Here is a 125,790-nt window from a genome sequence, read left to right as displayed (position 1 = left end):
TATGACTACACTTTTTTTTTTGTCATAATGTATCATATGTATTTGAAAGTAACAATTAGGACACCCTGGTGGCGCAGGAGAAGCACACGCAGCCCATCACCTCAGTCCTCGGCTCAGCTGACCTAGGTTCCATTCTAGCCTGCAGTCCTTTGCTGCATGTCCTCCTCCTTTCTCTCAGCCTACTTTCAATAAAAAGGGACACAAAAAATCCTAAAAATATATAATAAAAAATAGATGTTAAACATACATTTAAAGATAACAAGCAGTCCACAGTTTCATAAAGTAAAATATAGAGGTATTTCTGTAAACAGCTTAACATTTTTACTATGTTTTGCTGAAAGATTCTGGTAACCACATCTGCCAAAGTTTTTCTATAAAAACAACAGATTTTTTTTTACAGTGTAGTTTAAACCAGCATTGAAGCCCTTTTTAAATAGGACAGGTAACTGCTGGGTAGTATTAACCAAGGGGCACCAGATTATACAAGATTTATTATTTAATCAAGCTGCAAACATATAAATTCATCAGATGTATTTTCTTCACCTTTAGGTCAGGAACAAATGTGAAAATCTGCAAGAGGATAACAAAACCGTGATTTTCAAAGTCTTAAACACCTAAAAATTCTCCGTTAGAATTGAATCAGATCAAATCCAGGTCAGAGGGAGTCGTTGGGCACCCATTCATATCTTGAAGGCAACACTGTTAATCCACTGTTAACTATTAACTGAAACCTCCTGTGTCTGTTTGATGGCCAGTACTCCAAAGTGCGGTGCCCAGTGACCCTTCTTAAACTTCCTCCATTCAGAACAATCAACACTTCTGGCAAAACTATCCGTGACTGAAATGTCAGCACCGTCTAGCTAGTTGCACCAAACACCAGTACGCAAGAGACATCACACCATGAGGAGGAGCTCTCTAAACAAGTCTGGGACAAAGTTCTTGAAGAGTACAAGTCAGGGTGGGGTTATAAATTAAAATCCCAATCTTTGATGTTCTCCCAGAGAACCAACACATCCATTATGTTTGAATGGAAAGCATATGGTATGTCCATGTACCCATTGTGGGACATGGAGGAATTTCGTATCTTATCACATGGCATGGTTTACGTTTGCAAAAAGGCACGTGGGTAACTCCCAAAATCTATGGAGGAAGGAGCTCTGGTCAGATGAGGGTAAAATATAACTTTTCGGCCATTGAGGAAAACACTATGTCTGGCATAAACCCAACACATCCTGTCACCCTAAGAACACCACCGCAACAGAGAAACCATGGTGGTGGCAGCATCATGCTGAGGGGATGTTTTTCAGCAGCAGGGACTGGGAAAATGGCCAGAGTTGAGGGAAAGATGGATGGTGGCAGTGTTGTAGTACTCGAGTCCGAGACTCAAACTCGAGTCCGAGTCATTAGCTAAATTTAGAGACTCGTGACTTGACTTGGACTTGAGCACTGATGACTCGAACTTGGACTCGGACTCCTACATTCAGATCATTCTGACTCGGAAATTGAGAAAAAGACTCGACTTTTTTTTATATCATTAGGCTGTAATTTTAATATGTCATTAGAATATTATTTGGTGTATGATTTTAATATCTAAATTATTAGTGCAATGTGGTGGAGTGTGGATTTTTTTTTTAGTTTAAAAACATGTAGGCTATGCTTACTTTAGTGCGGAACTTGGACTCGACTTGATCAATAAGGACTCGACTTGGATCAATAGTGACTCGACTCGGACTTGACTCGGATGAGTAGTGGACTTGACTCGGACTCGACTCAGATTTTTTTTTAATGACTTGGACTTGACACAGACTTGAACACTGGAGACTCGAACCTGGACTCGGACTCGAGGCATAGTGACTTGACTACAACACTGGACGGTGGTAAATACAGGAATATTCCTGAACAGAACCTGTCAGTCAGTCTGCTGTGATATGAGACTGGGACGCAGATTCACCTTCCAGCAGGACAACGACCTGAAGCATACTGCTAAAATAACACTCGAGTGATTTAAGGGGAAATATTTAAGTGTGCTGGAATGGTCAAGTAAAAGTTTAGACCTCACTCCAGCTGAGAATCTGTGGTTAGACTTCAAGATCGTTGTTCACATGTGAACCGTCCACATGAAGGAAGACGGAGAAATTTAGCTATGAGGAAAAATATCGGCGGCAAGAGGTGGGGAGCTCATAAAGACTGGTCCAAAGCTGCTTGCAGCTGGAAATGCTGCAAAAGGAGACTCTAGACAGTACTGGTAAGAAGTGACACAAGCTGAAGGTTACTTTCGCCCTGTCCTATTTGTTGTTTGCTTCACAATAATAAAAAAAAAAACATCCTGTCCAAAGTTGTAGGCATGTTCCGTAAATGAAACGATGCAAACTCTCAAACAATTTTAATCCCAGGTTGTGAAGCAACAAAACATGAAAAATATCAAGGGGGATTGAATACTTTTGCAGGCCACTGTATGTGGTTGAGTAACATAAGGGCAGAGTCAAGAACTTTTCCTCTGCTACTTATGTTTGTTTTTTAGCACTACTCCTGGTTGAATTTTAGGGCTATCATAGCGTAAAAAAGTCATAATCAATGGTCCCTTTATGACTTTAAACCCGATCGTTCAGTTAAGGTTAATTGGTTAATTTATAAGTAACCACACAATCAAGAAGGAAAGCTTTAAGGTTTGAGCACTGTACTTGCAGACTGCCACAATTATGTTTTACAATTTCTCAAATCAAGGGATCACTGTTGATTTTGCCCACTTCTGCAGCAATTAGTCCGTGTGCCTGCTTTCCCACACCATTTTCACCCGGGAAACGTGAGACACTTATCAACATTTTGAGCGTTTAAAACAGCATAAGGGTGAACGTGAGTGCGGATCAAAATGCACTTTGATGCAGCGCGGTGTCCATGCATGAGCACTTTTTGATCCTTTGTTTGTCTGCTGGCTGAGCACACTTTAGCGTAAAATGGAAATGTAGAAATCCAGCCACCCACATATTAAAGACTGCACAACAGTGAGTGTTATTAATATTTACAAAACTACACAAAGCTCAAAGCAGCCAAAGAGGTGGAAAAAAAAGAGCGGTTTTTATTCATCTTTGTCCTTTGTGATGCTGTAGTACAATAAACACACACGCACGCACTCTCACACAAACACACCTACACAAACAGAACACACACACACACACACAGGCTTTTGTTGTGGGGCCCATAAATAGCGGAGACAAATGAACAAAAATCACCGCTGATTGGCGACAGGTAAGACTGAAGAGGCTGCGGCTGTGTGTCAGTGGGCCATCTGGGAATAAAGTGACATGCTGTGTGTGTGTGTGTGTGTGTGTGTGTGTGTGTGTGTGTGTGTGTGTGGGAGAGAGAGAGAGAGAGAGAGACAGCGAGAAGGTTGCAACAATGAATCCGTGCTCTTTAGAAATGGAGATCAATTTCCACATGGTTGCCTTTAAAGGCTTTGGCAGGAGAATAATATGTAAGTGTGCGCGTGTGTTTTCTGCGCGTGTGTTTGCCAATGTTTGTGGCTCTGAATGTGTACATATGCACAAATCATTTCATTGTGTGCGGGCTTCTATGTGCTTAGTTTGGGCGCAGAGAATGAACAGGTGGATGTGTGCCTGTGAGCCTTCATGTGTGTGTATGTGGTTGGTGGTGTTGGGGGTGGGATGGGGGGGGGGGGTCTTTGAAGGAGGTCCAGGCTCCATCTCTCAGCAAATCAGCAGGCCTGAAAATCCAATCTGCCTGGAGAGACAGCAAGCTGTACATCATCTGTCATGGATGGACACTATCAGCGCTTTATCAGGGACCGCCCCTTCCAAACACACACACACAGTATCTTTCAAGGACCACATGCATGAACGAACGTACACAGCCCACTGTGACAGAGACTGATAGGCGCTATTAACCATGGTGTGTGTGTGTAGAGGGGGGGATACTCCAGCTTCAGTCTGAGCTGGACCCCGAGATGCCTCACGCTACCTCAGACCCTGACAGCTGTGATTATCCCGCTTTGCCGAGGACACCTTCCCATTCCCGCCAGTCCGCCGCCATGTTGCCGTAAACAGCAGCTGTCACCTGCAAAGTTTGCACACGGTTAACAGTTTGAATAATAGCATCAGCCTGAGATAACAGTGGAGCGTCGGTCCTGGCGTGAAGTCAAAGGTGTGACGTCGTCGTAGCAGAGCGGCGATTGGTAGTGGCCCTCCAGTTGCGCCGCGTTTAGAGCTGCTCTCTTCTTTTCCGCTCCTCCTTCAAAAGCAAGGATTGTGAAAGTGTATCCATACTGAGCTGTATTTTGTTTGGGAGGGGAGGCGTTATTTGGATGCAAACACACAGATCAGGCATGACCTTTTAAACATTGGCGGGTATAGTAAATGACACCTGTAATCGCTTCATCATAGTCGCTAGTAGAGGGTGGGATTTATTGGTGAACATTTGGTCATTAAAGTTGGAGGGTTAGAAGCAGGAGAAAGGGAAAGAGTTGAATGGGTTTGACAAGAATAAAACTGTGATGGCTGGACGACTGGGTCAGAGCATCTCCAAAACTGCAGCTCTGTAGGTATTAAAAGGAAGGAGCAGTGGTGAGCCTACAGTCAAGACCAGTCAGGATGTCCATGCTGATCCATATCCACCATTGAAAAGTGCAAAAAAATTGGAACATAATCATTGGAATTGACCCACAGATTCATTTCCGGTTCTGCTGGGAAACATTGAGTTTTGGTAAGAAATGGGGATGTTACTAAGACGCTGACCACCAATGAGGGTATTGTTGAAGACCATGTTTACCGTTTAATGGAAATCCTATTCCCTGATGGCTGAGACCTCCTTAATTAAAACAGTGCAAGACAGTATGAGCCTGAGGTGCTGACCGGACCTCCCCAGTCCGAAGATCTCGGTCCGATCAAGCATCTGTAGATGGATGAACGAACCTGATCGATGAAGGCCCCAGCTCACAACGTACAGGATGTAAAGGATTTGCTGATGATATGTTGGTGTCAGATGCTACTGCACACATTCAGGGATTTAACAGAGTCAATACTTCCATGGCTCAGGGCTCTTTTGGCAGCAAAAAGGAGGACAAACATGTGCAGGGGGTCATAATGCTGATCAGTGTGAATTCTGCACACACAAATCTAACTCTGCAGTTGTGTTTTTATTTCTTACTTTTTTCATTGTTTTGGAACAATTGCAGTAAATGCACCTTCTGTGGTTTGTCAGGCCCTGGAGATGCACTGTAGTGACGTACTAGTCAGCTTGAACACTGGGCCCTGCTGCTTATTCCTGCTTCATTATGCTATAGCGTCTAAGGACAAAAGAAATCAGGATCTGTACGACCTGTCAAATCATGAAAACCTCCACTTTACGACCAGGACACAGATTTCCTGGTTAGTGCATTAAGTAGACGGCTAAAATGGACATTTATATTAGGTTGACCGGATGTCCCGATTTATGCGGGACTGTGCCGCATTTTTCGCTCCAGTCCCGCATATGACTGGGTCAAATTCAGAAAAGAAATATTCCACAGGTGCTTTTCTGAAACATAACGAAAGCAGAGCTGCAGACATCCTCACCGAGCCAGCTCGGCTCGCTGAGGATTTCCCCACGTTGTGACCAACCTGCCCTCGATGCTCGTTAAATAAAACCGCACGAGAAAAGGATTTTAATGTATGCAAAATACAGTCATGTTCTATAAATTAGAATATGCGTTTCTTGCTTGTTTGTCAAATTAAAAGTACCTTTTGAAAAAAAAGCCACAACCTATATGACGGTATAAAACATACTCTTCATTAAGAACCCATTCCTGCACGAAAAATGTTGCTTTTTATTGGTCTGATGAAACATTCGAATCCTAAATGCTGTGTTTTTATTAGCTTGAGGTGAAAAATAAAAATAATCACAATTAACAGAAATAAAGGCTTTAAAACCTAATCCATCTAATGTCCTTATCTTAATGAAATGAGTTTCTGAAATAAATTTTCAATAATATTCTAACTTATTGAATAGGACTGTATAACGGAAACTACGTCAAAGAAAAGACAATGCGGCTTCAACAAAGACTGGGCAACGCTTTCTAACAGGGCGATGCCAGAGAAAGACGATTCTCAGAGAGCGTTTTTGTGAAGTTTGCCAAAGTTTAGTAGAAGCAAGTCACACAAAAACGTACATCTGAAAAAGCTTCCTGCTGACCAGTGGACTCATTTTCACTCAAACCCAAAAATGTCTGCCAGACAGACAAAGAAACATCAGCCAAGATTAGCTTCAACAATATTTATCTTTACCAGCTTTAAAAGTTTGGCTCTTTTTAAAGTTTATCAGGAAAACATGATTAAATTTTCGCATAAAGGTTTTTGCTGATAAACTTAGAACTTTATTAAACATTTTTAGTTTAACCGTTCTATTCTATTACTTTAAAAGAAGCTAAATATTTTTAATAAACTTGTGCTAGCTCATTGTTGTACACTACCAGGCCAAGCAAAGATCAATTGATGTTATGTCCAGTCTGTGTTCAATTAAAATGTTTGATGTCACGGTGACATCAAACATTTTATGGTGACATTGTCACCATAGTGTCAGTATTGTGTCCCACATCGTCCCTCACGAGCATCCTTGTTGTCCCACATTCGGGTTTTGAGATCTGGTCACCCTAATTCATATGTACTAATTCAGATTTTGTACAAAACCCTTAATGCAGTTCACAAAGGAAATAGAATTCAAAAGCTAATACAGACTGACTGGGAAGGTTATTGCTTCCATTATTGCTACATCCTCTTGTTAGACCAGAGATGTTGTGACAGTGTAAGATACGGGAAGAAGTGGCGGCAATGAGAGAATAAAGACTCGACTCATCACCATTTCATACTTGGAAAGTTTTGATCAATTTGTACTCGTTTGGATACAAGGAGGAGCTCCCTGCCATATTATTGTGGTTCCTACCCACCTTTAGGACATTTAGTACCCATTTTGTATTTAGGGTGAAGGGAAGTTCTAAAAAGTATTGACGCACTCAGGGTAAACTCGTTACAAATGCACAACACACTGCGTCGTTGACCCCTATGCGTGCGATTATTATTTCACAAACAGTTAAAGGCGCTGCAGACACTGTGGACGTCCACCGTCCAACACTTTGACACTGTCAGTTCCAAAAAATGCCACTGCAGAGCTAATAAACGGGAAGCCGAACAGTCTGCCGCCGTGCCTGGTTTCCCGAAAGCGAAGAGAAACAGCTAAATTATACGGGAGCGTCGGTAACGAGCTGTTACTGTGCTGTGTAGCTATTAGCCGAGTTTTGATCACAGCTTCAGTCCATTCAAGAAGAAAGAAGGACCATGGGCTGTGTGTAATTCCCCAGCACCTGTATACTATTAGCATGCAGGGCAAGCTAATGGTTTAGTTTCTTCTGCAGATATTCCTGGAAGTGTAGCAGTTTGGTAAAGTTACCGGCATATTTGTCTTGTCTGCAGAGGGGACTGCCAGAGAGTGTTGTGTTTGAGCCCAGAAGCACACAAAAGCATGACTGTGTGGAGAGTGATGTGGCAGCGAAGGACAAAAAGAGGTTGCTGAAAACTCCCCAGTCTCTTGTTTTACGTGGTTTGCAGGTGTGTGTGTGTGTGTGTGTGTGAGTGTGAGAGAGAGAGTCCTAGGTGATTTTGCCTGTATAAGCTGGAGAAGGAGAGGTGGAGGCAGATTGGGGGAGAAAAAGATTGAGCACATAGCAATCAGTCCTCCATCTATCTGTCTGGATAATTAATATAAATCTGCTCATTTATCATCAGCCAATCAATCTAGATTTACAATCCCGCACACAAGCACTCTTTGCACTTTTTGATAGCCTGATTGTCTGGTTAGATGGCTCTGCAGAAATCTGTAATGAATGAGAATGAAGCGGTGAAGGAGGGTATAGAGGAAAAATATTCTGATTAGAGACAAATGAGCGAGAGATTGATGGAGCTATATAAGGCTGCACATGCTTCATTTATCACCAATTCTGGGTTGTTAGGATGGGTAAAAACGCAAGGATAGGACCACCCTGGCACAGCAGTGCAACACATTTTCTATCAAAACGGCTAATTCGGTACTGCTGGACCAAAACAGCCTGGACTTAAATTAAAGTACATACACTCAAAGAATAAATAAATAAAAACCAGGTCTATGGGACATCCAAGTTGTAACAACAACTCATTTTCTTCCAAACTCAGAATAAATAAAATTCAGCTAACTACTACTACAGTAATTACTTTCAAAATAAAATATTTAAGTTTATTTAAATGTGTAAAATCTGTCCTGCAGCTTGACATTTTTTTTTAGAGCAACGAAGGCAAAAGTGGCTCCTTGAATTGCTAGTCAAAGTCCAGACCAAAGCGACTGCTTTGTGAGACTACATCAGTTATTGTTGGGTTATTGTTGCAATTTTCAGCATAAATTGCTGAAAATTGGGCGAGGGGCGACGGTAGCACAGAGGTTAGAGTTTGCCCTGAAATTGGCGGGTTGCCAGTTTGATCCCCCGCTCTTACTGTCTCTGTCGTTACGTCCTTGGACAAGACACTTCACCCGCACTGCCTGCTGGCGGTGGCCAGGGGGCGCCGGTGTATGGCAGCCTTGCCTCTGTCTGCCCCAGGGCAGCTGTAGCTACTAACATAGCTCACCACCGTCAGGGTGTGAATGTGTGAATGACTGACTGTAGTGTGAAGCGCTTTGGAGGTCGTCAGACTAGTTAAAGCGCTACACAAGTACAAGCCATTTACCATAAATCCTGTAGCAGTGCATGAAACAGAGCTGTGACACTCATGCTACAGATATTTGACGGATCTAAAAAGAAAATGCCTGCCAGGTTTAGCTGTAGATAACATTTTGTTTGCTAGGCTGGTATGAGATGGTGTGAAGCCTGCGTTGTTTTTAACTGATGAACTTTACATATTTTTATGTTCTGTAAAGATTCTTTGACAGTTATGTGACTGGTGTATTTTTATTTTTTTTGCATATATTTTTGCAGCCTTTTCATAAATAATACAGGATCTCAGCAGTATTCTAGGTCCTGTTACTGCAAACATTTTGCAAGACAGACTTTATGAAGCACTTATTTTTAAAAACCGTGCCTTCTTTATTTGTAGTTTTTCTGCAAAGGGAGACATTGGGAAATCTATGATAATTCTGAACAGATGGATTCTGAATAGGTTTTGAGGTTAAGGTGCTGATTTTTTTTTTTTTTTACACATTCTAAGTGTTGGATTGGAAGGACTCATCTGGTGATGGAAACTTGAACTACGTCCAGGTGCAATTCTGCAACAGTAAGTTGCATCTTAAATTCATTGATGATATAGCAGCAATAAACAACAGTAATTGCAAAAAAAAAAAAAAAAAAAAAAAAAAATTTGGTGTAATTAAAATAAAAAAAAGATCACGGAGATAAACATACACGAGACTTAAAAAAAATTGTGTTTAGCCAATAATATGCCCACGCTCCCCTATATTTACTTAAATCGATTTTTTTAATTTATAATTGTAAGTATATTGAGGCTGTAAGGGATCAAAGACTTGTCTCTAGAAGGAGCGTTTCCTTCATTTAATGCCTCATTTCTTTCCAACAAACTTAGAACAACGTTGTGTTTCACACTTTATTCATAGAAAAGCACTGAGATTTCAACACAAATCAATATAAAATGGTAGTAGCGTTACATAAATAGTAATAAAATCTTGCTTTATAGACAGTAGCTCAAGAAGCTGCACAAAGAAAAAGTACAAATAAAAAAGTGATGATAAGCTATGATACTTCTGTGGCAACAAATACTGGAAATACCTTTTTCAAAATCAGTAGCACAAAGAGGCAACAAACACTTTCAATTATCCCTTAAGTTAAGAATGGATCTGAAACAAAACCAAAACAGGGAAACGGTAGGCCAACTACATCTCTACTATCAAACAGTAATCTCCTACAAACCAAAGAAAGACAGGGGAAACCCTCAGGAATTACTTCTGGGTTACGCAGTAGGTGAAGTGGTGTCACCCGAGGACTTTTTTTTTTTGAAAATCTTTTAACGTTAAGATGTTGAAACCTTGCATTTTTACTTTTTTTTTTTTTTTTGCATAAGCTGACTGTGTGGACACAAGTCTGCTGCAGCACACTTACGTCGCTGTGCTGTAGGACGATGGAGGAAGCAGCTGCCCCTAAACACACCGCAATGCATCGCTTCAAATCCTAGACTGATAGAAGACGCGCCCCCGACTGGGAACAAAAAAAAAAATCAGTGGTAAGAATATGGAAACTTTTAACTCTGAGGAGGGTGATCTAAAAATGCTATTATGAATGAACAGGCCATCAGGTACTGCTGCTGCTGACACAAACGTTTTGCGTCATTCTGTCTCACTGCAGCGTAACCACGCAAAGAAGACACCAAAGGCTTGGGGTCCTGATATCAAAGGACAGAAATAAAGAAAGACACAAAAAAATAAAAAAGGAAACTTTGTACATTGAATGGTCAGAAAGGCATTTTCTACCATTGGTTCATTTTCTCCTCCTCCTCCAGAAGTTGCAGCAGATGCAGGCCGGCGACGGCGCATTGACCCGATACAAGCACGCTTCCGCTCCCCATTCCCCCCCCCCCTTCCGTCCATCCTCCCCTCTGATAGTGGTTCGGCCCACCAGGTCTCGTCCTCCTCGCTTCTCCGTTTTCTGTCCAGGACGAGTCCCTCAAAGTGGTTCTGCATAGTCAGGTTTAGTACAAATCAGTTCACAAACGGATGCCGCCTCCCTTTTTTCCTTAACTCTGGAAAAAACTTGCTTTCTATTTGGAAAACTGATTTTCTTTTGTCATTGCAAACTGAAGAAAAACGACACGTCATATTATAGCAAAAAAAAAAAAAAAAAAAAAAAAACTAAAATAATGTACACAGGAGCACCTGAGAAATGCCTTGAAATCTTTGCTCTTAAGAAAAACGAAAAAAAAACAAAAAAACAACGGCATCAAATTCCCCCGTTCAAAACAATTCAAGTACACCCCGCCGAAGGAAAAAAAAAAAAAAATAGAGAAACAAACACTTATTATAAATAATTATAACTTTACAATTTTCTCAATTGACACTTTATTATTTACAATATCTTAAATGCTTAATGCTACTATTTTGTTTCGTTTCTTTAAGCGATGTCCCTGAGAACTGAGTTTAGCCTTTTTTCCTCTCCTCTCCTTTTTTTCCTCAGTTTTCCTCTTTTTCCATCCGTCCACCTGCAGCCCTCCGGATCTGAAAAAAGGCGCAGCTGGGACCGACTACCTGGGTGGAAGGTGAAAGTAGCTCTCATGGAATGTCGAAGCAGACGGGAAAACGCCCCTCCATCCAGAACCCTTCTACTTTTTTAGCCTCTTCTTTCCTTTTTTTAAATACAGTCTGGTTCTGATTCTGCTTGTCTACCATTTCAAACTCAGTGATTAAAGAAAACAAAAAAAAAATGTTCTAAAACAATCAATAAATAAATGCTGAAGCAGGCAGGAGCGTACTGAAGAGGTATCTGTGTGAAGTGCTTGTACATTTAGTCTGATCAGTTAAAGACTCAAGCTCTTGCTGGACTGCCGCTGAAAATGACATTTTGCCACAGAACCTGGACGTCCCTCGTCAGGAGAGGAGAACCTTGTGTGCCAAGCCGTGTGGCCTCGAATACTTACACCGAACTTATCGGGTTGAGACTGAATATCGTCTCTTTTGTGGGTTCGTAGGGTTCGCTGTGCGTCTTTGAGACCTTGAGGAAGCGGCCACTTTTCTTCACAGTAAAGAAGGTTGAGAGCCAGTAGCATTCACAGGACACCTCACAGCTTTTTCCATCACAAGAACAACAAACTGGAGTTTATGGACGTTACGTAGCTTTAGTCTAAATCCTCCCAAAAACTAATGTTTCATTTCAGTCGAACATCTGTTATTATAGACGTTTGGGGCTAATTTGCAGAAGTAAAATTTGCAAAAACAAAAAGCTGTTAATAAAAACATTTTAGCATATAAGATGCTAACTTTGCTATGTAACAAATCTCTAATAATTTAGCTCAACATCAATTAACTTAGGCTTCTTGGGGTTACTTTTTAACAAAATAAGTTTTAACCACTGAAGTATCACAAAAAGGTGCTTTAGCTAATGTAAGCTTACGATTTAACTAAAAGAGATAGAACGATCTTTTACTTTAAGATGTTTTCTGGTAAACTTTCTTCTTAGTCAACAAAACCTAAAAAAAAAAAAATCTTCCTTTGAAAATATTAAAAACTATAAAAAGATGTAAAACCAGCAAATTATTTACTCTGGCTGGATAAAATCTAGAGCGGAACGGACCTAGAGAGTTTTGCTCAACAACGCCGCTAGCATTAACTGGAGACATTCAGATGTACACAATCGATTTAAGGGGGTATTAAGTTTCAATGCCTTTAAACACATGATTCAAAAACGTAATTTTTTTTTTAACTAGTATGTGAATCATTTTGGTGGTTACTTTTGGGCGACTACCTGGATTTGGCTATTAGTGTCAAACAGAGACTTTCCAGCTAATTCTAAGCCCTGGAGCCTCTTACCTTCCAGGCTGATGGACTTTCCAAGTCCTAGGTGACGTAAATGTCCTCATTAGTACCCACCCACTATGTTCTGCTGAGACTCCCCCTGGAATCCACCACGCAGCTCAGATTTGTGACAGCGCTGTGCATGCTGACAACGGCAATACAACTACCCCTCCAGGGGTGGCGCTAAACGCAACATAAAAAGGCAATTCGGTCACGAATAGAAAAACGGCAACATTTTTTAAGAAATAGAGAGTTTGGAGATTCTGCTACTTTCTCCATTTGGAGAATTTATCTCAGGAACCAAAGATCACAATCTGCATTGATTTTTGTTTTCTCATCACAAAGCACAATAACTCAAAGTATTACCCCCCATAAAGCTTAGCTACGGCTTAAGGGTGCCATGTGGTTTCGTTGTTATTCCACCGCCCAAACAATGGCTTCTGTCGGTTTGCTGGTAAAATCTCAGGCGGCTACGTTTAAACAATGCAAGTGGACAAAACTCTCGGTTTTAGTGAATGTTCTTGTGATGGAAAAAGGGATCTGGGTGACAAACTCATTTGCAACCAAGAACAAGGTCCAAACAGTTTTGTAACAAAACACAGGAACGCCAACTTAGTGCCACCAAGTGACAAAACTAAAAATACCAGAATTATATTGTGTGCTAGCTAAACGGTGATCTTAGCGGTGAGGTTTTACGCTTTTCAAACCTTTGGCCACAAACAGCCGAGTAGCAGCGAAGTGGCATCTCTGGACACGAGGAACACATTAAGCCAGTCAGATATGGCATATGTCCACCTACGGGGTGACATGAAGGACACGCTGTATACAGGAACATACTGTTGTACACGTGAAGGCTAAAGTGTTAGCGAAAGCAGCCAGGACGTCATCCTCAAACCATGCACTCTGTAAAGCGTAATCTTTCCCGTGCAGCTGATCAAAATGTTGAGTTTTTCATCAGAGAGACCAACTCAGGTAGTTCTGCAGTCCGTCCTCGCTCCTCTAGGAAGCCCTGAATGAGACAAGAGGCTCTTTCTAACAGAAGTTAAAGCTGACAGTCGAGGTATGACAGCAACACTGTTCTACTGCTACGTTCTTTATGAAGTTCTCTTTACCTTCTTCACCTCAACTAAGACTCCAAACCCAATCCATCATGGTCATAAGCCACCAGCAAGCAAACATTTCTTTTGCTCTTATGATCACATTCTTTTGATTTTCTAATTATTCCAAATATTAACTGGATGGGTTTGATTCCTTTTTTTTTTTTACTTCTGTGACACTTTAGGTCCTCTCCTTTGCAATAACAGGTATGTAGAGCAAGTATAGCGAACACTTTTTGGTTCACATTCAAGAAAGAAAAAAAAAAAAAACAGAACAAAACCATATGACTTGGTCAAGAAATGGCTCAACATAAAGAAGTAAAAAATCCCAAAAAACACTTAAATAAACCAAGAAGTTTTGACTACTTCCCAAGAACAGGGTCTCTGAGGCAGGGTTAAGGTCAGCCAAAGCGCTCCCGGACCAACATCATCAGTTTCTTTTTGCCCTTGTAGATCTGTTTCAGGTTGTCTATGAACTGGGCGAACTGGATGTGGCCGTCCTGCGCCGAGAGGAAAGTCTCCCGCGCTTTGCTGAGGAACTCTATGAACTCCCCGTAGTGGCGCGGGCTGATGTGCGTAAGTCGAGAGTGTGTGGTGTTGATGTACGCCGAGATGGTGGCGTCCAGGAGCTGCCGCAGCGGCGCCTTGTCCGCCGACATCAGCTTCCCGGAGTTCCTCCGTCCGGGAATGCCGGCCAGACCCGGCGCCGTCATGGTGCACCGCCGCAAGATGTCGGACAGCACCGTGGCGCAGTGCACGCTCTTCACCACCAGGGGGATGATGGCGGCCAGTTCGTTCTTCCCCAGGGAGTGGCTAAGTGCGCAGGCCCAGAGCACGTCGTTAATAGCGGGGTGCGTGTCCTGGTTGTAGGCCAGGTTGAGGTGAGTCATGGCCAAAGACGCCAGCTTGAACGAGCGAAGCGGATATCCTCGATGCTCCATGTACCGCGCGATGGTAAAGAGCTGCGAGTACGTCATGCCCGTAGACGCGGCGTCGATCACGATCTGGTAGGCCGTCTCGAAGGCGATGTGGTCCTTTTCGCAGAGCGTCAGAGCCGACAGGGCGCAGTTCTGAGGGTCCTTCATGGCGCACTGCAGGGCCAGCGTCCTGGCGCAGCTGGCCAGCTCCTCCCGCTGCGGGTAGTCCAGGCTGAGGCGCAGGATGGTGTTATGGGACATGACGGTGGCTGCCACGATGCTGGTGGCCTCCGTCGGAGTGAACAGAGTGTACCAGCTCTGCAAGATGCTCACTAGCGCCCGCAGACCTGATGGGAGAGACAGATGGCATGGGACACTCAGTGCGTTGCTAGTTTTTCAGAGGCCGCAAAGAAACGTCCAGAGGGGAAGAAAGAAAACAGACATGATGACTTAATCATCGCTGCGTGAACCGTTGGTTATGTAGCATCCCTGTGACTAATCGTTTTCTTTGTATCGCTACCAGCAATAGAAACAAACAACTTGCATCCAATTTTTAACATTTGCATATTAAAATTTGATCAATTTAAACTAGACCATTCTAGAAGAGACCAGCTTTAACTACGCCAACAGCAAGATTGTACTAAATACGGGGGTTTCTGCATGTTTTTCTTCATTAAATTTCAAAATCTTCCAGACTCAAATTTCAAGATTATTTTCAAGCAGTTTTTACAGCATTCTGAACATTTTATTAAAAAAATATTACTATTCAACCAGTGGTTGGGTCTTCTTATTTATAGGTTCCACAAATACTGAAACACAATGCTGACACTGGCTTTGCATTTTTGCATTGAGGTACAGGGCCACTGATAACATAGTGCGACATTATATAAAAATTCTGGACCTCTCGTATAAGGCATGGAGCATCCTAGGTTAAATGGATAGTTTGTGTACTTTGCTACTTTTATTTGGTTTGTATAGTTACAAAAACTACCTGCTTAGGTAATTGGTTTGGCATTTTACACCCAGTTCAAGAACCAGATTCAACTTAACCTGAATTTAAAGTAACCAATAGAGCCAACAGGGAGGTAGATGAACATTTCTTTGATTTTTGAATAAGTGTGGATTCACTGAGTAAGTCAGACCAACACACTGATGGGTAAAAACTATTAAAATCAAGGCATCATTTTTGTATGTTCGATTGTTTTGATGTTGTTTAATAAAATTTTGATTAATGAAAATATAATAATTCAATTATTTTTTACAAAGTTTGAACTGAACCTTGAACTAGCTCCTGTGCCGGGTAAACAAGCAGACCCTTCAACTTTAATGGTTTCTGTCTCAGGAAGTCGACTCCTCCCCAATGAGAGTCAGAAACTGACCTGACATTATATCAGCTGCTGTCAAAACAATGGCATGACAGTTTAAAATAAATATTTAGTCCTGTTTCTTTACATCATTTTCATTTGTCCCTAATCTTTTCTGGCATTTTCCTTAATGTTTCCTCATAGACGTTGTTTTGTTTTTTTTCAACCAAAGTAAGAGCTCTCTCCTGCACCATCATCAAAATATTAAATACCTTGTGGAAAACTGATGTTTATCCCTGCATGTGGTGAACCAAGCATATGTTTGATTTTTGTTTTTTTCCCAAAGTCAGCCTTAAAGCTGAAAGTCCAACCGGACCGCGGGGACTGTAATTACTTGCTGTGTTTCACTGGGTTGCCAAAAAAAAAAAAAAAAAAAAGTGCAACATACCGACTTCAGTGGCGCAGGTTACCAGCCAGCGCACCATCTCTCTCCTTCTCCAATTCAAAGTGGACAACGTCATTCTCATCACCTGCGAAAACACACAAACAGAACAGCAGCTTTATCCTCCTCCTGTTGGGCATCATGTATTAAAACACTAAACGTCAGAGTGCGGAGGCGAGGCACGCTACAGCCGGATGCTAATCTGTAGGGTTTCTGCGTTTACTGTAGAACCCAAGATCCTTCATTATGTGGGTTCTTCTCGTCAACAACGTTAACTCTGTGTGGGACGGTAATTTGTAGCGAGCTTTGAACATCTGTCAAAGCGTGTTAAAAGGAAACTGTAGCTGGGGTAAAGTTCCTGTGGTAAGAGTGTGACAATTACAGCCTCGCCCTCACACACACACACACACACACACACACACACACACACACACACACTCTCAGTACCTGCAGCCCTAACTCCAACGCCACATTGAGCAGGGTTATATCCGGCGGGCTGTCGGCGGGCGTGGCTATCTTAAATGCATCCTGGGCCAGTTTGAAGATGAGGGAAGATGAGTGGATGTTTTTCTGAATGACCTCCAGCACCGTCCGCAGTCTCAACATGTCCCCTTAGAGGCAAGACACAAAAAAAAGAAGACGAGACAGCGGAGAGATATTAATGAGTGGTTTGTTTTAGGAAGACCTTTTTCTGTTGGCAAAGTGGAAAAAAACCAAGATTCAAATTTCACATATTTCAGTAACCAAAGAGCAAGGGACAGTTCGCACTTCCTTTGGTGAAAGATAACATATCCGCCCGAGGAAGAACTTGATATTGCCAGTGCGTCCACAATTACAAGGCAGGATGGGGGACGAAGGAACAGACGTTTGTTATATGCTGTGATACTGGTAAGGAGCATCTCACCATACGCACCCTGTAGAGTATGGTTAAAATGTTAACCAAGTGTGTTTTTTATGGAGTGATACAAACACTGTAATGATGCAAATATGATCTGGACTTCACCCCAGAAATGTTTGATACGAGGTTTTAATAACTTCTTCATTTTTGCACTTTTTCTTTGAAATCATGCAGCTTTCCAGACACTGGAAAAACGAACTTTTTTAGATCCCTTCAGGCCCGTCATCATATAAATTGTCCTTTAAGAGCTTATCACACGGAAATAGGCCTAAAAGAGGCTCCAGTAAAACAAAACCGAACCGTAAACATTACAGCTAAATGTACAAGAAAACTTGTATAGAAATAATCATGCTGGAAACTGAAGGAGCTTTTGCTGGAAAATTCAAGCTGCTGGAGAAATTGAGGCTCTCGAAAAACCAAACATTTTGTTTATTTAATTCTTACCGCAAACAACAACTTCATGCAGAATTTATAATAACAGTAGAAGTAAATTCCTATTTTATTGGGGAAGAACTCATTTAATAGCTTCTCTCATTTATCAAAGATGAGTCATAAAATAAAATACCTGCTTGGAACATTAATCACTGCAGCCAGAAAAGCCATTACAAGAAAACAGATCAAGATGCCCCAACTATAGAAGACTGACATGAAATTAATTCCTTTTATAATAATAAAAAAACACAGTCTCTCTGAGACTACAAGGTAGTTTATCTAAGGAAACTTTATGTTGTGACAAAGCGTCTTACTGTTCCCCTTCAAGCGCACAGATTTTCCTCTCTGCATCACTTAATTTTCCTGTTTTTATTTAAAGCGACTGAAACTGCCTTCCTAGTACAAAGACAAAGCGATACCTTTAGCAGCGGTGAGCATTGTTGACGCCAGCTCACACTGCTGCGACTCCAGGTGGCCAAGAGTGAACCAGCGTGGGTATCTGCTGGGGACGATGGAGATCCCGTGATGCGGGTGCCCCACGTCCCCGGAGCCTGCCGACGACTCCAGAACAGGCAGCCTGCAGGACGAGCAAAGAGGGAGACATGATTTGGACGTATAGAAGACACGTACTGCAGCGCTTATGTCAATATTAAACAGGATTTTCACTAAGCACATCCTCTTCTCCACCTGGCGCTGGCCCACTGCTGGTCAGCTGGCTGAAAGAAGCGTTGCTGCTAACTTAACAGCAAAACAACTTAGGCCGTTTCTACATGTTACCAGTGCCAGCACCAAATAAAAATTATAACATTTAACATTCAAAAGCATAAATAAATGTTATAAACCAACAAAACTGCAACAATCATTTTCTATTAGTTTAGCTGCAGTATGGTAAATAAGTATTTGTTCCTAATTTTAATAAGGCCAATTGTATCATGTTATCTATTTTTGTGTACTTAAGGCTTTTCTCCAGTGAGAATCTCCATGCTTACACAGGACTTCAGCCGTATATCATGTAGCACTGAAACAATATCTGACCTCATGGCACGGAGAGCGACTTTATAAGCCAGGTCTGCGTCGTGTGGCAGCAGAGCCGAGAAGAGATATTTGGCAAAGGTGTGCATGGGCACGCTTTCTCTGTGGATGATTTCTCCCAGGCCGCTGAACGGACCAGCTGAAACCAAGAGGGAGACAAATTATTGGGTCATATTTATTTTGACTTGCACAATCTGCCCCATAAACATATGTGAAGACGGGCTGTGTTAGACGTACCCTCTAGCAGCTGTATGGCCTGCTTCCGAAGCGTCTGCACCAGGAGGTCGTCCAGCTCCAGCTCTTGGAGTTTGGAAACGATCTGCTCTTCGTTACGACACACCTGGATCATGGGGAGACAACAACAGAAAATAAAATAAATGCTGTCTTCAAATATCCTGACAGAGGTTGGACATATTACAGTCAGACAATATTTACAGGAATATTATCTATCTGTGAAATTTGAATGTCTTTAAGGAAGCGTTGACCGTGCATTCATAAGTACACTACCTAAAATATTAAGGGGACTCTTTGAAAACTCATTAGATCTCAATTGGGAAATAAATCCTGCTGGATATTCATACTGACATGGAGTGAGTCGTGTTGTCACATGAGCTCAGAGTGAACCTGCTCTAACTATTGGAAACGCACCTCTTGAGGTTGGCCTGAGGGGCCGATGCCCTCAAGTACATCCCGTGCTCCCTGCCTGACAGCATGGAGCTCCACTGACATTTGCCAGAGAAGGCCAGAATTTAAGGTTCTGGCGGCCTGTTTTTTCCACTGGTTAGGTCAGAGACACACACTATCAGTAATAACACTGACCCTCATCAAATGCAAAACTACTCAAAAGCAGGGAAAAATGAGGAAGGTCTGTGGCCTCCTCCATCAGAACCCTGCCTGGTCCTGGGTCGTCTCATTTCTGCCCCTTTAGTGAACCTGTTGTTCATTTAATTAATACCAGAACAGACTAATGAACGGACCAGAGGTTTAAATAACTTGATATTAAACTCCGGCTAAAAAAAATTTCCCTTTAATTTCTCTTTGAGCAGTGCATTAATATAAAATTAACGTTTCTCCAAAAAAACATAATAACTGGAGGAGCTGCAGAGATCCACAGCTCAGGTGGAAGAATCTAACAAAAATGTAACCTTTCTGGAAATAGTCAAAAGAAGAAAGCCAATGTTTCACACAAACCAGGTACGGGAAGGAGCAAACATATGGAAGGTGAGACCAAGACCAAAACTGGAGGTGTTAGAGACATGAAAAGCACTTTAGACTGGAGGCAGAGATTCACCTGCACAGCCAGAACTACAATAGAGCAGTTCAGATGAAATCACATGTATGTGTTAAAATGGCCCAGTCAAAGTAAAGGTTTAAACTGAATCTAGATTAGGGAGCAAAACTTAATAAACTGTCGGTCCCAGTCAGAATGGAGTAAGCAATATTCCAGTCTCAGCGGTGCAAAGCTGGGTAGAATCAGACTATAAAAGACTTGCATTGCAGCTGTAATTGCAATGAAAGGTTGTTCTACAAAGTACTGACTCAGGGGGACAGAAACCAAATGCACATCCCACTTTTTAGATGCATGTTTAAAAAGGATATTGAAAACCATGCATCATTTTTTCTACCACTTCACAAAACTTTGTGTTTTATCTTACAAAATCCTAATGAAATACACAGAGGTTTGCTGTTATAATGTGAATTGTGAAAGTTCGAAGGGGATAGGAAAACTTTTGTGAGGCCAAGTAGAGTTAAGACATATTTTAAAAACCCAGCAGGGCACTTTAATACTCCTCCCTACACTTTGTAACAGCAGGGAATTAATTCCAGCTATTCCAGACAGCTACAGCAAGTTCCTTTTCACACATGTGATTGGTTTTAAATGCAATTCTTGCCTAAAACATTAATATTGTCGCTAATTCCAATGACATTAAGAAAGGTCCGCAGCAGCCGCGCTAAGCCCTCAAAAGCAGATTACCATTTACACAAAGAAATGCTCCCCGGATTTATTCCAGAGCGCCGAGAACTTAAGTGCTGCGACTTTCTGCTTGTTTATCAAGAAAAGAAAAATGCCATGACCTTTTCCAAGCTTTTTTTTTGCCTGACATTTACTTCCAACTGATGTTAAATTATAGTGATTTTCTATCTGGGAAACACTCTCTTCAACAGGAACCTTTTTTTCTAAATATGCAGTGAATATATTTTTAATAAAGCACCGATATGAACCGAGGAACGAAACATCCAAACTTCAGCATGTTGTCTTAAAGGCACAGTGCAAAGGTAATTATATACCCCTTGAACTTTTTCAGATTTTTCATGACTACAAATTCCTGTGTAGTTTATTTGGATTTTATGCGATAGATCAACACAGTAAAATTATCAAAATGTTCTGGCCAACACAGAATATACGTGTGGTCAAAAACTAACACAGGAACCTCCTTACCCACCATGGTAGACCATGAAGGTGGCAGCATCATGGTGCCGGGACACGTTTAAAAGGCCGAATCGTTTCTGTTTTACAAAGACGAATGGGCTCAAATTTCTGTCGGATTGTTCTACAAAGTATTAATTTGTTGAGGCTGGATATAAAAGGAACAACTGTTTTCAGCACTTAATTTACAACACATTGAAGTTTGTTGTGGTAATACGACAAAATGTGGTAAAACACAAAAAGGCATGACTGCTTTTGGGAGGCGCTGTGCCTTTAATGCTAACATATACATAAACAATCACCTTATCCTGGGCATACAGGCCCTCTGGCATTATCCTCTGCTGGCCCATTCCCATCAGGGCCACTTCTAAGGCCAGAGTCAGGTAGGACTCCCCTCCGTCTGGACAGCCCCACACCGGTACATGGTGGTAGACTGGAGGCCTGGGGTCACCTTCTTGGAGAAAACGGGGAGAAAAGACTATTAAGTCCAAATATTTACATTAATAGCAATGGAAAAAAAATACATCTTAATGCTAAAATCACATGCTGTTTTTCTTCTACTCAAGCTGGTATTCTGTTCATTGAAAAAAAATGGTTTAATGTTGAATTCAGTCATAAAAATCATCCAAAAGAAGTGAAAAAGGTGAAATAAAGAGTTGCTCTTAGAACTTTCAGTTCAGGTAGACCAGAAAAAATGACTTTTCCACAATGGAAGTGAAATCTAAATACACCAATAACTGAGCTGCAGAGGTATATATATATATATATATATATATATATATATATATATATATATATATATATATATATATATATATATATATATATATATGCATGCGTGTGTGTGTAAATAAAGGGTGAATAAAACATGTCTATAACCTAATTTGGGCTGGCTTTGTGAAAGGAGTGCTTACCCAGCACCACTGCTATACAAAGTATAAGTGAGAACAGATGCCCTGGGAGCCTCAGCTGTTGATTTGTTCTCTCCCGCTCCCCCTGCCCCATCATTCAGCTTAAATCCCCTCTGAGCAACAGATCCCCCCCTAAATCCTGTTTATTCCAGGGATATATGGGTAGGGAGGCTGTGCATTATTCCCCTCCAACTCAGGAGGGGAATAATGCTAACAGATCTGACAGACTTTACCCCTCTGGTATAGTCAATTTGTTTCTTCCTAACCAGCAACTCCACAGCTGATTTGGTAAGACTGAGGGGGAGACGTATTTTGATTGGATGACATAAAGGCTAAGTCAACCCACCATCTAAACAGATGTTTCAAGCTGTTCTCCATGGGTTATGAAAATATAACCATCAAGCAAAAAATGTGAACCGCTTACTCCATATGCCAACACTGCAATCACCACCATGAGCAACACAGACACAGATGGCTGTGCCAGTGGTCAATCGGCACGGTTTGATTTGTCAATAGTCTCTATAGCTCAGTGACCTCAACCTCTATTCTGAAAAAAAAAACTTGCTGGGCAGGACGAGAAATTCAAATGTGAAGGGATTCTGCGCATACCAACACACGAAATACAGTATCGTGTCCAGTCTAACCCAGCCAGTCACCACTGCTTCATGCCCCCTCCGTTTCCACAGCACTTACCAGGATAAAAATAGATTACCCAGATAAAAATATATATTCCAGAAAACCCCCTTCATAGAAAGGCTGCTTTGAATCTGGCCTGAAGCTTTGGGTGGAGCTTTGTGAGGGCGCTGCTACACATTTTAGATTCAAAGAACAACCACAGCAATATGTTTTGGTTAGTTCTAACTCACATTGTTGAAAACTTTACTTTGAGCTATGATGGGTTTTACAGTCAATGGGAACAGAGGGAGTAAAGCTTTCAAAAAGTAATATTTCTGGGTTGTAAACCTTTGATGTTAGAATGTTTTTACAATGTTAATGTCCGCAGCACATAAAAAAGGGGGGCAGAAAAACAGGTTTTTAATTCATTTTAATTATTTTTTACTCCATCTTTAACATGCCCTTCAAACGTATTCCCAATCAGTACTGAAGAAAAGCAATACTTTGTGTCAAAGGTTTCAAGGTACTAATATTTTAAAGGCATAATGGTTCAGGGCAGCATAACGGCAATATAAATAGAAATAGCTGAGGTATGCTAGGATTTACACCTTCTGCACTGCAAAAACAGAACTAGAAATACGTTAAATCTTCTTAAAAAGAGTGTATTTGTCCTTGATTTGAGCAGGTAAATAAGATGATTTGCCAATAGAATAAGATTTTTGGACTTAAAACAGGAACAATTCATCTCCATCATCTTATTTCAAGTGCAGGATGTCTAATTATCTTATTTCAGGGGACAAAATACTCATTCCATTGGCAGATGATCTTATTTACCTGCTCAAATCAAGCATAAATACGCTAACTTTAAGAATATTTGACTTATTTTTAGATCCATTTTTGCAGTGTGCACGTTAATTCCTAAACTTTGCAGACTCAAGATGGGATTTATACTTTTGCTGAAGCGAATGTTAGTAGGAATCATTTAGCTGTGCTTGTGTACTTAAAACACGGTACTTGGGTTATTTTAAACCCAGGATAGGGAAGGAATAATGCTGGAAAACAAAACTGTCACATTTATGTGACAAGCAGGAACGGGTAAATAGCATAGGTCTACCTAGTCCAGTAGAGGAAGTAAAAAGATTTTGTTGAATAAATTGACTAATGTGATGAAGTTGGAGGTTTGTAGTTCTTTGAAAGCTTATAACTACTCAGCATGTTTCTGGAACTATTTGAAGGCACACCAAACTATCTTTTTGTTTTTTAATACCTCCAGTGTCCATGGTGTTGTCATCGTCCATGCGGCAAGTTTCTGTGAGCGTGATAAAAAGACAACCAATCGGGTCTAAGGGATGACCCACCCAGCCTTCCAGGTTGGTGGTGGAGGTGACGTTTCTCTGGAGAAGCTCTAGAAGCAGAAAATAAAGCAGCCAATATTAAAAGAACCGCAATAAGGAACTCCCTCTGGAAAAAAAACCCACAGTGCTCCCTGTAGCTTCCCATGTTCTAACCTTTCTTTTGATGTTTGTAGATGTCCATCTGTCTCTGCTGCTGGAGGCGGAGCGTGTTGATGATGGCGACAGCCAATCGCAGGGCTTCTCTGGTGTAGCCGTGGGAGCGCAGGGCGTCGACGCGAGCGCACGCCGTCGGGACGTGGTCTGTGTGTCGGATGGGGGAGAAATGAGGTGAGACAGCTTCGCAGAGTCAGGCAGCGCTTACACAGCCGCGGTGCAGCCTCAGCAGAAAGCCAGTGGGTGCCTGATAGGTGGCTTAAGTTGCAGAATCTGACAGATCTGAGCTGGAAAGCTGCTTACAGCAGATACTGGCGTTAATATCAGCAGAACTGCGGTGTGTGTGTGAGAGTGTTGGTGTGCAAGTGGACTGGGTCAGGTTCAGAAAAGGTAACGGATGTGTCGTCGCTCGAGGAAAACGCTTTTATTCAGCTCCCTGGACCAAGAAGCACGACTAAAAATCCTCAGCATAAACAGGAAATAAACACACGGCTCATGAATCCAACATCAGGAAACATCATTTTGTAAGGAAGTCGCACCTAGCCAGAGCGGCAGCCCCTGTGGGTTGAAGAGCAAGCTCTCGCCCTCTCTCTGATAGGATGGAGACATGTAGTAGTCGCTGCTGATGATCCTCTGCAGGTGGCTGTCCTGCCAGTGGAGGTCGCAGGCCTCCACGGCTCGACTGAACACCGTTCGCCTCGGTCTGGACAGAGAGTCTGGCGTAACACCAGTAACGTCATGGACGTCATCACCAATGGGTTAACTGGAGAAGCAGCCCTAAAGTGGAACTTTCAATAGGTGCGTGCGTGCGTGCAGACCTTGAGCGAGGTTACTCTGCGGCAGGGCGTTGGTGATGTTGGGAAGCTCGCTGCCGTAGTTTCCGTCCTCCAGCGGGCAAACATCCATGTCTCCCCACTTCTTCAGCTGCTTCAGCCAGCCGCTCTTTTCCTCGCTTTTACAGTGTGGATTCAGCACTACGCACACCCACAGCGCACCTGGGGATTCGGGGGAGGTGGGAGATTAAGTAATTTACTGTATAACAGCGTCACAAACTTCAATGTGTTTTATTGGAACTTCACGTGATAAATAAAGCAGAGAGTCACTGTGAAATGGAAGGAAATCAATTCAGTTTTCAGTTGTACAAATAAACAGTGAAATCTTTCTGTTTTACCATAAAAACCGCTTATAAAAACTCCAGCTTAACCAAAATGATTACAGCACAGCAGCGAGCCTGTCAAGCCATTGCTGTCCACCTGAACCAGGGGTCAGCTACCTGAGAGTCTTTGGACTAGTCACAGTGGCTCTTAGAAACAAAAATAAGAAACATTTCTAATTATACTGTCAGTAAGAGAGGATGGCTGTTATTCTGTTCTTTTGTATGTTCTTCATACAATATCTCTAACAGAGGGGAACACCATTGGTTCCCCAATGTTCTTCATACAAGTTGTATTTTTCAGCTTCAAACTATGTGCTTTCTACTAGCACATTAGATGGACTACCATACTTATCTTCTTCATTTTCCTGATTTCTAAAACGGGCTCACTTGGCTGGCCTCATTCTTCAGATTTTTCCCCCCAATTTGTAAAAGTTGTATTTATTTTGTTTGTAAAAAGTAGTGGAAACAACAGGCCACCAGAACCTTATATTCTGGTGTTCTCTGGCAGACTAATTTTATCTTCAGTAGCAGAAGCAAAAGTGGCTCTTTATACTGAAAACGCTGCAGGAGAAGCAGATAGCCGTAGCTCAGGTGACAGAATCCGTTGACAGGACTACCATCAATCAGGCTCTTCACAAATCTTGTCTTTATGGAAGATGGCAAAAAAAAAAGAGCCATTGCTGAAATAAGCCTTAAAAAGTCCCATTTAAAAAAAAACAAACCTCACAGGCCATTTAGTGGGGACAGAAAACATGTTAGAAAGGTGTCCAAAATGTAGCAAAACGACACCACAGACCACCTTGAACACACCATGGTGGTGGCAGCATCATGCTGTGGGAGTGGGTTCTTTCAGCAGGAACAGGGAGGCTGGTCACAGATGACAGGAAGTTACAGGGAGCTATATTAATGCTAAGCTATAGGTGAGTTTAGGTAGAAAAGCATATAGAGGCTGCAGAAGAAGACGACTTTCATGGTTTTTCTTTTTCTAAGCATGGATCCTTCCGCCTTTTACAGGGATGCACCAGTTTGACTCGGTCTATCACATGAATCCCAATAACATATTGACGTTTGAGGCAAAAACTGAAAAGATTCAAGATAGACAGATACTTTTACAGCGTTCCACAATAACAGACTTACCTTTCCTGATATCAGACAGATTTTTATAGCCACATTTTTAATGAAAGAGGATTTATTTTTGAAACATCAACAAAATGAAAATATGTACTTTTTGACTCAGCTTAAAATTAACAATTTTTCATGTATGAAAATAACTACTTTATAGTTTCTTAAATGATTTAGAATGTTTTTTAGACACTCAGTAAGTCCAAACTCCAAAAGAGTTTGCATAAGGAGATTACTTAAGACATCATGATCAAAAAGGTTATCGGTATTTGTTAAACACACAACCCCCCCTCAGGTCTGCCACTTGTCAGACGCCTGCATCGCTCAGAAAAAGGATCTGACCCTCTGGCTGTTATTCCTGGGTGTGTCATGATCTCACTCGCTCGCTCGGGAAGTGTTCTTATTGACCTCCTAAATGCTGAGATTGATTGCAGAGAAGTTGAGCAGCAGTATTGATCTGTGAGCCTTTATCATTCGCCGCATGCCGAGAGCTGGAGGAGAAGCCGGGGAGGAGGGGGGGGGTGAACGGCGTCCCACTGAATGAAACCTGCATGTTACGCCAGCCAGGTGAGCGCTTATTTGTACCAGACTCTGAATCGCCGAATGGTTCTGCAGACGGGGGGCCGTGTGGCCTGCAGTGGCCACTGAAACCGCCTTTAAACCTAAATAACGTAAAAAAACGGCTTTACGGTGCCTTGTACGCTTCAATCGTTCCTCTTTGAGTTCTTACCCAGCTCATCCCAGAGCTGCCGGCACTTGTCGGTCATCCCTGTGCCTTGCTGTCTCCATAGTGACAGTCGAGGGTCCGCCATAAATTGCTCCGTTATCAGTGTTAGCATTCGGGCGCCATTGGAGTCCCGCATTCGGAGCATCTCCCGTACCTGAAAAGATCAGCAGCTTTATGAGACACTCTTGTAATATGCTCTACGCTCCATCTAATGAGTCAAAGTAGCTGCATATGAGCAGATGTAGACCCGAAACCTAAACAGGAAGGATGACACGTTCATTCTTGCCAAACAACACATTCACATATTCAAAATGCTGTTTTATTAATATTAATTTGATCAGTATAAAACTGACACATATTGACAGATTGTGGAAATCCAACCAAAACACCCTTCTGTGTATCATCAACAAATGTTAGTTCATAGATCAGCTGATTATTGCGTAATCGTCCCCAGGCGTCAGCCTGCAGAGGAAACCCGACCGCTGACTGAAGAAATCTTTAGTTCCTTGAAAGAAGTGAAAACACTGAGCACAATTTTTCAAAGCATGTTTACTAATCAAAACTAAAACTAGTTAAGGGAGTAAAAAAAAAAAAAGTTTGTTCAAAGTAGGAGCACTGTTAAAAGATGGATGAAGATTGCAAGGGGTTGTAATTTTAAATGATAATGAATGGGAGACATAACTAAGACTGAGTTAAATTCCTCTGAATACTAAAGAAAAGAAGTGCCTCAGCAGTAAAATGGAAAGCCGGTGTTATAGAAACGTGTTGGGTGTAGACATAGGGGAGTATAAGATTATCACGGTAAAGCTGCTGCCATGTATGACGGCGTGCTGAAAATGTATGCTAGGCTGGTGTTTCAGTAAATTTGGAGGATGGAGCAGGGAGGCAGCTTGGCTCAAAGCCAGGAGAGAGGGGACTGCTTTACATGATACTGAGGACATTTTCAGCTATTTTATTTTCAAGTAATAATTTAAGAACTAAAACCATCTGACACGAAACGAGGGTTCGCCTTTTTAAAAATGTTCAGGCATTCTGTTGTGCGGCTCTTTGCCACTTGATTTTTCTTCAGGCTGTTAGGGCTACACTGATTGGCCATCTCTGTGTTAGAGGTTTTTAAAAATGTTGGTATACTTTGATGACTTGTTACCCGCACCTCACAATTATGTGAGGTTGCTTCCAGCTGATGTGGTACATTCAGGCAGAATATACCACATCAGCTGGGGTCACCTTAAGAAGACTCCAGCTGGATGACATTCACACTCAACATTATCCGCAGGGCCCTCGTTGCTAAGTTTACTTTCAGGTTTCCGAGCACAAATAATCACTCTGGCAGGGAACATCATACTGCAAGTGTCATTCTGATTCACAGGTATGAACTAAAAGGTGTGGACCTTTGCGAACATGGAGTTGAGCTGCTTCCCGGAGCCGTAGTATCCTCCCTGGGACAGGAACTGTTTGACCTGCTCCCTGACTTGGTCCTCGTCCAGATGCCAGCAGTTGTCGTCGTCGATGCTGGCGCCTGCGGTCGGGTCCGGAGCGCCTGAGGAGATGAACGCAGACAGTGAATGACAGGCAGAGAAATCCACACGTGCAGGAATACCACGCTGTTTTAAAGCTGGTGTAGGTAAATTCATTTTCATTTAGATAAACTGTTTACAGAACAGAAAGGAATTCACGTCATTGTTTCACACAATGAAAAACAAAGGTTAGCAGCAATCGGGATGTTTGCTACCTTCTGTAGATGTGGTGTCTTCCAGTGACACAGGTCATTAATTTTAACTCTTTTGATTTAAAAATATATATATATTTTTTTTTTTTTGAGTGGGCTGGATTTGTTTTTTACAGTCCTGACCCTTTAACTAGATGGGAGTGGAGTGTGTTGGGTGAGTTTCTGTTCTAGCCTGCAGGTGTAAATGTCCGTCAGAGAGGCCGGCTGTGATCCAACAACGTGTTCTGCTGACGCCGCCACTCGCTGGCAGGTTCTTCCTGTTCTCCGGAGAGCAGCTGGAGAACCGCACCGTGCAGCAATTCGCCAGGAGGCTTCGCTGTCACTGACCTGTAGAAGCTGGTGAGCAGCTGGTGAGGGAGACGGACGCGCTTTAACTTCCTGGGGTGTGTGTGTTGCAGGTGAGGTCAGCAGAGATCTGGACACCTAGGATCTTGTAGTTCTCAACTCTCTCAACCTCTTGGCTGTGTATCAAAAATGGCCGTGGGGGTGCTTGGATTTCCTGAAGGCTATAATTACTGCTTTGTCTTTGGGATGTCGAGGTCTGAGGTTATTATTCTGCCTTCATAGTGTGAAGTTCTGGTCCTCCTCTCCGTTGGCCGACTCATTCCGATCAGAAACCAGACCGTATGGTCTACCCCCCTGTAATACAAACTGGATTGATCTTAATACCGACATTTCTTTCAAGATGCAATCTCGCGTGACGATGAAAAGCCTTAAATCTTACCCTCAAACCCTTTATTTTCACTCGCTGCCGTAAAACCTTTTAAATTCAACTTACAGCTCACCTACAGCCCAGATCAGAAACGCTGGTTGAGTTAAGCTAATCCTGCACAGAGGGAACCTGGAGCCAAACCATTTTTTTTTTTCTCCTTCTGGTCGGCTGCGTGTGTCTCTGTGTGTCAGAGTAAGACTGCGGAGAAATGTAGATGTGCTCCGGTGGGGGGAGAAGCTGCTTTGATCCTGCAGGAAGCGAGCCGAGGAGAGAGCCCAGAGATGCGTTTCCAGACCGGCCGGGAGAGCGCAGCAGCAAACGAGCAACATTCCTCCATCAAAGGCGCTCTTGCTCCTGGACTGACTGAACTCCAGCCCCCATGATCCCCCTTGTCAAACACGGACAGGAAGCACAGCGTGGGGCTTCCTGCATGCGAGTGTTGGAAAATGTCAACATTTTATGGAGGAGGATGAAATGCAGAGAGATAAAGACTTTTGTTTGGTAAAAAGGATGCGTCTGGTTTGTTGTTGTACCCGTGATGCGGAGCCGCTGTGGTTTTCCTCTCTTGCTTAAGCTCAATCCTCTTCCTGGCCCTTTCATCTCTCATCTCCCCTCATCTGCTTTCTCCCGTTTCCCTGAAAGCCATTTCCTTGGTCTCTTCCCCCGCAGCATCCCCTTCCTCTTCCCACATCTTTTGCCTGCGTCGTCTCCAGTGTCCATTTCATCAATCAAGTCCCCTTTTCTCTGATTTATCCAACCTGCCTCTGTCAGTGGGGGGGTGGAAAAGATAAAACTGAGAAATGAAATGAGCCATTTGAAGCCTGGGCTTGCTGCGCCGCCAGAGTAATCAGGTGCCTGGACATGTGGCCGCCCGTGGGCTAGCAAGCAGCATTTTTTAAGTCTGACGGCTTTCATGTCTGGCCTGTAGCTGTGAAGATACCTCTGCAGAGCCACGGTTTGGACTGAAGGCACTTTTCAAGGATTTGGAAGAAAAAAAAAGAAAAAGTGCTGTACTTCTGCACCAACTGCAGCGGATGGATTGGGTCCAAACGCAGGACGGCGACGCTGACCTAAGAGGCGACTTCAGTTAGAGTTGGAAATGAAGCAGCTGGAGTCTCACCGTGGACCTGGTTGATCTCAGAGTTGGAGGAGAGGATCTCATCGGCCAGTTTCTGCGCTGTGGGCAGAACCTCGGTGTGGTGGGCCGTGATCAGATACTGGACCAGCTTCTGCAGCTGATCTCTGTTCATCTGGAACAGCGTTTCGGAAATGGGCAGCCGCAGCTTCACCTGCAGAAACGCAGAAAAGCCAGACGGCATTACACATTCAGCAGTTTGTAAAAATACTCCTAACAGAAAACCATTTTGCTCCTTTTTGATCAGAGATAAAGCGCACAAAAAATATTTATACCGCTTCAACTTTTGTCCTTAATTTGTCACATTAAAACCACTCACTTGAATTTACTTGTTGACATTTGATGTGACCAACCAACACAAAGCAGTGCATAACTGTAGAGTGGAATAAAAATAATTTTTTTTAACAATATAAAATTGTTGTGTACATTTGCCTTGGGTGTTGGGGCTGATACTTTATAAAACCAGCTTTGCACTGGATTCAATTCAGCATTTCCTGAGTAGAGTCAAACACAGATATTCGCCACACTGTTCAGACTTTTTACTGTAAAAAATATCCTAAGCTCCAGTTTAAAGTTTTGTGTTAGTCTATCACCTAAACCAATTCAGGTCTGAGGTTGTTGTGTGACCAAGTTTACAAAGTAAACTCAAGGGGTCTGAATACTTTCTTACATCGCAGTATAATGGTGCTTGAACTTCTTACCTGTTCAGGCTTACGGATCCTGTAGAGGGAGAGCGCGACCACATGCGCGCAGTAGAAGATGTCTCTGTTCCCGCAGCCACAGGTGACCGAGGTGATCTTGCAGCGATCGAAGCTGATCGCCACCTTGTGGGTCACCTCTGGTTCCGAGGCCGTGGCCGGCTCAGTCACAGTGCCGCTGAGGTGAAAGCCTGGAGACACGGGGAGGAGGAAAATCACGCCATGAGACATTAATGAAAACCTATACTCTCTCTACATAAAGCACTTTGCAACACATATTTGTTTCTAACTCATTTTAAAACAACCTATTTTTTCCTACTTTCCATCATATAGAGTATTGAAAGTCCAAACGAAGGTAAGAAGAAATAATACAGGGTAATCAGAGAGCTAGAAACAAACAACATGAACCATCGCAACAAAATCTTCTTAGTGACACATTCCCAACACACACACACACACACAGACCAGGCTGATCATTCACTCTGGTCCTCTGCTGGGCTGTTACACAGCTGCTTGCATCATGATATTATGTGCTAAATCAGGGATTATTGGTTATACTTAGCCGGCTGTTTGGCCAATTTCATCAACAGCTACTGAATACTTTGCTTTAGAGTCGTCGGTCAGTCTAACTGCTGGGTTCCAGTAATCATTTTGAAAATTTTAACTGTAAAAGATTTATGTTATATAAATGTAAAATACATTATTAAGTACCATTTTACTAAGGAGATGATACGCCAGCCTGCTGTAGAATTAGGTTGTAACCATATTTATGTTTAACAAAGCTGATAACCGAGGATCTGCATATTGCTAAAGCAGCCAAACTTAGGAGTACCTGCAGCCTCTGACGTTGGGCTCCACCAACTTATGATCAATATCCTCCTACTAGATGAATAGAATTGTGTCTTCCTGTAAATTTGAAGACAAAGTTGTACCTTGAACGACTACGCCATGAAAAGCAGGTTTTCCTGGGGTTCCCTGGCTTCCTACAGCAGTCCAAGCATGTTAACTTATACGTTTCTAGTCCACTAGTTGACCCTGAGATGGACTGGGGACATGTCCAGAGCATAAAGTACATTTCCTCCGCTCAACGCCGGGGTGTGCTTAGGGATCACAGGAAAAAGGAAAAAAAAAAGCGACTGACTCACTATCTGTTGACAAAGATCGGAATTCGTTGGCATTTGATGAAAATTTTTTTACGGGAAAAAAAAAAAAAAAAAAAACTTGTACCACCTACTAAGCTGACCTTTTGTAGCTCTAGCTCTAAAAGGGATTATTGTGACAAGAAAGGACGAACCGAACAAAGAATTCAGTACGGAGTGGGACAAAAACAAGCAGAAAAGAAAAAAAAGTGTGGATGAGGAAACAGAGTATGAAGGGGGATAAGAAGGGATGACCAATGGAAGAGAAGAAAGAAAGAAATCAAGAAGGGAGAAAAGTTATCTACAACTGTGATAGGTGAGCGTATCTGTTCCCTAAATGCATTACCTAATCTAACCCACACATACCAAGCCCCCTACTGCTTCCCCAGCTAGAGACACACACATCTATGAAGCCCACCCAAAAAGCCAACATAGGTGCATCTTAGGCAGAGCAGAGGTGCAGATCTAAAACCCGATTTAGCAGCAAACACCAACACTGACTTACTCTCACATGCCCTCTTAAACTGGATGGCAAGTCCATCTGGCAAGTCCATCCCAGCTCCACAGTTTCTGTCAACGTGCATGTCGTAGCGGGAGATTTTCCCATGATGCAAGTGAACAGGTGCAGGGGAACAACCCTCTGCAGCACGCAGGAAGCAGGACGAAATTCAGCAGCGTGGAGTAATGCCACAAGCAAGAGCAAAGAAACAAGTAGATCTGCAAATATGCGCCTTTGGAGTCCCTGGACTGCGTTTTCCGACCTGCTTGGTCTCTATTTTAGTCCGTCATGATGAGTAAAGACCATCTGAACAGAAAAACGTGTCATCATGCCAGCTGAAAATGCCGCCAACAAAACCACATGCCAGTGACTGGTGGCGGTGCTGACACACCAACACGATGACCTGATGGGGACATCTGGGTGGCTTTTAAAAATGAGGCCCTACGTCTCATTTGGCTTACCTTGAACACGAGGTTCCTAAACGTATTTCATGCCCAGGTTACATACTGTCCCCGACTGCACTTTCCAGACTCAGCCAATATTAGATATGTCAGAACCAGAAATGAAAATGTTTGAGGGGAGTGACTGGTAACTGTTTTACTATTTTAAAACCAATTATACAATGCAATTACAAAGCTGACATTTTACACACTCTGTAGCATCTTATATCAGGGAGAATCTAGAGCCTTTCTTTAACTGTAGCTTTTATTAGGCTGTCAACATTTCCAAATCCAGCACGTTCCACAACAGGCCGAGGTTGACAGCTTAAAAACAGAGCAACTTTGTTAAAATAGGAGAACCTTCCCGGTATCCAGCAGGGCCAGCTTTAAGTTAAGTTACTGAATTGACCTCCTTTAACAAGTCGTTTCCTTTCCTTGCACTGAAAAAGTCAGGTACATGACCTAAAATGTAAAAGTTAAAGGAGCAAAGTAAAGACTCTCTGTTGACTGGTCCTTTAACATCTCTCTGTAGTAAACAGTTTCTTTTTGAGAAGCTTCTTAAGATAAAATAAGATAAGATAAGATAGTCTTTATTGATCTCACATTGGAGAAATTCACGCGGTCACATCAGCTCAATAGTCAGTCAATAGTTACAGCTTTTGTGTTTCCTGACTTTCACAGATACTGAAAATGGTTAATCTTGAGTCTTCTTCCCACAGTAACAACTTCCACACCGAAGTCTTATAAGTTCCACCTGGTATCGCTATACCACACTATAAACCTGGTATAGTGTGTTTAGGCTACAAAACAGCACATTTCAACATGTACAAAACTAAGACAACCAAAAAAAATAAAAAATTGACTTATCAATACCAAATAAAGAAACGCACAAGATAAACCTGGTATTGTAGATGTTTTCAGACTACAGAACAATGATGAGGTATGACTAAAATGAAACAAACAGGATGTGAACTGAAAATAATACTAGACTAAACTCCCCGAGGCGAATGGTGTTCTCACCTACGTCGTCACACGCTTGTTGGAACAATCATTCACTGCTGACCATGACAATCTGTCCTTTGCACCAAATAAGACATCTGAGCATGACAGGACGGGGGGAGCAGAACCCTGTTCAGGAACAGCCTTCAGAGGGAGTAAGAGAGGCCGATGCATCTGTCGGCGATGGACACAAGCGGTCCTCCAAAGTGTTACAACCTCCCACTGAGTCCTCCAGCTTCAACACTCTTTGCAGCACATTCATGTGATAAATGTCAGACATTGCTTTCCATTTCTCTCCTACTTTTTGGATATGTATCCTTTTAGAGCCAGTTTGTGCTAACCACTGGCTGGGTGTAAGGGGTCCCCGAACTTGATCTTGCTCAAATCGACACAGCAGAGACCCAGAGAGCGCGTTCTTAAAAGCGTGCGAGCATTTGATAGCTACTACCTTTTCCTCAAAGCAGTCTGAATAACATCCTGTCAGCCATCAGTCACTGCTGCGCCGGTCTCGAAAGACCAGCGGGAAATTTCTCAAGTTTTTTGCTGCCAGGTGATGGTTAGCGTCAAACCTTTCCCACAGCTGACGGCGCTTGCCCTCCTGTGCCTTCGGACCCCTCGGCCCCCCTTTTCCTTTTCCGCCCGCGTCTGTTAGGTTAAAGCCCATTGTTGCTCGGGCCGACGGGATGAATGCGACGGTGACACCGCTGCTCTTTTCACTTTCAATCAAGTCTAAAATGGCTCACTCACAGTTCCCAGTCCGTCCGTCTGGCACCCCCTCCCCTCGCTGGCTCTGCTGCTTTTTTCCACAGAAAGAGAACGCTCATCCCTGCAGGCTTCAATTACCCCGGTTAGTTAGCACTTTCTGAGAGTCGCACCTCAGCAGGGACGGCACGACCAACCCTGGCACATTACCACACTCTTAAACCGGGATCGCTTTGCCTTTTTTTAACGCCGATTTACTCGTTTGTCAAAAACGGAGGGTCTTTGTTTGCATTTCGGTCTTTGAAGTTATCGGGGCGCTCCGGTTCAGAGGCGAGGCTTCTTCTCTCAACTTTCCTTTCGCTCTGGTCATCAGGTTTGCATGTTTTAATGACATGCCACCTAGCCGGGCTTTCGTTTGCAGCAAAACTACGAGAGGAAAAACAATCCTCTCATCAGACGTCAGGCGCCGGATCGAAACGCATTCCCTGCCATCTTTTTGGCCTTCGCCACGAGCTGAAAGACGTTTAAAGCAAGAGGGATGTGATTAGCCTAATTATTTCAAATGATAACAATAAGGAAATATTAACAGACAGTACTCCAATCACTGTTGCTGTGATTATGACCCATAAGAGAAGGGCTGTATCTCTTAACCTTGTTATTCCTTTCATCAAACACCGCTTGTTTTTTTTTCCTGCTCCTGTGTGTGTGTGTGTGTGTGTGTGTGTGCGTCAAGGCTGAGGTAGACAGCGCGTCTTCAGCAGATGGGGAAAGCAATGACACTTGATAATAAAAGACGTGGCATCAGACGGTCTGAAAGAACACACAGACGCACATGCTCGGGCACAAAACACACGATAAACAAAACAACCTTTTCAGAGCCTGTCTGCTTTTGTTCTTAATGCCACAGCGAACATAAAGAAGGGACCGTGCCGACTGTAGTCAGTGATATTCACAGTAGATATCACTAATCTCTCTCTCTCTCTCCGTTTCACGCACACACACACACACACCGAGCACACGTTGGTTGGGCAAAACAGATGAATTTCTAACAAAGATGAATTAGGGGTGTGATGTGCGTAAACTGGGAGGGTTGCCAAGTACAACGATCTGGCCTAATCCTTAGGGGAGAGAAAGAAGGGGGAAAAAAAAAAAAAGAAAACAGGGCCCTTTGGTGTGTTTGTGTGTTTAATCTTTTCTGAATACAGGTAGACAGGCCACCCCTGCAAAAGCCACACACACTCAATCTGCCACTGGCGCTGATATTGTCAATACCGACAGCAGGGTGTGCATGCGTGTGGCGTTTGTGGCTGGTAAAGGCTCTTTATTTAGAGAGGAGCCTGAATTCAAACCCCAGATAAAATGCAATGTTTTGATGCGTTCTACTGAAAGAGGAAACACAAATAACCGCTGCGGTTTCCTCGTATCGTATGTCAAATATCTACATTTTTCTTTTTTTATTGAGTCAGGACGATTGCTGCGTGGGAGACACTAACGGCGAGCGTCAAGTTACAAGGCAGGCCGCCATTGTGCATCCTTCCTATTGTAATTAAATGTATATACATGCATACACACTCCAGTCGCCTACCTCTCCGCTTGTACGCCATCTGTCACTCGGCGACAACCCCGCCCACACAAAAGCCCGTCGGCCAATCGGAAGGCGGATAGCTCCCCACGCTCATACGCCATTAACCCCTGATCAGCTGGGGAGAAGGCTGGGAAGAGAGCCAAAGCTCACGTGCACACTCGCACAAAGATCTATGGCTTTTCTTATTCAACCAAAGCTTAAACGCAAGCAGACAGGCAAACCCCGCCTACCCCCTCCCTCTGGACCTTAATGCTATGTAAGAGAGTGGCTTTGACTCCATTCATCTCGTTTCTACCCAGCTCTGTGCCCACACTGCACACACTTTGCCCAAAGCCTCTCCTTTTGTTTAGTTGCCCACACGAGAATCATTTTGTTCCCTGCTTAATGAGGCTTTATACGGTACATATAAAAGTTTAAAACCCAACACTAAAATGGTACACTTTGGCATTCCAAGTCTTTCTCCTATCGCATGCTTCTAATGGATCAGATCCAAAATTCTGCCAATTAAGCATTAAGGCGTTGAGCTGTGCCGTCCACATGAACCAAAAGATGCCACTAAGACTTGATTATCATCTGCATACAAAGATCCTCCCCAGTCTTTTCCTGTGGCATTGTGCTGCACATTTATTGACCTGCACAGGCCAAGCCCTACTACAGCAAACCTTTATTTCATATCGCTAAATGTACTTCATTTCAATGTTAATCTGCTGTAAGAGGAGACTACTTCGCAAAAACAAGCCTAAAATATGGGTGAAAAGTAGCAGAGATGCACAATAGATAGATCGGTGTAATATAATTGCAAAGGACTGCTTGGACAAAACGTGTGGTTGGATATATTGTTTCACAAGTGCCATGCATTCACGCTCTACAGGCCTGTAATATATTTGGCCAGACAGATGGACATTGACTATCTGGATCTGATGTATATTTTTAGTAATTTAAATGCCAAGGCTAAGGGAGAGTTGTGTGGACATTGCGGTAATGGAAAGAAAAGTCAGGCCAGTTTTCATTGAGGTCAAATCTACAGATTTCAGATTTTGCCAGAAGGTACCGCAGGTTTTGTAATAGATGTAGCAACTTTGAGCCAGGAGAAAATGAAGGAATTACAAGATTATCTCATTAAAGCCAATCTTTAGCCTTTAACTTATTTTTTATAAACTTAATACAGTGCATGAACCCATGAGCTGTATGTTGATGCCTTTATAGGCCAAAGATGGTGAATGTTTTGATTAAACTACTGAATAGTGAGTGGGAATCCCTATTAGTGAGGGTGTTTTTATCACAGTTGGTTCATTTGTAAAAAAAAAAAAACCCAAAAAAAACATTTTAACAAACCTTTTGGCGTTATGCAAGTCAGCAACAAAACTGAATAAACACATTCAGTCTGATACAAAGGAAGACTTATATGCCAACAATCTTCCACTGTCACCCACAAACCTACTGCCACTTCACGCCAACGGCCCCCTGTGGTCCGAACGTTATTTTATACCACTCCGTCATCCAGCCATAGCACACTGCCTCTTGTACGTTCATGAAGAATTTGTATTTCAGCAGAAAATACAACCAGCCAGAAAGAAAAAAAAAAAGATCTTAGTGTCGCTTTCTTTTCCACCCTAATCTCACTTCCTCGTTTCCAAAAGCAGCAGAGACTTCATCCTCCTCCAGCAACCAACACATCCCTTGCAGCCTGTGGCCCTTCCCATCTCCCATCTGTTCTGACAGCTCCAAGGTTAACACAGCACCCCCCCTTTGCACACACAGACACCCACTTGGCCCTGTATTCAATCAGCCATCAATCTCTGCACACTAGACACTGCATATGCACGCACATACACACAAAGTGCACTGACTCTTCTAATCTCTGCCTATCCATCCATCCATCCAGCGGTGTTTGCTGATGCGATAACAGCTGATTGATTCATTTGTTATTTCCCAGCAGCTCTGTCCCAAACACAAGCACACTAAAAAAAAAAAAAATAAAAAAAAATAAAAAAAAAAAAAAAAAAAAAAAAGGACAGGAAAAGATATCCTTGCTAACCACCGGGACTCATTTGTCATGATTACACTGAATTGATTCCCTGATTTGCTCCATTCTGTGCTAACGGTAAGGGGAGAAGGACGAGACAGCGACATAGCAAGCCCGAGAAACGGTTTGAGAGAGAAAGGTTTAATCAAGTCCTTTTCAGCTGATGCGTCACTAGAAAAATAATGAAAAGGGGGAAAACTGATGGAGCTGGTGCAGGTGAGAAGAAAAAAAAAATAAAATCAGCTGACGCATCTTTCCTGAATCCCCGACCTGATTGAGCAAAAAGGAAAGGGAAAAAAAAACTTAAGAACTGAGCAAATTACTTTTTCCAAGAAATTCAGAGAGAAAATGAAGCTGTTTAGGGCAAACACATTACTCTGAAAGGATGTCTAACTTCAGAAAAATTAACAAAGTAAGATACACCAGGAACTAACAAAATCATCAGAACGAGGAAGGACACAATTCTTGAAAACATACAAAAACAAAGAGGTTAAAGGGGCTACAAGTAATACTGACACCTTGTGGCTCAAACCAGTACCAAAGCTTGCCAATCACAGTCTAAGTTTTTAAACTGTGTTGCCGTTGTGAATATTTACTTCAACAGCATACGCATACAATATTGTATTTTGTTCCATTTCTGGTCCGTTTCTCTTACTGGCTTCCATGTTTGCGGTCTGCAACTCATTTGCCAAAATAAAATACCAAAATGGTGCACTCTGTTTTAATTGGAACCCTGGGAACTCTCATATGATTGGCTGAGGAACCAGGAAGTAGAAACGGCTACACGCTGAACCGAAGTAGTTCCGGACCGTACCTCTAGGTTTGAAAGGTGAAAAACCTGACAAAGACATCGTTGATGGAGAGGACCGATTGTTTATAGGAAATGCTACTTCCATCCCGGGTGACAAATGAGGATGATTTAGATTGATTTTACAGTAAATATCTTACTTATAGCTCCTTTAACGTGCCAAGTCTGGATAAAAAGATGACATCCTTCACTAATTGGGCTTAAAATTAAAGCTGTAGTTGGTAATCCTGTTTAGAAACACTTTGTTATACTGGATAAAATCATCCTTCCATCTTGAGAGTAGTCAAAACACATTCAGAAAAATAAAAAAATATAAAATAAAAATCGATCTTTGTGGGAGCTGCAAACCTGTACAAACTCTGACCAATCCATGCAGTTTGGTCTGAAGCGCAAAGTTTTGGTCCCGCTCTCACTGTCCTCTGTCCCTCAGGCTCCGAGGTTATCACCCTGTCTATTGGTTGTTCCACATGCCAGTTATTCTGACGCACTCAAGTAACACCAGTGTGCGTGCACGTTCCTCGTTAGTTTCCGCTTGCTGGCTGTGCATGTACACTTCTAGTGTTTATATAGCCGGTTAGCTTAGAGGTTAGCCTCAGTGTTAGCCGTTCTTGTACCTTCGTCACTGTATACTTTGAACATTGCTGAGAGTCTCAAGAAGCAAACTGCGTACAAGTTTATGCGAAGAAGAGGGAGGCCTCAGTAGAAAGAAATAAGGCCAGAGATTTCTTTCACGGCATCCCACTGAGGAGCGGAAGACCAGGTAAGGCTGTCTTGCGCAGTTACTAAAAAATGGACGTGGAAAAATTTCCAGGAAAATCGCGGACTCCATCTTTGAAAGATGGTAAATGGCTTGTACTTGTATGGCGCTTTAACTAGTCTTGACGACCTCCAAAGCGCTTCACACTACAGTCAGTCATTCACCCGTTCACACCCTTACGGTGGTGAGCTATGTTAGTAGCCACAGCTGCCCTGGGGCAAGCTGACAGAGGTGAGGCTGCCATACAACGGCGCCACCGGGCCCTCTGACCACCGCCAGCAGGCAACGCGGGTGAAGTGTCTTGCCCAAGGACACAACGACACAGACAGTCAGAGCAGATGGTACTTTAACTATTAAACCTAAAAGGAAGCACTGTTAAACTTTTGCGTACATATTGCTTTAATTCAAAACTCCCCTGGCCGATACGTCTTTGTGCATGTTAGCAACACAAGAATGAAGGTTACATTTTGAGCAGAGAAAGCCTACGTTTCAGGTTTGCAGAGCAAAACAAAAAACAACAAAAACAAAAAAAAGAGAAGCAGAAGCTTTAAAGTGCCAACAGAGGTATTCATACAGAAGTACAAAAAAAGCACCAAATTGTGGAGGATACAAAGCTGAAGTAGAGCTGGGGTGAATCAGGCTTGAAGGCCCTTGGTATGTGTGTGCTATGCACAGAAGCTGTCCTTCTCTGGAGAGTGTGTGAGCGGTGTTCACCCACAGCTAAATTGGACATAAGAAGGCCGTGTTTTTTTGTTCCAGTCGGTTCTTTGCTGCGTTTTCAGTGTTGAGGCGTTATTGTTCTGCGGCCTTGTCTGGCCACGTTTACAAAGGGCCGAGCAGAAGCAATTTACCACGCTGCAAATATTCAGAGAGACTCGTGTCACTCCTTTCTATATGATAAACGTTCCATTCATTAAAAACCTGGTCTTTCAGTTTTGACTTTTCTTCTTTGTTCAGTGTACGCAAAGCATATGAAGCGCAAAGGCTGACCCCCCCCCCCCCATTAATTTAATGCCCTCTTTGTTAATCACCGCACACTCATAGGCAACAATAACACCAATATAACCCTTTCAGTATGAATGAAAACATCTAAATTTCCAACAGCCAATCTGCTATAACAACAGGACTAGTCCTTCAAAATTCCTTTGACTATATATATATTAAGTACAACTTGGTTACTGCATTACATATTGGTTCCAAAGCTAATACTTAAAGTTCTTCAAGTACTGCGTGTAAATTGGTGGAAAACTAAATTACATTTACACAAAAAACACTTCAAAAAGTCAACATCTTTTTTTTTCCTCAATGTGGAAAAAAGTGTATTCATGATATACAGAAAACACAAATTGGCTGTGATAAAAAGCTTCAGTTTACCAGACAAAGTGCTTGAAACTTTTAATCCCATTATCACTGTATAGTAGGGTGACCAGGCATTCCTGATTTCCCGTTCTCTTCAAAAGCTGTCCACTGGAAGTGTCCCATTTTCCACATATTATGATTGCGAAAAGAACAGAGGAGTCGGAGAAAAGTTGAGTTTCTAACCTGACTCTGGCCAGATGGATTTCGTTCCGTAGAGCTCCACACATCCATCTGGGATTGCTCCAATGGAAATGTATTTCAGAAGGACGGGCCTTATCAAAAATCCTTGCATATGACTCACATCGAAACTAACCCGTGATGCTGACGTTAGGGAAGATCAAGCTCTTGCCAAACACAATCAGACGAAGGGCCAAACCATCATTTCCACTAACAAAAGCCTTCAAAGCTGTTCTCCGGTGTTCTTTTAAAGAATGAATATTTGGTAGATTAGACAACACTGATGAAATAGCAACATCGATGTTAACGCTTGCTTCCTTGCTGTCTGAATCCAAACAGTCGTTTCTTTGATACGTCACAAGCTAAAAAAAAAAATCACGCCTGGTGATCCTGATTGGCTCGTCCATCCTAATGCACTCATTAGGCTTCCATGAAGAGAATAGCATGTAATGCTGAATATATGATTAGGAAAATATATTGTCAAAATACTGTAAAGAGGAAACTTTTTTTGTATTTAGTTGCACTTTGAATTCAGGTCAACTCCCAGACAAAATGCTCGACATAAAAGCAAGTTTTTTTTAAATAATTTTTATATTTTATTTTTGTGAAACAAAAAGGAGAAAAAAAATGATTAATCGGATTTAGTATAATACATTCTGAGATTTTATTTTTAGCTTATGCGGATGTACTGTGCGCATATTTTATGCTTGGCGGACTCCTCGCTCTCTGCGGACGTTTTACCCTTCATAGCCGACCGTACTGTCGCCTACATTTCTTGGGGCAAACTCCTACAATTCCCACATTTTCTGGCAGTGGGACGAAGCGGCGGAACGGATGGTAAAATGTGTGATTAGCTAGCTGAGAAGCTAGAGCCGTTTCTTTTCCAGCAGGCTTCCACCTGTCAGTGAGAACAGAGAGGGACTAAGATACTATGTGTCCTTGCGACCATCTGCTTGAAACAAATTAGTTTATCAAGCTCTGTGTCACATATAAAACAGTTTGATGTAAAGACTTCTTGTCGGCAAGAAGTTTATAGTGTGACACCTAAAAACTGAGTTCAGTCTGCATGTACCTGTATGTGCGGAGTCCGCGCAGAGTCAGCCTTGAGTATGCGCTGACCTCCGTGGAGTGACGTACACCCGAGTATGTGGGGGTGTTTACATGAATGCACTTCTAGTTTCAACATTAACAGTCAGGCAGTCTTGTAGACAGCCAAGGGGTCTGATCAGGTAGTGACACAGTGTACCGTAATGCTTTGAATATCTATTGAGCAGAGCGGCTTTGTTGCTAACCAAGGTCGTACTTACACATTTTAATAGATTTTTGAGCGCATTTTACAACATAAAATCGGTTAGCAAGCAGCAGAAATTTTTGAGAAAATTTAAGGATTTTAAGTGCACCTTGTAGTCTGAAAAATATGGTAATCTAACGCTATTAGCTTGACACACACTGCGGTACCTGGTTAATGGGCTGCACCTCTCCAAGCTGCAGCACGCAACACTCTAGTTTTTAGCACACATCTTATAAAAAACATAGCAAACCATAAACTAGGCTGCAACCTTTTACTTCACTTAAACTAACAGTTTGTAGAATTAGCTATTCTCAATGAAAATAAAGGGATTTGGACTTTATTGAATGCTTGAATGAATGCTTATCCTTTTCAATCATTGTCCGAAGCACAAGCACCATAATTGCATCTACTAACTTTAAAAGTCAGTTTATTACAAACATCCATGCCATAAGCCCAAATAAATGGCATGATTTAGATGCACATATCAACAAGATAAAGTAGCATAACAGATGGATTGTTACGCTGAACCATCTGTAGTAACCATTTAGAAAAGGGCAGGTGGTTTCAGAAATTCCCAGCAAGGGAATGAAGCATCACTCCATCACTGACAGCAACCAACTTTAAACATTTAGATCAACAAAGCGGGACGAGTTGATTGTCACACTTAAAAACGGCCACGGCTCTGGGGATGTGCTGTGATGAACAAACTTGTGTTTCACGTATACATGAACCCATTGAAGCACGGCAATGTGCACACTGTGGAGGTCTGGATTTCTCAAGTCTTGGCTGTTTTTAAAAAGCAACCAACAAGAGCTGTTAGAAGGTCACCGGGTTTACCGTCTAATTACCAACAACAAATGATCAACAACAAATGGTAGTGTTAGAATCTGCAACAAACTGGAAGCCGATTTTTAGCTGAAGTAAAAAAAAAAAAAACACGTTTGAAGAGTGTTTGCATGCATCCGAGTCGGCTATGCATGGAATCCTAAACTGGTTATGCACACATTTGGATATCCTTTTTGTGCAAAAGTACCCAGCCCGTTGTCCTCATCTCTCCCTTTGTTGCTCTTTTGTCTCTTCCTTCTCTGTCTCTCCTCGCACTTTGCCCTCTTCCTAAACCAGCCGTGGCCTTAGCAATGGTTCTTGTTTAATATGGCGGCATGCTAAGCAAAGGAGCAACCATCTGCCATATGCATACAGCCGTGGCCTAAGGAACAACAAGGGCTGGCATCACAATACCTCTTTGGTGTGTGTGTGTGTGTGTGTGTGTGTGTGTGTGTGTGTGTGTGTTTGTTCTTCAAGCTCGGTCTGCAGGGCAAGATAAGTATGCATTTAAGAGGCTTATATTTCATTTCAGGAACTGAAGGAGACAAAATGGCTCCATTCTGAGTTGGCGAACACAACACAAGAAACGGCGAGGTAGCAACACAAGCGGAATAGGAAAAAAAAGCCTTGCTGTGATGCCATTTGTACACACACACACACACACACACACACACACACACAAAGGAAGGAGGCACAGAGCCGAGCATTTGTAGCTCTCGCACAAACAATTGAACACAAAGCCGAACATTTGAAATACAAATCCAGCTTTATTAATCAGTGCTTTCTAGTTTTGTTTTGTACAGTGCATCTGAAAGCCCATGTGTGATAAAAGCTGGCAGAAACTTTAAAGAAGTGAATAATGACCCAAACTTGTCAATGTGACACAATTTAGTCGAGCTTCCGAGACAAACTGTGCCAAGCATGCATACGAAATTAGCTAAAACACACACAATACCAATGATTAAACAACTGCTTGATGTTTTACTGTGACTAAATACGGCGTAATCCACGATGGCGCATGTATCTCATACCCACAACTGATGTGCCTGTTTGGGTTTTTTTTTTTTTAGGCCAAGTGTGCAGAAACACTCACTGCTCCTTTTGCAAGCAGTAAACTCAATTAATTCTAGCAGTTCAAATGCACAAGACGTTAAGATCGCAGCAAGCACAGTGAAATAAAAGCAACTGCTGTGGGTTTATAGGTTAATCTGGTTGCCTGTTCACCATAGTAACAGCGAGTCACACAAACAGAAGACATTTGAGAAAGAGACTCATTAACATCCCTGAAATTTGATTATAAATGCACGGAGAAATTGGCTGGTGACAGGAATAGGTGCATTTTCAGCTTGATGAGCCCTTATCAACACTCTTTAGTGTGGAAGCTGTTAATGAATGAAGAACACGTAAGCTTAGCCAAATATTATATCAGTAAGGTACTTAAAAATAAAGTCAGTGGAAGTACATACAAATCCTGGTTACTTGTAAATAGCTCTAAAACTTGTCTGAGGATTATTGCAAGAGAGCAAGACTTTAAACAGATAAAAGGAAAGTACAGCAAATCGCTTTGTTTTATACATTTTTAAACTTGTCTGTCATGGATCATGTTGGATCTAAAACATCTGACATCTGATACTTAAAAGTACTGGTACAAATTGTCTAGGAATATAAAAGTAGGCCGCTGTTGTAGCATAGCCGACCATGCGACCCACTGATATAAGATGCTAAACTCCATAATCATTTTGTCTTTGCTTGAAAATAGCAACAGCGCTCGCACAGAGCGGGATCATGCTGCCAGTATAAATTATCCAGAAGAAGGCTAGGGGAAAATATTCAGAATTGTATTCTTTGGTCATCTTACAGCAAAGTCCTTAAAGAGAATTTTGAATCAGCTAAAACCGATACCGGTAGCTCAAAGCTTTACAAAAACGGGACAGAAAATCTGAACCGGTGCGTTCTTCATTTAATCAATTCATCTGATTTGCTTTTGCCACATTTTCTTGAAGGGGATGATTTAGTGTCATGCAACAGTTGAAAATAATTCTGTTTTTGCACGTTTCTTTTGATTGTCCGCTTTTCTGACATAAATGCCCCCCCGCCCCCGCGCCCATTGGCCCCTACCCCAACAACGCTGATCACTGCTCCTCTTGCACGATCATGCATGAAACATGAATAATGAAATATAATTAAAACAGCTTGCAAAGCTACTATACAAGCTGGCGACTCACACATGCCCCTTCTCCCCGAATCTCTCACACGTACACAATAGCTGGGCAAGGGTGAAACTCTCATTTATCCATTAGCTGAAAAGCAATCACACACATGTGCACTGCAAAAACACACACACACACATACACACACACGGTTCGGGAGCTTCTGGTTGACTTCATAAAGCTCTCATCAAGCCAAGCTACCATATGGGGATGGGGCCCAAAACAGAGGGGGACTGGATTGATTGTGTGTGTGTGTGTGTGTGTGTGTGTGTTTTTTTTTTGCATTTGGGGATGTGGGATGCTCTGTGTAAATGTAACAAAAGGAAGCATGCATCACCAAATAAGCTTTGTCTTGCATGCATTATGACGCTACTGCTGTCCCATTAAGGGGGACCCCCAGCAACACGCCCCGAAGGTGCGTTGAGCTAAAACAGCTGAAGCGAGACACAGAATGGAGACGCACACCAACTACTGCGCCGCTTAACACCAAGGCCAGCATGAAACCCCTGAATATCCCACAATTCCCAGCTCCCACAAGCCTCTGTTCTCACACTTGGAGTACGGAGGCCAGCTTGCTGAGGCATTCGATCACATACATCGAATTTTAATGTGGATGTGACCTGTTTTTTTTTTTGTTTTTTTGGCTTCCTTACCCTTCTGCCTGCTTTGCACTGCGGAGCACACCCGTTCTCCCAAAGCACCACCTATCTGCCACCCCCTCTAAGATCCAGGCTGCAGGCCTCGAGGCTGGGGCCTCGCCTGCCATTGTTAGCCCACAATGGGTGAGAGGCGGCTGGCAGGCGGGCAGCAGCCAGGAGGCCTTGTTGGGAAGGCCAAGGGAGATCTGGGGAGGAGGAGGGGGGGATAGACAGTACAAACCGCACTGTCAAGGCAGATATTTATTAGAAATCTAATATTTAAACAAATGTAAGCTCAATGTTTTATAAACAGAATTGGTCATATGTGAAAAGCTATATAACTGAGAGGAGACGGACAGAAATATAGACAAAAAAAAAAAAAAAAAAAAAAAACATGAAAGAACACAGGAACTCAATTCACCATCCAAGGCTCAGATCAAGCTAAAAAAAAAAAAAGTAGGCGTTAATTCTCCAGTTCAGGCTGATTTTACATATTTCAAATAGAAAACTTCTGTCACTTGAGCTAGGCTAAATTATGGAAGTTTACAGTAAGGTCATGCTCAGATGTACACAAGCACCATTAAAACGCCTTCCAGTATCCTTTCATTCATTTTGATTCCACATTAAAAACAGGCCCGATTTGCATATTTACTCTCCTGCTGTTTCAGATCGCATGGTTGATCATAGTCCCATAAAACCAATAAACCAAGAGTGCAAACAAATAAATCTCCACTGGGCTGACTACTGCTACTTTAAAGGAAAGGGGGGGGGGGTGCTATTTTAGAACATGAGAGGTTTTGGTGGTAGGAGTTTATAAAACTGTTTCTGGACAAATTCTGTGTCAAAAAGTGTGATTTTAAGCTGCTTCCATTTACTGCTGCTAGGTTTTACACAACCACTGGAATGTCTGCTGAGAGCTTTTCACAGAAAACAGAGCGGTGTCAGAAGGCAATGCAAAAGATGCTGCAAGATTGTTTTCTTTTAATCTGAATTTTTATAAATGGGCAGCCATTTCCCCTCTGCGGAAAATTACATGCAGACTTTTCTTGCCACAGAGGGAATTTTGATGGGGTGGCAGGTTTGTTGGGCCTCCAGGCAACTGCTTTTAGGTTTTACTGTTGACTTTGTTCTCCTTTGACGATTAGCAGTATAAAATGTTTAAATGTATGAATTCACATTCCAGCTGGATGTTGTAAAATCCACTGAAACCAGAGTTTGGGTTTTGCTTTTAATGTCATTACGTTTCTGCTTCTTTTGCTAACCTTTCCCCCCCCCCCATTTTGACAACTGACATGAAATGGAGCTATGAGTCTCAAAACTATAAATAGATGTAAAGTAATTATGAAAGACAGCCTTTAGTGTAAAATATCAGGGTTCTCGCCCGTGCGCTTCAGCGTACCGGGCAAACACGCTGAAAGTTATCAAAGTTACGCTGAAATTAGACCGTTACGCTCATTTGAGCACAATGCTGCTACGTGCTAAGCTAACAGCATGACGCGGATGTTTGAGAGCCATATAGAAAGGTCAGCAAAGCTCTTGAACGCGCGTCGGTGAAGCTAGCTTGATGACAGCTAGCTTTAGCTTATGTTGTCCTCTTGGACAACATAAGCTAAAGCTAGCTGTCATTAGCATGACGCACAGCCCAGTGATGGGGTTCTGTCTGAGACCCCGTTTTGAGCTGTCCACTGCGTGAATATCTCTCATGAGCTACAATGGGATTCGGCCATTTCTATTGCCTCAATGACTTGTCAAAAACCTTTGCTTCAAAATAAGAAGTCACGCAAGAATGGCCTCCATCGGCAAAAGCTCAGCAGTAGTGTCCAAGGCGAATGGTGACCGACCTGCAGTCTGAGAGGCTACCATCAGTTAGGCAGACTCGGGGCCGATCGCAGGTTGAGTGAAGACGTGACACACGAGCGAGCCTTCACAGGCCTCGCGTCACCGTGTTGCCAAACCACACGCCGTGTTTGAATAGAAAACAAGCGCAGAAATGCACGAGCAATCACCCAATAATACCAGCTGTCTCCGTCTCTCTCACACACACACACACGAGCATGCAGCTGTAGATGGACGAACGCAGGCACACAATGGTGCCGATCCGATAATGTCAGCAGTCATATACATAACCCCACACGGCCGTGCGTGTGCGTGCTCAAGCTCGCACAAAGACAAGTCTTGGGAGCAATCAACTGATAATGTCAACCGTCTCACACACACTGAATACACATCTACACAACACACACACACACAAGCAGCAAGAAAAGGCCTGGTAAACAATGCTCCACAATGCTCTATGGCAGAGGCTTGAGTTTACAAAAGAAAAAAAAAGGTTTCCAATCACTAGACATGTATTCACTCTCTCACTCAGACACACATAGGGGGTGAGAGCAAGGGAGAGAGACCTTTATGACATGCACTGGGGGGGGGGGGGGACACACACAAAGCCCCGCAACCGTTCTGCCACTGACGCAATTCACTTATTCAATTGCTTCTTTTCCCCTCACTCGTTCCTCTTTTTCATCAGCGCAACGCCAAATGAATTATTTTCCCGGGGCCGTGTTTCTCTGTCCTCCACCAGCCTCGATATGAGGATAGCAGTCGTTTTTCATCGAGTTGCTTATGCTGGACAGCTGGGACGGATGGGCGGTACGCACCGGCCGGGCTTAGTGTATTGTGTTACGCGCACACACAAACTCGCTCACAAATCAACAGCCGTGACAATAGCCTGGATTCTCACAGTGCAGCGACGGCTTAAGGTTGAACCAACAGTGATGCAAGCCTTTCATTGACCTCCGTGTGGACAACGAGGGTTTAGTACCAGCCCCTCTGGAAAACCTCAGGGTGAAGAAATCGGCACCAATTTCTTGCCTAATGTGGGTTAATTTGATCACCCTACCAACCATTTATTCGTGGGTTTGCAATCTGAACAGAAGAAAAGCGTTCAATTTGTACAACTGATAATCAGTAGATGCACTGCATGGTAAAATAACCTTTGCCCTTGGTCGATTCAATGAAGCATTTTTCACCAATTATGAAGATAAATAGCCATGAAAATGATCAAAATATCACAAATATTCTGTTTTGGTTTATTTATTTGTAAAAACTTTGTATTACAAGCCATTCGCAGTTATTCTGGTTCTTAGACCAGTTTGGGGGAATTGATTATGAAGTATAAACAGTTTGATGTAGCAATAGACATATTTTGGACTAACATCGTCTGTTATCAAAACAGGTATAACAAAACCCATCAGCTTGTATAAAGAGACGTATGAATCAAGCATCGTTCACCAGACAAACCATACTGGTAATATTTTTGTACCCACTTTGCAAGCAAATGATTTGTCAGTAATTTCCTATGATTTATTGATGCCTACTGTGTGAAAATGTGATCATATGCCTCGAACGAACAATTTCTATTGGCAGGAGGTCAAACAGAGTATCTCTGGTTTGATGAGTGCTTATAAACTGATTGTATTATGTGAGTTCAGTACTTCTATGATTATTTGTCCTTTTAATTCATCCAAAATACTTAACTAGCAAAGAGAAAAACGTTGACGCAATGGTGAAGTACATTGATAAAGTGTAGCACTCAGCGTTCTGCACATTATCAATATGGGTCTGCTCCTATCAAATGGTCTGGGGAAAGGAGGGACATTCAGCAGAACTTTCCGAGCCGATTGGGCAAAAATAAACAACGCCTAGTGCCTGCCTACCAAAGGTTGGCCATGAGAAACCAAAACAAGGTAAGCTAGTCAAGGAGCTTCTTGCTGTTCTTCTTTCAAAGATGAAATTGTGGATTCTTACCAAACAGAAGTGATAGCAGCAGCTACGCGTGCGTCCTCCTGTGCTGCCGTGTTTGTGTTGGGTCAGCTGTGGGCTCGTCAGCTATTGCTTTCGTTGCATTGGTCCCGCCTCAAATCTCAATCTGCAACATGATGGGCCCATACCGCTTTAGGTTCGGACAAAAGCGGTTGAAGCCGGAGCGGTACAAGATGGATTTGCGTGTGATTGTGAATGCACAGATACCATGAGAATTTAGCTTGCAGGCAAGGTCAATGGTTAAGTAACCAATAGGAAATGGAAATGGCAAGGACTGAAATGCCAACAACAGAGTACAAAACAGGCTTCAGCAAAGGAATCAGTATATAAACCATCGGCATAAAGTTTGGACCAGCATCAGCTAGTCTAAGTAATCATGCGGGGCCAATTGTTTCCATTGCTTTTACTGTCTTGTTCTTTTTAAACAAAGAATAGAAGATTGGTGATGTACAAAAGTGGGATTGAGAAAAATTAATTAGCAAGATTTTTAGAACTTCTGGTAATTTCCACCCCTGGCTTACTATAGGTGCATTTGTGTATTTCATGATTTCACATGTGTAGCTTTGCACTGAAACAAACTTAAAAAAAAATAAAAAAAACTTTCACTAAGCAGTGTGCTCAACTCATAAGCTAACAGAGCAGAAAACAGGACCACCATTTTTGGCTCCATGAGACCAAAAAAATCTAGCAGAAATTGGCTCAGCTCTAATCCTGCCCCCTCTGATCTGACCCTGAACCAGCATTCAGCCTGTCGACAGGAGGAGGCACCAGCATCCCTCAGCTATTCTCAACTTGCTGGTATGTTCCCTCTGGCACTGGAAGCTGCTATTGTGAAACCCCTTAAAGAAAAGCAACCTGGACTTGCATTCTTTTACGCCTCGGCGATTTCTTTCAGGAAGAAAACCGCTGAAAGACAAGCACAACTTGGCATGATTTTACCTGAGCTTTGCTGAAGGTGAATGTACAAATGGCTTTATGTTTCCTCGGGCGTCCGGTGCAAGACTTTTATGACCATAAAAAAATGATGCGTTTGACTTTTGGCACTTTTACGCAATTTTCCTTTAGTGCTGCCGAATCATATGACCCTTAAGGGGGCGCATATTCCGTTCTGTGTAGTTTACAATGTGCTCTTCATGCTGCCGCTGGGATTCTGAGACGCATACATTTCTGCAGCCTGTGATATGAGAAAGCACAGATAAGGGATCAGATGTTTTTAATACCAGTTGGGACAGAGCCATATAGCAATTCCAAAAAAAAAAAAAAAAGCTTTTTCTCAACATGATATGTCTTCCAAAAATCATCAAACTCCAAACTAAGGCGGCTTGATGTCAGTTCGTGATCCAGTTAAGAGTTTCTATAGGGATCTTTGGGCCCTTTGTGAGCTGAATACATGCTTGATCATAAAGCTTTATGTAATTGCACATGATTTCTACCTTGACTTCCATGCATATGTTAGAGTTTTGCCTGCAACGCACTTGGATGAAAAGAGCTTAATGAGCATGTATTCAGGCCTCCTATTTAAAAGGTTTCCTGCAGAGCAGAGCTGGAAAACCTTCATCCACGACTTTACAACTGAGAAAAAAAAAAGCCTCAAGATCTGATCAACCCAACGGAGGAGGTTGGGTTGATCATAACAGTGGGGAAACTGAACATTTTTCTCTTGTGTTCAAAGATTCAACTTATCGAATCCACAGATGAAGACCTCAGTCTTACATTTGAGAAAAAATAATTTCCAAATAATAATGTATCTTGGTACCTTGCAGACTTGTAAAAGTTAAAAGCAATTAGAAAATTACTCCTTTATTCATTTCAGGAATAGGAGTAACCTCAAGCGGCCTGTGAATAAGGAGATGCAACAAAACAGGAATTTGCCAAAATGAGTTGACATTTTAGAGTTCTTTAGCTTCTTAAATTAGCCATTAGCACGTTTAGCATTGCTAGCGTTACAAGACAACAGTCTCCATCAGTAATCCCTAAAGAATGTACACCCTGACCTGACCTAAACATGAGATTTCTAAACAGGCTGCCGAAATTTCCAAACCCAGCATGATCAGACAAAGAAGACAGAAGCTCAAAGAGATTAAAAAAATAACTTAATTTTAATATATTTAGCCTTCCTGTTATCAGCCTAAAGTCTTGCTCTTTTGCACCCGATACGAACCACAGATATGCCTTGACATGTCGTAAAAAATTACTTCCCAACATCGCTGTGCTTCCGCTGACATTTTTTAAACACCTCAGACACTGAAATGTGATAACTTTTAGTCTTATTCCCACTGTAACGCCTTCACACCAAAGAGTGCTGTTGTCAACACGACATATTAGTACTTATGCATAGTGTGCTCACAGACTAGAGAAAGAGCAAATATTTAGATTTACAACCAGCCGGTCAGTAATTAGGGGCCAGCCCAGTCGAAATTTAACTAATTTCTGAGGGCATCTTAATAAAGAGATAAAAATAAAATGAGATAAATCCCATATATGGCAGAAAAAAAAAATTGAAACCAAAAGGAAAACCTCAGGAAGTCTCTATAAAAAGGACGACCGTAGTCTGGTCCTTGCTACTTAGAGTTTCAAACTCATCCATCCACTGACTTTCCAAGCAATCCCTTGATGAGCGTAGTGAAGACAGTTTAAAAGCTGGACAGTAGATTAGTAAGCATACATAGAAACGCTTAATGCCAAGCCAATTAGAGCCAACCAGGAATTGTTGCCAAAACTCTGAAAATGCAGTTTTAGAGAGGGAGAACATCAAGATAAACTGTAAATGAACCCTCTGCAAACAAAGACTCCTGCTGTCCTGATATCTGCTACCAGATAAAGCCCTCAAACATCTGGGGAAAACGCTTAGAAATGAGCCAGGGTGCCTTAAGTAGCGTGGTAATCTCTGAACATCTTGTTTTCAGAAAACACGTGGCGCTTTTCAGCTTTGTGGTTGACCAGCATCTCCCCCAGACAGATGGTTTTGCTTCTTTAGCCCACAATTTAAGAGCGGCATCATTTCTTCCAGCCTTACTGTATAAATATCACATTATCTCTGTGTGACTTTCTTTTTCCTCATTGGCTCTCTCTCATTTGGTCACCTGTCTATCCTCTTCTATGTATCACTGCCCTACACACACACACACACACACACACACACACACACACACAGAGTCTGATTAATAAGTGTGTCTGTGCCTTGTTTCCGGAAAGCGTTACAACAGGGAAGGCCATCTGAAAGGCACTTCAAACTCAAATTATGTAGATTTTAAAACAGCTTTGGACACACGGGGCAGCAGGAGGTGGGAGGGTGGACGTGGGGCTTTGGGGTTGGATTCTGCTCATGAATATTGATGACTAGACACTTCAAACATATCCTCTTCAAGGGTCACCACATGGGGAGAACCAGCCAATCAACTTCTTTTGAGATTCTTCTTCTTGCTAATGCAGCTCAAGTCTGTGCAGTTGGGAGTTTTCTTAGCAACGGTGTAAAAAAAAAAAAAAAAAAAGAGCTGGCAAGGCATTTATTTAGAGTTAAATGAGTTTTATATTAAGTTCATTGCTTCTCATAATGAGTCAGTTCATCACAGCAAAAGGCTGAAGAATCTTTACTCACTTTAAATGAGCACGGCTTTCAAATCAATTTCCAACCCAATGTTTATTTGTTTTTAGATCGCATTATTACGAGTTTTGAACATTTATTTGGACCCTTCCTGCTGTCAAGACTCACGTTTAGAGCAATGACAATGAACACGGCTACCTTTGACTCTTTTTCCTTCTTCCTGGTAAACTGGTTTGATCCTTACAGGCGCAAACAATTTACATTTGTGCCTCACTTACCCGGGACACGCATCTGGACGGTCCTAAAGATGGACATACGCTGGCGGCTGAAACAACTGATAATTAACGTTCTCAGTTGCTTGTTGTGTGGCTACAGAGCAGTGAAGGCGGACGACGGCAGTCTGAAATAAACCACAGCAGTGCTAATGCACCTCTTTGCCGCATCCACAGAGGAAAACCACAGACATGTCCAAAGTCCAACGCCACAGACTGCTAAGGAGGTAATTGCACGCAGCAGGGTTTCATTTCTAATTCTCTTTCTCAGCCCACTTGTGTTTCTGGTTTTCTTGCAACATCAAGGTCACTGTCAGGCAAAAGGAATGACATACAAACACACTCACAATAAAAAAAAAAGGGGAGGGGGGGTTGACTGAAAGACGCTTCACAACAATGTGTGTTGCACACTGAACACAGAGCACTGCACAAAACAAAAGCCTGAACGACAGCCAGTTGGCTTGGCACCACTTGGCACTGGACAAGCCTGCTTGTCCTTGGCTTGGAAATTAAACACACACACACTTTCCTTTTTTGTCTTCTTCTTCTTCTTCTTCTTCTTCTCAGGTATCAAGGAAACTTTAGCCTTAGATAAAGTTAGCACTTAAAAATGAGTTGTGATCATTAGATACAAGTGAAAACTGGCAGATTTGGGCCGCAACACGCAGACCCAAAAGGATCCACTTTCGTCCAAAGAGCGGGATAAGAAACTGGGACGAAGGGCGTCGGTGACTGCTGGGTACCGTACACAAGCTAGTTGGCCAAAGCTTTCCATCTCAGGAAGCTGGTGAATAAAAGCCAGGAAAGTGTTTATCTACTGAAGAAAAACACAAGCCATAAACCCCTTTTAGTGAAATGCATCATGTTATATTCCCAGAAAAATGCAGCAATAATCGCATAAACAGAAATGTTGTTTGGAGGTTGCTAAATATAGTTTAAAACAGAGCAGATTCCACACTACACTGTCCATGTTCTTCCATCCTGGAAATACTTGGACAAGTTTGTCTTCCTTTTAAGATGATATAAATGTTTAATAGCCTTTTGTTCAGCCAGCTGACCAGCAATGTGCAGCAACAGGTGTTCGAGGGACAGTGCTGACCCTGAAAAGAAGGCTGATAACTACACAAATCTTTTAGTGAAATGAATTAAGATTGACTATAGTTTGCCCAGGATGAAAAAAAAAAAAAAAGTTTTCAAAACATCTTGCTATACTATTCGCCCTTTTACTGAAACTCAGCAGAACTGAGCTTCTGAAGCTGTCCTTCTGCAGTTTGTTCAGGGAAGTCAAAAAGCAATATTCTTGTCAAGTTATCCGCCACCAGCTCCTTGTTCGTGGTTAGGCTATCTATTTAACAACATCTGGCTTGAGTACGTTGATTTTAGTGTTTGGCTAAAACCGATTGTCAATCATTGGAAGTAAAACATATGCCACCTGGAGATTTAAATGAATGCAATCACAAGCAGCAACATCTGGACACCATCTGCTACTGAAAAGAATAGTGCGATGGAAGGATTTCTGTATGCTGTGTTGTTATCAGACGCAGAATTTGTCTAAAAAATGGAATATAAAAAAAAAAAAAAACAACTACCCATGACTGAGGTCCAGAGAAAACTGAACAATGTCTGCAGCCAGTTTGATGCGTGTTCGCATTAAATGAGGAAGTTATCTGACCGGTAAATAAAACGATGTCAACTTATGGTACATAAATTGGTTAAAATGTCATTTGTTTTAAAGATTAGTGCAGGGCTTACATTTAAAACATAAAGGTCCTTAAAAACAAAAATGTGAAACCCTTACTAACTTTACACTTTCAAACAGATGCAGAGGATTCCTGCTTCTGTATTTTATTTGAAAGGATTTCAAACCATAGATATGGAGACAGTATCTCTTAAAAGTCTTGTTATACCTGCCAACAGGCCTAAATGGCACAATGCTATGTGAAAAAAAGGAGTTACCAGTGTCTGCCCTACTTTTCATAAACCTTAAATAAAGTTATTATCTATATGATCTACATGGGAGTAGCTATTGCGCAGAAGAGAGCTGCTTAACAATTGTCCTGTTGACTCAGACATCTTTGGCGTCAATATCCCATAATCAGCTGTATGCTTGCTCCATTCTAACGCTGCTATTCTTTCCAGATTTTGCTCATCCGTCCTAAGCTTCCCTCCTGTTTTATGAGGGCAGCCTAAGACAATCATCAAGATCTGAATCATAGGGAATTGGGCAACTGCCCATACACTACACTACCTTCCCTTGTGAAACACCATCCTGGGCTTAAAGCTAGAAGTGGCCTCATGAATCCCCGCGCCCCACCTCTCATTCTTATTTGTTGAGACATTACTGCCGACGGGAGAATAAAACATGACTAATGGCCAGGTTTAAGTTGGCACATCCAGTTACGACGTGTCAATTCAAAAGGCGCGCAGCGGGGCTTAGCGGCGCGGCCATACAGCTGACGGCACCTTTGGAGGGATCTGATAGGACAGGAGCTGGCGTCAGGAAACAAGGGAGCGAATGGCAGCGCCCGGGGTTTACTCGTCCTCTGCTGGCCGAGGACTAGCAAGAAATTTAAAAAGTGAGGGAAGAGACGAAAAAAAAAAGAGCCTACGGCGTGGAAAAGAGGGAATGGGGTGCTAAAAGGAGCAGGAGAGGCAACGAGAGAGAGAGAGGGAGAGAGGGAGGGCTTCCTTACTCAGCAGGAGATGTCTGCCAAAGTTGGAGTCAGGCAGGGGGCAAGTGCATGTTCCCTGTGTGTGTGTGTGTGTGTGTGTGTGTGTGTGTGTGTGTGTGTGTGTGTGTGTGTGTGTGTGTGTGTGTGTTTGGGAAGATAGTGGCCACGTGCCAAATACAATGACCCGCAAAGCTGGCAGGGCACAGGGCGCTTGTGAGAATGTGTGTGTGTGTTCAGGAATGTGCGCTTGCATTGCCGGGACTCATGCTTCCAGCTTCTCTACAGTGACACGGAGAAGAAGCTATTGAGTCCGTCCCAACGGTGACAGGGAAGGGCTGTGGGAGCGCTGTGGGGTTAAGGTGGGAGGGGGAGTGCTGCAGCAAGAGGGAAGAAACCCGAGAGCAAAGTGGAAGATGGAAAGAGGTGCCGCCTGGAGTTCTTTTTTACGTACAGGTTTAACTGTGCAGCACGCATCCACGCATGAAGCTGCTGGAGCGTTGCTGGAAAAACAGCTAAACACTAACGTTGCTCATAGCCGCTGTTCTTTTGACGTCTTCTTTCAACTGTCACCTGCTTAACCGGGAAATGATATGGTACTTCAATTGTGCATGGCAGCTTCTGATTGGTTAAAGACCTTACTCCTTGACGAGTCTGATTACAGACTGGCCGTTGGTCGGTATGAGATCCAAAAAGCAACAATTATTTACACATTAAAATGCTTAACAGATACATTTGGAGAGGCAAAAAACATAGAAGAAATACATTCTAAATTATACAATAGCAGCTCACAAGGAAATCTTGTCTTTGTGCAAAATGTAAAATGTTTAATTTGGGATTTATGAATGACCAGACAGCTCAGGAAGCTTAAAGAGAAATCAAAAATGCTAAATTGGTATAAGCAGTGCACCAAAATGCAGATGAGAAATCAGCCACAGACCACTGATTGGTGCATCTCCATAATCAACGCACGGAAAAACATTATTTCCCAGACACATATTTGTGCAGCAGGACCTGATCTGAAAACTATGGCTAAAAACCATGACATAAAAAAAGTGTTTGGTTAAAAGTGCTCCAATGCCCGGTTTTGCCAACAGCCCTGCTGGAAGCCATCAGACGCTAGAAAATACTAGATGACTGGCCGCCGACCAAAAAGAAGAAAGAAGAGAGCTCTAGAGTTTGAAGAGGCACTGGTCCCATCTGGCAAGGACACAAACTCGCACAATCGCAAAGTCACAATCACGTGCACACGCAGAGCCATTGTCTGCAGGAGGGAAAGGGGGTTAAAGGGTCCCCCTTCCTCCCTGCTGACTCCTGGATGGTTGGACGACTAATCCTGTTATCTCTGTCCCAATAAGAAATGAATTAATAAATACAGCTTGGAGAGTCCTCGGCGACAGCGCTGCATGAGGGCCTGTGAGCTCTAATGTTTCTGCCTGCCTCGCTTCAATTAGTCGAAAACTCACATGTAGTAAAAATCAAGGAATAGGAGCAGTCTTGAAATTTTGGGACAAAAAGTTGGGCTCGTTAAAAAGCTTCCTACATAAAAGTCTAACAATCACCCCCAATTGTAAAGAAGCAAAGGGTCCATTGTAAGTTTGATCAGAGCCAATTTTTTTGCCAGGGGCACTCAAGCCTGATCTACACAGGCTTTTAACGGGTATTACAGGAAGCTTTCAGACAGGAAAAGGCCAAAGACGGCTTTCAGAGTTCTTGTGTGTTCTTTGGTGTACAGGACTATACCGTGCTGGTTCTAGCAACACATCTGCTTTGAGCAACTCTCAAGAATACCATCATTTGTTGTTGTTTTTTTTAAGTCATTGTGACCAAGAGGAACTATGATGTGAGTGAAGAACCTTCTTAAGAGTAACAAGGTTCTTGAGTGGAATTGTTGGGGAGTAGCCATTGTTTGTAGAAAAAAAAACTGTGTGCCATTGGAGGAAAAAAAAGACTCTTGAACCTATACAGATGATTCTGTTGAAACCAGATGTTTATATACAATGTCTAGAAAGACAACCTCCCCCCCCCCTTCATTTCCGTGTTCTGTTTTAAGTCAGCAGGGATTACCAAAATTATTTGGATTTTCTGAATGCCATAACGTCAGACGTTCTTTAGAGTTCCAACTCTTGAATTCAGAAATCTACATAAAATAAAAGTCTTGAATTAATTTGGGAAAGCTAGGAAAGATGCTGGGAAAGATGAGGATGATGGGTTTTAGTTGCTCAGAGGCACACCTGTGGATGCCATATCAGGCAACACTTCAAAACAAACAGTTCCTTTGTGACACAATGACAAAAAAAAAAAAAAAAAGAGAAAAAAATCTGGAGAAATCAAGAAAATCAGGGGGAAAATTGTGGATCTCCACGCCTAGTCCAGGACTGTTAATTTGCTCCTGAAAGCGCCTTTACATAGAGATAACATGAAAATCACTCACTCCATTTGCCTTGTTCTGTTTGAACGTACCATAATAATTTTTTGCAGTTTGGACCCGTCAAGTTTTTGTTGATGGGTTGAATCACACAGAGATGGATGAGCACAAGACAGACTGAATGATGGCAATGTAGAAGATGATCAGTAGCTTCTGAGGAAGGTTGTACTTCTGGAGTTGCAGCAGGAGGTACATAGCCTGACATGGTCATACTCAATTCTAGTCAGAATGTGAGTCTGATACTGCTCCATAGAGCTGTGATTATGGGGCGATGTTTCGAACGAACCAGGAAAAAAAAATTCCTCTGCACTCAATTGGATAGACCTACAACCAATAAGAGCAATGGAGTGTGTGACGTATGTTAAGCGACGCATAGTTGTTGTCAACGAAACTCAACGGTTAGCCTAGCATAGGAAGATGAGTGTTAACGATTTTTGTCGATGTTGAAAAAAGAATGTAAGGATCCAAGGAGTCCTTCAACACACGAACCTGTCGATATCTTCTAGAACAGACCTAATAGCAGAATCTACACACCTCAACTCTCCAGCGGCAGCCATCGTTGTTGTTGTCACTACCCGATCCGTACCGGTAGCACGATCCGTACCATCACGAATTCAACCCAAGCGCGCTTTGGTGACGTGGTTGATTACGTTACTGTTGATCATCTGTCCATCATCGTATAAAGCCCGCCCTGACAATTTGATTGGCCCGCCAGATATTGGGAGAGCATACTCGCGCTACTATTGAGCAATGCCAGACCGAACTTCCCGACCTAAAACGTTGTGGGCGGGACTAAGTTCGGAATGGCACCCAGGCTAGGAGGTACAGTCTTTGCTGAGCCTTCTTACACATGCTGTCAATCTGTGAGGATCATCTCAGGTCCTGAGAGAGGGGGGTTCCTAGGAACCGGAAGTGATCCACCATAGACAATTGGGTAAAAACCCAAAGCATACCACCATATCAGTCATAGAGTGGCCAATTTTTTGCAGCAATTGTGACAAAGAAGTTCAAACCTGCATTCAAACCTGAATCAGTCAAGCCATTTCAGACTACGATCTGAGACCAGTGAAAGAATACTCAAAACTATTGACGCAAGCCATACTGTTTCAAAGGCAATTCCATCAAATATGAAGAAAGTCTCAAAACTATTGTTAGGAAATATAAATAATTCTGTCATAATTTAATTTGGATTTTCAAGGAAATGTAAATATCTGGTTTCAACATTGTATTGAGATCCTAATATGTAACTCTACTAAATGTAATACATAAATATTTGCCTTTATGGTCCCACAGAGGGGAAATTCGTCTCTGCATTTAACCCCTCCCTTAGGGAGCAGTGTGCTGCCACATTGGGTGGCGCACAGGGAGCAATCTGTAGTCAAATGTCTTGCTCAGGGAGCCAGGATGACAGACTGATTTTCGAACCGGCGACTTTTGCGGCCTTTCCAAGACGAAAACAACCGAATACTTAACCACTAGGCCACCGCTTCCAATAAGAAGTGCGGCTGAGATTTCTTACGTCGCATTATCGTTAAAAAGAGAACAATAAGAAGGGCACTATTTGCATCTCTTATACTGGAACTCGGAGTGGTTCATAAACCCAGACAGGAATAACAAAGACAGGAGCAGAGCAGGGAGCACAAAACAAGTTCTACATTTTCAGGCTTCAGGGTGAGGTATACACCAGACGTGCATGTAGCACAAGTGTAGGCATAAACACTATCTATTTATGCGTCAAACTAAACAACGTTACAGTATACCACCTTATTCACAGGTTAACTCTCAGTTTAAGACAAAGAAGAGGTCATTTAAAATTTAGGACCCAAGGCAGAGGATTCAGACAAAGGAAAGAACTTCCCCTTTAGTTTGCAGACAACCTTGACACAATACATCAGGGACCAGAAACAGATCCAACTACAAAGACAGAAAGGGGCCAAAAGGAAGTAAGCATATACGTGTATATGAGACTATAGTTCCTACTCTGGATATCGCTGACATGCGGATTCTTCTTGGGAACAGAATTATTTGTGCATCTACTTAAATCAGTCTGATCATTTTGATTCAATTATACAAGCATTCTCATCTTCAACTCTTAGATGAACTTCATACAGTACAAGCTCTTCTTACTTTGGGCTTTACAGACTTTGTTTATGTCTGCTACAGTAGGTGTTTAGTAGCTAAATGATTCCGTTACACACCAGTAAGAGTATGCGGGTTGAGTCGTCAGCATAAATGATTATACAAAATTAGGACTGAAAGGATTTTAACAACAAAACAAAAGGCAAAATATTTTAATTGCTTGATCAAGCTGGCGGACAAAACATTGCTAGGTGACTAAAACTCATTTGTTCCAAATCACTTATATCTACAGCTGGTGTTTTTTAAACGATAATACAGAAAGAACAATGTGAGGGACCAAGTCGCGTAACCAGTACTTAAGTAACTAATTTTACCGTAAAAGAGCCAACTTTCATAATTAGTGAGAGAGAGTGGGTTTTTTAATTAGTTTCAGTTAAAACAAACTGAATTTATTATTAATCATCAGGACATGTACTTCTGCTTTAGTCTTTGTGGCACTTTTTCCCTTTACAGAACTGATAACCAACATTATCAATAGCAGATTTAGCCTCAACATTTACTGAGGCCACCAGTCTTTCAAGTTAAGAGCTTGCAGCTTTGGTTTCTTGCACAAGAGGATATCAAGCCTTTGTTCTTAAGGCTGGATTGCTGGAAGGGTCGCAGCTCTGGATTTCAAAAGAACACACCTCATTTAAGGGATTCATTTCTGTATCTTGTTGCCATGGGAAATGTAGCTCCCCTTAATGATAAAGCAGCAGCTTTTCACCAAGTGTCAGCAGCATTAAAGCCGCTCCTAGCAGGCCTTCAGTGGCCTTTCTTAGCTTTTGGAAAATGACTCCAGCCTGGCTTCGCAGGTTTTTCATGTCAAAAGCATTATTCACCCTTCAGCTCGCCATTGCCTCGCTGTCTATTGAACCAGCTGAATCACCCGGCAGACTGTGCAAAAAAAAATAGAAAACTAGTGCCTGGTTTCACCACGGAGATTCAATACGAGGATGCAGACCTCCCTAAAAAGCACCAATGGCAAACCTTGTGGAAAACCTGCAGAGTGCTTTGCTTTCATTTTTATCTATTGCTTCACGCTAGTGTTTTGGGCTAAAGTAAAATATTAGCTTTCAGGGAGATTCTTGTTTGACAATTGCAACGACCAAAACTGAATAAATCGCTGATCAGAATTTGTTTTTAGTTGAAGGTAAAGTGAAAGGGATTGAATAGGGACATGACGCAGGAGCTGAACAGTTACTTTCTTCAGGCTACTGGTATGAAACTTTGTAAAGGTGTGCCAACCTATAGGTTGGCACACCTTTACAAAGCTTTTTTTTTTTTTTTTAATACATAATTTCCCACAAATTTCCTCATCCCATGCGTTCTATTTTTGGAAACCTTTATGTTTTTCTCTATTTTAAAACTAAGAATAAAATTATGTTGTTTTCTATCGTTCCTCCACCTTATGTTGCTGTACACTGCCAGTCAACTGGCTGAAAAGAAGGCCGATACATGAAAAATGCACAATCCTGTTGGCAAACTGCAGTGAAACCCTGATATTTTTAAAAGTTAAGATCCACGGAGCACCACTCACTGCTATTATAATATAACACTGTTTTAAAACTATAGTTGGTAAGCAACGAGCAGCAGTCGACCTTTTGCTAATAGACCCTTATGTTAAAGCAATTGTTTTGCCATGACATCTACAAAATTATAGCAGTTGGAGGAACTGCTAATTTTTGCCTTTTAAAAGCAATTATATTATGTTACTCGTTTTTGTTTTATTTGTGAAACCCTCCCATTCCTACCTAAGGTTATACTCGGAGAATCCCATGCCTGGCCACTTGTAAAGACAACAAAACCTCAGCAGTTTTATTTGCTGTCCACAATTTTGTGTGCTGGAACCGGCAGATGACTCCAAAATAGAGGAAGAGGAGGACTAAACTTGAAAACTATGAAAGTGCTGTTTGGTGTTAAAAGCAGATGCGATAAGACACCATTTAATTGCTTCTTTTATAAGTGCAGCTTTAATCCCATTGTTACAGTGGTGCTGTTTCATCCTACTGATAAGATAATACTTTGAACATTGATTTATGCACACACAGTATATAGTGTGCAGTACTTACACACAGAAAAGAGTTTTTCTGCTGCTCTGGCAGAAAAAAAAAATGCTTCGCACGCCTCTTGTCCCCCTTTTTTGGAGGCAATATTTAAACTATGTGAAAAGTAGATTTTAAAACCAAAACGAGGCTAAATGCGATCAGGCAACGGGGTGAAGACTCTTGGATCTTCACCAGTGTTTTCCAAACAGATGAAGACTCAAAGCGAAACCAAAGCTGTGACACGACAAGGTTCGGTGCTGTGACAAAACTGCAGCGGCGGAAGCTTTTCGACTCGGTGGGTAGTGACACACAGAAAAGGTGGTCTGTGCTTCTCCTGAGTATAGAAAACAGGAAGGCCCCCGAGAGAAACGTCCACCGATGGGCCCCTGAACACACATTCACACAATACAACAGGAATGTTGAGTACGGCGGTGGCCAAGGCCCCTGATCCTTTTACACCATGACAACTACCAGAAAAACTACATTCACGGACAAACGCCCAAATTTCACCAAGCACACACCTACGCACACTCTAAGGCACGCAGCAAAGGAACTACAGCAGGGGCGGTTCTAGACAGGGGCCAACAGGGGCCAGTGCCCCTGTAGAACTGTTCCTGGTCCCTGTACTGAAGACATGATATTAAATTTCTTAGGATGATAAATGCTTACAAAGATACCGTGACTGACTGGTCATTTGGATCAGTTTTTTTTTTTTTTCGTTTATGTTTTTACCCAATGATAAAATAACTAAATAATAATTCAAAAATAAATATAAAAAAAAATAACAATACTTAAAAATTAAGCTGTTTCACGTTAAGCTCCCGCCGTATTGAGAAAAGATCAGGGGTCTGCAACCTGCAGTTCCAGAGACACAATTGGCTCTTTGGCTTACTTAATATATTAAACGATAAAATGTTGACCTGTTAAGTTCCCCCGCCCCCCCTCCCCCAATTTTTTGTTCTGTGCCCCTGTGAAAAAACACTGCTTTATTTGGTCTAGAACCCCCACTGAACTACAGTATCTATCATTTACAGCCTTGGATTGAGGAGCAACTTTTCCATGCTTCACTTTTCCAGTGACGTGAATGCAAGTCCACTCAGGCGGCTCCAAACTACGCTTTGCAAGTTTCCAAGCAAAGCAAAACAGCCTCAACTCTTCTTCCCTTTCTTTGCCAGGCTGACCATCGGGCCCTGATAGGTGGGGCACAAAAGACCCCATCCTCTTTCCAGTCAGTAAACGCACCATACCAGCTGATCAACAGGCTGTACCGACAAGTAGACTAATTCTGTCCAGAGGTTGTTGCTGATGTAACAACATTTATTTAGCTTCTTTCAATACATGTGTGGCGTATGGGGTCAAAGGTCAATGGAGTGGAAAACGGCACATTCCAAATATTATATTTTATCTACATGCTGCGGAGCGATCATGATGATCAGACATCCGTTTGTAACAGAAACAGAAAATCCAATGAGGCAGATCTGCCGCCGCCATCTTTGTTTGGGTGCGTGGAGTCTAAAGATGGCTGGTTGGGTTGAGGACTGTGTGTGTGTGTGTGTGTGTGTGTCAGTGGAGAAGCCAGAGGAGGGTTTCTGTGCATGAGCGTGCGTGTGTCTGTGCGTGTAAGAGGGTGAGAGGTCTCGACCAGACTGATCCTCACGGCTGTTGACCACATTAATCATGTAGCTGTGGGAGAGAGGCGGTGTGTGTGTGTGTGTGTGTGTGTGTGTGTGTGGTGGGTAGCTGGTCCCTTATGTCCCCCCGAGTGCGTGTGTGTGTTGCTGCACTTGACTGCTCCTATCAATTCAATTTCATTTCTCCCTCAACTCCTCTTTTCTGCAGGCCTCCCCATCCCCCCTAACACAGAGCTCTGTGGGCTCTCTCCATGTGTGTGATGGACTGCTGAGAGCCTAATGAGGTCCCTCCCACCCCTTTGGCTTTTGGTGACTGTGAAGTGTGTGTGTGTGTGTGTGTGTGTGTGTGTAGGGGGAAGGGAGAGCCAGAGGTGACAGGTTGGTTATGTACTTCTTACATTTGCCTTTCAGCTCTCCTCTTTCCTCCCTCCTGTCACGTCTTCCTTACTTCACACATCCTCTCGCCCCACCCTTTCCCCTCCAATCCCTCACACCCCGCTCTCCCCTCCTCCTCCTTTCGCTCCCTCTTCTCACGCATCCCATCTCTCCGCCCCGTCCCTTTTTTTCATCCTCGTCTCCTGTTCTTCCATCCCTCTTCCCCTCCGCAGTCGTCTTCCCATTTATTTGGCGGTGAGAGGCCGGCCTAATGGGCCATAGCGGGCCCTCTCCACTAAAGAAACTACACAGAGTGCTGTTATTAGCGGCGGCAAGGGAGAGGCGGAGAGGAGGGAGGCGAGGGGACTGGCGAAGGAAAAAAAAAAAAAAAGCGACGCAAAATGTGGAAAATGCAGCAAAAACGCTGGACCCTGAAATGAGAACCTGGAGATATTTGTCTCGAAGTTCATGCTCCAGTCCGACGAGATTAGTTATATCGCCAATTGCAGCCCCGGTGGTTTGTAGAAGAGGCCATCAACAGAACAGCATGACCTAGCAGGCCCTCTCACAACAGATAGGTGAGTCAGAATATGTGGGAAACCGGTGAGTTACAGGAAATCCAAGAAAACAATCGTTCAGGACTCCTGTAAAATAGCACGATCAAACTAGTGGATGTGACTAAACATCAGTCACAATTTAGACTTATTCAGACAATTAGTTTGAAACAATAAACTGTTAAAAGCATTGAACTTACTCTAATAACACATAACAATGGAAGGTGAAAAATAAAAACCTTTACCTATTGGCATTATAATGTAAAACTGAAATATTTGCAACAGATTTGAAACGGTCTACATCATAGTAATGTACTTATTAAATTACACTTTTAAGGATGACGTGAAAAAAATGGGGTGAAGCGATCTAGTCAGCTCAAGAGAGGACAAGACAACGCGCAATGTTGGCTTCATGGATTATGTAGAAATATTCTCAACATTTTTTGGGAAAAGTAAAGGGCCACATTTGTTTCGTTTCCAAAAAACAGAAAATATTTCACAAATGGTGTTTTAAACATTTCCGCCCAGGTTTGACCGGCGAATACATTGCAGTTTTTAATGCTCATCTAATTAAAGGGTGGTCCCAATTCCAAAAAAATAAATAGAAATGTCCAGTTTTTATACTTTAACAAAGAGAAAAAACAACTTTGTTTCATACAGTGCTCATTCAGTTCAAAAATCTGAATGATTTTTGAACTGAATGTCCTTAGCTAGGAAGCTAAGACGCAGATGCTAACTTGAGAATTGCTAGCAGCTAAAGCTAAGGGTTAGCCAAACAGAGCATTCTCACTTTATATAAATAACTTTCTGTTACCAATTACCTAAAACATAATTTGTCACACAAGTCATTAAAAAGGAGGCAGCGGCATCTTCGAATATTACTAACTGAGGATTGTTGTCTGCATCAATTATTTCTGTCAACACAAAACAGCAACTCAAGAACAACATCCTGTCATGCTTCAAAATAAGGGTCGCAAACAGAACCGCGGGAAGTTTAGGTAAAAGCACACCTTTGCGTCCCAGGATCGTAATATTAGCTCACACTAACAGACGAAGCAACTAAACAGCGCTTAATGAGACAGAGTTAAACTGGACAACATGGCGTTTTAATTTCCATGGCATGAGATCTCGTTACACGCCCTGATCTCAGCATTTCTCATCATTTCTCTTGCCAGATTGCCGCTGTAACTAAAAAACAAAGTGTCCAACAACAGGATTGCTAGATAAATGTAAAAATCAACAAAAAAAAATCTCCAAAAATGATCACGAAATACAACCCAAAGAACAACTCTGCACATTGAACAGAAAGAACAGCAATACTTCAGGGTACAATAGAACATTAGTGGCTGTTCAGTGTGTGCCTACAGCTATTGACTAAGGCGTAATGACCACTTCCGTAAAGGAAAATGGGACTGGCTGAGATGTTTAAGGACATTTGATGGTGGGGGGAGAAAAAAAAAAAAAAAAAGTGTGCGCACTGGTCACGTTTCAGCCTCACACAAAGAAAGGACTTTGAATAATTCAGCCACACAGGACTACCAGGCCCATTTGCTAATGCACATTGACAGGCTGAATCACTATAATCGGCGACTTGGTCTCCAATTGATATGATTATTCATACTTTTAGCACTAAGTGCTTCCTTTTAAACCTTATTCACACATTTGGGAAGAGTGGATGGCAGAGGTGAAGAGAGGCGAATAGCGCCAGAATCAGAAAAAAAAAACCTTCACCACCTGAAAAATTCACATTTTGAGAAGCTTTTTTTTTTTTTTACTCTTGACTGCAACAACCTCAAATGTGAGCACTATGAAAAAAAAAGAAAAAACATCATTGCACATTTAATATGCCCCAGGTTCTAAAGAGAGAGAGAGAGAAAAAAAAATCTATAATTCTTTTCATCTTATTTCCTGGGATCAAACTCCACTAAGAGTATGGAAACTGTTTCAGATCCAGATATAATGCATATTTCAGACACAGCGCTCCTGTCGGTTTTTGCTGACGGTAATAGGCGCGCTGCTGCGAAGGCCTCTCGCCGTCACCGAGATTAGAAAGAGTACACAACGCTACGCCACACAACCTTGGCCGTATTAATGCGGATAGTAAACAAAAGAGCGGCGACTATCTGCGCTTGAAATCTATGATCTATGGCCGCCCGTCCGAATGCAAGATGGGAAACGCATTAAAGCGCCAAACTGACGGCGTTCAGAGGAAAGACGGAAAGCATTAGCGTGGAGATCAAGAGCCGACCAGGACGGGCCAAGGCAGAGTGCAGCTTGAGTGGCGCAGACATAAAACCAATGTTACGTCTTAAAGCATCCTTCTGGCTCTGCGGTTCCACACAAGTGGAGGAGGCTGCCTTGTTTTTTTTTACGTTCAAGTGGCACCGGGTTTTCACAACGCCGGCCCAGCTAGAGTGAGCCTTGAAAGAAATTGCGAGCGCAAATACTGCGAATGGTTTACTCTCAGAAATGACAGTAGACTATTGGCAACGCTAGGAATAAGGATATCTGTATACTTCTAATTCACAGCATAAATGTGTTCCGTCTTCAAAGAAATGTACTGGCCTCAAACCCCTGACCCAAACTCATTTAAGATTAATGTACTGATACCAAGTCCCACTCTCGTTCTGCCCTCCCTCCAAACAGCTTTTTCTCAACATCCGGGATGAAGATCCTGGAGAACAGCCCTAAACGACCCTAAACCTGCAAACGTTTACCCATGGTTCCTACAGCAACACCTGGCTGGACACCAGAGCTGCAATACTCTGGGAATATGCAAAGTTGGGAAGTTTATATGGAAACTAACAAGGAATTATGTTTGGAAATGAAACCACGCTATATTTCCGGTTAATTCCCAGAAATCCACAGGGAAGGTTTTCAGCTCAGAATATTTGCAACATTTCTCAAACGGTTCTGGAAACGTATCATCGTTGTTTGCGGCCGGTTCGACCGCAGCTGGTCTTCGCCTGTTTGCTCAAGTGCTAGCCTAACATTAGCGTGTTTAATATCCGGACTCACTGATCATAAGCCTCAGAAAATATTTCTAAAAGGGGGGTTGAAAACGAATCCTTTGGTGACAGAAGTTAGACAAGTCGATCTGCAGCTTTATAAACAGTGTTTTGTATCCATCCACGTTGATCCACTAGTATATTAGCGGCGCTCTTTGCGTCTCTTTCGGGTAGCTGGAAACATGAGGCCGCGGCGCAGAGCTGGTCATGTGACAGAAAGACAGGAAGTGGCAGCAGCTAATATACAATCGATATACAATTTAGTCATGGACCCTGATGCTGGCCACTTTAAAACGTCTTGATCGGGACGTTCCACGTTCTGCCCGTGTGCTTTTTAGCTGTAAATAAGTGGATTTGTTAACTGCACAGAGATCCTGGTGCTGATGATAAAATGTTCTGCTTCTAAAACAGAAATCCCTTAAACTGGGACTGAAAAGGAGAAAAGGAGAACAGGCTAATTCAGCTTTTCCTGCTTTAGAAGACGACAAAAGGAGAACAACATTCAGCTCAGGACACTAGGAAAATTACTTTTATTTGGCGTGACATCCTATTTGCAAGACAATATCGCTATATTATTTACTCAGGAGACTATAACCACAGCTCAGGCTAACAAAAACTAATTTGTCGTTATTTACTTTCCACCTTTTAGGCCATCTTAGGGCTCACCTATGGCATCAGGGTGTTTGAATTTTAAATTTCCATTAACCCCCTCACTCCTCCCACCCCATTGTTCAGCTATACCTCTCCGTCCCTCCAAAAATTTGGTAGGCAATTCCAACCAAACGAGGACATAATAGTCCCTCCCTACCCAGTGCGGCCTGGACGGGGCCTAACGTGTACAACAATGGTAAACGTACACACACACACACACACACACACACACACACACACACTTATAACAGCTAATAAAAGACAGGTGTGGAGCAGCGCGGCAACTGAACACAGGAGGCTGTCGGCTTCCAGCGCTAGAAGAACAAGGACGCCGTTGATCTGCGCAGATAATTGCACGTCCCAAAAACACACACAAACATAGGAGATGTCCAGGCTGAGGAGAAATGAAAGGCGCCGGAAAAGCATGTTTGCTCGGGGTTTTCTCCGTCGTACGCACTTCGTCGAGGCGCAGAGCTGAGCAATCTGTACCAGCAGGTGAAGGAGGGCATTTTTACTTGCTGCTGCAAACAAGGCTTTTGTTGAGACTGCAGCGACTGTGGGCCAAACACCTGAGGTCATGTCCGAACAAAAAAATAAAAAAAAAGCACCAAGAACGGCAGAGCAAAGCCTGAAACACACAGCGACTAAGTCACAGTGTGCAGCGCCTAAAGGTTTTAAAAAGCATGACAATATTCACTTTTCTGTAGCGGCTGCGGTGGGAAGTGTGTGCACAGAATAGCAGACTGAGCAAAGTAGAAACAGAGATCAAGGAGGAAAAGCTCGTTTTCCTACGCGGAAACTAAAGCTGTGGTGTCCAGACCTTCAGCCATGTGTGGTGAAACCCTTAAGATTAAAATACTGACGGGTCACAAGAGGCTACTTCTTTTTTCTTTTTTACTCAAACCACATCCATAATTTTGGAATTTGGTTTTATTTGTATCCAGCCCAGCAATAATCCAATCCACAATATATTAATAAAGCAAGAAAAATAGGGGAGATTTCTGGAGAAAATGTTCTATAAATCAGTAGATCTGAAAACAGAAATATTCCCTGCTTTTTGTGGGTTGAGTGTTTTCCATTTACTTTTGCCGGAGAAACGTTTCGTCTATGCTTGGCAACAAAAATGAGACACGGGTCACCCAGTCTTGGAGTAAGAACAGTGTAGTAAATGTTTCCTGATGCTGGAGATCCTGTGTTCTTTGCATGAGAATATCATACACACTTTGTGTTTTACCCATCGGGCTGCTCCAACTCGTCAGTGAATGCCTTGCCCTACCAAACGGCTGATAAAGCTGTGGGCCTGCAGCTGCAATCAACCAGATGTGAAGGTGGACCAGATGTGTTGTAGTTTTGATATGTGGTCAAGGGACACGCAAAATCATTCCTAGGGGGGCAAGTGATCAGACAAGAGTAAATAAAAACAAAATAAATGGAAATATAAAGCGTTTCGAAAAATTATATTCACAAAAAGAGAAGAAAAAAAAAACTAAGATTTGGCCACTTTGACCATTTATGCCCCTAATTCATCAATAACGCAACCAGCAAGAGAAACCTAGTAATATGCAGTAAATGGCTTTGTTTATGGGTATGAAAACGACAACAGAAGACCCTGTTGAGCTTTTTTCTTTTTTTTTTATTAACCAGCAGAGAAGTATTTAAATAGTAGGCCTGATAAATCAAGGTTGTGTCAAAAGTGCAGTTTAATACCAGCGAGAGTTTCATCGCTTTCCTGTCGGTGAGAATCTGCTAGCAGCGGCAAAGAGAATGAAACACAACGGCTTACGCTTTTTGCGTCTCAGACGGGTGAATGTGGTCGATAAACACAGATCTCTGATTAATGTTTTTTTTTTTGCATAACGGGGCAGTTGTTGTGTGCGTGCGTGCAGGTGCGGCCGCCTCTGATGAGCCCAAAAAAAAAAAAAAAAACCCTAATGGCCTCATCTCTCACGGTCCTCTGAGAGCTAATAAGAATGCAGGGATGATTTGTTTCAGCGATTGCCTCTTTTCGAGCTCGGCCCGGCGTGGAATTAATTACGCTGATTAAATATCTGCGAGTCGGCGAGCGGCTGACCGTCGGAGTGTGGCCGGGTGCTAAGTGGGGAGAGTCGGCCAACGGCGTAGCCTCCAGGACTGCTTCGCCGTCGGTCCAAAGAGTGTCGCGTCTCCATTTGGAAAAGCCGGCGAAGATTCGCGCGATCAAAGCGTCTTCAGAAATAACAGGACTGACGAGTTCCCCGGGGTTTCACAGAGCATTCATACCAACAAACCAGGCCTGAGCCTTTTGTTTTCTACCTATAAATGAACGGTATTTCTTCTGCTGTAGATTTCTACACCGTCTTAGGACGGTGTCCTGTGTTAAAACTTTTTTGCTTTGCTCAAATTGAAAATATCGGCCCTCTGACTGAAAAACCAAGACGTACCCGGGTTTAATTGCAGCTTTAAATGCTACGACACCGCCATTATACTGACAGCTTTTTGGTTTTAAACACGGACAATTAGAGAAGGAATCAGCTCTTCAAATGGCCGTTTTAAAGGATTTCTTTTATACTTTCCCGATTTCAGTGCAAACACAGACGCAGCAAACGTGACGCAGATTCAGCAGCCTGAACCGTACTCTGGTTTTCAGTCACAGGAAACCAGAAGATGCTCTGATCTGGGAGCTACGTCACGCCAAGGCTCAGCACCAGGTCACAAAACAGGCAGGATGTGTGCCGCATATCAGCAACTCAGGACAACAATAGATTTCTTAAGTTTTCATGTGTTCAAAAGCCACGAAGGCGAACGGCGCTGAAAGGCGGCCACGTGTCAGTCCTAGTAGCAGCCGGCAGCGGCGTCAGACGGGTCAAGGAGGAGCTGCGTCTTCAAGATGCGCCGTGGTTGGATCTCTGCCTTCCGGGTGCAACTAGAAAGCACCTGGTGCTGGTGGCTTATGTAGACCGGGACACACAAGAGCACGGGTCATTCACCGCAACGGATGTCCCTTTTCAGATCAAAGTTCCGCAATAAACCTGCATGGAGTGAACGGAAAAGATCAACGCCGCGCTGCCGTGGCTGCACCCTGCCCGTCAGCGGGCTGAAAAAAGGCTGCTCCACTTTCCTTAACGCACCTGTCTACGTTCCCTGTTCCAGAACGCACGATGAAGGAGGGCGTGGCGCGAGTACCGAGGAAGTGCCACCCTTCCTTCGCCGTAACTAATGATCTGCACTCGCCCCCGCAGAAACAAAGACGCTTCTTTTACAGGAGGCGGCAAGAACGGGAACAGAGTTGTTGCTGACCCGGACATTTCAGATTTCATAACGACCAAAGCGCCCAACTATCAGGAAGTCTGATAGGAAGTCTTCACAGCCGTCTTCCAATGCAGAAAAAATATTCTTACTTGCTGCTCTGGGAGAGAGAACCCATTTCTCTGTTCCTGCAGAGCCTGCATTGGCCTTCAAAAGCTTCTACATTTAAAAAAGGTCCTCAATTTAGGTTTTCACTTGTTTTTATGTAAAATAAATAAATAAAAAAAAAAAAATCAGAATACACGCTTTAGATAAGGTTGGTGTAACTGCAGTATTTTTGCTTTGTTGCAACAGTGAAAGTAATTGTTCCTATTTTTGTTTTAAATACAAGCAGTTTTAAAGTAAGACTAGTATTTTAATCACAATCGCTGTATATCAGGAAATGTGGTGAATCTAAAAATACGTTTTTAACTAAAATCTTGACACCGTTTGGTCCTGTAGGAGCAGTTGATGGTTTTGTGAGAAAAAGGCTGAAAAGTTTCTCGTCGAGGCCTAAAGAGAATCCAGAGCTTGAACAATTTGAAGGTATTTAAAAACTAGAAACTTCTCAAAAAAAACAAAAAAAAAACGACATAAAAGCAGATACGAATAGATCCGACAGCAGGGACTCGTGGTCTGGAGATCACACGCACGCTCTTGGTCAACTTTAAACTGAAGTTACCCGGGGTTTCCCCAAAACGACACGAGCCAACATCCTGAGTGTGGAAACGCCGCTGCAGCTCAGCAGAGCCGTGACCGGCCGTCCCCGTTCCCAGCCTTCCTTCTCCTAAAACCACCGACGAGCCGAAGAGACCTTCAAAAACCAACGGGCCCTTTACAGTAAAACAATCAAACATCTAATGGCCAAATGAAAGCAAAAAGACAGACAGAACTCGTAAGAAGATCCGAAGTTTACACAGCTGAGACGAGAGGTAAGCAGCGTTCAGTGGTAGAGACTCCAGGAGGAAGGACGATGGGAGACGAGGCCGCCGAGCCCTCCGCCTCCTCCTGCCTTCGCTCTGGCTCTTATCACAAGACACCCCTGAACAACCAGGAGGCAGACGCACGCCAGAGGTTTGGAAGCCTTTCCGCGACGAGGAGCCCTGCGGCCATCGTGGCAGAACATTACATCTGAGCAAATATTAGCAGGACGGGCCAGCCTGCGAACGCTCCTGTAAACTAAAAGAAAAACACCCACTGACACTGAGCAAATACAACAATGACGACTAAAGTCTAGACGGAAAGATTGAAACAATCAGCTGAAAGCTCTCTCCAACACTCTTCTTTTTAGCTACGGTTAATAAGCCACAATCATTTCAGCCTCTTTTGGCCCTTGCAGCCTGAAGGCGACGTGGGTTTAGGCCTTAGAACGTCCTCGCCTCACGCCGTCGGAGTCACCGCAGCTTTGGAAAGCGTCAGACACGCAGGACGGCCCTAGCGTCTCAGATACGTACGCTTACACCCCACGACCCCGACGACCCCCCCCACCCCTCTGTCTGTGAACAAGGGCTTTTTCTACAGCTGGGTAACAAAGCATGACCCAATAATCCCAACGCTTGACTCAAAGCTGAGGAACCCCCTTCAACGCCAGCCTCCCTCCAGTTAGATCCCTTCCTCCTGCTCTCTGAGGACTTTATAAGGGCTCTAGTAAAGGGGGCTGGTGTGAATATGTCTGAGCGAGCAGTACAAGGCGAGGAGGGGGGGGGGGGCTTATATGCGTGTGTGACAAAAACAATCCCGCTTTGCTTTGATTATTCTAATTATGACTTGGGGGTAGGAGTGGATTATTAGGAACACATGGGCCAATGAGCTGCTGACGGGCCGACGTCCCTCCGATCCGTCTGCGTCGCCGTTGAAAGAGGCCGACGTACGAGACCTTTGCCCGGAATGCAGCGAGGGCGGAGGACGGCTATAAGAAACATGCTAGTCAACTCATTTCTCGACGCACACAAAGCAGCCTTTGATGATAAGGGCTCTTATATGACTCCTTTTTTTTTCTTCGTTTCATTATTACTCATCCGGGCTGAGGTGCAGACTTTAGAGCGGCGAGCGGATAAACCCCTCAGTTTGTTTTAAGATCTGTTTAGTGAGATCTGGTTTAAAAAAAAAATCTAAACAGAGCGACTCTGACTGCAGGCTCAGCAGTTCTCAGAAAGCGGGGCAAAAGGCGAGTCAAAAGACGAGCATGGGGTTTTTGCAGGAACTGGAGCTCCTGCTCTGCTTGCAGTCGCCGTGAGGAGCAGCCAAGAAGAAGAAGAAGAAGAAATAAATAAAAACAGCGACCGAGAGAACCCATGACAGACAGCCCTGTGGGCCGTTCCCACACGTTGGCTCCTGCGGGACATCGACTCATTTTTCCAGAAACAGAAATCAAGTCAAAGATCTTGGGTGAACGTATTAGAGGTTCCGTTATTAGAAGTCCACACCAGTAAGACGCAACCCAGTCCGTTTACCCACTGAGGGCCGGTCTTCCCGGGCGGTTCCCCTTCTAATCTTCCCCAAACAACCTGAAAACTATACCAGGCTAACCCTTACTTCCCATCAACCTGTCACCTCACCGCTCTAATTCTAGCCTAGAAAACCAGTTTGCATGATCCATCGATAACTGATGGAGCAAAATGTTAATCAACGCGGCAGAAGGCTTTAGATCACACATTTCCATTCATGCTGGTTCAGATCTTGGTTCGGGGGTCAGCTGACTCTCACATCAAATCAACTCCACAGGCGCATGTCATTTAGTGGAGTCACATCGTGTTTTCCTTAATGGAGTCTATGGGTAGATTAGAAAGGATTACATGAAATCGTCAAAACGTCCCGCCGTTTCTTTCCGTGCTTGAAGAAGTCAGCTGCAAAGTGAGCATAGCTACACAGGTGCAACGGTTCAAACAACAACAACTGTGTTGTTCTGAAAACAAGAATGAGCCTCCACTGCTGCGGGGCGTGATTCAGAGTCATGACACCACGGCGGCGTCATGACGGTCGTCCGACTTCCTGGCAGCACCACTTTAAGACGAAAGTAAACGGCGAGCTAACCTTCCACGCAGCCTGCTGGCTATGGTTTACCAAGTGAAGAACCATCACTTCCTGCCCTGATGTCACAAACACACACTGCAGTCCTGACTAGGGCCGGACGATACAGAAAAAAAAGCATATCGATGAAGTAGAAATCATATTGATCGATATCGAAAATTATCAACAAATTAGAAACATAGATTTTAAGTGCAGCCCTGGCCATTTTATGCTGTTCCTTAGCAACCTATTTTTTAGATAAAGACACAAACACTAAATTCAAACTCAACCCTTTATTCTATCAAAGTTTTACCAAACCTGCAAGTTTTTTTAAAAAAGAAAAAAGAACGAGTGCTCTCTGAACTCTTTTAAGGGGGCGGAGCTTGGTTCCTGGGTCTGCGTTGTGATTGGTTGGGAGGATGTAATGACTGTAGTATTAACCTACATGGTTAGAATGTGACAGGAAGGAAAACTGTTATTCTATTGAACTTTTTACTGACCCTTTTTTTCTATCATCAATATACGTCTACGGATTAATATATATTGTTATTGAATTATCGTCCAGCCCTAGTCCTGACCTTAGAGAATGGCACCACTGCCTCCTAAGGCTGCTAATAAAAGAAGGGACATGGGTTTTACTGCTTCCAAAAAGAATTTTACCTTTTTCTTTTTTACAGGAAAGAAGCCTGTTACATTAACAATAAAGTGATCACATTTGTTGTTGCTATTTTCCTTATTGTACATAATAAAATATACATTTTAATTGTTATTGTGCAAAACGTATACCTTTTTATGTCAGTATGCTCCCCAAAGAGACGCCCCACATATTATCCGGTTCGTTTAGCTAGCCTGCAGTCTGCTTCTTCACAGATAGGCCAGCTGACCGGCGGTGCGCAGCCACAGCCACCAGGAGGGGAAACCCTGCGCCCCAAATTCAGATTAAACGACCGCTCACTGCAACGCTTTGTCGACCGTGTCGCTGACAGGACTTTAAACCTTAGTAATGGCATAACTTGCGTTGTTTTGTGGTTTTTGAAACAAACATTTATTGACAGACAAAAAACAACAACTTCCCCCATCAGTGTAAACCTTCCCTTTAAATAACCAAACGGATCCAGGGCAAGTGGCCGAAGCAGCACGGGGGAAACTAGAAGCGTCTGGCTTTATGTCCCGTCAGATCCCGTGTGAACCTTTTATTTCCTAATGCAGATTCACCCAAAGTGTCTCACCTGGTTCAGGCGCAGGGAGCGCTTACGCAACACGCTACTCTGGGCAACCGTGGCTAGGCCTTTTATTCCCATTCTTGCACAACGCAACAAAAAAAGGGATCAAACTTGCAACAAACTATGGAGCTAGACAGCAACTACTACATTCCAAAACAAACCTTGAGTTAATATTCTTAAATCCTAGTTTTTTTTTTGTTGTTTTTTTTGGGGGGGGGGTTAAATCAATGAGCATCTATAGGATGCAATTAGATCCAGCATTTGTGGGCAGCATGGTTAAAGCTGCCCCCCCTGATACCTCAGAGCAACATGAAACCCCAGAAAAAGCTCCAGTGGCTCTCTCACCATATGGTCAGAGAAGAAGAGGAGGGTGATGGAAGGAGGAGGAGGGGGCGGGGGGGGTTCCTCCTGGTAACCATATAAAGACTATCCGTCGTGGTTTTCATGCCACCAGTTTTCCCTCATGCCTGGGTTTCAGTTCGGGTTTGTTGCTGAGCATGATGAGGGGGGGCGGTGGAGGAGGAAGGAGACGGAGCTTGGCGGAATGGCCCTTTGTTTGAAAGCAGCTTCTCTCTCTCTCTCTCTTTTTTCTATCTCTCTCTCTCTCTCTCTCTGCAGCGCTGGAAATGCGAGACGCTTATCGATCACTTGAACTGGAAAGCCTTTGTGCTGCGGAGCGGCCGATCGGGACACGCAGACATGTCGCTGCAACACCTGGGTTAACTTTAACCAGAACATCCCAGCAACTCCCCGCTGTTCTTTCCTTTTTATATAGAAATATATAGATATCTATGTGTGTGTAAATGCTGGCGACGAAGCGCTCTTTGTCCGGCAAACACACAGCCAAAACAAAAACAAACAAGAAAATAATCCCGCGGCGCATTTTTTTTTCTCTCTCTCTCTCTCGGATTAACGTTGGATTAATCGTAATAAGAGGACCCAATAACCGCCTTTGTTTCCTCCCTAAGCCATTCTAGACCGAAGTTGAGTTGAGAAAAAGTAATTTGTCGGGGCACAAAAAAAAAAAAAAAAAAAAAAAAAAAAAACTAATAAAGCCCCGACGCTCTTAACGTCGCTAGCTTTTGTATCCGCGTCTGTCAGCCCCCCCCCCCCCCCCCTCCTTCCTCCTCCTCCTGGCCGCCTCCCCCTGCCTCATTGCCGGGGTTAGGGCTCCGGACATCTCCGCTAGAGGAGACCCAAAGAGGAAGAGAGGTGGGGAAAAAAAGAGAAAAAGAAAAGACACCCTTCCGCTGTTGGAAAAGCAAGTTCCTTTAACGCTAAAGTGTTTGTTTGTGGGGGAAAAAGGCTGAAGTGTGCAGCTCTGAAGGTGGCCCTACAATAGGAAGACCCTTTAATTTTTAAACAGCAGCTGCTCGGCTAAGCTAGCGAGCAACAGCATCGTCGTCTCGTTTTTTTGTTTTTTTTTCCCCCACCGCCGCTAAAATGCGCTCCAACTTCAACCACGGACTTGTAGTTTAAAGTCCGCTTCAAGAGAAACACAACCAGAAGCGTGTGTGGTCCAGAGTGCGCAGAAAGCACAGGCTCCGCGTACTTTCTGCCATAGCGGAAAAACTTCCATCAATCATCCCCCCCTACCCTCCCCGGAGCAGATCCAGCCGCGGCGGCAGGAACTCGGAAACGGTCCTCGCTTCCTCTGCCGACACGTACCCCCCTTTTTTTTACCCCCCTCTCTATGATTTAAAGCGTTTATACTCCACTTACCGACTTGTAAAACGTTCTCCACACAGCCCGTTTCCAGCAGCCTGATTCCCCGGCGGAAAGGGAGTCCGTCTCCCGTCCCCACTACTCCGGCTGCCCCCACGGCGGCGGCCGCGGCACCGGCGGTAGGTCCTCCTCCGCCGCCACCGGCGTTCGGAGCTCCGGACCCCGTCCCCCCAGTTCCAGCCGTAGCCGCCGACGGACCTTCCTCGCCGGCTACCCTGCACTGAAACGAAGAGTACATGCATATCTCCTTCTCGTTGCGGGGGAAAGACCAATAGACGATACGGCGCTGGACGGGCTCCGGAATCCGCTCGAAGCGCTCCTCCACTCTCTCAAAGGCCCACTTTTCCGCTACCGCTTTGGCGGCGCAGTCCAGGAGGGACTCCGGGGAGCGATACCGGGAGCCGGGCGCACCGCTGCCGTGGCCGGGCCCCGGACCGGGACCTCGTGGTGCGGGGCGAAGGCAAAGCCGCTTGCTGGCCGGTGGTAAGGAGAGAGGAGGATGAGGCGGTTGTTCCCTGCGTCCTTCCGCCATGGTGAGCCGATCTACACTGAGGAGACGGACGCTGAGCGGACAGCGCGCAGGAAGCCACACTCACACAGACGTACACACATGCTCCGCGCTCCTCCGTCACACCACGAAGCAGCTTCAGCACCACTTCCGGCCGCGGCCTTCAAAATAAAATGCCCGTTCCGCTTCTGACAATGGCCTGAAAAACAGCTACATTTTGAGATTGATATAATATATAATATATATATTATATATATATGATATATATATATGATATATATGATATATATAATATATATATTATATATATAATACATATATATATATATATATATATATATATATATATATATATATATATATAAAGTAACACAACCGACAGTTAAATAAATTGTGTGAGGTAGCTTTCCAGTTCTATACAAATACAACTTATTCCCACTCGAGACTATAGCCCAGAGAGAAACTGTCCTGCAGTTTTCGCCCCAACGAATAAATGGTTGAACATCTCGCCCAAGTCCTCTTTTGCAGGTTTTCTTTGTGTGTAACATATTCCCACCTTCCTATCAGCTCTGACTACCCTCCCTGTCTGAATAAAAGCCTCCCTAAAACAAAACATGATGCCACTGCCACCATGTTTTACTGTGGAAATTGTGTGTGATCGGTTATCTGTCTCATATATATAGACTTTTTTTTTTTTTTTTGGTGTTGTATTTTTTCCCCATTTAGGTCAAAAAGGTTCAATTTTAGTCTCATTTGACCAGGGCATCTTCTTATAAGCACTTACTGTACCTCCTTCATGGTTGAAGTAAATGGGACTTGTGCTTGCAACGTGAGACGCTAAAACATGTTAAACTTCTGTTGATTGTTATTTTACTGTTGCTGAGTTAGAGACTTTGTCTTTGAATTAAATATATTCACATTTAATGGTTCCCAAAGCTTTGGTTTTTGTAGTTGTACATAAACCACAACTTCCTTTCTTCAATTCTTGCCAGAGAATTACACCTAATTTGCACAGCAATTTTTCTCCAGAAGCTTCGTTTTACCCATAAAATTAGTGTGTTTTATGCCGTACTTGTTCAATGCTGAGACCTCTGAATACAGTTTTGGTTTTGCCTGTTAGGTTTTGTCTTTTATTTCACAATGCCTGCATCTGTGTTTCCTGTCCTCCTGCCTTCACGCCTGTGACTTAATGGCACGAGCAGTCAGAGAGAGCCACTGTCTAGAGCAGAGAGAGAGGGGGCTCTGTGGACTGAAGGGGAGGTTGAGAACGATGCTTGACACTGACCAACACAATAACAAACCTCTTTATATTCCAACCAGTATCTCATGCGTAGCAGGTAAAACTCAGATTTGTTCTCACTGGCCCCAGTGTTTTCTGTTGTTTACAATCAAGGCTCTTAGTAATATAGAGCCGGAGAATCACTCAGCAAAAACAAAATAACTGTATCCATGGAAGGCCAGTGTTGGTAGCGATATGTCACTGAGTTTTTGTTGTAATTTCACCGGGTCTGCAGCTCTCACGCTTATAATACAAACTCCTACTTAACTCCTCTGGGCAGTCCTTGGCATGAGCAAAAGCGCTCATGGGGTAAGCCTTTCCTCATGAATAACAAAGTTATTGTTTTGCTAATTTAATTCACACCATCATGTGGCCTATAAATATCAACTACTTCTGCTCAGCAAATACACATTGACCTGAATGGCTGCAGCATGCAGTTCTGAGCCTGCTTCCCACAGCAGGACACAGGGGGTTTAATCTAATACTTAGGCCACAGCCTCCCCCCCCCCACCCCCCACCCCCTGTCAGACTGGAACTCACAGCTCATTTACCTGAGGCTATATCTGATTGTTAAAGACATTTAATCTAATTAAGCAATTTTGTGGAGCAAAGGTCAAAATGCAAATGGGGCTACAGAAATGCTGAAAGTGTGGCATATTTCTTTGCCTCTGCATCAGTTTCATTCAACTGAAGCATAATAATCATTTTTGTCCTGATTTGAGCAAAAACCTGTTGGCCTGTCAACTTTATAGAGGAATAGAAAAGATATGGTAGCAGACAACGAAGAGCTGTGAAAGTGTTGATAGTAGTGACTGTAAAAATGTTATATGATTAACAGGACTCCACATGTATGAACTAATTAAAAACTTTGGTTATGTGATAACTGTGCAAGACATTTCTGATAAGCAATGATACGAATGACATGGCTCCTTCCGTCAAGGGGTGTCACAAGTGCTCCAAGGGCAAAGATAAAATTTACTCCTTAGGTCTGGTTAAACAACTTTCCTGTCACTTGTTAGCCTATCCAATTACTGCAGAATAATGTAAAAAAAATATATATATATATATGTATATATATGCTAATACACCATGGCTTGGTTGTCAGGCTAAATAAGGCATCCCTGATTTGGACTCAGTTTTCAATTAAAATATTGTATCTTTGTTTTTTGTTTTTTATTATTAATCTGGATGTGTTTTATAGTGTACACTTTAAAATTTAAACTGGTTACTGATTAAACCTGGACTGTATTATTTTACACGGTAGAGAAATTATTTAAAACAAAACCAATAATTTTTTTTTTTTTTACTTTTACTCCGACCAAAAACCTAAGCATTTTACAGTACTTTTTAGACTGATTTTTAGGCTAAAAATTATAATTTACACTTCAACAGGTATCAGTGTCTCTTAATTTAGGTCACACAAACAACCTAAACCAAATCCTGACATTTCAACTGCCAGTCTTGCCGGCTGCTCATGCGCCAGGAAAAGGCACTAGACCCTCACTGCACCTTTAAATGACAGAATTTTTAAAATTTCGATGTGCACTTTGTAATTGTTAAAATTAAATGTGTTTTATGGGTGCATAATAGGTCACTTTTAAGTTCCACATTCAGACTGTCCCAAAGCTTCACCCCAAGGAAAGAATCACATTTTTCTTTTTTTTCCCCCCTAATCATCTGACATATGCACCTTAACTCACAAACTTCCTCCCTTTTCTTGAATCATTTTTGAATACTTTCTGACAGTTGGCTATTTTAATTTTTATACATCATTAGACCCACTTGCAGTTTAACTATGGCGGTAAAGTTTAATAATTGTGATTATTAAAATAGTGGGTTATGATCCAGGTACCATGCCTTGTTGATTACTCTGACTGCTTTTTTAAGTATAGCATGATAACACCTTTATTTTCTCCTACTCAGTTAAAACAAAATACAAGCAATGAAATAGGCCAACCTACCTAATTCCCAACCATGTCGAGTGTTTACATACATGTAAAAATGTGTGTTTGAAATCTTTTGTGAAAAAAGGAATTAACAAAAACACAATGTAGACTCAAACATTGTACATGTGTACATTTAAAAAAAAAATCCTTTATGTGAATCTTCTTCTTTCAGCATTTACCTTTCAGGGTGTCACCAAAGCGAGCCATCTATTTCCATCTAACTCATGCTTCTGCCTCTTCTTCTCTCACACCAACTACTTTCATGTCCTCTTCAACTTCCTCCATAAATCTCCTCTTTGGTCATAAAACATCTTCATCTCTGCCTCAGTGCCACTGTCTCTAAAGTTTAGAGAGATGTTGTATGGTTTAGAGTCTAAACCATACAACATCTCTTTGAAACCTTTCCTTTCCTTTTCATTGATTCTCATTCATCGCAGAAGACACCTGATGCTTTCCTCCACCTGTTCCAACCTGCTTGGACACATTTCTTCACCTCTTTTCCACACTCACCGTTGCTCTGGACTGTTGACCCTAAGTGCTTGAAGTCCTCCATCTTTTTTTTTAACCTCTGCTCTCTGTAACCTCATGGCTCCACTTGGGTTCTTCTCATTCACACACACCTACACTTTTTCTTGAAATGAAACCCTACTGCCGCTCACAGATGCTGATTTCAGACCTCATTGTAGCTTCCGCTACTTTCCCATAACTTCAGTGTACGACTCCTCCACTTTATTCGCTCTGTAGTTGCCACAACTCTGTACCACTCCTTGGTTTTTAAAAATTCATACAAGCACACTTCTAATTTGTTCCTCAGGCATCTTCTTGTTTTCTAAGATCTCATTCAACGGCCCAGTGAAAAATTCTCACAATGTCTCTCCTAGACACCTCCAGACCTCCACCGGTATCATTAGGACCGACTGGTTTATGCTCTATGACACACATCTCAATGCTCAGTACTACACATATATGGTTCTTTAATATATTAAAGGCATAGACGTGATTGAAACAGGTAGACTTCCCAAATGTTTCAACATTAACATCTGTCGCTTCATGCTTGCTCAGTATGAGGGATTGCTGTAAAGCCATGGACAATGCAGACGACTGTCCACTGTGGCTCTACACTTCTCCAGGAGGAGTGAATGCTGTTTATCAAGACTTTAATGCAATCTACTGTTTTTTAGATAGGATTTTTTTTTTTTTACCAATCTGTATAATCTGATTAAATTAGATTTTGCAAAGTGCCTTGACATGACGTTTCATGAATTGGCGCTATATAAATAGAATTGAATTTAATCTTAAAATTACATTATAGTTGAAACGTGTCATTCTATCTGTTCTTGCTGTTGTTTTGGGACTGACTGGTTATTTTCTCCTCATGCTCTGCTCCACTTTTCATGCAATCTGCCTATAGTAGTGCACTATAGACCCCGGTGGTGCAGGGGGCCAAACTGTTTGTCCTTAATAGACAAATTAATTTTAGTTTTATACATTTACTTGAGTAAAAAGCTTTAGTTGATACTTCAACTTCTACAGAAGTGTGTTTGAACCCTATAATCTATAATTCTACCTGAATAATAAATGTAAATACTTTTGACACCTCGTGGCATGGTAAATCTTTAATGCAAACCCTCTGCATTTATCCGGGCTTGGGACCGGCCCTATTTTGGGGCTGCATTAAAATCCTTTAATTTATAAAAAAAAAAAAAAAAAAAATGAAGAATGTTATCATTTAGAGTATTTTAAAACTTTTTATTTTTATTTTTATTTTAGGATTTATGAACATTTAAACAGAACATAGAAGTAACAATGAACAGCTCCCAACACATTAAGACACATTTTAGAATAAACATTTAAACACACCGTTTTTGTTATTGTTTTCTTCTTTAGTTGCTTTTTGTTTGTTTTTGAACATTTAAACAGAACCAGAACATAAAATTAGGCCTTAATAGACAGTTCCACCCCAGAAAAACTTTGTCCTAGGAGGAGAGTTGTGTTTTCCCTCTCCTTGGACAAAAGCTTCCATCATTTCTGAGAGATTTGCATTTTTTGCCTCAGTTTAGGCCCTGTGTTCTCTTTCTTTGTTCAGTTCTTGGTCTTTTTCTTTAGAGAAAGGCTAAACAGTTTTAACAAGATGAACGGTTTTAGTTTCTACCTGGACCCTCAGCTCTTTCCCAAATCTCATGTTAAGAGTTGTCATGATCATCCACTGGGTGAACAATGCTCGGATGACTCCTCAACCTCTCCTAGTTTCTTGAGGAGGGTCTGGTTTTTCTCCACAGCTTTCTTTCTTGCTGCCTCCGTTTGAGCTAAAGAGTTTCGTACTCTTTTAATTTCTTGGTTAATTTCCCGACAGAAAACGCTGACGTTTTCAACGTGATTACTGAGTTGCTTTTCTGCCTGGAGCCTCAGCCTTCTCTCTTCTTGGAGCAAGTTTTCTAGCCGCTGGGTGTCGTGTTGAAGTTTTTCCTGATCACACTCCTTGGATGTTTTCTCAATCTCTTCCATTTTCTGGAGGAGGGTCTCTGCAATTTCCACAGCTTCCTGTTTGTCAGCCTCTGCTTGAGCTCTATGTTCCCTTTCTTTTTGCAGTTCTCGGTCCATCTCTGCACGGACCGCCTCAACTGTTTGAAGCTGGTTGAGGTTTCCAGTCTGTGCCTGAGGCCCAACTTTTTTCTGTCCTCTGAGCATTTCTTCCAGCTGCTGGACGTCGGGGGTTATTATGTCCCAGTCATCCAGTTTGATGGCAGTTGGACTCTCCTTGGATGCTTTCTCCACACCTTTGAGCTTGTGAAGGAGGGTCTGTGCGATCTCCTCAGCCTTCTCTTTGCCTGCCTCGGCTTGGGCTCTAGGGTCTCGTTCTCTACTAATTTCTTGGTCCATTTGTTCAGACAAAGCCTCCATGGCTTTCAACTGTTCAAGGTTTTCAGTTCCCGCCCGAACTCTTGGCTGTTTTTCTTTTTTAAGCATATTCTGCAGCTTCATGATTTCGCAGGGTGTTTCAGGATTTGCTGAATGCCCTTTGGACATCTTCTCCATCTTTTTGAGTTTGTGGTGAAGTGTCAGTGCGAACTCCACGGCTTCTACTTTTTCACATTCACCTTGGAACCTAAGGCGTTTCTCTTCCTGGAGCTCTTTCTGAGCTTGCTCTAGCTTCTTTTCAGCCAGATGCATTTCAAATTTGTATTCAATGCTGAGGCGCTGAGTTTCCTCCTCGTGTTTCTTTTTCAAGTTGTTGAGTATCTGCTGGTGTTCCTGCATTGTGTGACAACAGGCTGACCTCGACTGTTCTTGGATCTTGGCTTCAGCTTGCTGAAGTTTGTCCTTCAGCTCGTTGATTTCCCGCTGCAAAACCTTATTCTCTTGGCTTAGCACGTTGTTCCACTTTTGGAAGACGCTAGAAGGTTTGCAGGTTGCGATATTCTCCATTGTCTGAAGTTTACTTAAGTTTTTCCTCAGTGCAATGTTTCTCTCATGCAGTTCGCAAGGAAAAGTGACAAGAATGTCTGAAGAATAATACTAAATAGTTCTTACATCAAAGACTGTCATGCTTCTAAGACTCATGATGTCACATCGTATATTACCATGGCAACAGTTCTGGGTTCCAGATCAGTATGTCCACTGGTAACTGTGGTCACATGACTGCGCGGTGGCTGAAGTTGCAGGAGAAGACTGGGCAGGCAAACATCCAACAGTAAGGTATTAAGAAGCATGAAGGATGCAGATTTATGATTGGTAACTAGAAGAGAACCAAAAGTTTCATTACTTTTAGATTTTTAGCAGATATAAGAGTTCTGACTAAACAAAAATAAAGAGCTTATTACTGCTATCGGGAATGAAATCACAGGATACAGTATCCACATATACACAACATAGGTCATTGTCAGTGACATGTAGAAGAGGCAGGTGAGACAGTGCCTGACCGGTCATCATGACAAGTAATATGATAATAACAATGATAAGATGAAATCAATGCGTCCACTTGACTGTTCTATAAATATACTTATTGATTTTTAGTAAGAGTGAAACACTTCTACAGTAAAAATCACATCATTTATTCTTTAGCTTTTCAAAGACATGGGAAAAAGGGCAAGGTGAGGCAGTGAGGAGATGTTCCTCAGTTCCGATTGCACCGTGCCGAGCACACTGTCTGTTGCAGGGAGTTAGCGCATGCCCATTGCTGTCTCTTTTTATATCGCCAAAATATAAACAGAAATGTGCGATTAGAATTGGCTGAGGCAGGAAGTACCATGCCTCGCCAGAGGGGGCAGTGCTTAGCACCATAGGAACAACAGGGAGCAGGTGCACATCTCTTCATGCTCTTCTTCTATGGCGAGGATGCATGTGTTGCACTGACAAGTCTACCAATACGCTCATTTAAATTTGTTCTGATAAGATGAAAGACATAACTTCTAACATCTCTAAACTAAAGGATCACTGTAAATGGGCGATGTTAGAGTAAGGACAACCAACTGCGGCACTCAGAGATTCTCTTCAAATAAGTGGGAGAAAGGTGGCCAGCTCTTTTTCAGCCGGAGTGGTAGCCAGCAGCCGAAAACGCTGGCTGTGCTCCAAGACAGTTTTTCTGTTTTCCATATCGTATATTTTTCATATTTCATTCTCGTTTATTTTAAGGAACTGAAGAGTTCTGGACGTTCCACTAAACTGCTAAAGAACTTCTATAGAGCTACCATAGAGAGTGTTGTATGTATCAGCATAACTGTATGGTATGGGAGCTGCACAGTTCAGGAGAGTAAGAACTTAGCACATGTGGTGAGAACAGCGCAGGGGATTGTGCCAGGCAAGGCAAGGCAAGGCAAATGTATTTGTATAGCACAATTCAGTACAGAGACAATGCAAAGTGCTTTACATGATTAAAATATAGGAACATAAAACAGAATAAAAGCAAGTAGGAATAAAATGTAGAAACAAAATAGAACATTAAAAACAGTTGGACTAAAAAAGTTGAACTATTGATGTTTCAGTAGAACAGTTTAACTAGAACAGTCAAAGGCAATCCAAAACAAATGTGTTTTTAATTTTGATTTAAAAGAACTCAGGCTTTCTGCACTTTTACAGTTTTCTGGAAGTTTGTTCCAGATAAGTGGAGCATAGGAACTAAATGCTGCTCCTCCGTGTTTAGTTCTGGTTCTAGGTATGCAGAGCAGGCTGGAGCCAGAAGACCTGAGTTATTGTGGGATGCTGTCTGCAGGATCTGGACTCAATTTATGCAGAACGAGTCCGAAGAAGGGCCATATACATCTCCACTGATCCCACCCACCCAGGCAATGCTCTGATTGCCTCTCTCCCATCAGGGAAACGCTTTGGAAACCTTAAATCCAAAATAAATAAACTTAGAAACAGCTTCTTTCCAAGGGCTGTGACGGCAAAAAAATAAATAACCCCCCCCCCCCCTCGTTTCTTGCCTGTCATACGTTACAATCACCTTAATGGTATTGCCAAGTTGCACACTGTCATCTCTGAATATCTAAAAGCACAATGCTGTGAATCCAGCCTCAAATCATCATTGCACAATAAGCACATTATTACCTCATTATTATATATTATTATTATATATTATATATTATAATATTATTATACTCATGAAGGACAACTAGTTCATACAAACTTTCATCTTTTAATTTTTTAATCTCTCTTGAACGCTATGATGGGGAAAAAAACAAACGAAAAACACTAGTTGTGTTTCCATTACAAATGTGTGCAAAACATTGTCGATATTCTGCTAATTTCAATAAAACACATTTTCGCAATTGCGCTGTTTCCATTAAAATAGAAATGCAATTAAAACCATATGTTATTAATACGTTCATTCACGGGAGTATCTCGTCCTCAGGGAGAAGTATTTTTTTTAATCTTTTCCACCGGTGCGACTTTTGCCGAGCTTTCTCTTCTCCGCCACGTATTTCTGTTTCAGAGGTTTCCATTCTGAACCTATGATTCGCCACGGCTTGTGGAACCCCGTTTCCATCATGGCCGCTTCAAGATCTTGGTATATGCTCGCATTTCTTTGCTGTTTTGAATCTAGTATGTTGGTCTCGACCTAAATGTAAAAAAATACACCGTCTGCTCGTGAATCTAAACATGAAAGGAAAATGTGACCTATAAGGCGGGTTCGTCGTTGCGTATTTACTGTGGAATTACAATGTGAAAGGGCATGCTGGTGTTGAGATTATGATATATTGTACAGTGCTTACTTGGAAGTTCATTTATTGTTAAACATTCAACATTCTGGTTTTTAGCATGAACGAACATTGGTGCGCAGAGGGAGAGGCTAATGAAGCTCCTCGGACAGGAACAGTTGTATTTTGGAAGTAAAAATATTTTTTCAGATATTGCTGCAGAACTAACACCCCGTGCATTGTTCCTTGTACAGGCAAGCATCATTTTGGCATCAAAATGAAGTTATATTAGTGGAACGGAGGAACGTAAAAGAAGAAAACTGAGGAAGAGAGTTAAAGGATAAAACGTAATGCAATTTGTTTGTGATGTGGGTGTATGGTAGGAGTTTCTTTATTTACCTTGGTGAGCTATGATTCATTTTGCTTGTTTACCTAAGGAGCTTTGTCTTTGCAAAAGCTCTAGGCATGCGACACCAAGGGGACTTGAGAACCCCCTGACTGGGAAGCTCCAGAAGCGTCAGCTTAACCTGAGAGTCCTTCTACATCCCAATGATTAGTTGTGATCTTTCTGTGACCATTGGTTTAGCAAAAAGGAGCTTCTAAAAGCTAAAGCTAATCAAAAACAGACAGGATCACCTCACTGGTTTTACCATAATCAGCATCTATCTTGAGTTGGACCATCAGCTGTCCTACATGGGAAACATTGATGATCTTACTACTAAGAAAGGCAGAATGCAGACACGTTGAGGATGATACACTATATATACACTGTAGACTGCAATGTTAAATATATTGCTCTTCTAGAATATTTACTTACTACTTAACTAGTTGTAGTTTGTGCTCCAAAACTACTTTTAAGGCATGAAACAAGGGGCAAAGAAAGCGTCCCGCTATTTTAATGGTGTGGCATTGCCAGTTTCTAGACCTCAGAGCAACAGGAAAGCAAATAAACCTGAAGGACTTAGATGTTTGTGTCAAGAAAAAAAGATACAAAAATCTCTACTGAGATCTGGACAAACCCTGTGACCAACTAGAAGTGACTTCTTACCACTCCACCAGAGCAGAACAGTTTATCCACCAAATTTTAAGTCATTGTATACACAGTATTCACAACCTGACTCTGCCAGCTGTATGTCGCTTCGCCTAGCTTCACTCACATACATCTGGGACCTCTCCATAGGAATTGCCTTTATTGAAGGCTGGGCCTTATCAAAAATCCTTGCATATGATTGGATAAGCCACTTGTCTTTCATCTTTATCGACGTGCTATTTCAACCACTCACACCGAAACCAACCCGTGACGCTGTGAGAGCGATGCAGGAAAAAAAAAAAAAAAATTTTTGACAGTGAGCTGACAGGAAGAGGGGGGAAGACAGGCGGCAAAGCGCCGCGGGTCGGAGTCGATCCCGGGCCGACCACATTGAGGACTAAAGGCCTCCTAACATGGTTCGCGCTAACCGCTAACAGACAAGATGTCCGCTGCGGACGCGCCCCGGAAAACAAAACTTGCCAAATCCGGTCGGGAGAAGGGTGAAAACATCGTTTCCACCAACAAAAGCCTTCAGAGGCGTTCTCTGATGTTCTTTTAATGAAACAATATTAGGTAGATTGGACAACACGGAAGAAATAGCAGCATCAATGTTAACGCTTGCTTCCTCTATGCGAGCCGCCATTGCTATCAAAACAGTCTCACGTCATGGTCGCATCTCCACTACGTCACATCTATGAAATTCCAGCCCTGCGTCCTGATTGGCCAGACAATAAAATTGGTTGGAGAAATCACCTTCTATGGGCAATGTCCCAGATGTATGTGAGTGAAGCTAGGCGGAGCGACATACAGCTGGCGGAGTCAGGTTACAGTATTCATATTTACAAGAAAAAATAGTCTATTTACCTTTTTGTATATTATAATTACAATGACTTAAATGAGATCAAAATGGAACCAAAGTCAGACGCCTTGTTGAATGAAACGACTTGGGGATTAAACCTGATTCTGATTTGGTTCTGCTTCACTCTGTAACATGGTGACATTATGTTCTTCTTCTACTGCGTTTTTCTTTAGCTTTTTTTGCTGTCTGCCCACATTAATATTGACCATGCTGTTAAATTACGGATTATTTATTTATTTTGTAAGTTTGCTCTCTACAAGATAACAAGAGGACAAAACTTATTTTCCCCATTACATATTCATACCCTGAACATTTTTTTCCTACAAGTTGCAAGAAACAGGGAGATTTTAGGTACAGTAGGTATCAATGTTACAGGCCTCTTTTTTTCCCCAAACGCTCTGTTTGCTAAACCCTTCCATTTCATTTCCAAAGGAATTTGTTTTCTAAGCTCTCCTGCTGGCAGGTAAACCTTTGTATCAAGTCTCTTGTAGCTTCTGACAGGTTTTTCTCCAATCAGCTCTGACCAGATTTTCTTTACCAATGGAAGAAATGTAGCCTCACATCATGACGGGGTTTATTTTCAACGCAACCCTTGTATTTGTTCACCAACAAACCTGAGTCCTTCACAGAACAGCTCTATTTATACTAAGATTAAATGACACTCTCATGGACCTGATTTACTAACTAGATAACAACTTTTAGGCTATTGGCTGTTCTGGATTTTATTTAGGGAATCAAAGTAAAGGGGCTGAATATAAAGTAAGCCTATAAACACTACGCTTTTCAAATTTTACTTTGTGTCAGGCATCTAGGCATGGGTTATGTTAATGGTCTGTTTTCCTTTCTCCATTGGAACTGCAGGTTCACCTGGTGGGTGAAGCTGACCTAATCATGGTTCATCACTGAAGTTTAGGAGGAGCTAGCTGCCGGTCATTCAACGACTGACTGCCAACCTTAGTGGTAGCTCTAGCCCCTCGTGCTTTACCTGTAAGTCATTATTGAAAGTGTAGTTTAGTTTTACTCTGCCCTGTGCTCCTCTTTCCAAGGTTACCTCCAAGACTGTTGCCTGGATTCTCTGCTCAGAGAAAGAATTTCGATTCACCTGCCACAGATCCCATGTGCACAAAGACCTTCTGAATCTCAGCTCCTACGACCGGCAACCTCAAACGCTTCCTTCTCGGACTCCACTCCAAGTGAAACCTGTCTGCCCTCCAAGGATCAAACTACTAGCTGCTCCTCCATACCAAATGTGCATCCCTGGACTTGGCTGCTTCCCTCCTGACCTTGCTCTCTCTTCAGTGATCAGTAAGAACCATGTCATCAATAAATGCAGTGCTTCCTGACAATCTTACCTCCACCTTACTCACAGCTGTCACCCTTTCTCTCAGTAACTCTGGCACCTGAATCCCTGCAACCCTTCCTGGACCAAGCTAGCTTTAAGACTCCTGTAAATAAAAAAATGTAAACTTTTTACACGGTTTCCTGTGAGTTTTCTGCATTTAGGTCAGTAAATTGAAGCTATGACATTTTACTTCCTTCAAAATTGTGCGCTGCTTTATGTTGGTCTAAAATCATAGAGTCCAACCCCAAAATCTTTTTTTAATTATTTATTTGGAGCTTTTTCATTGGGGGACAACGTACAAACAATAGGCTCTAACAGAGTAAAGATGCTCTGCACCAGATTGTAGCTTCTTAGCTAATTTCCATCCAGGAGCCCCGTGGCACATACATTACTAAGAACATTGTGATCTTAATGTGACCAAATGTGGAAAAGTACTGTAAATGGATATATCATTATAGATCTGGTTGGATATAAAGTTCTAAACAGAGTAAAACCATCGTAATAGAATTCTGCTGCAGTCCTGGCTACGATTTGTTCCAAAATACGACAATTTCTTATGCGTGGATTAACCATTGTCAGCTTCCATTTATAAAATAATTGACCTCCTCAAGGGCCATGAAGATGTTTCATCAGCTCAGAATGAAGCCAATCCACATATAATAGCCAATAAGATGTCTGATGAATGAACGGCACAGTTAAAATTAAGCACTGAATCATCTCTGAAGTTGACTCTTTTGGAGATGCGGGAGAGGCATTAGTCGCCGGGACAATATCCAAATCTCTGCCTCTCTATGCGTCCCCTTTTTTCTCCTAAAGACTGCTTTTTGGTGCGCAATTATACTTAACAATAGGGCAAATCCAGTGGAGGATGCAACCCGTTTCCATGGAAATGATTATGATGGATTTGTGGATAGACAGAGCAGGTAATTGGAAAAAGATTGATGGGTGACTGAGTGAAAGAGTGAGGCAGAAAGGGATAGATAAAAAAGAGGGAGGGATAAATTACAGACGCAGCAGTGGGAGGACAGAAAGTCCTATTACACCCCATCTTTGTGGGATTTACAATTATTAAATGATGCATCCTTTCTCATTCAGTCAACAGGCAATCGCTCTTTCTTGCTCTCGCAGTCGTTCCCTCTCCTCTCCTTTTTTTCGCCGTGTATTAGCCCCTCTTTTCACCCAACATCCTGTTTTCTCCCTTTCTCCCCTGCACGCTATTTCTCCCTCCTGACTCCAAAGAGAAAAGTGGATCCATTGTGTAAAATTCCTCTCATTATCACTCGGCGTAGAGAAGTGCTGTAAAGGTTCGGAGCCACCCCTGTGCAAAGCTCTTCTGCTGATACATCAGCGGAAGTAGCGAACAGGGAATGTAAAGATGCAGTCTCTCTGTAATGACATGTTTTCGGTTATTGTCGAGGAGCCTTGAGGTTGGAGAGGCTTTTTGATGAGCGGCAAGTCGCCGAGGAGGAAGCAGGCACCGATTAGAAATGATAGATAACAGGGGGAAATAGGCTGTCGATCGGCGCATGTTGAAAAAAGTGTGCACTGTGTACTGGAAAGCCAACATCCCATTGGGATCCCAGCCCAGGGAATGAATGTGCATTTATGCAAATGCATTAAGGTTGTCCGATTTATTTGAGGCAGTGTCATTTTTATTCTACTTCCTAATAAGGTACTAGCTTGTGTTGATCTATCGCCTAAAATCCCAACAACATACTTGGAAGAGTTTGCTTGTAACTTGACAAAATGCAAAAAAAAAGTTCAGGGGGTGTTAATACACAGTGTTTTGCATGTGGCCAAAAGGTTTTTTCTCCCACCTGACCAAATCACCTTGATTTCTGTGTCCCCTACATGGCTTATGGAAAACTCTTTACAGGACTGTTCTTTTTGCCACTCTACCATAAAGGCACGATTAGTGTACCCTGTGAAGACAATCTCCCACCTGAGGTGTGGATCTCTGCAGCTCCTCCAGAGTTAAAATGGGCCTCTTGGCTGCTTCTCTGAAGAAAGCTCTCATTGCACGGCTCGTCGCTTTAGGTGAACGACCATGTCTTGGTAGATTTACGGTTATTCTGGACTCTGAGGTGTTCAAAACATGATATAGTATTTCATAAACTGAACTAACCCTAACCCTAACGTCGTTGTAAAGTTGCCCCAGACCTACCTGCTCGGGTGCCCTGCATGATGGCGAATCCTCCACAGATCCACTGGATTTATGCTGAGCTGAAATTACACACAGGGGAGCTCTGTTCAAATATTATGACTAATTCTTCACGGCACTTTATGTGCTTTTGGACCAAAGTACAGACAGACCGAATAACAGAAGTGAATTAAACAAAAATAACACAAAAGCTGGAAGGAAACAAAAACAAATGAAATGCTGTCTTGAAATTCCAACAAAGGGGCATATCAGACATGACCAAGAATGCAACTGTAACAAACAGAAAGCAAAATGAGGAAAAAGTACCCCAAAATAAATGCAGCACTACTTTCTCGTAAAAAAATGAGACGAAAGAAACACATTCAAGAACTATAAGGTGAGCAACAGACGGAGACAAAAGCAATGATCCACAAATGACTCACCAGAAATTCAAATGAAGAAAATCAGAACGATCAAAGGCAAATAAGTATATGTCGTCTTTGAAAATGAAAGAGGGAGAAAGTAAAAAGACATAGAAGGTAAACGGAAGAGAGGAAGAGGATGAGAAGGAAGCAGAAATGTCCTTTATATATACGATTGTGAATAAATGAGGTGTTTCCTTATCTGGGGATCCAAACACCTAGAAGGTTAACGCACAGCTTCTAAGAAAAAACATTTTTTTGGCCCACAAAGAAAGCCAATCTCCTAAAATGAAGGTATACTCTTTCATCCACAGTCCCGGCAAGCGTGTGTTCGCTCTGAGCGCGGTGGTAAGTTGTCTTTATGATGTCCTCACAAGCAGTTCTTTTCATGCAGGCTTTCCGAGTCCTGTTCTTCAGAGGCAGGCAAACAGAAGCGAGGCTTCTGGTGAGAACACACAGCTTCATCTCAACGCAAAGACATTCGTTAGACAGTATGTGCTGCTGGCCTTGACACACACACACACACACACACACACACACACACACACACACACACACACACACACGCATGCACACACACCACTGTTGTCTGGCGCCTGGCATACCAAGGCCCTGACAGCTTCTCTTACTGTAAACACTTCTCTTGAGTGGTTCCTTACTGGGGTACAATAGAGCAAAAATGTCCACCTCTATGTGTCCCGCGTTCTATTTTTATTATTTTTTTCATTCTCGATGCTGACGGCTTCAATCATTTCTATTCATTCTCCACAACAGTTTTCTCCATCCGAGCCGCACCACTTTCATTTAACAGCTGAATTAAAAGCATGGAAGCATGACACAGCTGTGCCTCCATGTTGCTATGTTTGGTGACAAGTTAGACCCCCTTAATCTTTGAATTTGTAGCCCATGATGCAGAGGACCATTTTCAGAGTTTCCTCAAAGCGGCCTGCAGAGAACCCCAGAGGTACTCTTCTTCCACTTCACAAAGCTGTTCAGGTCGGGGTCCAGATCAGACCACCTAGTCTCCTGTGATTCCCGATTTTGAACTCCTGCGAACACTGCCAGTAGTTACTGTTATTTTACGGCACTGAAACAAGATGATTTCATTAGGATGTGTCACTGGTATTTTAGCTTTTCCAAACTCTGTCGGAAGAAAAGGGCATTGGGACTTTGCATCTTTTCTAAATGATGCTGAGCTGGCGCTGTTTCATCTTTCCATCTGTTTACAATGTAATCAATAACTGTCAACTTCACCATCTGAGGTGCTGCAATAAAAGTAAATGCAAAGTGTCATAGTCTGAGGTATTTTCCTGGCCCACATGCAGAAAAACCCAGGAGACTGATATGAATTAAATAGTTTATTGAAAATGTAGGATTCTGGGAGAGGGTCTGATGGTAACGGCGGTTCTGGGGAATGGTCACTAGAAGGAGAAGAATATAGCTTGTTATGGTTTCAAGAGAAGATGAGCTACTAGTGGTGGATTACTGTCAGAGGGAAGCGATCTGAATCCGGAGGAGGTTAGTAGGGCCTGGGGTGGCTGTGTGAGGCTACGTTTCGCTGAAATCTTATTTTGTTGAGGTGGCCTACTATTAAATGCGACCGCCATCATTCTTCTGTCTGAAGGGTTCAAGACCACAAAACGACCCGGATGCGCAGCTAATAGGAGACGTTACACAGCAGTGCGCTGTTTACAGAAGGAATGTAATTGTTTCTAGAAGTGTTCAATAAAGTTTTGTTACAAAACAAGACTCGGAAAAGAAACACAGCGTTTGCTGGCATCTCTCCGTGTTATTATTAGAAAGCTGTTGAGCAATGGGAGCCGACAATAATAAAACCACATCATAGCATGACAAAATAAGGTAAGAAAAAAGCAGCACAGCAATTAACGTCTTTTATGGAGCACTAACTGTTGTGTGTGGTTGTATAGTGAGAGACAGGAGAGTGACGTGAAATACGGATAAAATGCGACATGACCGTTCAGACTTATTGAATTAGTGGCAAAATAGGAAATTGGGGTGAAAAGATCGGAATCAGGCTGTTCACACTGCGATGAAAAAGGTGGAGGTGGATCACATATGGACAAAAACATCAGATTTTGGTTGCAGTGTAGCCCAAGTCACTATCCTGGGGATTGTGCATTCTGTCAGTATTTTTCACCTTTTTAGTGTTGTGTATTAATCTGGCGATTCTGTTCGTTCCTTCTTGTTTCCTGTCATCTTTTAGGTTTCATCTCATTATGGATTTAATTAATTTATTCTTGTTTTTCTGCTTGTCTTCAGTTCAGTTAGTGAGTTTATCTTGTCATAGTCTGTTTATTCATTGTGATGTTTAGATCATTGTTAGGTTCTGTTTTCCTTCCTGTCTTCTGCCATTTCATTGCGCTCCCTCTCCTTCAGATCATTACCATATACGAGACTTAGCCGTGCTAATGACTCTAACCTGCCTTCCCCTCTGCCACTTCTCCTGCTTAAACTGCCAGGTTCCTCTCACTCCTGGCCAGGTCCTCCGTTATGCTACCCCTGTTATTGTCAGCTCCTTGTTTTATTCCTGGTCCTTGTGTTGGCCTGCCCAGTCTGTAAGTTTGCCATTTTATTATTATCCACTTCATCATGCGGGAGCTGCATGATGAAGTGGATGTGCACTTCGGTCCGTCTTCAACTCACAGTCACATGACACTGAGCTGGTGTGCTATACTGTGGTTCGTTGGAGGGCAAACAGGCTTTTTGAGAAAAGGGGTTGGCTGCTCGCTGTGGGGCGAAGATCCAATAGTTCATCACTGGAGAAATGGAGCCAGGGATATCGAGCTTAGTCTTCAGGGGGAGACCAGGAAGGCATCTGAAAGTAGTCTTTAACAAGGAGAAAACAGCTAGGGATAGCGCATGAAAAAGGCAGACGAACACAAGCCGGGATGGAGGTACCACTAAGGTTCATACTCAGGCAATGAATGACCGGCAGCCAGCTTCCTCTCATGACGAGCCTGATGATTCTCAGGCGTGGACTGCCAGCAGCAGCTTAGCTCCGCCCACCAACTGAACCTGAGAGCAAGGTGAAAACAGACAACACAACCCCAGATACCTGACACAAAGATATCAGGTGTGGATAACAGGGTTTGCCGTTAGTGGGTGATTGACCCAAATATGAACAAGAGCGCTTCATAAAGTATTCACATCCTTTGACACGTTTCAACCACAAACTTCAATGTCTGTCATTGCGACGTTATGTGTCGGAGCAATATAAAGTGGGAATGAACTGTGAAGCGGAAGGAGAAAAATATGGTTTAATGTTTTTTTTGTTGTTGAATAGATAGATTAACTTTATTGTCCCAAAGGAAATTTGATTTGGGTTACAGACTCTGGCTGCTACATAGTCCAAACTATGCGTCACACTGCATTCACACATAAAACGCTACTATAAAAATTCCATTATAAGACAATAAATAGATACATAAAGAAGCATGTTACATTACATTCACAATAAAAAATTTGAAGAGAAAAAAAAATGATAATAAATAAAAATGTATAAAAACCCTTCTTTAAAAAAATCTGTTATAAGAGATAATGAATACATAAAAAAAGAAAAAAATGAATGAATATGGGGTTGCGCGGTAGACACCCCCGCGACCCTACACAAATAAGGTGGTATAGATAACGGATGCATGGATGAATGAAAAAGCAGCAAAAATGTGGAAGAAAGGTCTCTGGTCAAAAGAGACTAAAATTTATCTTTTTGGCCCAATTAAAAATCCTATGTCCCGAGAAAGACTAACACTGCACATTCTCCAGTGCATAACATCCCCACAGTGACACATGGTGGTGGCAGCATCCTGTGGTGGGCTCTTTTTTTCGCTGGGACAGGGATAGTGCTTGAAGTATATAAGAAGACAGATGGAGCTGAATGGAGTGCAATTCTGTAAGAAAATCTGTTAGTTATTTTGAAAGACTTTTGATGGGACAGAGGTTTACCTTCTCACAGAACAAAGCCAAATATGCAACCAGATGTACTGCAAAGCAGTGTAGATCAAAACGGATTCATGTGTTAGAGTTCTTCTTTCAAAGATCTTAATCATATTAATTTCAGAAGTGAAAATGGATATTAATAGATGTCCCAGTTAAACTGAAAAAGCATGATTCATCTTCTGAAAAATAAGTAGCAAAAACTTGTGTTTGTAGATGTGCAACACTGGTAGAGTGCAGTGAAAGGTGGTTGCATATAGGCATCCAGTTTTCAAATTTATATTTGATAAAAACAAGAAAAAAAAAGAAAAGCACAAATAAAAGAAATTCTTGCATCATTGTCTGTCCGCTGTTATGATTTTAGGATTCACTACTTTGCTCTGGGTATGGTAGAAAAATCCCATAAAATGCTGCAGTAAAGTTTGTCGTTCGTGACAAAATAGGATTATTAACAGGCATGTAAAACGCCATTAATGCCTCTCATCAAAATCTTTGTTTGTGGTTTGTACTGCAGTGTCTGTGCAGGTAATTGTTCATGCGCACATGAAATGTTGTTTGATTTGCCTCAAAGACAAAAAAAAATAATATCTTGATTGCATGTCATTCAATACTAGCTGGTTCAGTGAAGAATCTTGTCTATTTCCAAGCAGGATATGTTATTCTTCCTGGCATGTAAAGAGGTGTTACAGAAGTTTACTTTTAGGAGTTTTAGGTTCTGGGTTTTTTAAAACTATCCGCCTCTTTTCACTGTCTTATTATGAGAAACTTTGAGTTGGTCTTTCACGCAAAATCTCAATGAAATACACACAGTGATCACTCAGCATGTACTCCTGCTTGTGCAGTCTTTGACACGTTTGAAACTGTGACTGTCTTTTCTTCAGGAAATTATTAGACAATAGAAGACATCAGGTTCTCCAGATGATCCTGTCACGCCTCGACCTTTCAGAGCTTTTCAATACATCAGGACCTGTTCTACATGAGCTTATCAACACTAGTCTTTCCTGTGGTGTGGTCCCTAATGGGGATGATTGTGTAAATGAAACAAATGCAGCAACGCTATCTGTGACTGTAGGGGCAGTGTGGTGTAGTACAGTGAAATAAATGAAGAAGACAAAGATCATGACAGAAATGAAAACTTGTCTATCCACACGCCGCAATTTATTTAAAGCCCACACAGAACACCACATCCACTTCACTGCTTCCACTTTAAGTTACTATCTGAGAATGTGTGTTAACAAGATTTCCTCCAATGTTGCCGTGTTTGCTCTTGTCTGCAGAGGTAGAGCTAGATCTTCATAGCAAGGGTGGTCAGATGGTGTGGTAGGCTTTATAGGGGGTCCATATAGTAAAAAAGGAAAATACATTGTATCTTTAACCTGGTATTTAAGGACAATGCTTTCTCATCAAATTTGATAACCCAGCTGCATCTATTTATTCCTCTTTCTATCTCTCATATACACACTGTACTCTGATTATCAGCAAAAACTAATCCTTATATGACCGATAGGGTTCACAAGATTTAAATATTTCTGGCAAGTAGGCCTATAGCTCAAGCATTAATGAGATTAATGACTGAAATATATTAGGAACTGTATTTAACAAAAATGTGCAAAATGTGAAATACAAGGATCATTTAAACTATGATCTTCAGCAGGGACAGGATAGATGCTCAGAGTTGATGCGACGACAGATGGAGAGCAATCCCGTTCTCTCTCTTTCCCTCTCGCTCTCTGTCTCTGGCCCTTTACAAGACTTTTCGCCTTGTTCAAGTTTTTCCTTACCCCCTTGTCAATCCCAGAACAGCAGGTTTCTCTTTCACATCACATTCTGGAAATTGAATTACTGCTCAAAGCCAACATTAATCTGATTTGCTAAGTGCATGCAAATGCGGTGAGTGTGTGCCAGAGCCAGATCAGAGCAGGGCATCTCGTCAGCCTGACACCGAGGCGATGATTGGGGCTGAAGCGTTAACATGCGGCACATTGGCCAGACAACGTGTTTGTGTGCCTCTGTCACGGGGTTGGCTGAAAGTGTGCAATCACCCAACCAACGACAAACTTCTGAGTTCACTGCTTGGCCCTAAAAAACACTCCCTCTCCAAACCACACACACACACACAAACACACACACACACACACACACACACACACACACACGCACCGAGATATTCAGCTGATGAGATGTTTTCTGAAGGGCTCCTCCTCCAGCAGAGGTGGCGCAAGCCTTTTAGCAGGTACTTATGACCCTCCATCCCCTACAATACACACTCACTCCTTGGCTCCAGGCAACCGGGCCGGCTCCCTCCCTCGTTATTCAAAAGCTTGATTTCTTTTCATCAAATCTGTCTCTTCTCCACCTTTCCACTCAGCTGGATGCCTCTTTGTCTCAAAGCCTTATCCCTCCTTCTCTCCCAGGCTTCTTTTTCATCTCTGCTCTTCTTCTCATCTTTGTCTGGTCTCCATTATTATCTCCCCTCTTTTTCCATTGCTTTCACTACAAACTGTCTCTCGCTTTTATTTGCCTCCTTTTCTCAGTATCCTTAGCCTTCCCCAGCCCCCCCCCCCTCCCCATTCTCTGCTCTCTTTACAGCTTTCCTCTCTGCCTGCTCTCTTCTCTTAAGTGACCTCTCACCCTCTGTTTTCTCCTAGCTGTCCTCTCTCTCTCTCCTCATCTCTCTTTTTGAACTTCTTTTCTCCTTTCCTCCTGGGTGTCAGGTCTTTATGGAGGGCCAGCTCCTGGTGGGACATCTACTAGGAGAAAGGGCTGGAAAACAAAATGTTGGCTATAGGAGGAAGGGGGCCTACATTAAAGGATTATAAAGGAAGAGAGATTGCGAAGTAGATTTGTAAAATCCAAATGCACATACAAGGGTTGGTATATTTATTGACTTCTGAATGTACTTTAGAATCTTCTGAGAAGGCCTTTTTTCTATAGAGGACTAATCCTGCCATATTTCAGAATACATAGAGAATAGCTCAAAATACAGGGCCAAAAGCTAGCCAAAAAAAAAAAAAAAAATGTGTGAAATGATTTGCGTAGACCACCAGAGAGACGCAACGGAACTGGTTCTGAGTATTTATTTGGAATGTTGAAAGCTCAGTGGGGCGCCGTGAGCTTTGCTGGGTCTGAAAGGGAGAGACGTAGTTAGATGTGGTAGGAAACAGTTGTAGGGGTTTGCATGAGGAGGCTTGCTGTTTAGTGTGGGCGGAGAAGGTCCGAGGGGAAGCAGTGAACTCTGAGGTGAGGCTGGTTCCAGGGGGGAATCAAGTTCACGAGTCCTGGTGTCGGTGGAGAGCAGGTGGGCAGGAAATACAGTGAGGATGGCCGTGGAAATGTGGGAATCAGAGTTATTTGCAACGTGGGAGTCTTGAAGAGTAATCCCGGTAAGCAGCTAGGTAATTAACCTGAGGATGAACAATAGCAGATTTTAACAGGTTGAATTAAACTCTAGGAAATACTGAGACTAGGTGTAGGAAGGTTTTCTTAGAGGCTTGACTCTACTAACTGTGTGGAATCATCAGGCAAAGAATGGCTGTCCTGCTGCTCCTTTTAAACACTGCAGCAGATGATGATAATGCCGGTGTGCCATCTGCTGCAGGTCTGCCACGCCCTCCAACGTAGATCTACAATCAAACAGGCAGGATCATGACATATACCCCGTTTACACTACCCTTTTTTAACCGTGCCGAGAACGGTCCGAGCTCGGTAACTGACATAACTATCGAATGTAAATGGATCGCAGACTGAACTGAGCCGTGCCAGACACAACCGATCCGCGTTAAATCTAGACCAGTTGGATGGGTGGGCTCGGCCCGAATTTTTAAGTGGCACTGTTCTCAAATAACAAAGACCACTTGAGCAGACCGTGTCATCTCTTTTCAGTCAGCTGACTGATTTTGCGGTTTCAGACATTCATAAAAATACTAGCTTCCTTACCGTGCCACACGGTTTCCAGTGATGATTCTGCTCAGCAGTGTGATGAACCTCAACGTCTGTCGTTGTTTCCTGCGTCTGTAAGCCCTGATTAGACGTTCGTTCCACGTCCCAAAAGCTGACTCCGTCAAGTAAATTCACCAAAGGTTGCCTTCTTCTCCTGACAAACAACGAAATATCACAATTATAACGAAACATAACTTCCTGAATGTTACGGGCGCTGCCATTTTGATTTGATTGAGTCCCTCCTTCAATCCTAGAGAGCAGTAGTACCGTAGATCGTCACTAGGAGGCGAGGAACCGTGCGAGGGTGATGTGTAAATGGTCGTCAGAACCAAGCTCGGCACGGTTGACTGATCCAAGCTCGGTCCGAGCTCGGCATGGATCGGTTTAACAAGGGTAGTGTAAATGGGGCTTATGTGTCGCATTAAATGCAACAAAATAATAAATAGAAGACATCTATTCAATAATCAATCAATTAATCAGTTACCAATATATATTTCTATTTCAACACTTAATTGACGTACTTTATCTCTTTGCTTTATTGTATTTTTGTTTATTTAAACCACTTATTTTAAGTGGTTTACCTTGTGGTTAGATCAGGAATGGTATGGTCGGATGAAAATCAAACATGTTTGAAATTCAGCTGGCCCTCGTAAGGTGATCATGAGCGCATCCTGCTGTTGAAGCAGAGCTACGAGCGTCTACGAGCCGATTTGCCCCAAACTCACACACTGCACATATGCAAACAAGGGAATTTTTCTTCATGTCAGGCAAAAACATAGGATTGGAGAGATGCATGGTGACGGTACGTGTGACATGGAGTCAAACTACAGAGGAGCAACTCGTAGAATTGCCAAGGCAGCGCGTTTCATTCTAGTGAGCCCCATGTTTAACACTGAGCGTTGAGACTGCCATCTTTTTCTTCTTCTACTGTCTACGTTTGACTTCCAGATAGACGAGTCTGACAACCACCATCTCTCTACAAGGCTGAGTCCAACATGTGGTTTTACTATGTACAGTGTGAGCAGTCAGAGCGCATCAGCGCATCGGTGTGTAAGAACAGATATTGTGAGCTGTGAACTTTTAAACCCTGCGGTTTTGTCGTATGGTTGGAGCTGTATCTGAGTAAAACGATTGAAAATATCGTACAGTGTATGCCTGCCATTAGCCAAACAACTCGTCAACAAAAGATAAGATGCAGCCAAGCTAGCTTTGGCTGCTGTAGGTGTGTGTGTCAGAGTGGAGGGGGAGAAGGGAGAGAAAGAGCGGGTGGCTTGGGGCAGTGGGAGAGAGAGAGAGAGAGAGACAGCCACTGAAGCCATTGTAGCGATGCTAAAAAAAAAATGCCATGCAGCAGCACGGAATACAATGAAAACCAGGAGTTAATTAGAGTGAGCAGATACACCTGTCTCATCTAATCATCCTTCATTACTCGCAGCTGTGATCCAGCCTATATCTACCTGCCCCTCTCAGCCAGTCACTGCCGGATTGTCAAAAGCCATAGCGTGAGTGGCTATCCAGTGTCCACAGTTTGCATCGCCTGTACTCCTGACATCGCTTGTTGTTAATGGACTTTCCTTTTTCGCCTTGCCCTTGCTGGACACATCATCGGCTCTCTGATACTGGACAAGATCTGGACTATGTTTTGAGTTCAAGCCCTTTTGGACCCGTCTACCTTCTCCTGCCTGCCACTCCATGTATGACCCTCACCCGTCTCACTGACCCTCACCCTGTTCTCTAGAGTTGGCCCTCTCAGCTTTACGGACCAGATGGAGTAATCCAGTTCGGATCAATTGTCACTTGGGGACAATAAATCTCACTGATATTCTGGAGAGTATATTTATGTCTTTTTTTTTCTTTGCCTTTTCTGATAGGACAGCATACAAACAGGCTCCTTGTCGCCTCCTGGTGCTATGGCCTCATCAGCCATCTTCTCAGCTGTAGTAAAGTTATCAGTATTTCCTTGTTGTTTATTTCTCTTGTTTTGGATTTTATTAGTTAATGCTTTTGTGTTATTGAATGCATTTCTGTTACATCTTTGTTTATCGTTTTCCCTCGGTTTTTACTTTCTTTGCGTAGTAGCTCAGCTCATTTCGTTTTAGTTAGTGTGTCACTCCCTCAGGGTCCCTGCTTTCTTTCTGCCACAGCTGCTCCACACCTCCTCTGATGGCTGTTCTGGTTTGCTTGTCATTTCTCCACCTCTCCCTCTGTATTTAAACTCACTGGTTCTCAGTGCTCCCTACTTGATTCTTCTGTTGTTCTGCTCTGAATTTCCTTAACTGCCCAGTCCATGTCTATTTCATTCGCTGTGCTTTATGACCCGCTCCCCCTGTGCAAGGCCTTTACGTGTCTTGCAAAGGGGGTCCTTTCTTACCCTCACCATGACAGATTATGCTACTGCAAGAAAATATCAATTCAATCAACTTTAGCTTTTTGGACTAAACCAAGTTCAGATCCAGTTTTTGGCAAACTCATTTGCAAACAGATTCTCGTTGATTTACTTGACTCAGTTATCCAAAGGCAGCTATTACAGTAAAAGCAAACAGGCTTTTAATTATAATTTCCAGTTTTGTTGAATGAGCCAAAATCAATAAAATAATCAACACCCACAAACAACTGAAAGTTAAAGAAAACATTTACAGTATTTTCAATCCATACTTCCAGCAAATATATTTTCTTCACAGAAATGTTTGCAAGCCTTCTCTTCAGATAATTATAGATATAAATGGGTAAAACTGCTCGACGGATGAAATAAAAGAATAGTCCATAATATTTACAGCAGTTTTATTGTAGACTTGGGAGATACAGTATGTTTTGCTGTGGACAATAGTTCAAAGCCAAAGTCTTCTCAATTTTTTCCTGTCTGTCGCTTACTCTCCCCTTTCTAGTCTTTTTTTCTCCCCATTTTGTTCTCTGCATGGGCTCATTGCACCCTGATTGGAGTGTGTATATGTGTGTGTGTATGATTTGAACAGTGTGTGTGTGTCTCAGGACATTATTTTACAGCCCATCGCCCGTGTGGCCTCATCAGCCACCATCTCAGCCAAATGGTTCGTGTGAGCTGAAGACGCCGCATGTGTGGTGGTTGTTTTTGTGCCTCTGTCCTTGTGTGTGTCTGGCTTGTTTTGAATGCCTGCGGGTGTCGTTCCTGGTTGTCTCATTTGCATGATCAAACAAAATGTGTGTATTGATTGAACTGCCAAAAACCAGTTCAGTGACAGAAGATAAATATGTCAGATTAGCACTGAAGGACTGAAAATGACAGAGGTGAGACGATTTTTCAACAGTGTGAATCCAGTTGAATACAAAAAAAAATGTCTCATGGCCACATTCATGGATGAGAAAAGAAGATAAAAGGTTCATCTTATACAAACTCTTCATTTGGAATAGTTACATAATTTGAGAACCTTTCTATTTTATTGTTATGTTGGTATTTTCACCGTCTGAGCTAGCGGTGATAGTGGTTACAGTGCCTGATCTTTTTTTTCTTTTCATTTTAGGACCAACACAGCACAAGCAATTAGCAGCTAAAAGATTGCTGTCATGTTTCATTTTCGCAAGAAAAAGCTCATGACATTCATTGTTTTAAAATCCAATATGCTGGCACACAATCAAAGACTGTGCCAATGTGGTGGTAGATCTGTCAAACTTGGTTCTATAAATCTACATTTTCCTTGCCCCAAGATGTACAGTTAAAGAATATTCAGTCTCACACGATCTGGCTTCAGATGAGACTTTTTCTTTTTGGTTCAGTCCACTGTTGTGCAAATATACACTGTTTAAAGTTATTTAATGTTTAATAAATAACTCTGTCTGTTAGATATTGTCTGGTGGATATCAGCTCTTCAGCTGATATCAGGACAATAGTTGAAAGGGGTGATACGAGCACTGGCGATCTTTTAACAGAAAACTCTACACACACGTAGAATAAATGAGTGACAACTTCTCTTTAAGTTCAAGAATCTAATAACAGAAATAAAATAAATATCCAGAGAACATAACTATATAATGCTGTTTATCTGAATTAACACCATATTTCGATCAACAAATCCTCTCTACTGGGCTATTGAAACTTAACTAAGCTACTAAGCAAAATGAAGATAAAAAGAAACTAAGCTAAGGAAGTATGTACATGCAAAAAGACAAAAGACAACATAAAAGTGGTGATCATCATCATCATCAGAGTAATTCAGTGAATCCTGGTTCTTTGCAGATCTGACTTAAAGAACATGGAATGATCTTAAATTAGCTTAACTAATTTAGAACAACATTTGGCATGTGTTTCAACCCATTCACAATGCAAATCCAGAGTTACACAAAACGTTATTTTAGGAGATAACATTTTAAAGAATGATTTGCTCAGTAAAACCATTACTTTAGGGATGCTCGATTTTATCTTATGCGATTATACCTCAGAGAGGTAGGGGTTGCTATAGCGATCGGTCACTAGAATCGGCTAATCCTAAAGTTAAACAAAACGCCTTTAAATCAACATTAATATACCATATTAATGCTGTAACAACACTCATAACTCTATCGGACGATGGCCCAGCGAAATGAAGCAAACCCTATGTTTGAAACAAGCCCTTTTGAATGTCCGGAACCGGAATTTACCAGAAGCTAAATAGCATTTAGGCTAGCAGATTTTCGGCACTAACTTTAAAAGTTATGGCTTCTATTTTAGTCATAATGAGTGGGCCAGTTAACATACACATTAATATTCCATCAATTTATGAAACCTTTGTGGAGATTACATTTGTTATAACCATAAAAAATACTAGAAATCACATCAGCAATGACATGGTATCAGAATGCTAGCATGAGCTACGTCTGTTAGCTCTTTGTATTTAAACATACAATGTAACTGCATCACACCAAAACGTTCCACGCAAACTGTGTAACTCTCCTTGCCTCAATCCTGCCAGACCTGTCGGTGCCTCGTGTGAGATCGGTCCACTTTGGCCATTCAAGGAAGAGAGCAGGGCAAAGCAGAGGATATGTTGGTTCTTAGCCCGCTAGCCCGCTGTCGAAAGGGGTAGCAGCAGCAGACATGTGGCCATGAGCTAGCCGAAACGTAGTCGGAGTAGAGGCCTGGCTCGACGTCCTTTTAGTAGTCTGAGCTCTCAGCTTGTTTGGTGAGGGAAGGTGACTGATCCGCGTCTTCTCGAATCCGCTTTCCTGCAACAGCTGACAAAAATAACAAAGCTGTTCCGGCATCCTTTACTGCAGCGGCTGGTTGCACAGAAGTTAGACTGCAACTTAGCTTCTGATTCTGGTCGGTGAATCTCCGAATTCAGTTGGGTCCTCTGCTCTGCAGAAGACGATAATTCCACTTCCACTCCGTTCCACTCCTTCCCCCCCCCCTTTGTGACTCCATTAAAGCAGGGGAAAATGAGTTTCACAGGAGGCCTGTTCTGTGCAGCTTGTGGGCATTTGAGCCTTGTGAGGCCCGCATGGTAGCTGGTCTGGTCCCAGCCACGCTCTCCTCCAGCTGTCCCAGGCAGAAGATGTGAAGACTGAATTCCACGTGGCTCGCAGGGGGGCTGGTATCCCCTGCTCTGGAGTTCCGCTTTTTGCTGTAAATACAGGTATAAGCATTCTGCACTATATCTCTGCCATCTTTGAAAAGCTGGAGACTGACATCTCTACCTCCTCTTCTTTGATAAGTAGCCAAATTGCAACTAGATTGGATAGAGAGTGTCTGTGAACATCAATTTTGAAATCTGGCCGCAGATTATCAGTTCAATTTTAGGTATGGACATTGACTGGGTCATTCTAACTTATTCACCACCTGTTTGTGCTATGTACTTCGCAAGTTGGTCCTTTAAAGTCTTATTTAGTCTTTCTACCATGCCATCTCACTGAACGCAGTAGGGAGATGTGTGTGTTTTGGTTATCCCTAGTGACCTGTGTATTTTACAAGGACTGCTTCAAATTGTCTACCCTAGTCACTGTGAATAGATGCTGTCTGATGTAGTTCTCAGAAATACATGTTGCTACAGTAATGGCACATTGGTCTCTAAGTGGAAAAAGATTCACATGGTGTGTAAAGTAGTCCATGATCACTAACACATATCTGTGACCCTGCGAGGTAACGGATAACCCAATGACATCTGCAGCGACTTTCTGAAAAGGTCTATCTGCTTGGATTGACTATAGCAGAACACGTTCCTGTGGAATCAGGGTGAACCACGTTTTTGACACGGTAAGCATTCAATACAAAAGCTAGGTACATCACAGGACATGTAAGGGGCAATCGCAGAGATGCCTAGCTCTCTGAAGTGTATGTTCTGCATTTACAAGTCCACTAAACTGATTCCTGTGTAAAGCTGCTAAAGCTGTGGGTATGAGAGCGGTACACAAAACAACTTGAAAGACTGTAGGTGAGCGAGGACTCTGTTTGTCTCATAGTTAAGTTGAGCTACTCATGCCACAGTTTCCTTAGTGAGGAGGAGCAATGTCTCAGTTTACCCATAGGGGGCCTACTCACACTGATGTATGGCAGCCTCACCTCTGTCAGTCTTCCCCATGGCAGCTGTGGCTACTAACATAGCTCACCACCGTCAGGGTGTGAATGTGTGCGTGAATAGCAGAATGACAGACTGTAGTGTAAGGTGCTTTGTACGTTTTTTTTTTTTCTGCCACACATCATTTTCCATATTGTGCCAGAAACAGTTCTAGTCTGATCAATGAAAGGGTCTTTTCCCCACACTTTGTTTCTTACATGGTTTGTGTCAAACTCCAAAGAGCACTTTGTATGCTTTTCATCTGTAACAATCTATGAGAAGAGCTGTTGCCCAAGGAGGGAACAATTGCGGCATTATCACCCATATGTCTTTCCAAATTCAAGGTTTCACTGCATTAACATAAACACCGCAAAAGCTATGATATACCCTACTGTATGCTTAGTACTGAGTCATATAGTGTGGCTTAATATTAGACTAACATTAGTAAATTACTGTTCTGAGATGGAGAGAAGCTAAAAAAAGCTGTTTTGCACAACTTCTAAGTTACTTAAGGTAACTTGAAAACATAGTTTTTAAGTCTTTACTGGGGTTTAAGCCTTCATTTTAATCTACAATGTTGAAACATGTTCAAAATATAATATTTTTTAAATATTCCCCTCTCACTGCTGGGATAAATTAGAATATTGCATTCAACCAATAGAAAACAGTCCACGTCAGTGAAATCAACCTTTGCGTTGACCCCTCCACAAAGGGGGTAAGCCGGAAATGGCTTTCCACAGAGCACTGTTTTATTCATTTATGCTAATGGAAAGTTTGATGAAAGGAAAAAGTATAGCAGAATAGGGTGTACAAGCAACAGCCTTGAAGGGATTGTAGGTGTTATGCCATAAGCTGGTTGAATATGCTTATTATTATTATTAATTATAATTTGGTATTATAATTTAAATAATAAATCATTCAACTCAAAATTTCGCTATAACAAATATAGTTCAAATGGTGGTGATGTTAGCTATAAGCTTATAAGTATTTATACCACTAATGCATTAGTTAACTTGCTGTTATGAACTCATTTATGCTGGAATAAATGATCAGGTCGGACTGTTAACCGACCAGGTTTATCCAGCAGGCTGTGAGAACCCCAATGTAACTGCAATTAGAGTTTAAATCCTTATTCCTTATCACCATCCAATGATATTGTCTCTGTATTAATATCAGATGTTAACTCCAAAGGAGGTTAGCTCTGATTTCTGAATAACCATGTAACTGTGAATTGGACTAAACACAAAACAATGTCTATTCCGCAGTCGTGGTTTTATTGAACCAAAAGCAATTCCCTGTTACAGTAATTCTCTGATTCAAACAACTTTGGAATTCTTACTCATTACTAAACTAAAACATGCAAAATATATATGTGGAAATAAAGAACAAAACAAAATAAACAATGGATTAAAATGAGCGGTTAGCAGATCTTAACTTAACTCAAAGTTGTTTAACACCGCCCTCGAAACACCGGCATTTCACGTATCAGCATTGATAGACAGAACAGCTTCGGGAATCTCACTGGACGCTTTGATGTCTTACACAAAGCTAGTTCAGCTAAGCTACCTACAGTTCAGATATACGTCACCCTCCCAAGATGGCTGCTACGATGACGTATGAGGGGAGGTCCTAATGACGTAACCACGCTTACGCTGATAGGATAATGCCTCGCTTCGAGAGGGGGGCAGCTAACTGGGAGTTTAAAGCAAAGCCCGCGACTTGAGCTCGGACAAAGAAATTAAACTGATAAGAAGCGAAAAGAGAGAGAGGGGGGAAGCAGGGAAGAAGATGGAAAGGAATGAAGCGGTAACCCACGGCGGGGTTCTTGATGGATCACAAATCAAACACAGCAAATCAATTGTAAAATGCATGCACATACAAAGAAAATGTTCAGCAAAATAATTCCAACTTCGTCGTGGAATAAAAGCATTAACCAACACCTACAAAGTTCTACGCCTGCCCAGGCACTTCTAAAACACCCTGTTGGTGAGACAGAAATAAAAGGGGAAAACCCCGTTACTTTGAGTTGCCTCGGGGCTGGTCCGGAGCGCTCCGAGTGTGCGGCTTTCTGGACGCGCCTTGACGAGCGCAGTTGTCCACAGGCTGCAGCGGGACGGGGAAGAAGCTGCTTCGTTTCTTCCTCCGGGTTCAACAGTCGCTTTGTTGGCCAGACAAAGCGGGGTCCTCTTCGATCACTGGGAAATCCGGCGTCTCTCAGTCTTTTGATCAGAGGGAATTTAAAAGTACTTATTTAAGTCGACCTCCTGTTATAAAGCAGGGAATAACCGTTGCGTCGAAAAATCTCGGTCCAGCGAGCAATCGAACACGTGGCGTGGGAATCACCCCAACGGAATCAGCTGTGTCTTCTCGGGTTGGCCAAAAGCCAGGGAAGAAGAAAGATTTTCGTGTGTGATCGGCTTTTATAGCCATCACCATAGCAACCTTATCTTGATCGGCGGCCATTTTGCCGTGTTGCGTGATGGGAGTTGGTGGCCATTTTGACCACATTGCATCATGGGTAACGCAGTCCGTTACGTCCCGAATTGATGCCCGCTTTCTGTCACGTCTGAACTGGCACAACATAGGACTATAAGTCCATTTAAAAGCTTGGGAAAGATCGACAAGGCGTGGACTGCAGCTGCTTTCAGTGCTTCAAGAACCACCGTACACAGATGTACCAAGGACATGGACTAAAACTTTACATTCCTCATGTTTAGCAAATCTTGTACCAGCACCAAAGTTATAAGCATTTTACATGGCCTAAAGAGAAAGATGTCTGGACTTTTTCTTTTGTGGCTCAATGTTCTTGTTTCAGATTAAGTTAAAATTAGCATTTTATTTGGAAGTTAAGGTCCTTGAGTTTGAGTAAAGAATGGAGAGGTACACAATACAGGTTGTCTACAGGTACTGTGTGACGTTTCCACAGTATGTGATGATTTGCTTCCTTTTACAGACAAGCTTTATGGAGATACTGATTTCATGCTCCAGATCCTGCCCGCTAACCTTACCTGCAAGCTGAATTCTTGCGGTATTTGTGTGCTCACAAACACATGGGAATCCATCTTCTACTGCTCCTGCTTCAACCGTTTGTGACCGAACCAAAAACAGTTTGGACCAATCATGTTGCGATTTTATGGTTAAAGGTTGTGAAAAATGCAAGAGCTGCCAGGCCCACAGTCATACCAACATAAACATGGCAGCACAGGAGGACACACGTGTTGCTATCACATCTGTTTTGTAAGAATCCACAATTTCCTCTTTGATAGAAGAACAGCAAGAAGTGCCTCGACTAGCCTAACTTGTTGTGGTTTTTCATGATGTCTGCTGCTTACATTTGTGTTTGAAATGGTGATTGGCTAAAACCAACCTTTGGTAGGCGGCCACTAGGTGTCGCCATTCCGTCCAATCAGCACGGAAAGTTCTGCTGAATGTCCTTCCTTTCCCCAAATGGATTCGATGGAAGTAGTACAAGATTGATAATGTGCAGAATGGAGAGTGCTACACATCATCACGCTGTCTGGCCAGGGTACCTGTTCACACTGCCATTTCCAAAGAAGATGAACGATAGAACCAACAATGAAGATGGCCTGAAGGCTGCTATCAAAGCAATCTGGGCCTCCATTACACCTCAGCACCACAGGCTGATTACCTTCATGGCACTTTGTATTGATCCAATAATTCATGCTAAAGGAGGTCCAACCAAGTATTGATTACATACAAATAAACATATTTTCTGTTTTAAAATAATTTTATTTAATGGTATGTAATACTCTGATTTTCTGAGACACTGAACCTTTTTTTTGTTATCCACTTTAGCCATTTGCATTAGTCACACTAACCTAAATTACAAGAAAAAAGGCTTGAAATGTTTTACTGTGTTATGAATCCATATAATGTACAAGTTTAACTCTGAAATGAGTGACAAAAATACAAACTTTAGATATACAAAGGAGATGTACTTGGATTTACCAAAGAAATAAGTGCTTTATGGAGTCTGATTATTTTCAAAAAGGTAAAAACTAACCTTTTGCCACAAGACAGGCATAACATCCAACTACGCTCAACAACTGATGTGTTCAAATGGCAAGCATTCATAGCTTCTGCAGCAAAACGCTCAATTTCCACAGTTTATTTCTTTATTCATATGCAATTACATATACTCCTGACTTTTCACACATTAGTACTTGCAATATGAGGAGTAAAACAATTGTCCTATCTGAATGTGCAACTTTTCTTTTGCAACAATGGTTGAGTGAAATGTTATAAGCTTCTGTTTGTGACAGTACACGTGTTAAAGTAATCATAAAGCTTAACACTATTTCAATTCTATCGCAGATATATGATGACATGAAAACTGCTACGTTTCAGCTCTTATTGATTCCTTTAGCCAGAGAACTGATTCGTTAAACAGACTCAGTCAGATATGTGCAGCACTATGAGGTAGCATTTCCTGACTTCTGTTCACATCATTAAGTTATGTTTATCGGGAGATGACACCTTATTCATTTCAACTTACACTGTGTGAATTAGATTTGTACACCAAGCTTTTTTACAAGGAGCCTGGGTTTTTGAAAGGATGGGCCCAATACCTTGAAGAGGTGCTTCATAATATCACAGTGGCCGGCAAAACTATGCATGCCTCTTAAACCTTTTCACGTTTTCATATTATCACATTACAACCACAATCTTCAGTGTATTTCATTCTTTCTTTCTTTCTTTTTTTTTTTTTTTGTGATCCGCCACCACGCCGTAGTGCATAATTTTGGAGTGAATGCAAAATGGTACATGTTTTCAAATATAACCAGTTTTGTATTTAGCCATTTTGTCCTCTGACACACTACAATAAAATCCAGTGCAACTGGTCGCCTTCAGAAGCCACGCATTGTGATGTAAAACAAAGGCTGGAGACACCGTTTCCAGTGTGAAACATGCTGGTGGTTGAGTCATGCTGTGATATTTTTTTTTACATTTTTTGTCAGATTTGATTGGAAGATTAAATGGGAGACCAACAGAACTAGATACAGGTCAATCCTGGAAGAAAACCTGCCTGCCAGACCATCTAAAAACATGGAAACCCAACAAATGCATTACATTCAACATGTCGAGGTGTTAAGCCACCGACTGCTAAAGGCTAAATACAGTAGATGATTTTACAGCTTGACTAGGAGCACCACCGCCCTGCCGTGCCAGCCCTAAGGGTATGACCTGGAGGCCTGTCAACCATGATAGCTCTGCAGGACTCAGTCTTAATTAGTTCTGGGTAAAACCTGTCTACCACAGCGCTGTGCAGCTACTCACCATCCTCCTGCCTCTGGGATTCCTACCACAGAGGTGGAATCTGTCACCTGAGAGGCCTCTAGTGACTGCTGTGAGGGAGGCTCATTGTTTTAGATTCCACTCACTGTTTCTCTCTCGATCCCACTCTGCCCTTTCTTAAGGTCAGATATAATCTCCTCCTGTGCTGACTGGGAGTTCAACAAAAAAAAAGAATGCTACACAATTTAATTTTAGTCTGAATAGCACAAACTCTGATAAACACGTTGCTTCATCTTCAAATATTTAAGAGCTTGCCCAGACATACGTTTTCCCCTCCTGTACCACCATGTATCGGTAAGTGCTCTCAGTTTACTGTTTAATAAAACTTTCCTTTAAAACTCCACTGAACCCCAATCGTCCAAAATAAACACATTACTTGAAAGGATTGGAGCCCATATTTCCAGTTTAAACCACGGCTCTCCATTGGACTCCGCCATCTTCCACATTACTTTACATCAACAAGAGGGTAGCCGGCACAGAAATCCCATCCATCTTCATGTTCAGCCATCTACGGTGTTCATAGCTCAGCGTGCTTGTTTGGTGTTTGCCCACATTTGCAATATATTAAGTGCTTTTGTTCAATACACGAGTATGAAATGAAGTGTGAAATAAGCCTCTCTGTTGCTGAGGTGCTGCGGTGGGAGGTCCTTACCTTCAACTTGTTACACGTTTACCATCCATTCCTCTTTACATCCTCCCACGCTGAACCTGATACCTCCATTTGATAGGGACTTAAAGTGTGATGTATCTCACTCCTCATGTGTGGGCTAAGTGAAGACTTGACGCTTTTAATGGGGATGCAAATGTTTCCTTTAAATATGGTCTGTTTAAAGGGCACTATATCATGGTTCATAGAAACTTTTCCTTTTTCAGTTGTGTTCGGGCTTGAAGCTCAAGGTAGAAATACAAAAAGAAATGTCAAGGAAATAAAGTGAATGCAAATCAGATGAAAATTCAGCCAAACATTGCTAAAGAGTGACAATATTGCATACCAAACACTGAACCGGAGCATCATTGCATGAAACAATGGCCACCCAATACAACAGTATTGGTGATACTTTTAATAACAATGATGAACTCATTGAATGGTGTGAGACCAGTGATTTGTTTACTAATGAAAGCAAGCAAATCTAGTGCAGGTCAACACAGTGTCAGCATTTCCCACTGATCATCCTGTTGCAGTGGTTTTTAAATTTAAATGTCTTGGAAGTTTAATGCTAGCGCTCTATGTTTATCAGCCAATGCAGATTACATTTTTAAAAAGCTACGTAAATTAAAAACGTATGTCAGCAAAAGGATTTTAGGCACCATCTTTTAGAATCTTATTGAAGATGTTTTAGCTTTTTACATGTGTTCCTGGTACAGGCATCTGGGAGTGAAGGACCAAAACAGACAATATCATCTGCAAAGGATGCTGGGAGATTTGTAGAAATGGGAAACAAAACAAAAGGCCCAATAAATTGTGATCGACCAAGGTTTCCCTCTGTTTGGGGATTTTATTAGCTCCCCTCTTGAAGGTGATACAGAGCAGCTAGAGCAACCATGAACATTTGTAAGAAATCATTCATCCCAAACGCAGTAATGTTGCTCCACTTTTGACCATTATTCAGACCTGAGGTTGTGCCTGTTGTTTGCTCGTGACCTTGTTTTGCTTTATTTAACTACTGTGTGAAGCCAAAGGGAAAGTTCTATATCTGTGGACAATAAAGATGATTATTATTATTTTTATTGAAGTTTCCTGTTCAAATAGCTTTTTTTTTTTAGGTATCTTGGAAACCTAAAACCCTGCACTATACCCAGGCATTGCTAATTTCCTAAATGTTTGAAAGGCCGTACTGCTCAGGTGCTCAGTAACCTTGTGGTTCTTCTCGTATCTGGCAAGAATTGGAAGGGGCTGTTTGGTAAAACCTCTTTTGGTTCAACAGCAATCTCTATGCAAAACATTTTCAGATCAAGACAAAAGCAGTTTTTGTCTGTCTTGCAGTCATGATTATGTTGTGAAATCAGATAACAGGAAAATAACGTGAGATCAGAAATGTGAGACTTTTACAGGCCCCCAGGGGACTGCCAATCATAGCAGGGGGATGCCAGCACTGCAGCAAAGCTAAGCTGCCTTTCTCGCATCTTCCTCTTTGCCTGTGGACCCTCAAGGAGAGAGTTCTACATTGGGTAGACAAGCCACCCATGCCGACAGCATAGGGTTCGCAGACTCACAAACATGCTCAACTGGGAATAGAGCTAAGTCTACAACCTATGATCTGCATAACCAGACGCTAAAGTAAAGAATCCGTCTATACCGAAACCATCCTTGTGATTTTGTGTTGAAACGACTTGGAAGCATAAGTATGAAATGGGATTTCTATGGGTATACAATGGAAACAAATAGGGGAAATATGGCAATTAAACTGTTCTACAAACACAAACCCAAAGGAAACGACCCTTCAACCACAACAGCTTTGTAATGCAAAGTAATAACTTTGACGCTCTTTGGCCAGATAGTTACTTCAAATAAAGTGCTGCGCTGAGGTACCTACGATAAATTTTAATATTTAACAGCTAGGAAACTGGGAATTTATGGGATATAAAATAAATATAATTTTGAACAATAATATCTCAAAAGTATTAATTGTAAATTCATACCAAACTAAAAAGTTTAGTTTACCTGCCATACATGCAGGTGCCAATTACAAAGTGAGTCTGAATCTAGTAACTGTCATGATATTTTTTGAGGATGAACCCGGACATAGCGCGCACACAGAGGGTTGGATATTAAGAGAGTTTATTTTACAGTTGGGTGTGGAATGACATGAAAAAAAAACAAAGTCTTTTTCCAGGCAGAGTTGTTGGGTGCAGAAGCTGGCTGACAGGAGTAGAGCGGAGAGAAACTGACCAGGACCTGATGACTTCACAGAAGACCAAGACAAGACGCAGGAAACGAGAAGCAGAGCATCGGAGCGGGTGGCTGGAGATCTGGGCGGATTGCCTGAACCAAAGACTGGAGACGAAGGCAGAGCGTCGGAGCCGAAGACTGGAAGCCGAGGCCGGAACGGAGCTTCTGACTGTGACTGAGCAAAAACAGAGCTGACACAGGATTACTGGCTGAAACAGAGCAGGAGTTGAACACTACGGACCGGCAACAAGAACAGACTGAGGTGAGTACATATAGAGGTGACAACAGGTGGAAACAAATCAGAGATAATTACAGCCTGACAAGTGGAACCAATCAGGCTGCGCAGGGAAGGGAGAGAGGCAGGGAGGCTCAGCATGCAGCCTACAAGCTGCATCCTGACAGTAACAGCAGAAGTCATTGGAGTTACCATATTGCATAGTTTTGTTGGTAGACAGTCAATAAGCACCTTTCTTGATTCCAGCTGCACAGGAAAGCCAATATTTTACTGCTGAAAGAACTACATGTTAGAATATAATATGTAGTATAATAGAAATTTCCCCACAGCAAAAGAGAGGCTATTCTCCTTGTTTTTGTCTCCTGTGTTGTAGCCACTCCAATCCAAGGACAGTAAAAACACTTATTTCTTCCATTGGTCCCATTAATCAGCAGAGTGATTAGCAGTTTACCTATCAAAGGAGGGGAACACACACACAGACACACACGCACGCGCGCGTGCACAATGTCGTGCATATATTTTACACTGATCAAGAGAAAACTCAATAAAACAATAAAAAATTTCTGGTGCAAAAGTATCTCAAGAGACTATTTTTCATAGGTGAGTAGAAATCTGTCCTCTTCATCCGTTCACCTTCTTTTCTTCTCTAACATCTTTGGAGAAAGTAAGAGTGCTCACTCCAATATTATTCTGTCTTGCCACTAGGTGGCCACACAGCAATCCATCATATTGTCCTTAAAAAAAGCCCCCCCCCCCCCCCCAACACCCCTTTGAAACCTATTCTCTATTTACACCAGTATGTTTTACCCTGTTTCAGATTACATATCATAATCATCTGTTTTTTATTGCATTGCCGTTTCAGAGAGGCATTCCAAAACATTTTTTGTTACACGTTTTTTATGTTTTTCTGGCTGTAAAGCATTCTATCTTTTTAGTATTTTGTCAGATGATAACATATGATTTTGAAAATATGTTTTGAATCCCGTTGTCTGCTCTACTACTTGTGTGCTAACGTGAGCCCAGCTCAGCCTTTGAGGGTAGGACCCCAGGCCCAACTGCGGCTCCTCCAAAGGACCCTTGTAGCCTCGCCGTACCTCAAGGCTCGGCTCCACTTTTTTTCTTTCCTTGGCAAAGGCAGAACAAAGACACCTGTCAGCATGAACCAATCTCACGGAAAATACAAAACCGGTGAAAACGCACCCTCAACACCGACACACCTGGTCCTGAGAAGTGTGAGAGAGCAGAAAGATGTTTCTATAAAATCCTGGAACAAGCAGACCCCCTCTCATTTTAAGATTTATGTAATAATATCCACAGTGCCACAGGTTAAATGTTACCTGCCAGGAAACCCACACCTGTTTCTTTTTTTTGTTCCCTCAGGCAAGAAGTTGAATGCTCATGAACACAGCATGTAAATGGAGTCCCAGGGTCACAAATTATTAACTTCCCTCCCTTACACGGTACCTAAAGTCAATCTGCCCACTGCTAAATTTATCAACATCAAACACAGTAAATTTGAAATCCTGGTGACTCACACTTTTCTTCCATGTCTTTGTTTCCTCGCCACTGCTGGATCTATCCCCCCCCCCCCCACTCTCTCCTTCCTCCTTCTATCTCCTCCTCCTGCTTTCTCCTCTCCAGCTGTTAAACCAATTAAATCCTCACAGAGGGTAGACTGCCCACTCTCCTGTTGTTGAGAAAAATACATGCAATAAAAGCCGGCTCTGTGCTGAGCCATTGTGCGACGGCGAGGCCGCCATCTTTAATTATGGCCTACGCCTTCACCCTTCTTCTCGCTGAAAAGGAGTGGGCTGTAGGTAGAGACAGCCCCTGGCACTGGATCAGGGTTTTTTTTATGTGTTTTGTGTTCAGTGAGTGGCTGAAATGGGGCGAGCCGGCGGATGGTGCGGATCCTGGATCAGCTCGGGGGGTCAGGTTGCATCACAGAAGCTGTCATCACCCTAGGAAAGTTGGTGTTTGAAGCATACAGCATTATTTCTGGCGCTCATCACAGGTTAATCAACACGGCGAAAATATTTTTGGCAAATAATATTCGACGAAGGTCATGGTAAGAGCTCAGGGAGATTGGATGTAAGGGACCGGCAGGGTCATTGACTACGACGACAAACAAAAAAAAAGAAGGGCATCAGTAAAAGCTTGTGGCCAGAGAGAAAGGCTGTTACAGAATAATTGAAGATATGATGGTGACGTGGTCTTAGAAAGTGATAATATCGAGAAAAAAAAAAGAAAGGGTAATGGGGCTGAGCAGAGACCCCTGCCCCTCCCACTGGCCTGTGCCTGGAGGGGGGACCCAGGGCAGGTCTAGGGAATGTGAGGCATGAGGAGGGGGAACAAAGCGGACTACTGTCCCCCAGAGAGAGGCCTTGTTCTGGGCCATAGGGGGGTACAAGGAGTCAGTCGCTCGGTGCATGAATGGATGAATGGATGGCTGACTGGCTGTATGGATGGAAGCTGGGTTCTTGACTGGAAGGCCAGTTGGACTCCTTGCCCACAGAGCAGCGATGTAAGGGAACCAGGGCAGGTCTGGGGAATGTGAGGCATGATAGGGAAACAAAGCTGGCTACTGTCCCCCAGGGAGAGGCCCTGTCCTGGGTTACAGGGCACGAGGAGTGGGGCTTTATGGATGAAGGGATGGATGAATGGCTTATTTACTGGTTGGCTTTATTAACACGTTCACACTGGGGTCTCTTTAAGTGGCTATTTAAACTTCACCACTTACAATGCTTTTGAAACGTACAATTCAAAGCAGCCAACCAGCACCAATTCTCCTTACGCTAGTCCATTTTCTGAAGAAATATTTATTAATATCACAACTAAATTATTTATTTTCTCTAATCTCAGACAGTCAATTAAAAGTGGCTCTTAAGAGTATTAACAACCTTGAGAAAATATTATTTTATTAAAATACTACCGTTTCTGGTAGGGAATCAGGCCTAAATATTTAAGTTTGGCTTCCTCAGACTTGACATGTTATCACAAGGTTTTTAGAATATCTTAACTGAACTTGGATGCATTCTTGGGAGCTGGGGGGGGGGGGGGGGGGGGTAGCTCTTTCAGTAGTGTAGTCTCCTATTTGACATACTCTCATCTCAGTCTCCAGCTTGTTTATTCAGCAGTATTGGAAAAGTGTCCTGTTTATGTCATCGTGGTCTTATTATTATAGATACTGTATATATGGGTTTCTGCAAATAATGGCTTTAGCTATAGGTTGCAAATAAATTAATGTAAGGAAATTCCAATTTAAAAAAGGTGAACTCCATGTCAGGGTAAACAGATTTGCCTTAACTGTGGCAATAGGGGTGAAGCCAAGAAAACTGTTAAAGGCTTTGTTTGTTGCAGGAAGTGCTCACTTGTGGGACTAGGTCAATGTTCCCTTTTAAGAAAAATATATATCAGTTTATTTACTGCTACAACTGATGAATTATAGAAAAAAAATAGTAATAAACATGCTCACATTTCACATGACATTAAGTTTAATGGAAGTTATTTTCTAAAAAGTTTTTATTGGAGCTTTTCTTCCACTTTTGTGGCTTTGATCCATGTTTAGCCAGCTTTACTTGCTTTAATAATAAAAGATTAAGAGCCTTGTCCAACCAAAGTAACCAGGATCGACATCCTGCTGATAGATCAATTGTAGAAATTACAATAGTCTATGACCACACAATAGAGAATCAGTTCAAACAATCATCTAAGCGCTGGTGAAACATCCACATGTCAGGTAAAAATTGGTGTATAGCCAAAATAATGTCAAAAAAATGACCACAAAATGACAAAATTAGGTGACAAAATGAATAGATAAACGGGTGAAATGACCAGAATAGATTTGGTAGCTGTAATTGTTTCAGCTGAGAGTTTGCATGGATTTTTAAGATGCTTTGACCTTTGTTGTTTTCTTTCTTTCCACGAGGTGAGGCAAGGCAAGGCAAGGCAAGGCAAGGCAAGGCAAGGCAAGGCAAGGCAAGGCAAGGCAAGGCAAGTTTATTTATAAAAAACAAACAGAGGAAATAAAGCATTAAAGAGACATAGGTCATTGCATAGGCAAGCACATTGCATTGTAGCAGCAGGTCAGATACAGTATAAGACAAGTTAGACCACAATCCTCAACATTTTTCATCATTCATCTACAGTTTTTTTCTTAATACAGCCCAAAATACCAAATTCGTTTTCATGTCGCTGTTAAATTAGAACTCAATAGGAAACTAGGTGTTTCTTCAGTCATCAGTAATGACATTGTAGGCAGTGTTTTTGCATTTCGTTTTTTTTTTCATATAATAAAAGAAGTGTACAGTCAGGTTGAGGTCACGACCACAAGCATGCCGTTCCAGCTTGCTTTCTACATTGTTCAGCTATAGACTTGAGTAGGAGATCTTCAGCAATCTATGGAGCTCTGTATTCACTCCTCCATAGAGCGAACCTCAGCATGAGTCTGTGGGCTTTCACGTATTTGGCTTTTGACACAGCTTTTTACAGAGAGGAGACTGATTTGTTGGGCTGGACGGAAGAGTTTGAAAACACAGATAAGAGCCACATTTATGGTTTAAACAGAACAATATACAATATACAATGATGATGCTGATATCTGAGAAAGAGGTGGACAAAACCTTTACTAAGCCTTTGAATTATGGTAAATCAAAGCTATTAATTATATCTTCACAGACGGAAAAATAAAAAAATAAAATATCTCTGGGAGTTATTCTGATTTATTACTATTTTTGATACTTTTCAGAAAGCAAATAGTTTTACGAACCCTCCTTCCAATTACCATTTAAATACTCAACATATTCTATTAAGTCTGGCAGTTGTAAATAAATTACTTAACAATAAGCATAAAAAAGAATAGTCACTACAACACAAAAAACACAAAGAATAATTCATTTGAGAATTAATGTTTTGTAAACGAGCACCAAAAGATTCCACCATTACATTGACGATGGAAAAAAATAGATGCAAATTAAACAAAACACTCCCCTTTAACAGGGAGGAAAACCTCCTGCAGAACCAGGCTCTGTGTGAACAGTCATCTGTCTTGACCGACTGGGGGTTACAGAAGACAGAGCAGGGACAAAAAACACAGAAGCACACATTGATCCAGGAATCCTTTCTATGTAAGAGGGTAAAGCAGATGATCTACCCCCTAGATGGTGTTACAGCTTATATAGGGCCAATTCACAACACATGTCATCCCAAGGCACTTTACAAAGTCAAATTCAATCAAATCATACAGATTGGTCAAAAATTTACTATCTAAAGAAACCCAGCTATTGCATTGAGTCTTGAAAAGCAGCATATATTCCTCCTCAAAGAATGTAGAGCCACAGTCTTCTGCGTTTTCAATGGCTTTGCAGCAATCCCTCATACTGATCATGCGTAAAGCGATAGTGGAGAAGAAAACTCCCCTTTAACAAGGAGGAAAACCTCCAGCACAACCAGGCTCAGTGTGAACAGTCATCTGCCTCAACCGACTGGGGGTTAGAAAAGACAGAGCAGAGACACAACAAGCACAGACGCACACATTGATCCAGGAATCTTTTCTAGGTTATATGGTAATAACAGATGATCTGCCCTCCTACTGTTAGCTGTGATGGTGTCACAGCTAACAGAACGCCGGACCAGGTGTACCTACTACGAAGAAGAAAAATGACAGATGACAAAAAGTCAAAAGTTGAAATAACAAACAATGCAAATTGGAGAATAGTAGGAAAACTCAGCAGAGTGAGAAAAATAGACCCTGATGTCCTCCAGTAGCCCTAAGCCTATATCAGCATAACTATAGAGGTAGCTCAGGGTGACATAAGCCACTCTAACTATAAGCTTTGTCAAAAGGAACGTTTTATGATTAGTCTTAAAAGTAGACAGGGTGTCTGCCTCACGGACCAAAACTGGGAGTTGGTTCCACAGGAGAGGAGCCTGATAGCTAAAGGATCTGCCTCCCATTCTACTTTTAGAGACTCTAGGAACCACCAGCAGACCTGCAGTCTGAGAGCAAAGTGCTCTGTTAGGAACATACGGGGTAATCAGAGCTCTGATATATGATGGAGCTTGATTATTAAGGGCTTTATACGTGAGAAGGAGAATTTTAAATGGAAGTCTTGATTTAAGATATGATACGCAACAGCCATAAATGCATGTAAACAGATCTTGGAGCTATTATTAAATTACTCACTGTAAGTCTCCTTTTAAACAGTTCGTGGATCCATGGATGAAATCTGCATGTATCTGTAATGCTTCTGCAGCCGTGTGCATTCTTTTCACTGGCTTGTGTTGCTCTCTTGTGCTCAGTTCCACTAATTAGTTAGGCAGCACCACCTAAAATTAGCACATTAACTCTCAGGAGCTGCACCTGTGCATCTGCCTATATAGTCCTGCCTTTCATAGCTAGTATCTGCCAAAAAAAAAACATAGTGTGAGAAACCATCCAGCATTCTTTTGATTGACTACCTGACATTGATCACTTCTGTTTTGTGGATTTCTTCCTGTTTTCTTGCCCCTGTTGGACTTTCCATTTATATCTGGACACCAAAAACCTGAACTGTGTCACACCAAAACCTGTCTGCTTTTGCCCCTTTTGGAAACCTCTGCCTGATGTGTGCCTTATCATGTATTACCCAAGCCTGGACCTTTTCTCTCTCTGCCCCACACCCAACCTGCCTGAAGCAGATCATTCATTCAGTGATTCAGTTCACTCGAACGAAGCCCTTGGATCCATCTGTCAGGACCAGTGCAACCTCCCGGCTTCTGAAAAAGTTAGTGGCTTTTATTCAGTGCACTTTATATCCCCGTGAGTTGGCCACAGCCGCTAACCTTTTTCTCCGCCTTGCAGTGGTTCCAGAGTGTGCTCCAGACAGTTTCCGATCCTGCTACATCAGTTTCTCAATAAACCTTTTAAGCCAGTCCTGTTTGGCTGCATTACCAGGTCTCCAGCTTCTGAGTTATTATAGTATTCAACAATTTGAAATGAGAGAAGTGTGCATAAAAGATGTGCGTTTTTCTACAACACAACTTTTAAAAGGTCAAACTATAAATTTTGCCCTTGTGTTACTTCTAGTCATTTAAAAAAAAACATCTTCAACCACAAATACAGCCACGATGAGTGTTTGTATTGTAAAGTGCTTCATAGTTCTGTATTAGTGTTAAAAAGGACACAAGTAATATCACAGTGAAATATGAAATAAGCCTGGAAGATATCTGATATCTATCATCCCAGTGGCAAGGTAACTGGACTTGTAGGTTACAGCCTTAGCAGCTAACTGTCAAAACATTTAAATGGAGCGCTGGTTATTCTGCAAGCAGAAATGATGTGTAGTAGGCTAGATGTCCCCCCCCCCCCCCCAACAATAAATGCACAAGTAAATTAAATTGTACAGGGGTACATGATCTCCATGATTCTTGATTCTACTTAACTGCAAAAGCTTAAACTGATGGCTAAAGTAAATTATTTGGAAATGGTTGGATCGCGGGTACAAATGTTTCTGTCTAGTATGGTTAAACTGACCAGTAGGGTCTTATGCCCAGCACTGTAGTAAATTACTGAAAAAGGTTGCTGGATATGCAATGAGTTGGAGACTACCAATCTCAAATGCTACATCTGCACTATTCAATAGTATACCTGGAACAAAAGAAATCCCAAGAGTTGTTGGTTTGTATTCACTGAGCTTTACATGGATGTCATAGCTCGTTTTAAGAAGTCGTTTTCATCACTGCAATTAGTCAGTGGGGATTTAGCTGAAAGACCAAAGTAAATAATAATGGCTTCAAAGGTAGATGCCAGATATAATAAAAACGAATGCTTATGTTTAATAACACGAAGAGCTTTCTTTTTGCTAGTTTTTTACATTCCTAGCATTTTTGGCAGTAATCTTGGTTTTTTAATGCTTTCTTGTGTCGAAGAGCTGTTGTGTTTGGAGCTTTACAAAAAAAAAAAAAAAAAAAAGCAGTTAAAGCACACTGACCCACATGTAGTTCGTGAGTGCTAATGTACTTCTGAACTCCATGACTTTTTCTGCATTCAATAGGAGTAAATGCTCTTCACCAAGACAGGAGTGATTTAAGCAAATTGCCAGTGTTCCCATTGTTGTTTCAGGTAATTCCACG

General features: G+C 42.4%; 1 protein-coding gene and 1 long non-coding RNA gene across 3 annotated transcripts; one reads left to right on the top strand and one right to left on the bottom strand.

The window, feature by feature from the left end:
• Window positions 1-10,005: 10,005 nt before the first annotated feature.
• On the bottom strand, window positions 10,006-79,810 carry zswim5 (zinc finger, SWIM-type containing 5). 2 transcript variants are annotated; one of them, XM_036138034.1, is made up of 16 exons: window positions 79,176-79,710; window positions 31,389-31,576; window positions 30,673-30,841; window positions 28,503-28,651; window positions 27,115-27,265; window positions 24,925-25,101; window positions 24,646-24,822; window positions 24,107-24,253; window positions 23,866-24,003; window positions 21,375-21,526; window positions 18,882-18,984; window positions 18,648-18,783; window positions 18,032-18,189; window positions 16,730-16,893; window positions 16,289-16,370; window positions 10,006-14,883 (listed from the first exon to the last, which is right to left on the bottom strand). In XM_036138034.1, the coding sequence occupies exons 1-16, from the start codon at window positions 79,708-79,710 to the stop codon at window positions 14,021-14,023; spliced, it is 3,489 nt and encodes a 1,162-aa protein (XP_035993927.1). In that variant the 3' UTR covers window positions 10,006-14,020. The 2 variants fall into 2 exon arrangements, with proteins under 2 accessions (XP_035993927.1, XP_035993928.1); XM_036138035.1 differs by having other exon boundaries at window positions 14,021-14,883; window positions 21,375-21,523; window positions 79,176-79,810.
• Window positions 79,811-92,003: 12,193 nt separating this feature from the next.
• On the top strand, window positions 92,004-92,408 carry LOC118563349. Its single transcript, XR_004931164.1, has 2 exons — window positions 92,004-92,242; window positions 92,326-92,408. It is a non-coding gene; the product is annotated as an uncharacterized LOC118563349 (long non-coding RNA).
• The last annotated feature ends 33,382 nt before the right edge of the window (window positions 92,409-125,790 follow it).

Source organism: Fundulus heteroclitus, chromosome 6 (assembly GCF_011125445.2).
Source record: "Fundulus heteroclitus isolate FHET01 chromosome 6, MU-UCD_Fhet_4.1, whole genome shotgun sequence".
NCBI classification, from domain to species: domain Eukaryota; kingdom Metazoa; phylum Chordata; class Actinopteri; order Cyprinodontiformes; family Fundulidae; genus Fundulus; species Fundulus heteroclitus.
The sequence above is the reverse complement of the archived record's forward strand: the minus strand, read 5'-3'. Positions and strand labels throughout refer to the sequence as shown.

What these genes read in the sequence shown, in the direction of transcription:
- zswim5 (XM_036138034.1), bottom strand. Translation starts at nt 79,710, where the DNA reads ATGGCGGAAGGACGCAGGGAACAACCGCCTCATCCTCCTCTCTCCTTA. An exon ending in GCAGCTCTGGGATGAGCTGG is followed by an intron (nt 25,102 to 27,114) that starts GTAAGAACTCAA and finishes CCGAATCCCCAG; the next exon opens with GTGCGCTGTGGGTGTGCGTA. An exon ending in AATGCTCACCGCTGCTAAAG is followed by an intron (nt 16,894 to 18,031) that starts GTATCGCTTTGT and finishes CTTGCCTCTAAG; the next exon opens with GGGACATGTTGAGACTGCGG.